General features: G+C 38.8%; 1 protein-coding gene and 1 long non-coding RNA gene across 4 annotated transcripts; both read right to left on the bottom strand.

Annotated features, from left to right (window-relative positions):
* Nucleotides 1-12,754: 12,754 nt before the first annotated feature.
* Nucleotides 12,755-26,995, bottom strand: LOC133220893 (uncharacterized). Of its 2 annotated transcripts, none has more exons than XR_009727802.1 (4): nt 26,405-26,993; nt 18,474-18,635; nt 16,593-16,760; nt 12,755-12,814 (listed from the first exon to the last, which is right to left on the bottom strand). It is a non-coding gene; the product is annotated as an uncharacterized LOC133220893 (long non-coding RNA). The 2 variants fall into 2 exon arrangements; XR_009727801.1 differs by lacking the exon at nt 12,755-12,814 and adding an exon at nt 13,377-13,512 and having other exon boundaries at nt 26,405-26,995.
* A 40,484-nt stretch (nt 26,996-67,479) lies between these two features.
* KITLG (KIT ligand) lies at nt 67,480-121,785 on the bottom strand. Of its 2 annotated transcripts, XM_061369347.1 has the most exons (10): nt 121,506-121,785; nt 94,547-94,660; nt 86,014-86,076; nt 81,360-81,539; nt 79,317-79,479; nt 78,359-78,454; nt 71,699-71,808; nt 71,125-71,201; nt 69,848-69,931; nt 67,480-68,619 (listed from the first exon to the last, which is right to left on the bottom strand). In XM_061369347.1, exons 1-9 carry the CDS (start codon nt 121,518-121,520, stop codon nt 69,892-69,894), a joined length of 858 nt encoding a protein of 285 aa, XP_061225331.1. In that variant the 5' UTR covers nt 121,521-121,785; the 3' UTR covers nt 67,480-68,619; nt 69,848-69,891. The 2 variants fall into 2 exon arrangements, with proteins under 2 accessions (XP_061225331.1, XP_061225332.1); XM_061369348.1 differs by lacking the exon at nt 78,359-78,454.
* Between the last annotated feature and the right edge of the window lie 22,394 nt (nt 121,786-144,179).

The raw sequence follows: 144,179 nt of genomic DNA, 5'->3' as shown, positions 1-144,179 counted from the left end.
TAAAGACATTGTCTGAAAACCTTTCTAGCAATATTCCAAAATATATTTTATTTCCAGAGCCCACTTTGAAAAACAAACAAAATCTCTGCTTGATTTCAGCCACAATAGGTCTGCACAAAGTAAATGGAAATTGTATCCCCGATTTTTCTTTTTGCTAAAATGACTGGGTTGTCTTTGTACATTTTCCGTTTCTAGCTTATATGGGCTTATGCTTATGATACGGTAGGCTTTTCATTATTAATTACAGTCTGCATTTCTCCACAGTAGATTTTTGCAGACTGGCTTAGGACCATCATAGGTATTTCTCTCTCATAAAGCATCTTCTAGTTTTCCAACCTCAAAGATAACATTTAGATTTAATTTATATTATGTAATACTCATTTGTATCCACCTGGATGATAATGAGGAAGTGATGGCTTTCATAAATGTCATATTTGAGATGGAATAATTTAACTACACAGTCTCCTTCCATGACATTTGCATAAGATGATGGCATTAACCTCCCAGTGGTCCTCTTCCCATCAAAGGCCTATTATGCTCTGAGCCTGTCTGCAGCTGTTCAGTACTTTCAGGGACTGTTTTTCACTCTCAGTTTTTCAAGAGTATTTGCTACAGGGGAGTATCAGAGTTTCCACTGTACTTGAGCTGTGATTTCTCAAAATTAATGTTGTGTTCAGGTGACTGTCATGTTGTATAATTTCTTAGGATTCAGCAGCTGAGTTGTGCAACACATAGCATACTATGGTTATGAAAAATGTGGCCTCTTGTTCCAAGGCACTGAGGCTCTCTGGGGAGCTGTCAGATGTCTCTTGCTGACTCACTAGGGGAGAAGTGTCTGCTAGCATCTTCCTCAATGTGCTGTGTGTGGGAATAATGACCTGAGCAACCAGAATGGGGAGGAAACAGGACACAAAGAAGTGCATGTGTGTGTGTGAATTTAAGGGAGGGGCACAAATATGAGGAAGAGGCACGAGGATGAGACTTAAATGTAAATTTTCTTCAGTCTTACTGTTATGGTACCAGAAACTGAACTCTCAGTGGAAGGGTAGTTACGCACTGGAGCACCGTGCCATGGTTACAGAGTAATGTATACCATGGAATATGGTAAGCACTTTGGTGGCTTATAGCAGGCCCTGGTGGGAAATGTTATAAAACGCTGACAGGACACTATTTAAGTACTCACTTTTGCTGATCCTCGTATGTCATTTAGCTTTGGAAATCACAGAACGGTTGAGGTTGGAAAGGGCATCTGGAGTTTATCAAGTCTAACCCCCTTTCTCACTCGGGGTCAGCTAAAGAAAGCTACCCACAACCATATCCAGTGAGTTCTGAGTATTTCCAAGGCTCCATAATCAATCTGCGACACTTGGTCCAGTGTTTGACCATCTGCACAGTAAAAGATGTGTTTTCCTGTCTTCAGAGGGAGTTTCATCTATTTCAATCTGTGCCCATTGCCTCTTGTCCTATCAGTGGGCACCGCTGAGAGAAGTTAGTGGCTCTTTCTTCCTCATTCCCTTCTTTTACACACATGGATAATATCCCTCTGAGCCTCCTTTTCCCTAAGCTGACCACTTCCAGCAATCTCAGCCTCTCCTCGTGTCAGATGTTTCAATTCTTTAGTCATCTTCATAGCACTATATTCAATTCACTTAAGTCCATATCTTGTACTGAGGAGCCCATAACTGGACCCAGAATTTAGGGTTTATGTTTCATTAACACATTCTAATAGGGTTTTACAACAGTATTATATGATCCCAAATACAGTGGTGGCTAAATAACCTGGGACTAACTGGTTCAAAAGAAGGGATTGGATGCTCACGTGCTCTAACTAGTATTTATGTTGTAACAAAAGGGTTTTTTTTCTTGTTTCTGAGTATTTACGTGAGGTGTCTCTCTATTTTGCACAGTTACATCTCACTGCATGAGGAAAATATTCTTTTATTTTCCAGCAGATGAACTCTTTATTTTTTTTGTCTCCACAAGAGAAGTATTTTTTTTTGGTAACATTCACTAGAAATTAAACTAGTCTATCTACTTAAATAGATGAAGATAAATCACTTTGTCATTACTTAGTTATAAAACAATAGCCCGCTTTTATTTACTATAGCTTTCTGCAGGTGTCTCTCAGTGTTAGTTTCGAACTTGTTCAAAACATCTTAGTGTTTAGATATATTATTGGTCCGTAGGAGGTATGCAAACCAAGTAACTTGTAATCCTTGCTTTGAAGAATTTGCAACCTGAGGCTATGTCTGCAATATCTTTTTATTTGTTTGTAAGAAAAACTGTTATGGAGGGTATTTTCTTCTGGTTTCATACTGACCAAAGCTCAAAACAAACATTCATGTGGTCCAGTGGTTCAAATGGAGTGACTTATTGACTGGAAAATAACATGATGTGTAAGTTAGTGTCAGGTACTAAAACTCTAGGAAAATAACTAGTCTTAATAAACCTAGTGTGAAGGAGAAAAGGAAAGTAAAAGAAAAAAGACACAAAGCTCCAGGTGATGCCGTTTACCATCTGTAGTAAGAGACTGAGCCTTACTGCTTAAATCTTACTAAGTTGTTTTAACATCTTCCTTGCTCAGTACACAGTTGACCTCCTAGAATACCCCTAAACCACTTATATTCTGCATATTACAGTTGGTTCCGTTAAGAATCTCAAACTGGGAAAAAAAGCTAATAATTTAGAAGAGATTTCTCTAAAATAACCATTGTTAAGATAATACTATCACAACTGCAATTTCATTTATAAATATCTTTAAAAAACAGTAAACTCACTCCTTGACCTCCAAAATGTAAGTACAGTGAAAAAAAAATTTAATCTATTTTCACACTAGAGAGCTAGTCTGTGCTGCCCTCTACAGAAGTAGATTAACCTGTGCTGGTTTCTCTATAGCGAGATAATTTGCAGTCCTCTAGTTTCCTGGAAACACAATTGTTCATTTTACCAGATGCTAAATTTGCAATTTTTGTGGTTTTTCATTCAGTGTTAGGATGCTTAAATCCACAAATTATAACCTCCAGTAAGTAGCCAATTACACTAAAGATTTACAGATGAATTATCAAAGGAATTATTTGCTCATGAATTTCAAAAGTAGCTGCTAGAAGAGAGTATGTTACATGATAAAAAATCTTGCTTGGTATTTTAGGATGTATTTAATGCTGAAGCCTTTAGTGTAATTACCAACTAATCCCAGAGAACTTGTCATGGACCAACTTGAAAGCAGATGCCTATTGCACAAAGAAAATTTTTTCTGAACGGATCTGTAAGTGATACATGGTAGGGTTACATAATAGAGATAAATTAGCACTGCATATTCATACCAAAACTTGCATCTGTAATCTTTTTTTTTTTAAATACAGCTTTCAGGCAAACAAACCTGTGCTGTCTTACAGACCTGCAAGAGGAAAACTGAGCAAGAAAATCACCTGTTAAAAGTTTTAGTCAAACATAATGGCAAAGGCTGAGAACATGTGTTCATATGCACTGCAAGCTCCACCTGATAACTCTATACTATAGTGCTCTTCCCCTTTTTCCCCTTCCTTCTCCTCCCATTTCTGCTTAAGCCATGGAATTATTTTCTTAAATGTGACTACAGGAATACAGGAGGTGTACCGCTTCCTTGTAGCACTAAGAGTCAAAATCAATCTGCTCAAGGAAATACTGCATATCAAGACTTGACACTGGCTAGATACATCAGAAACGTCATGAGCTCTTTTTTTAAACCAGAACAGATTGCCTAAAGACTTCATGAAAACTAGTGTGAAAAAAACCACACAACAAAACAACAACAACACAACAGTGAAAACACCAAAAACACAACAGTGACACTGTTTCTGAAACCAGTTGTCCCAAATCATTTCTGGCTCAGAAACAGGAAATATGGGAGTCCCAATCTGGTTTAAAGACACAGCAGGTGAACTGCCCTAGGACCCTTCCTGAGAAAACACTTAGCTGAGGAACTACTTTGAACACCAGCCCTGGTGCTGGGCATCTGACACCCTGGCAGCACAGGCACTGCAGACCTAAATTCACACTGGTAAATAAAATGCAACTGGGCTGGCTGGGATGAGGGCTGGAAGCAGCAGGGGCTCCTGTGGTTCAGCCAGGGAGTAGATCAGACTCACAGCTGACAGACAGGTCCAACCATCAGTCCAGATCAGTAGCACAGTGATGAGATAGGTCTGAAGTCAAGTATCATCATGATCATCATCATGGTGATACTGGCATACAGTGCCAGAGGATGTAGATATCCCCATTATGATCTCCCTCCAGAAAGACTTCTATAATGGTGTAGTTATTTTGATATCAGGACAATTTCCAACAGAGATCTCTAAACTTCCAGGTCATTGTGAGTTTGTGATGTCTCTTTTTCTGTCTAAAAGAGGATTGTATCCTCTCTGCCTCGTATCAGATCTGGTGAAAAATTATGAAAGCCCTTATGCATTGAACCTGACCATAGTTCTCTGACCTTTACTATAAAAAAATCCAAACATAGTTTAAAAACAATAGACATAGTGAATAGGAAATGACTTATTGTTTATCTACCTGTCATAGACTTTCTTTGTTGGCTACCATTCCACTATGTTTTTTGGTCCTTTTCCCTTAGAAACATTCTAAACTGCCTCACATGAAAAACATGACACTGGTCCATTCAAGAGCAATAGCTACTTCAACAGGGACGGACTGTAACAGCAACTTTTCTGTATATAAAGTAAGTAGTTAAAAATTCCAGCACTTCTGGCTTCTTTTCTCTGTGTAAACCTTCACACTAGACGAACCTATTTTATCATTGCTTTCTAATGAACACAGAAGCCCACCAGACCATCTTGTAGGATGTTGTGCAGGATAGTTCAATAGTTTGTTGGGCTTCTGTGATTTCTTTAGTAAAAGTTCTTTGTATCTCTACCAGCTTTGAAAGAAAAGCTCACCTCTAAGAACTGAGGGTGGAATTCTGTTCAGATAAGAATCACCTACATTTACACATCCAGATGTGCATTACTTTTTAAGATTCCAATTAGAGTGAGCGGAAATCTTGGCATACAGCCCATGAAACTTATACAGTGAAACAGCTGATAGTTGTGTCGTGTTTCCTTCAGGGTAAATTGCTCTCCACTAGCAAGAAGAGCTCAGATCAGTAGAATCCTAACAATCACATGCACGTACACATAAATTTAGGTGTCTTAACCTCTACACTGAGTAGTACTCTGCACATCTACTTCCAGAAAATGAGAGCGTGGAACATGATCCCTGTGTTCAAATGATACAGTGATGCCTGTGGTCCAGGTTCTCCACTGAAGCTTTGTCCTGGGTTTAGCAGTAACAGTCATTTTTCTCCTTCTTGGTAGCTGGTGCAGTGCTGTGTTTTCACTTTCGGCCTGGGAACAGAGCTGATAGAAATGATGTTTTGGTTTGGCCAAGGCCTTTGTGAGCCTCATGCTCTGCCAGGGAGGAGGGGAAGCTGGGAGGAAGCAGAGACAGGACAACTGACCCAAACTACCCAAAGAGGTATTCCATACCACAGCATGTCATCCCCAGGAGGTAACTGGGAGTTACCCAGAAGGGCTAGGTGGGTGGCAGGGTTGGAGGAGATATCGGTCAGTGCTTGGTCGGGCTGCAGGTGGCAAGTTATCGGTCGCCTGGTGATGAGGTGTTGTATTCTCTTCCCTTGTTATTTCCTTTATCATTACTATTATTGGTGGCAGCCGTAGTGATTTGTGTTATACCTTAGTTACTAAACTGTTCTTATCTCAACCTGTGGGAGTTGCATTCTTTCTGATTCTCCTCTCCATCCCTCCAGGAGTAGGGGGAGCACAAGAAGGGGGGGGAGTGGGTGAACAAGCTGGCTGGGGTTAAACCAAGACAAGCTTTTACTCCACTTCAGTTTTCCCAGTGGTGGAGCAATCATAGAATAGTTAGGGTTGGAAAGGAACTTAAGATCATCAAGTTCCAATCACGCTGCCATGGGCAGGGACACCTCACACTAAACCATGTCACCCAAGGCTCTGTCCAACCTGGACTTGAGCACCACCAGGGTTGGAGCATTCACAACCTCCCTGGGCAACCCATTCCAGTGCCTCACCTGCCTTACGGTAAAGAAATTCTTCCTTATATCCGATCTAAACTTCCCTGTGTAAGTTTTAACCCATTACTCCTTGTCCTATCACTACAGTCCCTAATGAAGAGTCCCACCCCATCATCCGTATATCCCCCCTGCAGATACTGGAAGGCTGCTATGAGGTCTCCACGCAGCCTTCTCTTCTCCAGGCTGAACAACCCCAACTTTCTCAGCCTATCTTCATACGGGAGGTGTTCCAGTCCCCTGATCATCCTCTTGGCCCCCCTCTGGACTTGTTCAAACAGTTCCATGTCCTTTTTATGTTGAGGACACCAGAACTGTACACAGTACTCCAAGAATGAGAAGTATGCCTTAAAATGTAGCCCCTGTGCTGTCTGAGGCAGTCTCAAGTCAAGAGGCTGGCTTTAGACCCAAAACTGCTTGCAAAGCAAACCTCAATGACTCAATGTCCAACTGGGGGCCCGTAATGAGTGGTGTCCCTCAGGGGTCTGTTTTGGGACTGATGGACAGTGGATTGAGTGCACCAAGTTTCTCAGCCTGTCTTCGTATGGGAGTTGCTCCAGTCCCCTGATCACCCTCGCAGCCCTCCTCTGGACTTGTTCCAACATTTCCATGTCCTTCATGTTGAGGACACCAGAACTGCACACACTACTCCGAGTGAGGTCTCATGAGAGCAGAGTAAAGGGGCAGCATCACCTCCTTCGACCTGCTGTTCACGCCCCTTTTGATGCAGCCCAGGATATAGTTGGCTTTCTGGGCTGCAAGCGCACACTGAAGCCATCTCATGTTAAGTTTCTCATCAACCAACACCCCCAAGTCCTTCTCCACAGGGCTGCTCTGAATCTCTTCTCTGCCCAACCTGTAACTCTGCCCAACCTGTATGTAACCCAGTTCATATACAACTCATCCAGTGACTTATAGAAAGGGATTAACTCAGGGCTTTTTCCTGTTGGAGTACTGACATTGGGAATATTTTGAGGGCAGCTTCAGCATTCTGGCTTGTCTGGACAGAATGGTAGCCAGTGTTTCACCAGAAAGAAAAAGCCAGCTTGCTGGGGAAAAAGAAAAACACCAAGGGACAGGCATTATGCCCCCTAAAACCTCATGAATTCAAGCCCATCCTACTGAGAAGCTAGTTTGTTTTCCAACCAGCCATGACCTCACAGGTTGTTTTATTCTGTCACTCTTGTTTCACACTAGCAGGTTGCCTTCTGCCTTGGTACAAGCTGAACTCATGCAAGTCTATAGGGACATGCATGTTGAGGTACACATGGTAGTTCTAGTCCATCTGTGTCTGACAGGGTGAGAGTCACAGTGTGCTCCAGGAGGAGGCTTTCCTCATATCAGCACTGAGGGTGCACCATGAGGTGTAGCAGCCCCAGTAGAGGCAGTCTTCATAAACCCACAGACTGAAGACACCCTTTGTACTCTCTGGATATAACCTAATTCCACAGAACAGTAATTGGCTTGCTGGTGTATAGCACTCCCTAAGACAACAGAATCATTTAAAATGCCACCTGTCCTTCCTGAATGTGCAGTTGGGGTGATCAAGAGCAAATGGATCAGTTTGTCTGAACGCTGTAGTCAGTGCCTTCCTCATTTTAGTTTTTGTCAGTGATTATAGGCAATTATATTCATAGCATACATTACCTTATTGGCTGTTGCCCTCCAAAGATCAATATGGACTTTAAAAAAGGAAGACTTATGATGTGAATCATTCATATATGGTCTGTTTGTGTGCTTTATTTTAAAGGATACCAGAAATGCATTTTCACACCTACGCTTTTAGAATACATCTGTTGCATAAAGCAGTTTGTAGGGACTGTGGCTGTTGAAAGCTCTAGTGCTTGTTCCCAGCTTCATCTCAGCTAACCTCCTTTTAGGGTAAGAATTAGATTTTTTATTAAGTTCTGTTATACTTTAATCTTAAAGCCCAGTGTACCTGTGTGTAGCCTACCTGTGGGCATGCACAGAAAGTAATTAAAATTGTCAAACTCAGAGTAATGGGATTAATTCACTATAAACTGGGAGCTTTTGTTTTTTGGTTGTGGTTTTTCGTGTGTGTATGTGTTTGTTTGTGTGGAGAAACTTCTGAAAGTTACTGTTCGAATAATGTTAATGTTAGGTGCGTTTGCTAGCAGTCAAGTAAAACAAACAGGTACCTACAGATAGGGTTTGCAATGAACATTGGCTGCCTGAAGACTTGTAAGAACGCAACATAAGAAACACATGAACCTGTTGAAGTGAATCCAGAGGAGGGCCATGAAGAGGATCTGGGGGCTGGAGCACCTCTCCTATGGAGACAGGCTGAGAGAGTTGGGCTTATTCAGCCTGCAGAACAGAAGGCTCCAGAAAGACCTCAGAGCAGCTTCCAGTGCCTAAAGGGGGACTACAAGAAACCTGCAGAGGGACTTTTTCCAAGAGCAAGCAGTGCTGGAACAGTTTGCCCAGACAAGATGCAGATGCCCTATCCCTGGAAGTGGTCAAGGCCAGATTTGACAGGTCTTTGAGCAACCTGGTCTAGTGAAAGATGTCCCTGCCCATGGCAGGGGGTTGGAACTGGACGATGTTTAGGTCCGTTTCAACCCAAACAATTCTGTAATTCTATAATTCTATTACTCCAATAAAATCTTTTAGATAGTTATCTGCGTTGAACATACGATAATACTTCCATTAAAAAGATCCTAAATTACTACTGGCATTGGAAGTATAATTTTTTAACTCTGGCAAACAAATCACTACGTAAAGTACTCAGAAGTTACCCAGTTGTAGGATTACAGAGAGAATTTGCCTCAAGCTAGCGAAAGATAATGATCGCAGCCTTATTTATCTTTATTTCATAGTTAAACTATGAAAAATGAAACAGATTAACATTGTGAATGCTGTCTTTTTTGTTCTGTCTTAATTAAAAACAAAAATCTTGAATAAACCCAAATCACTTTTTACATGAACAGAAGCAACTTCCTCTTAAATCCCTAGTCTAGTCTTTTAATACTCTGGTAAGTTTTAATGGACTCCATTATTATATGAGAAATGCAGTCTCTAGAGAGAACTTTTTGTCACACAATGAATGCAAACTTCATGTTTGATTCCCTGACACTACGAAGTCATTTGAATTCCTATAATCTACTGTAAGTCCTAGCCCTCCAGTGCCACTTCTGTAAAATGTTCTGTTTAATTCCCAGGTAGATGACAGCTTTGGGCAATTTACAGGTAGAGTTGGTAGATGAAAGCAGAACTGTTACAAAATATGGTACGTGTAGTGCACTGCGGTTTCTGTCACTGAAAAAAAATGTTGATTGCTTTTATTGCCTTCTCTTTAGAGTACACAGTAATGCAATATGTTTTGGAACTTCAGTAGTACCTTTCTACCAGTGTTGCTGATAAAAATGTTCTTCCAGAGAAACAAAATTTCCTCTCTCTTCTCTGTTATTGCACTGTATCTGCATTCAGTCTTGTTTCTGGAGACATCTCTAGTCATGTGGGTATTGTTTTGTAGTCATGGTTGCTCTTACAGATTGATCTTGTCTTTCTACGATTAATTTATTTTCTTAGAGCATGGAATTACTAACTATGACAAAAAGAATACTAAGCAATTGTTCCTTTGGATTAGCATTGAAAAGTCCATAAAATTGTAGACTGGAACTCGAATATCAATAAAGCTCTGGTATTTTGGTGTAATTCCTTCCTCATCATGTCTCAGGCAATTTAAGTTTTATTGGTTTATCTTTTACCAAAATTTAAGAATTACAGATTAGGGAGAAAAACTTCCTAACTCATTATTTGAATTTTAAAATTTCTTCTGGTATTAAAGCTACCATATAAAACTTTGTCAGTTAAAATGATAGTGATGTTCATTGGATGTGCCATATTAGCTAATATGAAGATGATGTACAGTTAACTCAGAACTGCCGTGGAGCAAAAATAATACACCTATTTTTCTAAATCAAGAGAAAAATAGTTCTTACAAAATCATAGGAAAATACTGGTTGAAGGGGACTTCAAGAAGTCCTTCCCAAAGCAAGGTCAGACCACATTGTTCAGTGCTTTAATCAGTCAAGGTTGAAAATCCCCACCGAGACTGCGCAAACTTCTCTGGGAAGCCTGTTCCAATACTTGACTGTCTTCATGGTGAAAAGTTTGTCCTTATACCCATTTGGAGCATTTTCTGTTTCAAGATTTGATAGGAAACTGATTTTAGCCTTTGGATAGATAGCAGCATTACACATGAACTATCATACCGTTATTTATTCACACTAAGAAACTTAAGGTACTACCTCACATAAGTAATCAAGCTGTGACAGATGTCACTGAGTTTTATTATAAAATGTGGGTTTCCAGTTCTAAACGGAATAACTTAGCAGAAACAGCAGCTTCCAAAAATCTGTAAGTAGCTATAAGCATACCCTACAGTTCTACTGAGCACATCTGCCATGAGAAACTTGCCAAAAAAATCAATGGATCTGTCAAGAATGGAGAGCTGCTCTTTGGATCCTTCATTTATAACCAAATTAAGCATTGACCAAATTAAGCTTACCCCTGCTGGGATTTTCTTCTATAACTAGAAAAAGACATGCAGCAGACCTTTAATAAGCCTCTGTCTGATCAGAAGTCTGTATTATGGCCTAGTGATGCACTAAGAAAGCAGCCCAGAGAAAAGTGCTTGAAATGAAGGAAGTCTCTATTTTTTGAGAGCTATCATAGAACAAAATGAGGAATTTTCATCTGAGATACATACTTGTTATGCTATTCAATCAAACATTTCTTTCCCACTTAAAAATATGAATAGACACTGTCAAATACAGAATATTTTGCAGAACTATTGAACATGAATTTCCTAAATTGTTATGCAGCCAGACTGAAACACAAAAAATGGAAAATCAAAGACTTAGAAGTTTTGCCATATTCTGAAATGCAGCACTTCGGAATATGTACAAATAAAGGACAAACTGTTGTATGTGATCTGAGTACAAATGTTAAGTGCAGTAAAGATCAGCTTTGCTAATGCTGTTTATTTTTGTCAATTCATTTAGCCTGAGAGAGACTGTGGGAACATCTAGGAAAACGTGCCTCTTTCCATTCTATCAAAGTAAGGCTAAAAGGACATGGTACAGAATTTACATTTAGAGCATCCCTCAACTGTCTATAAAGAAAGGTGTAATCTGGCTATATTCTAGTAATTGTAAATATTTTTTTGCTCAATATAAAGAAAGCATTAGAGATCTAGCTGAAGGTGTAGTGAGGACACGATTAAATAGTAATTCTAAATGAATAACATACATAAAATAAAAAGAAAGGGCAGTTATCCAGATGTTTCTTAAGTTTCTAATGTGAGTCCAGAAAATGGCCAAAAGCAGGATAAGTCCATGGTCCCTAATGGTTGCTTAGTTCCCTATAAAAATTACTGTGTAAACACATTATTGACACCCTTGCTAAATATTTTCATGGACTGCCTTTTTGAGGACTGAATCCAAGGCAGAAAACTTCTGGCTGATGAAGCAGCACTATTCAGATGTAGAAAACTTTATAAAAACAAGTATTTACTATTCATGCCCTATGTAAGAGTTGGTCAAAAGACTAAAATAGGACTAACTGGTTTGACCTGAAGACAGGGGTTAGATAGAGATCTAATATGACCAAATCTTTTATTATTTGCAGCCTAGAAAACCTCACAAGAAACAGTGCTAATAGAAACCTATGAGATGGAATTTGCACAGGGAGAACCAAAAAAAAATATTATATATATTTATATACTTTGAGGTATTGAATGTGTTGGGTTATTGCAGCAAGATGGGGAGAACTTAAGGGGAAATACAAGGAAAACCAAACAAGCTAGGTCTCAAGCCACAAAATGTCAAAAGTTGTTTCTGACATATAAAATACTGGCACATTTTCTTGCCATTTCTGTCCCAGAAGGTAACTGAGAATTGAAATCAGTGGCTAAAATATTACACATAATAATTTAATTTACATTCAAGTTAGCAATACAATAGGCAGTAAGACTTCTGAGTAGTGTAAAAAAATGAATCTGTTTTAGTTTTGTATTAAAGGTTTTACCATTTGCATGTGACACTTGCATATTAAAAAAAATGAGATACTGAAATCTTTTGTTTTCATACTGAAATGTTGTGAGAGGCTACCATGGTACCTCTGTAGTAGATATTATTAATGAGAAGAAAATCAACCATGTTTGTCATAACAGGAGTCAAGCCTGATAAAATCAGAGCAGACAAAGAAAACTTTAGTTTGCAGAACTTGTGGGACAGATTGGGTAGATTGCTAAGGGAAGATGTGCAAGGGATGATGCCCACTGCAGAGGTTAGGAAACATGTGGTCGCTGTGGTTTGTAACAGCTGAGGGATGTAGTACCACATGTTTTACCAGGCTGTGCAACAACTGCAAGAAATGCAGAATGGTTTGCAGTGTGTGGTTTATTTGAGTTGTATTTACCATCTATTGTCATGTAATTCCAGAGTACTTTTACAATCCAATGCAAGTGTTTAGTAATTTCAAATAGTATAAGCAATTCAATGTAAGTATAAGTTTTATTTTATGTATATATATGTATAAATATATGTACATTACTTTGTAATGAGATACTGTGTTTGTTCAACATTTGCATGTGTTTTCTATGATAGGTTATGTGACTCTTCCAGAAGCCTGAAATCTGATCTACCTTTGATGGATTTCATCCTAAATCTGAGTTTTGTGTTTGGTCAGGTGGATGGATATTTCCTAAAAAAATATTAGAAAAAGTAACATTAGTTATCCTGTTGCCTCTGTAACTGGTCCAACTTTGGGATGATAATCTTTTGTGAATATACTCATACTTATTTAATATCTTGTCTATGTGGATAATATTTACTTAAACACGATAGGTATGGCATGCATTAAAGGCTTTATACACTAATAGTCCCCCCCATAAGCCTTTGCAGTGAAAAACACTTAAGAACTTATTTTACTGGGATTGCCAGCAAGAAAGGATACATGCACTTTATCCCCATCCCTTTTAAGAATAACTGAAGAGATTAATCCACCATTCTCCTCTAGTCTTCCAAACAGGATGGTGGTTTCAGACCCTGGTTTCAATGGTCAGGACTAGAGGAAATGCTTTTCCTTTGGGCATTGTAGGGCCCTCTTGAGGACTGGATGTTGAGTTGGAAATAGTTTGCTAATCCCAACAGATTCATCAGCAGATTTATTGAACCATTTTCTGTCTGAGAAAAATGTTGATGTCTCTTAGCCTTAAAAAAAAAAGAAAAAAGAAAATAATAGCTGAAAAAGAATTTGTCTAACCTGGGGAAGAGCTGGCATTTTGCTTGAGGTGATATTATGCTGCATTTTTCACTCTGTGTTCTCCAATATGGTTGTAGGTACGGGTGGGTTCTCATGTATGGAAATAAGATTTACAGCCCTTTAAGAAACTAAGAGTTCTGTTATAAAACATTGTAAGTTGGAACCATGTCAGATTTGGATTTATGTTTGGACAAACACCACTCAAATACATATTACTCAGAACTTGGACACACCTTCCCACCCCATCCCATCCCACCCATCCCATCCCATCCCCCCCCCCCCCCCCCCCCCCGTAGAAGACAGGCATGTTTATTTCTTCAGTTTTAAGGATTTATGGCTAAGAAAGCCCTTTGGAAGTAAATTTTGAGCACCCTTCAAATTCTGCAGGGGTGTACTGATTCTGGCTGGGATGGAGTTAACTTTCCCCATTGTAGACCTTGTAATGCTGTGCTTTGTATTGGTAGCTAGAAAGGTGTTGATAACACACTGGTGTTCCAGCTTCTGCTCAGCAGTGCTCACATAGCGTCAACCCTGTCTCTCCAAACTGTCCTCCCTCCAAAGGCCAGTAGGCTGTGGGATGGGCAAGAGGTGGGGAGGGGATAGAGCCAGAGCTGACCCAAACTGACCAAAGGAATATTCCATAGCATATGACATCATGCTCAGTAATAAAAGCCACATTTGTCTTCCAGAGCAACCAGTACACTTGCTGAAACCCTGCTTACTAGGAAGTGGTGGGGCATCACCTGCTGATGGGAAATAGAGATTAAAATCTAATTGTTTTCCTTTGCTTCTGTTCTTCAGGTCTTTGCTTTTTATTTATTAAACTGCTTTTATCTCAAACCAGAAGTTCTTTTTCACCGTATTTTCTCTCCCTCTGTCCTGAAGAGGAAAGGGAGTGATAAGGCAGCATTGCAGGCACCTAGTAATCAGCCATGGTCAACCTACCACAATGGTTAAACATAGATCCAGTAAGTACATGCTAAAAAGACAGAAAATTATGCCCTTAATGTCATATCTCACCACAGTCAGGATATTAGAGAAAAGAGGACAATGCTTTCCTTTCTTGGCCCCCACAAAACTCCTGATCTCCCTCTGGGAATCACAGAAAGCAGAACTTTATATTTTTCAAGTTACTTATGAGACAAAACTATTTCTAAAACATAACTTCATCTCCTCCCTACTCTCAAGGCAGAATCCCAGGCCAAAACACCTTTTCTCTTTTAGCAGCTTGGTTATATAGGATAACTGAACTTCTCTCTAGTCCTACATTCTCATGTGGGATTCTCTTTATGCACAACTTAGTTTTTACAGTCCTTTAGGACTTCTACACATCTTGTGCATTTTTAAGTACTTTAAGTCACTGCTAAGAGGAAATGTGTCTAAGCCTAAGTCACCTCTACAATGACTTGGAGTTGAAAAGCTGTTATAAATGTGATAAAGCCTCATGTAAAAATTGACCCTCATAGTCATTCTAGGACAATTTTTACCTTTCCTAGATATCTGAGTAGTTCAGTAAGCATCATTTAGAGGGAGGAGATCCCTTATGTAAAACAAATGCATGGCAGATCAATCATTAGGTAAGGATTAACATTTACCTTTGAATTGTGTAAGCATATAGTTTATCTTCTGTTCAAATGCAGCTAGGCCAATTGAAGGAAATAAACCTTTCACACAGCTTTTCAGCTTGCCGTATTAATCATCTCTTAATCCCATAACAGAGGCTCTCAAATTCATCTTCACAGTTCTATTTTGTTTCTTATATATAAATTTAGTATTCGTCATATACTCAGGGGTGTTTGGAAATGATCCCCAAAATGATGCCACAACAGCTTTCTAATGTACTCATCCTCTTTGTGGCCTTAGGGCTGTCAAGTTCTTAACTTTCAGAGCCACCTAAGTAGAGTTGTTGCTAGTTCATGTAAGTGCTGTGAATTGTTGTGTCCCATGAAAAGATGAACAGTGGACCAAACCTTCAAAATTCATCATAAGTGTCAGTCTACACAGCAAAGAGGAACATCACAGAGATATCCAGGCTTGCACAGAGCAGTCTCATTCAGTCAGTGCTAGAGGGCTGCACATATCTCTGTGGAATTACATCCAAGGAAATTAGTTTGGCTGAGAAATGACATGCCACGGCCAAGGCAGAGTATCACATTAGAACAACTATGCCATTTCCTCTTAGTGACAATGTGTTTTTAGAGTTAGCTTAGATGTCTTCATATAGTTTTGTGTTGCAGTACTTAAACATATCCTCTAATAAAAGGCTTCATAAATAATACCTTTGCTTTATATAACTATTTTTCAGGTGCTAACATGTCATCTTTGGATATCTTACATTTTAGCAGTAGCATCTGCAAAGCCCTGAAGGCAAATGAGATTACGAATATAGATATTAACACTCATGATGATTCAGGTGTTATATTTCTTAAAGGCTTCATGCAAGTGGTAGTCTCTGTCAAGCTACATTGTGCTGTTAGGCATGGATGATGGATTGGCTTAAAATATCTCTGTATTATAAAATGTAGACATCTGTGGAGTTTGCATAAGTATACAGGGAACATGCTGTAGGAAGGTTTTCATGAGGAGAAAAAACCTGCAACAGTTTTCTTGATATTCTTGTGATTTTTTTGTTATTCCTTTGAAAATAGCACCCTTTGTATCATTAGTACTAATAGTACCTTTGAAAAACAGAATCCTGAATTGTCCCTGTGAGTTTGAAAACATAGGAGTAGATTTTAAAGAAAATCCACTGAAATTAATCCTCTAGACAAGAGTGACAGTCTCCCTTTCAGACCTTGTGTGTACACGTTGCAGAACAGCTGTGTATTGGTGATATTTGAAGGAGTCCACTAGCTATTTTGTAGTGGATTGTGCTGCATATGAAAAACAGTAGAAACAGGTTAATTTCACTGAGGTCCAGGTACAAATCCCATTGAAATAAAAGAAACTTCAATACTTGCTGTATATATTATTTTATTGTGTTCATGTGTTTCTTGAGCAAAATCTAATACAGAAATACCTCGCATTTAATTTATTTTGAATATTATAGAGCTCTTTGCAACACGGACTGTGTATTCAGGAAACAAGAAAACAAGTACAGCTGTCAGTATGAAGATGCTACAAAAGAAAATAAAATTTCTTCTACTTCATTGTAGTCTATACCTAAAAATTCAAACAACCTTTCTGCTTTTATGTCTTCCCTCTCCTTTTTCCTTACCTCTGAATACTACTCCAGCTTTAAATCTTTGCAGGGCTTGCTCTGGAGATACAATTTTGTCACTAGCAATGCTTTTTGTGCACATCCTGCTAACAAAGAAATGCTTTGATCCACACAGATGGCAACAGGCTTTATTCTTGTCTTCTGTAAATCCAATAAATTCCAAGTCTGCAAGTAGTCATAAATTAAAGGCACATTTTAGTGTTTACATAGGGAAGCTGTTGTGTTTAGAGAATGAGATTAACCAGAGTGGTCAGAGAAAACTCTGAATAACAAATTCCATGCTCCCAGTAAAGGCCTAGATCTTTATGACATGAAAATCATGGTCTGCCCAAAACAGGGCTGTATTTCTCAGAAGAGAAGGAATAATAATGCACTTTTTTTTTTATAAATATCATATACCTATCAGCTCTAAATTATCCTAGGGAGCTATTCTCTCTAAGAGTTCTTATTTTCCTTTGTTCATAGTATTCAAAATTTATAAATGCAACAAAGTAACCCAAAATATTTTATTGTATAAAGAAAGAAGATGTCAATACATGGTTCAGGACTCTAACCTTTCAGGTTTCCAGGACTTTTACTCTACTGAAAGAAAGAGAACTTACTGCAAAACTAAGGAACAGATTTCAGCAGCACAGAACATCACACAGATTTAAGGATAATATGGGGTGGTGGGGAATATTAGATTGAAACCAGTATCTAACATCCTGTCTCTGGAAGCGGAGGATATAGGATCTGGATCTGAAAGGAAGCAAAGCTTTGCTTGTTTTGTAAACTCTTCTGTGTTGAGTCAAGCTAATTCAATGCTTTCAGTTGCATGGATTTAATATCCTCAGGATACTGAGTCATCTCATGGACCTCTGGGATCTCACTACAAGAAGAGATGGCGCAACACAAGCAGGTCATAAGAGTGTGTATTTCCCATAATGTGTTCTTAGTGTGCCTTGAACATGCCATATAAGAAAGACATCTTGTTGCAGCACCAAGATGAACGTTCAAAGCAGATATGTGTACATACTCAAAGGCTCACTCTTCCTCTTCTGTCCTTCCTAAAGGTTATATAACAAGTTCTGTTAAATGAATTTGGAATACCTTATGTTATTTAAGATGTTTTCTGATTCAACAGTATCAACAAAACTGGATTATTTTCTCTTCTTTAGCAGATGTCCCTAATTAATTTGTAATGGTTAGCTGCCAGATGGAATATTCTGTCCAGGAATTCCTCATAATGAATCCAAATAGTTGCTGTACTAATAGACCCACTTTAAACATTTGTTCCTGGTTTTGAACATGCCCACTAAACCTGCTGGTCATGCAGAAAATTTGTGTAAAAAAGTGGACAGGGTAATTTGAATTGTTGAACTTAATTACTGTTATTTTATTAATGAAAAGGAATCATTCTACCATAATTTTCAGAAATAATGGTAAAAAGTTGACTGGTAAATAGCCAATGTGCTAATTAATTATAGACTATTTCTGTGAAGAATTTTTTTTTTTTTGCCTAATATTGCCTATCTGTCAGGATTTGATAATGTTCTGCCTTGGAAAGAAGTGGTCATCTATTTCTCTTGGTAACAATTGTGGATAATCACTTGTACCTAGTGATAGCAAGCCTAGAGAAAGGAATTTTTTTTTCAATAGGAAGGCACAATTAATTGAGACAAAAAAGTGTTTCAGTGCTGATTCAACCTGATCACAGAAAAATAACACTTGAAAGATGTATAAAATTGCATAGTGCTCAGCCTTTGGAGAAGCCAAGGAAAGGTGGTGTTAATCTGAGTTGTTTTCAGTTTTTCAAATAAAACTGAATCTCCTCAAAAGATGTAAGCTTGGGTTATGTACTCTACATTTCTTAGCAATTAGGAAAAATCAGCTGCTTACAGCACCTTAGCATGTCTGACACTGGTTCCTGGTTCCACAGTTAGCTTGATTGCACTTCTGGCAACCTGACACAGTCAAGTGCAAACAGATGTTCCACAGCAGTGGAAGCCTGTTCAAAACTGCTTGGCCTCATCACTGAGAGGTTCTGCCCAACCTAATTAGCTATGATGAGAAAAAAATCATTATTTTATTAGTGTCAGATGTTGTTCATTAGTTTATAAAGGCTTTGGATTTGAAAGAATAAATTGATTGCCATCAGAAGTGCACAAGGTGTAGAAAAGTGCTTTATGAGAATCTGATCCATAAAATTACATTGCCTGGAATGGGAAATGCTATGGGCCAGATGTGCAGCCACAGCTAAATACTCTTAATGTTAAGTGTACTGTTCTGTGTTTAGCTTCTGAGCCCCCACTTAAGACAAAACCCATAACATGAGAATGTTTCAAGCAATCATTTAGATTATAAATCAACCTGTAAATAAGTTGCTGTCATTTTTTTCTATATACTTTTGTTTTCTAATAATTAAGAAGTAAGACAATTCTAAGTGCACAAGAAAGAGACATCTTGATTACATTAACATAATTGTTTTCCTTTTTTGGTATATTTTAACTATAAGTAACTAAGATATTTTGTGTTGATGGGACTGCTTGTCTCCAGCTCTACTTCGGGGTATAAACCTTGGCAGGCTCTGCCCCTTACTGTCTTAGACAATAGTACTCATATATAAAAGAATTATAGGATGGAAGGAAAAAGCTGTCTTGAAGCAAGTCCTGATTGTCACCAACCTTTTCATCCATATTTGCCATCCACTCCACAGGATGCTATAATGCATTAGGTTTATGTGGTCCTCTCTCAGCTTGCCCCATCAGCCTGTTCAGATCCTCAAATTCCGTCAAACACTGACCCTCCTCCAAACTTCTAGAGCTAGGCTAATGAAGTTGTTACTGATTACTTTCCTAGTATGCAGCTGAGGAACACTAGTGACACATCAGTACTGACTGTTTAAATACTGGATAAATACAGAAAAAAATATTGTCAACTTCTGAAGGCAGTGCCTATAAACACAGGAGAAGAGATGTCAGATAAACACTGACAAACGGGTGGTGATGTAGGCATCAATGCAAAGGAGAATTTTAAAAAGGAATGTAAAGAGGAACAAGAAAGTAGCTTTGTGCATATTTTCAGAGATCCCAAGCTCGTCTTACTGTGCTGAATGAGGGTAAGAATTGATTTCTAAGGTTAAAGGAGACAAGATAAGAGGAAGGTATGGGTAATTGTGATCCTGACATAAGCTTTTTTTATTGTTATATAAATAGATGACTTTAATAGAAAAAGGAGAGGGAGCAGATAGAAGGACACAGAGATGTGAGAAGTTCAGAGCAATAGACTAAGGAAATCATCTTTGAATTAGAATTTTGTTACTTTCCTTTTGAACAGCACAGGACTTTTTGTCATGGACAAACAGGTCACTGAGATGATTAAAAATGGCATTTTTTCCCAAAGTGTATCCTCTGGGTATATGTCCCTCGATTCCATGAGATCACTTATAAGGTCCTACTAACATCTTCATAAATATTCTGCCTGATACTCCCTCCCAAAAAAGGGTTGTCTTTATAGAACACTGTTAGCTTGATCACACTTCTTCTAGACCTCTTCTTAAGTAAACCATATGATCACAGGATTAACCCTACAAAGGGGGTTGCCATCCCAGTGTCTTTAACAACAAGAATTTTGTAGCAGAATTATTAGTTTCCTAATCCCCTTTGGGATACACAATATATATTGTACACCAAACATTTGATTTTTTATAAAAATATTTTGTCATCAAATATTACAGTCATCTCCAACAATTTGTCATTAATTTAGCTTTTTTCACTCAATGAACCTTCCTGTCTTCCTAACAGGGTTCCATGTTGTTACTGGGAGAAGTCAATGTATTTGAAGTCTTACTTTGTTCTATGGGGAAGCTTTCCTAAGAAAATAGTATCTCATGTGAGACACCTTCTACAAACCATTTTCTGAGCCATAATTTTTACAAGACTAATGTTAAAACCATTACATCTTATAGTGAAAATCAAATCATCCATCCACTCAAAGTATCAAAATTAGCAGTAACCTGTGTCTCACTGAGTAACTTCCCAGCCAGCAGCACAATCAAGCTGAAGCAATATTTTGCTTTTCTTCTAGAGATATGCTGTGTGTGACTTGAAGAATATGACAAGTATATGATCAAAGGTGTTTTATTATCAGACATCACCACCGGGATATTGCAAGAGATATCCATCAGTCTGGTCCACATAATTAGTCTTCAAAGCATTTCCAAAGGGCAAAATCTAATAATCAGGTGATTGACATTTGGTATTATGTCTGCTGCAAAGAAAGATAACTAAATACTAGAAATACCATTTGTTAATGTTGTGTGTCCACTGTTTTCTTATTTCTTATGCTTTTATTATTCTATACTGTGTTCTACCATTTCTACCTTGTCAGAAGTAAACATGGAGATAAAAAATGCAATTAAATACACTTATGCAACATTAGGTTGAATACAGTGAAGTCTTTTAAAGCTGTTAGATGTTCTAATGCCTGTTTCTCCAGCAATTACTGTGATTAGACTCTGCTTTAATGAGACTTATGTGACAGATTAATTAAAAAAATGTATTTCTGTATCATGTAATCCTCATTTCATCAGCACTTTAATGCTGACAGAAATTGAACCCTTCAAAGTACCGTTAAGACTGAGTATGAGAAAGAACTACTAGTAAAATGTTAAATTTTGATAAGGATAATATTTTGGTTGAAATCCATGTGCAACGTGAAATCCATTGTTGCAAAATTGAAAACCTTCTTGAACATTTTTCCACTCACACTTAAAGAAAAAAAGGGAAAATCCCAGAAGATATTAATTTAGCACTGTTAGCTGCCACAGTGGCCAATTCTAATTACTTTTCCCTGATACTTAGTTTTTCTCTAATTTTCCTGTTCAGCTGAAACCAGCAGCTAGATTGCTTTAAAAATCAATTAATAAGCAGCCAGCCAATGTTTTTTTTCATATAAACTCTGTCATTTCAACTTTTGACTAAACTGAACAGAATGAAACTGTGATTTTGTAGAATTCAGGATAAAAATAGCCCAATTTATCCAAATTCTAAGTGTCTGAGACTGGTTGAATAATAGATCTTGTTATAATGAGTCAAGTTTCATTGTTGTAAGTTGTTCTAAAGAAATAATAGATACAGTGTCTGAATTAAGAAGAATTTAGGAGTTACATGCACTTTAGGTATGCAGAAGACAAAAAGAGCTAAAAGCAGGGAGAATATGTACCCATTGCTACATGATCAATTCGATATATAGAAAGGGCAAGAAGGAGGATTTGGGAAACCAGAAGCTGGTCAGCCTTACCTCAATACAAGAAAGGTAATAGAGGGACAGACAGGTAATGGGGACTAGCCATCATACAGTTATGAAGGGGAATTCATGCCTGACTGATCTGACAGACTTCTGTGATGAGTGGCTTGGTGGATGAGGGCAGGACAGTGGAAGTTGTTTATCTCAACTTTAGCAACGCTTTTGACCCTGTGTCCATTAACATCCCTATAAAAAAAATGGTAAAATACAAGCTAGGTAAAAGGTCAGTGAGATAGGCTGAAAACTGACTGAACTGCTAGGATCATAGGATTGTTATCAGCAGTGACTGAAAACACTGACTAATGGTGCACCCCAGGGATCAATACTGGGACAAATTGTTTTCAGCACATTGGACAGAGCCTTGGGTGGCATGGTTTAGTGCTAGGTGTCCCTGCCCATGGCAGGGGGTTTGCATTTGATGATCTTAAGGTCCTTTCCAACTCTAACTATTCTATGGTTCTATGATTCTAGGATTCTATGATTCATGTCTATCATATCATGATGGGACAGAGTGTACTCTCAGCAGATTTGCAGATAGCACAAATCTAGGAGTAGTGGCTAATTCAACAGTGGGTCATGGTGCCCTCCAGAGAGACTTGGGCAGGCTGGAGAAATGGACCAACAGTAACCCCATTCAGTTCAACAAGCTCAAGTGCTAAGTTCTGCTCCCTCAGAGGGAGTACAGACTGGGGCTAATAAGCTAGAAACAGCTCTAACAGGCAAATAATTTGGTGTCCTTGTGGGCAACAAACAGACCATGAGCCAGCAATGTGCCCTTGCAAGAGAAAATGCCAAAAGCCTCATGGCCCACATTAGGATGAGTGTTGACAGCAGATCAAGGGAGGTGATCCTTCCCCTCTAGTCAGCACTGGTAAGGCCACATCTGAATCCAATGCCGAGTTCCCCAGTACAAGAAAGATATGGACCTACTTGAGAGAATGTGATGCAGAGCGATGAAGATGAGTAAGGGATTGGAGCATCTGACAAGAGGAGATGCTGAGATTGCTGGGAGTGGTCAGCCTTGGGAAGAGAAGGCTCAAAGGTATATTATCCATGTATACTAATATGAGAGGATGGAATGAAGAAGAGTGAGCCACTGACTACTCTCAGTGGTGCCCACTGATGGGGTTAGACCTAATGGACACATTAAAACATATGAAATTCCATCCAAAGGCAGGAAAAGACTTTTTTACTATGCAGATGGCCCCAAAGAGGTTATGGAGCCTACATCCCTAGAGATATTCAAAACTGGACTGGACACAGTCCTTGGACAACCTGCTCTAGCTGACCCTGACTGAGCAGGGGGATTAGACTTGATGAACTCCAGATATTCTTTCCAACCTCAACCATTCTGTAATTCTATGATTTTCTCATTCTATATGTCAGGCTCATCTTAATCATTGAGTTATTTTCAACACTGTTTAAAATTCTTTGAAAAATATCTTCTGGTATTATGACTGATGTGGGAAGTTTAAAACTGGAGAAATGTTCTGGCAGCAACCTTCATTTGCTTGTTTATAGTAGCTAGTATTTTGTTTATTTTCTCTATTTCTCTTTAATTCCCAGCTTGGTAAAAAAAAAAATATTGCAATTTAGTGTATTTAGATTTGAAAAAATTACTAAGATTTCCTTTGACTCTGATATGCCTGTAGAAATATTGGAAAAAGTGGTTAAAATACATCTACTAGGACTACATGAATAGGTTTTAAATGCTAAAGATATGTTTATTTAAAGTTGTTTATATTTCCTTATTTTGCAGAAAGGATTTATTCAACCTGTGGATATGCACAGCCTTGATTCAAACCATGCAACACCATGTTCTCTGGATGAATGGTGAATTCAAGTACAGAAAGTTGAAAAAAGAAGAATATGCATGTCTGCGTATATATCTATCTGTGTGCATGTGTATGCTTCACAACAAGAAATGAGAAACTGAAGATCACATGTGTTTAATGCCTACTAATATTTGTAAATATTTAAGGTTACATTTTGCAGCACAACAGGAAGTTACATCTAGGCCAGTGACCAGGAATGATTCAACTTTTTGTTTAAAATAAGCAGTGAGAAAGTTGAAATATGACCCTTTTCACACAATAAAAAACTAAAAATAAGATACAGGGGAAAAATATGATGATAGCAGTACTTGAAAGGTTGGTTTATGGTCTGAGCAACCTACAAATACACGTGTGATACAAACAAGTTGATTTACTCATTACTGGTGAAATTCTATACCATAACTATAAACCCAAATAGCATAATTAATGATTTTTGCTGTTTGGTGCACATGAAGAATAAAAAGATCAGAAAATAATCTGATAACCAGTGCCAACAAACCTACAGTAATATCACTGCAAATAACCAAAACATGTCTTATGCTGGAGAGCAAAAAAGTCCTATTCTTAACATATATGGGAACTTCTTCAAAGGAACAATAACGTGTTCTACCAATAACCTTACTCTACTAATACCATTAGCTCATAATCTAACATGAAATTCATATGCAGTTACATTTCACTTAGTTACCCCCTTTGGGTGAAGTAATTTGTATTTCACTAAGCCATACCAGTGTACAGTTAAACTGATTTTTCAGAGACTCATGCTATGTAGACTTGAAAACACAACTTGGACAATTTTTGCTGAAACTGCTGAAAACATATTTTGTTCTCATTTGGATTTCTGCTGAGCTTTCAGACACTGGCTTTTGTTATGCCTTCATTACTAAAATAAAAAAACCCAAACAATTTTAATATTTTTTTTCCTCTCTCCAAGGTATTTGCACACAGTAAACTTTCAATCTCCTTCTGAAAAACTGGGCAGACTGAGCTTTTTATTACCCTTCCCATTATGCTTTTTTTTTTAGTATTTGGATTGTTTTTATGTCTGCACCTTCCCTAAATCAGCTCTTAAAGTACAGGCTAAAGCTAGAAAAGTACCTCAGCAATCCAATATGTGCAGATGTAAAATACACTTTATTTATGCTATGGAGGAGTGCATAATAAAGTCATATTTTCCGTGAAAGTGTACTTTCAGGAATTAGGCAGCAGGTTATAATTGTTTTAATCCTAAATTTGGTCTGGTATATATGTAATGGTATCTCTCAGAGATGAGCATCAGTAATAGTCAAAGCCTGTCTGTCACACAAAAAGTCTTGGCAGAATAATCACTTTAGCTAAATGGTCTCCACCTGCTTTCTGAAATTAAATCACAATAAAACCAGAAGTCCAGTGTAACTAACCTAAATCCTGTACAGTATGAAACATTACATTTGGCAAAAAGTGAGAACCAGAGAAGATAATGGCTGGGACTAAAAAAGGAGGTGTAACAGCAGAGTCTTTACAGAACTAAAGCTTACAGGGAATGCTGTGGATCTGTGAAGCTTTGATGTCTGTTTGGAATTGTCTGGATAACGGGGATCCTCAAAAGAAAGAGATTTTCTTGACTCCTGAAAGACAAAAACTACCAGGTGGGAGGTCACTTTTTTTTTTTTTTTTACAAAATATCCAATAGGTATTTGAACCAGTTTTTCCAGGAAACAGAAAATATTCCTGTAAATGTAGCTTTGCTACGTCTAAACCCAGGACACGTGTATCAACTGGCAAGAACTCACCCATCAACCCATCCCAAATATTGCTCCTCAGAACCTATGAAATGCAGGCAAAGTTGTTTACATAGAATCCCAACCCGTCCCACTGAAATAATGCTGAGTGTTCCACCTAACAGGAACCTTCTTTCTCACCAGTCATGAAACTGCTGGCTCATCTCCACTGCTTTCTGCTTTTTTACATTGTGTCTGGTGGAGAGAGCAGGGGGAACTCCAGAAAAATATGTTATTTTTTTCTTTCAAGTTGAAATTTATAGTTGGATAATTTCATATAATAATTTATTCTAACATATGTCATCATTAATGGAGACAAGCCAAAGGATTTCACAATGATGCTTAATATATCCTTCCCTTCTGTGTTGCAGAGAAAGACCACCTAATGCAGAGTTGCAGACAATAAATGAAGGAACTTTCGGGATAGCCAGCTCTTCTCCCTGCAGTTCATATTCCATTGCTCCAGAGGCTATTGTCTTGGCAGTTCACTGGTTTAGAGACCCTTAGTACTGTAGTTCATCTGTGGTAACTAAGGGTCTGACTCAGCAGCGCTTTTCAATTCTGGTGTTGTTTTGTGGCTTGCTGACTCCTAAGTCATACCTGGAGGTTTTCTAGTTTTCTTTTACTACAAACAGGACATCAAAACATGGCTTAAGTCTTGGGTGATTCCTCCCTTTCCTACCTTTTTTGCTGCTTGCTTAGGAGTACTTATTGTCTTGTGCCTTTAATCAGCTCTAGGAGTCTGCAAGAACTTTTTTCTGAACTTGGTCCCCATGTGGTGTGAGAAAATCCTGAATTTGCTAACCAGTGTCTTAAATTTGGTATTACTGTAACACAAAATATGAAACCTCCACAAGGTAGTTATTTATAAGGGAAAACCTCAAATCTCCTGGGAAAAGGAGCCTGAAATTAAAGGTTTGAAACAAACCAGTACCCTGCCAGTTGTGCTCTTGTAAGGACACATCCATTTCTTCAGCCTTGCTGTTGCTTTCCAGCAACTTCCTGTAGCTTCCTTGGTTTCCACAAACTGCACACAGCTCCTTCTGGGTCTCCTGCTTTCTTTTGGTTCTGAGTCTTGACTTTGGAACTACTTCTTGCATCAGAAAGGCTCCTTGCTCCTTTCAGGAGCAAAACTGTTATCTCAGTGCTTCATGCTCCCATTCTACTCTGTGTTCTTGGATGCTCTATACTGCTGCCCAAGGCTTCTCTGCACTTGGATATGTTCAGCTGCTTCCAGGAGAACACACTCCTGTTCCTTCCTTTCTAGAGGAGGAGGCACCAAAAGCATGGCAGACAGGTCAGGGAGCCTCTCTCTTGCCCAGCCACAGTTCTGTTCCAAAACTCACAATTTACATTTACGTGATACAGGTTTACATCGGTTGTCACACTCATGATTGGGTAAAGTTTCAGTCCCCCTGAAAACAGGGTGGGAGAACAATGTCAGTAGATTCTAATACATATTGCTAAAGATTAATATAAATGGCTGCACAGACATAAAGGGACACAGTCATAAGGTCCAGAGTGCAAAGTAAACAAGAGGAGTAAGGGTTAATATTAACTCAGATGAGAAACTTTTTCCTGAGGCAGGATAGACAGCTATTAGCTTCATTTGATTATGTGCTTCATTCTCTTTTTTTTTTTTTTTTTTTACTTAAGAAGTCAAATCCGGTCACCCAATTGGTACAGGTGCAGCAGAGAAGGAAGGGGTTACACTGCTTTAGTAAGGGAAGAATGGGTTATAGAACAGCAGGATGAACTGCAAATAGTTTGGAGGCCTAACAGAGTTATCCAAATGTATTTAATAAAAGCAAGGAATTAGTGATCTAGATTAGTCCATTTAATTTCAGCTCCAACACAAACAAACCTACGGAAACAAAAAACACCCCACAAGTATTTTCTAAGCAAATAGAACACAGCAGGGAGATAAGTACCAATCAAGATGGTATTCTCCAAGCATGCTACTTTTAAAAGAAATTATTCCCCTACTTTGACTAGATAGCAACTTTTTTTTTTTACAAGGGGGGGATTGGCACATATCAGTCTTGTCTGGTACTACTTAAAAGGCACTGTCATGAAGTAACTAGGGAAATGACAACTGGATTAAGAGTTGCACAACTAATTGGAAACATATATCCAGACGAACAGTAATTTGCATTCCACTGTCAGACTAGCAGCTAAACAAAATAAGTTTCTATGGGAATCTGCCCTGTACCTATGAGGGAGGGTTCAGCACTTCTGTTGGTGACTTGGATGAATGATTGCATGGATTTTTGAGGCAAATTTAGAATTCAAGATAATCTTGAAAAATCTGACAAATGGTCTGATAAAAATATGCTGAATTTCAGTAAGACAAATACAAAAATCTATCTTTATGGAGAAATACTTTGCTGTATAAATATAGCTCAATGGAGGATGCACAAATACTTCAGTGCAAAATGCACAATTGTAGTAAATCATCTGCTGAAAATGAGGTAAATCTCTCCTATTGTTATAAAAAAGACAAAAGCCATACTTTAATAAATAAATCAAAGTATTTTCTGTGAATGCATGAAGTAGGTCTGTGCTATCTGGTGCTGCATGATCAAAGTTTAGAAGAATGATGTGCAGTGAATTCTTGAAAGCAACTGGTATATTAAATCCAGAGAGAAATCTATAGGAGAAAGCAGTAAAAAATAAAATAAAGAGATTTAAAAAATGTAAATTACATTAACAGTAGACACCACAAAAAGGTCCCCAGTAAAAAAATAAGTGTGAGCTGCAGGAAAGTTCACCTTGGGTTGTGCATTTTTCATGGCTTCAAGATATTAAAGAGAAGTCAGACAAGTGTTTGGCATATCAGATTTTATCTTTGGCTGGGGAAGAAAATGTCCATGAAAGTGAAGAATAATTAGAGAACTGCACTGCTTTCTTTTCCCACCCACTCCATCAATAAAAAGTTGGGTTGGAAAATATGTTTGTAAGTATTGTGGCTTCTCACTAACTGAAACTATTTTGTGCAATAAACATAGAATCATAGAATCAGCTAGGTTGGAAAAGCCCTATAAGATCATAAAGTCCAACAATTACCATGTTGTGGACTTTCCCACCACCCCACCCCCCATTCCTGAAAGCTTGTTTTGAAATACTCTGCAAACACTTAATTTGAAGATTGAAAGGCGAAGCAGTTTTCTAAGTACAGCATATCATCTACTATATGGAAGGATTTATATATACAGCAGACTGCAATGCCTGCTTAGAAATTTGTCATAGTTGATACTTGTTCTCAGAGCTCTGGTTTGACTACTTAAAGGATGTTTTTAGATAAACATGGAATAAACAGGAAGTCAGTCTCCAAGGAGGCTGTCTGAAGTCACCAGGCTCCCGCTAAGCACTCTAGCAAATAATAACACTGAACAAGCAGGCAATTTTATAACAATTTTAACTTCAAAGATAGTTTTCCGAATATCTAACTTTTTTGCTTGTTATAATTCCCATTGCTTTTAACATAAATTAGGTGCAGTTAATTAAGCTATCTCAATGAGCAGATAACAGGTCAGCTGGAACTGGTCAACCAAAAAATGCAACTGTTTCTGATTTGATTAAAAATCTCACTGCTGTAAGCCAGCTAAAGCTGAACAAAAATTACCTAGCAATGAAAATGAGATAATAATTTTTTTTAGGGGCAAAATAATGAAGATATATGAAAAAGACTGGATTTTGGAAACAAGGTTTTGTAACATAATGGGGAAATCAGAGTTGTATTGCTGTTGGTCATACATTCAGGCCTGGTTCTGCTGTCTTCCTTTTATGAGTTTTGGCCATTCTAATAAATCTCTTTGAAATGAAAAATATTTTTGGTTGAACGGTGACTCATATTCCAGCAAGTTTTCTGTTTTATAATACCACACTGAAGCCCTTCACAGCCTGTTTATTTGTTATTAACTGTTATTTTTGTAAACAATTTTACTGGAGAATATAATTAATTAAGCCAACAGGGCATAAGTGTCATTGTTTTATTACTAATTAGATCATATGTGTCCCTAGAGAATACCTTTTGATCTCATCTTTCCCTGAAAGACAAGATACAGTTTTCGTTCTCAAAATTCTCACATGTATTAATGATCAAACTTTAACTCCTATAGGTGCAATAACAACTGAAAAAGTAATATTTAGCATAAATTTTAAAGAACTGCTTCTTGTAATATCAGGGAAGCGATAAAAGAACACTGCTATGAAGCAACCTATGTACCATTCTTCTATTTAAAAGTACCCATGGGGCTTGTAAAATAATAATATATTATTAAGCACTCATCATACTGATTCCCAGTAGAGACAATTACCCTTTTGTTTCCAGCAGAAAGCAAATTATTCTGTGTGGTGATGAGTCTTATGCCTTAGTTATGTTCCCATGTCTGATACAATTTTGGAATAATTCAGTTTGCAGCAGAAGTTAGGAAAAGTAAGAATGTCTTTGGCATGACACTACAGTCACTGTGAAGCAAAGGCTTCCTGACCTGCTTCATTGACAGCAGTCAAAATCACAGACAGCTTTATCACATCTCATACTTTATTTTTCTGTTTTATTGTCTCTTCATCTCGTTTTTCATACTAATATTTTTGATCAATTTCTGTGTTCTATTTCTTGAAAATAAAAGGAGCTGGGGATTTTATTTAACAATATTACCAAAACCAGGGATATCCTGCAATCAGGTTAACTCGGAAACCACAGGTGGGGTACACATTCTTCTGACCTATTGTCTCCTTGGCACCTGGAGCTATATGTAGGTTCTTTTACTGTTACATGAGTTTTGGTCTTGTTGCATGTGCAGTCACAGTCCCAGAAGGGAAGAAGGGTACCCAAGAGGAACAACTCTCCCTTTCCTACATGAGAAGACAAACCTTGTCTGACCATTCTCTTGTCTTTGCTAGGAAGTACTCTTGACTGTGATTTTCTCAAACACATCTGAGGGAGCTGTTCAGCTTTGCAGGCAAAATATTCATTGAATCAGAGAAAAAAATAGTTTTTTTTAATACTAAAAATATTAATTGTAGCAGACTTTGTAATCAAGTTTTTCCTCCCAGGTGAATGCCCTTAGGTTTTCACTCTTTCTTACATTCTTTTATCTCATGAATATTTAATTCTACCGTGTAAAGTGGAGTTTCTTACACAGGTGTTAATGAGAAATTTAGTTCTTGAACATATAACCACAATTTTCACTCAAGACAGTAGGCGCAATCCAAGCAAAATGTTCCCTCAGAGATGGGTGTTATGAAAGTACATAAGATGAAAATGAAAATTTGAATAGTTAAATCTACAGAGCAGTGAGGTAAAGGAGCAGAAAGCAGCTCTTGGCAGGGCAGAGGAAAGTAAAGAAGCAGAGACAACCACTCTAGCATGGTAGTGGATGAGGCACAGAGAGATATCAGTTTTCTTATGTGATGACTGCCTGCAAAAGGCTTGGGAATTGCTTGTTTGGTTATTTCTCTGGGAGACAGTGATTGACATGCAGCAGAGAAAGGAGCAGACTTTTAATCTCTTGCATCCCAAGCAATACTGAAGTTACTGGATGTACTTTCTCCCATTTCAATCTGTTAGGTTGTAGTGAGACTGCCTATAGGATGCACAAGGCAGAACACAAATGTCCTGTCTCTGAATTCTGACTAAGCTTATGCATAAGACAGCTGTCTAGCAGAAGGTGAGATACATTATTCCTGGTCATATTGAGAGGCTGGACTTCAGTGTTGTTATTTGCAAAAACTGTCTGCCTTTCATATTTTAGTGCCTTAAGAATTGAGCAATAACTGCTATGTGATTTAGAGGGGTCTGACCTGGGTGTTTACTTCCAATTTTTGCCATTTACATCTTTTGTGGATATAATCCTGGGTCTAGGCTTTAAGTGTGTTCTCCTTTGCTCCAACAGCTCTGTCTGTATGCCTGTAATATCTCTTTAAGAGGAACACCAGATGTGAACAGCTTTGAAACCTTGCACATGAGGCCTTTTAATAAATGGCAATTAATTAAATGATTTATAAGCCAAAGTACAATGAAAACAGAAACATACCTGGCTTGTTATATAATTATTTTGTTGCAATATTTATAGTGTAGAAAATCCAGAAACTTTAAATCTTTTGAAAGGATGATTGTTATACCAAAAAGGGACACACCACTTGCTTTGGCACCATTGTGTTCTAGCATGTACTGATCATGCTGAATATCTTTAGCAACCATAGTATTTTGCAAAGCTTTGATAAGACAAACACCATTACTCCATAAAGAAACTTATTTTCCTCCCTCTAAAACATTTCTTTCCAAAACATTACAAATACAAGGAAAAATAGTATAAAGATACAAATTTTTTGTCTTAATTTGAGGGCAAATTAATGAGTTGATAACAATTTTCACTTACAACTATTTAGAAATAAGAGTAATGTGCAATAATTTGCCCAAATCTCTTACCTTCTAGACTTGCCTGTCATCATCTACTATGGGAAAAAAGCCAGTAAGGACTGGAAGAACATCTATTCATTGTTTTGCATAGGAGAAAATGCACTAGAGGTTTTGGAGCATCAGAACCTACAATTTGAAGTTGCTTGGTGAAAGTCAGGCTGTGTCATGTTTAAATGTGGCTTAAGGGAATTTGGGGTTATTCTCTACAGCTGAAACTGATGTTTCAGAAATTTCTCACACCTCTGCAAGAAGGGAAACTACTGAGTAGTCAAGCCATTCATGTAAGCTGTGTCATAGCCAAGTTTAATTCCCATCTCTGTCTAATTTAGAGGTAGAACTTGAAGCTAGTCTCCCACAGACTGAAGGAGTGGCCTTGCATTAGTTAATGAAACTTTTATTTTGTTTATATGAAGAAACCAGTCATGAAATGGAGCAGATCCAATTATCAGTTTTAATTTGCAGAAAATGCAGATAGAACAAATGACTAAATGCAGGATCAGCTAGAGTCAGTAGAGTTTCATAGCTATAAGCTGAGTTGGACTAGTTATTATCAGCTATCTCATCCCAGAACAGAGTAACTTCATAAAAATTTTGGCTTCAGTCAATCAGCATCTTTCAACAGAATTATTTCACAGAAAAATTCCTTTATTGATTTTAATTATGGAAGATTAATTCTGCTAAGGTGTGATACTTGCTTGGTTGACTAAGTAAAATAAGTCAGTATGTTTGGTAGAGTTTCAAATTCTGCCCCTTATTATCTGTAGGAGAGTAAATTACAGGATGTTTAGGCATGTTTGGGCAAAGTTATGTGAAAGTCTGAGACAAGAAAGAAAAGAAAACAAAGAAAGAAAAGAAAGAGAAGAAAGAAAAAAGAGAGAAGGGAGGAAGTGGAGGAGGGGAGGGAAGGAAGGAAGGAAGGAAGGAAGGAAGGAAGGAAGGAAGGAAGGAGAAAAAAATTTATGTCAGTTCTAGATGAATTATGGATTGGAAGATAAAGCTGAAAGTTAATTTTCTAAGACGGGTGACTATGGAAGAATCTATATTCACTGTGAACGGAATTTTTCAAAGGAGAAAGGGAACAGTCCCAAAGACTCTGGATTCTCCCTAGAAAGAACAGGAGGTTCTTAGAAAAAAGGGAAAGAAGGATAGAAAGAGGTTAATAGTAAGAGGTTATTTCAGATGACAATTCAGAATCTCTCATGTTCATAACTGCCCCTGGAGTAGCTCATCTCTTTCAATTAACTAGAGAAAGATAGCAGCGAGACTTGTCTGAAACTAACCTCTGTGTAGAGTCACTCAGCACTGGTGTGCAGCGCAGTAAAGCGTACATTTGCACACAGTCTTTCTGACTTCTGGAACCCATCACATGTTCAAAATGATCCAAGTGATTTACTGTATATTTACTTTCAAGACCAAAAAAGATCAGGGGAAAAAAAAAAGTATTCTAGAAAAATATTCAGACTCTTCTTCAGACAATACTGTCATTCCAATATATATTCAGAGCTACTTGCAGATGGCCAAAATTGCAAGGCAGTCTCACCCTGCTGTAGGATGTAAAAACTGTGTGGGAACCATGTGGAAACCATGCATTGTTTGGCAGCCTTTCTCTTGGGGCTTGGTAGGGCCAAATGACCAGAAGCTAGTGGGCTGACATAGGAAGCTGCCAGGTAAATGTCTGCTTCTGGCAATACTCTTCCTTCTGGGGTTGGCTCAGAGCAGCTGAAGTGAATTGATGGGTTCCTTGGCTGAGCCAGCAAAAGCAAACTTTAATTTATCAAAAAAATTGTTAACGGAAGTATGGCATCCTTGCTAGCATAGCATAACAACCTGTATTCTTTGTCACATTATGAGTGTGGTTATAATTGTTATCTCCTCCTCTTACCTTAGGAAGAACACTCAGTTGTAAGCGTGACATTTCTAGGTAGTAGTGTCTGATTTGTATTCCTACAGAATCTGATCCAGTTGCTTAAGGCTGAAGCCCAGCAGCACATCCCTTTTACAAATACAGTATCTAGGTAGTCTCCGCACTAAGCAGGATGCTACGACTTGAGACTGGTTGCCCTGATACATCGATTGGACCAATTTACACAGCCTCCATTCACCTATGCTAGCCTAAAGTGCTGAGCTAAATATGGGCTTTCACAGTTTTGACAGCCTTGGCTTCAATAGTCATCTCCTTTGTGAGCTCTTGGGAACTACTCTTCTTAGGACTCAAAATAGGAGTAAGGCTTCAGGACCTCTGAAGTGTTTCAAAATATTGTGGAAGCCTTGAGTACAGGCATTTCAAAGAAATAATGGGGATAATGGTGTTCCTAGTTGTGGACTCAAGACTGTTTTGTTCAAGATGTTCTATTTGTAGCATTGTTCAGGGGTCCACATTCTTATCTGGTGTAAATCAGCTATATGCTTTTGAAATCAGTGGAATCAAGTCATAGCTACAAAGAATCGGGCCATTCATTAAAAAAAATAATCATAAATTGTTGAAAACAAGGCACTTTAGAACTCAGAGAATTACTTGCCAGATTTGGCAGAAATATAACAACTTAGCTGATCAGGTATTAATTTGAATCACAGTCCATTTAAGAGAGTGTGCCAAAGGAATCCCCTAACATAAAGGCCATTTGGCTTTTCTCTCACAGCTAAAGGTGTTTCTCCCTCCTGTGCTCTCACATTCATTCCTGTCCCATCAAATTTATTCCCCGTGTTGTAAAATGTGTACTTTTACTATTATATTTTAAAATTACTGCACCATTTCAGGAGGGTAGCATTTCAGGAAGTAGCAAAATTATGAGGCAGATCAACTAAAGGCCATAAATGCCAAATCATCACCTGAAATGCTCAGCAGCAATCCAGCCATGAAAGTAGCTATATAAGTATTCCCTCTTCACTTTGGACCTAACGATTCCCTAAGCATATTTCACAACCGAATTTTGTTGTGAACATACTGTATTGTCTTTACCAAAGCAACTGAGCATGGGTTTCCAAAAACTGGATAGAAGGAATACAGTGGTGGGCCAACATAAAAAGTGCGTTGATAATCTTGGATTATTCTCAAAGTTAGTCTATTGATCCCTCTCCCCTAGAAATACAATGGTTATTTCTAGAAGATATTTCTTATGTGATTAGAATACATGCAGTGGAAGTGAGAAGTCAAGGTTTAATTCTCTTTTCCATTTGAGAAAGAAGACTTCTCTGACTTTCCAGGAGAAATATCTTCCTCTGCTGTTTAAGTTCATTAGGTCTAGTCACATGTCTGTGCTTAAAAAGACAGCACATGTTTATCAGGGAACTGAGGAGAATGTTTCTGGTTTTCCACAAGTTTTGTGTTTAGGTGAATCATATACACTACAGTTAATCTTATCAACATTTCTAGTTAAAGTTTTAATTCTTACATTTCTGACTAACTAACTAAAGAGTAATCAGACAAGATTAGTAACAAGATACTTACTCTAATCAGATTAAAAGTCCTACTGTTATCTCCTTTACTCTAAGAAGCCCATTAAAAAAATGAAGCACCACCATTATCATTCTCAGCTAAACAACTTTGACCCCAAATTTCCCTCACTTTTATCTTCCATTTAAGTCACTGGAAATTCTTTCTAGCTCTTCTGAACATTCTGACTACTGTTAATTTCACAGTTAGGCTGATATGCTCGCCATAATTACCACTGACAGCTGTTTGTTTGATACCTAACGTCACTGGAAATGTAAGCAGATCTTTTGTCTGACTCGCCCAGTTAGTCAGGTACTGGGCAGTATTGAAATACATTTAGATTACATTTTATCTTATACTGTAAGGGAGTATTTTATTAATTTGGATAGCTTTTGTAAATAATAACTACATAACTGTTACTTCCCATTATAGCCTGTCTTTCTCAACAGGACATCTTTTAATTGTATTACGTATTGTTCTAGATAATGACCTGACACACTCAAGCTGTCAGTTATCCATAACATTATTTACATACCCAATCTATTAGGGAATAAAATGCTATATGATATTTTAATGACTTGGCTGCTTTATACAGAAGCAAAGTAGTTTTTTTTTTTCTCTAACATATTTTGGAAAGGAATATAATTTAATGGTGTTTTAGAAGATTAGCTATATTCATTTGGAGTTAAGCTTATTACTATGTCAATCTTTTAAATCCTGGCTTCTATACATCTGATAACAACACAGGCATAGCCCTTCAGTATAAGCAGTGCTCCTGTTCAGACCTACTGATGCACTAGAAGACATGCAGATCTTTCAACTTCTCTTCACAATCTCTTACCCTATTAAAAGTATATAGATTGACCTTATCTATAAATAATTTCTTTAATCTTCAAAATGTAACAACAGAGTCATCTTAATTTACCTCTCTTGACTTCAATAGTTGAAGTGCTTTGCATAAAGGATCTATATGCAGCTTTTTGTAATGTATTATTCAAGAAGTCTGCCATTAGCTACAGCATACAGTGCAGTACCAACTGCTGTGGCAACATAAATAGGGAACTGCCACTTCCCCACTCTCTGATGAGAGTATGTGCTAGATCAGTTTATGTAATGAAGGAAGGATCTGGCACTAAGCTCCGTTCAGGTTTCTTCTATCAGGGCTGTTATAAGCTCAGAAATTCACAATGCGATATGCTTCTCAGATGAAGTGCAAGACCTTGATTTCTCTTGTGTATCATAGTCCCACAGATCAAACTGTCTAGTTCATGGAGGTGACAGAGTAGCTGTGAATGTGTGTGTGAGAGAGAGATACATACCAGACTGAGAATGGTGCCACAGCATGACTGTTGTCAGATTCCTTAGTAGTACAAATGGGAAGGCTGAACTCTTGAAATTAGTATCATATTTATATACTCCATTTTACAAAATCACCCAGACACAAGTGACTTGTGCCACACTATTTTATACAATGACAGCACAGTCATCCTAAAGGCTAAATGCCTTGACCATTCCCACTTCCCAGATCTTGGAATGCCTTTCATAGTAGGTTGATTTTACTACAGGTGAAATATTAGGACCTCAGATATTGTGCCCTCCACAGTAGTTTTAGAAACTAGTTATAGTTTGGATGATGGACACACAGTTTTGAGTGACCCCACTTAAATCTAATAACACTTGTCTCAAATGGACATATTGTGTGTTTTGAATCTTCAAGGAGGCACATACATTCCTTTCCATGGAAGAAGGATGTAAATGACTGAAAAGGTCTTTACAGCTATTTACATGTCTGATCAGATGGTGAGCTGTGTTGTATCAGTGTAGGAGATCAGCAGTGATAAAGGTTGAAGCATGTTTTCAGCAAGATCAAAGATGTGAACTACTGTTTGGAGGTGGGAGAAAGCATAGAGAGAGGAAGAAAGAAAAGAAACTCTTCTGTCTCAAGCAGGAGAACGTCAAGTAGACCTACAGCAGGAAACTTAAGGGTAAAAAGTCTATAGAAGGAAGGTCTGTAGCAATGCATTTATGCTCCTCAGAAGTTTGAGAAGATAAAAGAAAGTCTGTCCCATTGCAAAGAAGAAAGATGAGGCAAGCGAAGAACACCAAGGTCTGACTCTGCTGTGGAAAAGGACAATACACATAAGCCTCATATTTTTGTGACACCAGACAAAATCCGGTAGCCTGAGTAGTGCCATCATCTGACACTAGCCAGATGTATCAAAGACATATAACTTGGCATTGTCTCAGCAGCATTTCTCATGACCAGGGCATGACCAAATCATGACACAGGACTTGATGAAGGAATGACAATCTTGTCTCGCATTACTAAAGAGTACTAAATTCCAAATATTTGGCAATCCAGCAAGACCAGAGCGGTTCTCCCTAGTCCTAACACAGAGGGGGCATTCTCATATATCTGCTATATGGGTAGTTTCACATATGTCCATGCCCATGTTGGCCTTGGCCTGTAGTCAGAATGGCAGCAATGCTGGCAGAGGGTTCCTGCATAAAGAAATGTCTGTTATAAGAGACAGGAAGAGACAATGGAGTGTTCAGGAACAGTGCCTGGTAGGATGGTTTTACAGGACAACAAATGTCTATCATATTTTTCTGTCCTCTCCCAACAAACAATTTTTCTTGATTGTTTTCATAGACACTTAACTTCCTACAGAGAAGCAACCATTAATTTTTTTAACTACTCTTTGGCCACAGGTTAATGTTGAAGTCAAAACTTCATTTCTTAGCTGCCTTGAAAGGCCAAGCAGCAGTATTGCCTCCATGTGTATGCCATGGCTTCCATTGAGCAATCTCCCCAGACCATAGCCTGAAGACAGCCTCTGGGCATGTAAATGCCAAAGCTTTGAGAGAGTCCAGATGGCCTCAGTAGGAAAGGGTGGCTTTTCTTGATGTATTCTCATTGTACTTTGATAAGTGTGTCCTGGCCAGTAAGAAGGCCTGGCCTAGATGTAAATATTCTCTCTGTTGTTTTCTATTAGTTTTCCAAGAGGGCAGTCAGTTGAAGTTCTGTTAAGTACGGACTGGTTTTCAAGGCTAACACAGTTAGTACTTGCCAAAATAAAAATGGTTTTCATGCTTTACAACAAGAAAATATTTCTGCACTTCAAAACGTTGTGTCCTCTGGACTTCAGAGAGCTTTTAGCTTTCTGTCTTCCACACCTCCTCCCCACTTTTGGTGTAGTGCAAGAGCCACTGACCTGTGCCTTGATCCTAACAAAGAAGAGTTCTGTTCCTGCTGGGGAGTGTTTCATACAGCCTTCAAGTCATGTACTTAGGAGAACAAGGTACAGTGCAGTGATATGTGAGTTTGGGCAGTGAGCACCAAGGGACAGAAGACTAGCCAGCCCCCACAAGCTTTCAGTACCATGGCAACCAAATAGTAAAAAATGCATAAGAAAGTAGGTGTGATGCTATATTTTAGTCACTTACTTACAAATAAGAGATTTGGTTTGATAGAAAGAACAGGAAAGACCTGCATGGTCTGAGAAGCCTTAAAAAATTCTGACGGCAACAAAGAGAAAGCCTCTGAAGGCAAATGAGGCAGAGAAGGCAAAGGAAAAGCTCTGTCAGAATGAGAAAGCAGAGTTGTTTGGAAGGGGTGTAGAGGATTATGGAGTGTGAATGGCGCACATGCCTGTGAGAAGGTCTGTGGTGAGTGCTGGATCCTGCCATACTCATAGAAGTCCCAAGGAAAGCATGGGGTGAGCAAGGCCATTAGCAGGCTGCCGGGAGCTTGCAGGTCTGCTGGATTGGAAGGATGGAGCAGCAGGATGTGGTCAGGGTCCAACAGAACAGCTCAGGTGTGGAAGTGCTGCAGGAGGGCCACATGTAATTCTGCACATTGGGTAAACTGCAAAACCTTGTTTCAAATTTCTTTCTTTTTTGTATACTTTTGGCTGCTCACCTAAGAAAGTAACTAAACATGGCACATGTTTCATGATTAGAAACACCATCTTATGTCAGCACTGCAAGCACTTTAAAGTGACAGAGGGTGGATGTTGTCTTCATAGCAATGATTAGCTTTAGTTACATATATATATATATACCTATATTACTTACAAGTATGAAGATAAAAATTTTACATTAAATTTGAAGATGTTATTTTTGCACATAATTATTTAAACTCATTTCTTGCAGTGACTCTTAAAATAAGTAGTTAATTTTTGTGACACTTATAGCCTTTTAAGTCACAAAATTTGTAAGTCTTTTAAAAAGGTTATTTTGAGGGACAAACTTTTTCAGAATAAGGATGGAGGTCTTCAGTGTGTGATTATTTCATTGCTGGAGAGGTGTTCTGTGCCAGTCTTTCTTTGTCTTTCCTGTTTGATCAAAACCAAAATTGTTTTGTTTTTGTTTCTTTTTTTTAAAGCCATACAAGCAGGTGACGTGTGTCTTATTCTTATAAGCTCTCTAAAGAAATCTCTAAAGCACTGGTTTTGTCTCAGTACCAAAATATACTATATTTGTCGGGCTTCAGCAATAATAGCTTGAATCCCTTTCACAGGACCATTGTCACTGAGGAGCATTCCCAGAATGGTTTTGCAATTAAACTTAAAAAGCAGCTTCCTAAACAGTAAGTTTAGAAAATATTATCTTGACTGTATATATGCAAAATGAGAAGTAATAAGTTGTTTCTAGTTATGACAGTTCCGGTAATACCAACCGGGGCTTTCTTCAGCTGGGTATAACGGATATAAAATGTATGGGTTTTTTTACTAATTCTATTTATAGCAATAAAAATATGGGATAATAAAATACATAAGTGATAAAGGGAAATTGAAATTACATATAATGAAAGTACCATTGATGGCACTTTTATTGTACTGCATTGATGGGTTAATTTGCATTGATAGACTAACACTGCACTCAGTAATATTCATGTTCATCACAATAAAGCTGAGGTATAATTCATGAAAGAAATTATCTTTCAGTAGAAATCAAGTTACATTAGCACTTCACTAGAAGAGACTCTTCTTTTTGATCAGACATGTGCATTAGCATCTTTAAAATCAGTTTATTCAGCTTAAATGGAAGCATGGTCTTACTACCCTTGGATCCCTCAATGAAATGCACTGGGGAACTGAACATTGTCAGCCTGGACCAGGAGCTGCTTTTAAGCTCTCTGTGTCACTAGAATGGAGTCCTGGAAGGTCAGGAAACACACTTAAATCAGCTTTTATCTCAAACCAGGCTGCATAAGAATAAACAAAAGAAGTATTTACTTACCAAGTATAAATCTATGACAATATTTGTAAGCATTCAGAAATAAAAAGAATCAACATATATCTACCTACCATTTAAGCTTTCAAGGTTCATTCCACCCTGCAGACGTCCATTACGAAGCTGACAGACACTTCACAGCCTTCCTGTCTGAAACCTGTTTTGTAAGCAACCTGACCTTGTTCAACTGCATTCATGAAAGTAGATCCTAGATTTGCTGTTACTACTTCACAAATGCAATAATTCTCCTGCTGAGGTTTAACGGAATTAAAATTCCCTCTGCAAGACTCAGGATTTTGGGCAAAGTTTCAACTTTCCTATCATCAGAAAAGTGTCTGCTTTATCTAACCTGGAAAAGTTAATGTCTCTTGGGTATGATCCAGGGCTAACCTTGTTTTTCCATCCAGCAAATGAACGATTATTTTCAAGGTGAACTGAACAAGTAGCTAAGTCATTTACTGCAGGGCAAAAGCATTTCTAACTTCCTAAGTCAATGAATGATATCTCTTCACATTGATCCTGATATTTTCTAGAAACTGGACAACCACATGTTATACTGCCATATACATTGTAGTAATGCTACAGATTATTTTCTGACTTTTGCTTGAAAGAGAGTTTCAACAGACATGACATTAATGGATCACTTTGGGTGGTTGTTGATTTCAGCTATATTTCTTTGTAACACCAGAATGAACTACACAAATTGACAAGTTTTACTGATACAGTGAGTTTCTACTGAGAAATAATTTGTGCCTCATTCTTCATTTCTCATTATTTGGAACTTTGTGGAGCAAAGGCTCAGTTGTCCTTGCAGGCTTTGGGAAACACTTTCTATAACACTGTCAGTGAATTTTTGGAAGAAGTGACAATAAAGTATATATGTTGATTACAGCCCTGGATTTTCACAGTAAACAATGTTAGCCTAATTTTGACTATGACTCTGTGGAAAACAAAGAACCATAGCATATGAGCAGGTAATATTTTTAAGCATTCTGGATATATAAAAAAGGATGACATAATTTGTTTAACTTAAAAGCATCAGCTTGGGTTAGAATCCTTTCTGCCTTCACAAACAATTGATCTCCGCATCTATCACAGTATGCCTGAGTACTTGTCTGCAACCCTGGGCTTAGCAGTTTATGCATAAATATGTTTCACAGAAATGAGAAGTGGCAACCTATGCAAAATTTGCATCTACTTTTCCATCTGCTTTTCTTCTATTCTGTGTCTATTTCTTTCCTTACAAGGTCCTAGCAGATTCTGCAGAACTTCAGGCAGAAAGCAATTTGCATATGCAAGTGCAAACAGAATGACATTGGAGAGAGCTGCAATTAGATTATCTCTCTTGGTTTAATGCTGAGAAAATCTGTGATCTGTGGGGATTACTCAGAATGTCTTAGGAGGCTGTAAAAACCTTACCCTGATAAAAGTTACTTAGAATATACCATCTAACCTTCCTGTGTAAAAAGATGCTTTTCTCTCCTGCCCCCCTGCTAAATTCTGGCAAACTCCTTGTATTATCTAAAGCCACTAACATTTCTGCAGCTTCAGGAGATGATCTACAGAATCCCAAGGAAACTACATTAACATCTATGGGGTTTGGCTAGGTTTTGTGTTCCTTGCAGACTGCTCTGGGAATTGTATACACTTTGTGCCAGTGTGTTGATGGATGTTTTGTGATGCTATATAAATATTTTTGTACTTTTTTTGCATTATATTAAATATTAGAGGTGGAGAATAGGTATCCCATGTCTCAGCTAGGGGAATTGTGATAAACTTATCAGAAAGGCCAAGTAAAAAAAGGCTGCTTGAATTTTAAAATTCACTTCCATTTAGGACACTAAAAAATACTGCTGAGAATGCCACATCTATATATTCTTTGTTTATATACTTTGTGGCTGTGCCACTTTCCCTAAATATTCCATTATGAAAGTGTATGGATCTATTCAGAGACATTAGTATCACACTACAGGACACAGCTTGTTCTACCTCATTTGCAGTAGGGTGTCTGGTGTAATAATTTTCAAGTTGAAAAAGGCACTATGTTCTATTTCTGTAGGGCCACAAGAATGAGATTTTATAGAGAGCTATTCCCAAGGGCAGGCCTGTGGGAAAAGTTGTAATAAACTGGCTCCCACCATTGTATTGCCTAGCAGACCAAAAAAAAGCAAACAAATAAGTCTCTTCCTTTCTTTTTAAAGAAACATGTATCATTATAATTCTGTTGTTTAATCTCTATGTATTACAAGTAATGTACATGAATAAAACCCATCCAAATCTAATAATAAACAGTTGCAGCATGGCCTAAAATGAGATGGCTTTCTCCAGAGAGAAATGATGCAACAATGTCCCAATTCGGTGTGAATAGGCCACCAACCTCTGTCCCTTTACAAATCTTTGAGTCACCTTCTAGTACTTATTTTAGTTAACAACCTTCTTTAATAAAGCAGCTCTAATCTAAAAAGATGCCCACTTAATAACACTTTGTTCAAAGCTAATGACATTTGGTAGTGCAGTAGAATTTTTCACAGTATTTTGAATCAGCTTGCAAGTACTTGCCAAAACAGACTGGGAGATTGTATATTAAGTGAATGTGGATGGAATAAAAAGGAACATTGAAAGACACCCTCCAGCTCATGTCTTTCCCTAACTTCTGGTTGTGATCCTTAGGGCTGGTGAGAAGAAATTTGTTTTCTAAAGGTTTTAGATTATTTTAGGATTCATACAGAAGGTCTTTCAAAATGTAGATTGCCTCATTTACTACAAAATCATGCAGAAGAAAGATAAAGAAAAAATACTGAAATTTTCCACAAATATAATTCTTTATGTGTTTTCTTTATTCATTTTATAAAATGAATGCATAAAAACACCACTGGCAGAGACCAAGCAGTTATGAAACCTAGAAAGACTTCAAACTGCTTCTCGAGAAGTATTGCCTGCACTAGGAGAAATGCCAGCTTGTTAAAAAAAAACCACAGTTATGGAAGACAAAGACAGAAAAAATGGCTCAAATAGAGGCAAGGCTTATCCCTTAAGCACAAATGCCAGTTCGATCCTGTGGAGCAGGCAGAGACCTTGTCAGAGGTGGGGCATGGGTCAGAGGGACATGATTTAAACAGCCAAGAGCTTTGGAGACTGATCGGGAGTTGGCGTTGTGTGCCTTTGCCACAAAGTCTAAGGGCTCATGTAAATAGGACGGATTCTGCCCGGCCTCAAATGCTGACAATCTAAGTATTTACAAGAACTAAGCTGAGATCAAAGAATATTTAGAGGATTTCAGGGGCCTGGCTGCAGCATTACCTCTGCTTTATGCAACAATTGAGATAAGAAATCTATTCCAGGAATACGATTTAGGGACCCAAGTAATGAACTATGTCAGTGCTTTCCTGAAAGTCAACTGGCTTGAGAGCCCTTGGCATACCCACACAGTCTTCTGAAGGTAGAGATCCAGGCTGTGGTGTGGATGATGGTGGCTTTTTTCACCCCCTTTTTTGGCAAATAGTCTTGGATAGTTTTTAATCCCTTCCTAGGGAGTAGAAAGCTAAGTAAGACTAAACTGAGTTGAAAAGACCTCACCTTTTTCATTATCCAAGCTGCCCAACAATTATTAATTAAAAACAGTTTTCCTATTTAATCTCGAAGACTACTCTGTATGAAAAGTTCCCTCAAGCAAAGCAAAACAGTAAACAGCAGAAGCCTTTCTGCAAAGTTTGTTTTTTATACATAAATATGTTAAAAGTAGAAACATAAACTGGAATTGTTACAGATAGTTCAGACTGTGTAACACAACACCACGTTTTGTCAAGATAAGAGATAGGTTCACTTTTTGGAATTTGGAAATTTTACCTCTAAGGCAGAACAAGCAGTCATGAGGGAAGACAAGCTGACAGTAACTTCACTCTAGTTTCTCCTCAGGTCCCATCTTCTTTATCACATAATAAATATGCTAGCATTTCCTAGATTCTTGTTTGGAGCAAAGTAGTCAATTCTCTCTCTGTGACATAGCTTAGGAAGTGCTTTGTTTCAGTAATGGTTTCTCTGCGTTGGTCGGCACTGCCTTTAACACCACCCCAGCAGGTGCAGAGTCCTCATCTAGCTGTCTCCCACTATATGCAATTCTACCATCGACATCCTAGCATCCTGTTGGTCTCTGCAACATTGTCTATGTTATTTTAGGTACTTTCAACCAAAAAATTGCAACAGAATGTATGTCTTTCAGGGTTCACCAGTGAGATACAGAGGACTTTCAGACGAGGGCTTTCGATCATGTGCTACTTAGTGTGCACACAGATTGTGTGCCTGAAAGAGCATGACTGTCTGCAGGGAGAACGTGACCCAAACTGCGCAACTTAGCTTGGACTTCAGGGAATGTTCCCAGGGTACAATGTCACTGGCAGCATAGGTATAGCTACAATCCAGTAGAGATAATGTGGTCTCAGAGAAAACTACTCCTTAAAAAGTTGGGTGCTGTTTTGTGTGCAGCTTCAGAGTTTTGGTTGATATGGGTTGGGGCTACATGCACACTGTAGCACGGCCCAAGATGTCAAACTCACAGGTAACAGAAGCCAGTTGCTGCAATGGAGAACAACCCCTATGCCTCAAACACAAACACAGATCTTTGGAGACTGGACCTAGGATGACTGATTTTTATGACCACCTAACCTGCAGCAGGCACAAACCCTTTATTAAGCGTGGCTGGGTTAACCAAAGCAAAGCAGAAAATTCTCAAAACCCCACATTTTTCTACAAATTTTATTAATCTCTTGCTCTCACACAAAGGAGAGAGACACAGACAGACAGAAAAGGAAAAGTTAGTTCTGATTGAACTAAATAAAGGCATAAGGGAGGCAATTTTATTCAGTGAAACACATCCTGTAGGCTAAGGTGAATAATTTCATTTAACAGTCCCTTCCCTAGGCATTAATGAAATGGATTTGGGCCAGCCTGTCCTCTCTCTTTTTCTCTCTGATTTTCAGTATCACTGACATGAAATTTAATCTTATAAAACTTCCATGGATGTCTATTTCTTAGGTTTAACTCAATGTTCATGTGAATACTTGATGAGAATTCTGAGTTCTCCTAAGATCATGAGGGAATTATTTCCATCTGACATCCTCAAAATAATAGCCAATATACTTCAACAGGAAGTAGATTTTGCATTTCAAGTGCAGAAGCACTCAAGCAGTGACTGAAACACTACTAACTTCATAGACTGAGTTCATATCCAACAGTACTTCTGTATGTTTCAATGCTAAATTTCATATAATGAAAGATGGTGTCAGTTTTTATTAGTATGATGCAGAGATTTTTCTTTAATGAGTTAAGACCCTGCAAAAAATGAGCTTCTTCACAACCCTTTTACTCCTTCTGATGAAAATGATCTGATCTAGTTTGATAGCAAGTAATGCTTGAATAAAAGAAGTTACTTCAGTTTGAGACCTAGTTATTTTTAGTGTGCTTGTGCTCTAGTTTATACTGCTTCATTCACTCAAGGGAAGTTCATAAAGGTTTTTCTGAGGGGGATGGGAAAGGGAGGGTGGGAACAGTGTAGTAGTAATTTCTTAGTCATTTGCGGGCTTCCTTTCCAACTGAGTAAGATATTTATGCTCTATCTGTAGTTGCCAGTTTAACACGTTATGGATTCATAGAATAATTTTGTTAATTTAAAAAAGAACTCATTATAAAAACTGGCAAAATTGCAGTTTTATACATAAAAATACTTTCATTGTTTTGACATACCTAATCCTTCAGTTGAGCAAGGGAAAAAAAGAGTTAATAAGCTAAATATATCTGAAGTGGCTACTGTTGGCTGTTCCTCACAGTATTTCAGAAATGTTCCATATGGAATGAAGCAGATCTGATACTTTTTTTTTTTATTTTTTTTTTTTAGGAGGGAACCAGAAAGTAGGAGGATGAAAATAGACGGAGAATCTTCTGTCATAATTTTAAGCTTTTGGTCCCTCGGGTCTGAGAACTAAAGTTTGCCAAGAGCAAAAGAGTAAGTTCCCTGAGGGAGGGAGAGCAGGGAGGAATGAGTAATGACAGTAATGCTAACAGCCCTCAGATGTTAGAAAAAGCCATCAGTCAGAATAACAAAAAAAGTGAAATCAGTTTTTGACACTAAGATTTCTGAAGAATAAATGGTATTGTGTGGTGGACTTCGCCTTTGTATTTCTTTTTTAATTATTATTTATTTTGTATTATTTCTCTGCAGGGAGGATACAGATTTAACATTCATATACAGAGTTTATGAATAACTAACTCCCTAAATGAACAGTCTTCTACAAACAATAGTCACCATTTGCATTAACACCGTATCTTAATCCAGTTTAAATACCATTGCAAAAAAATTTGGTTTGATTTTGAACAGGATGCTGTGTGTGATGGTCTCAGTTAATGGACCTGGATATTCCTCTTCCACCTAGGCTATTATGGCTCATGGCTCATTTTCTCTATTTTTTAACCTGATGACTTGGTGATGCCACGTAATTAATTCTTGCAGGTTGTAGGAAGTCCTGTTAGAATCTACAGGGCCTTATTCCTGCCTCCCTCTAGGCTGAAGCTGCATGTCTACAGGTAACTGAGTGGACCTAGCAGCCTGCCAGAGCAGATGGAGGTTGGCTCTTTCCTAATCCAGCCTCTTTCTCATCCCCAGCTGAGTGTGCTCAGCTCTGCCTGGGAAGGGCCCTTGTGTTGCTGCCTTTGGAACTTACTGTGTCCTCCTAGCTGCCTTCTACTTCCTGACCCAACTGCTCTGTTATTGTGGAGAAGCTTTCTGGGAGCTGGGAAATGTTAAGTGGGAGGACATAATTGAGGCATTGAATACTGAACAGGCTGGGGGGGGCGGGAAGGCAAAGGAGAAGAGAGTAAAGGGAGGAGTAGAGATATACAGGACCATGTGGTTAGGGGCAGTAGGATATAGGGGTGAGGGCTGGGCACACCACCGTTATAGACGGTGCAGGGAACAGTCACTGAAAGCCTGCCAGAAACATTCTGAGACTCTTTCAGTATTGCTTGTGGAAGAAGCAATCCTGGGAGTGAAGGGTATACTATGACACTGCTTGGTGTCCCCACTAGCTAAGAGCTCTGCCAGCCCTCTTCCAACCGTTTCTATGACCTGATTGCCATGGAAAGGTTTCATTTTCTCCCAGCTTTCACTGAACATCAGCTTGAATGGGTTTCTGTCTTTGTGTTTGAAGTCTGCTGCTAAGCTGCCCTAAAATGTACTTTTGATCCTGTAAGCTTAGTAAAGGCAGGAGACAGGGAAAGATTAGAGAAAGGCCTTGCTTTTCTCTTGATATTTCGGTGTTGTCTCATTAAGTAGGCTGCCAATTTGTAAATTCCCAGGTCTGCAACCTATCTCACCTATAAATGTACTGCCATTTTAGAGTTTGCCTTACTTCAGTGCTTGTTATGTCTTCTGGGAATAGGTGATTAGTACGTATTTTTTTATTTCAATCAAAATACACTTCTTGCCTGAAAATGTTCAGACTTTAACTGACAGATAACTTACATGCTTACAAATACACTGAAATGTGAATAGAAGGAGTGAAGGCACCCAGCTCAGAATCGCTAAACTCTGCTTTGCATCAGGGTTTGCTTTCAGAAGTTATGAGAACACCACTACCTGTGGTCTTCAGTGGGTATTTTTGATGCACAGTAACTAAGTCAGTTTTTAAGAATCTAAAGGATGGGTATTATGATCACATTTGGCAGGTAGGATGTGGCAAATTTAATTACCTTTTAATTGAGATATTGTAATTTGTTATATCTGCATCTATAGAAAAGCTGTGTCTGTGTGCTTCTAGTTCACTACAGTACAAAATAAATTAGGCAAATTTAATCTTTTTTGAAATAACATCACACCTAAAAATTTTGCTGGAACTTTGACACTAGTAACAAGTTCATGTCATTTAAATTGGTCTTCATTAATAAAGCCCCAAATAGGGCCCTGCTATTTTTTTTTCAATTAGGATGGAAAATTTATTACATGAAACAGCTTCATGTTTAATAAAGTCTTTTTTCACAATATAAACACTTTGCCTTGCTTGACTAACTAGAGAGATGAAAAACATCAAACAAGTATTTTTGTTGCTCAGAGATACCCAGGTACATGACCTGAGCGAGTTTCTTGCTGGAAAAGCTTTGTCTTCTTTCCTTCTTCCTAGCGTCATGTTTTAACTCCAGCTGCTGCTTTCTCCTCTCATGAAACTTCAGTTGGTGCTGATGTCATTACCCCTACACTGGCTGCTAGACTAGATTTGGAAAAAGATCATGATTAGATGCTTGAACAGTAGCTCTTTTTATCTGCAGCTTATTTTATTTGGGGCTTGCTGTGCAGTCATGTTGGAATACCAAACTAAATGGAGACTTATGAAAATCCTTATTGAGTGTTAGTATCTAACAAGTCAGTACTCTGGCATTTCCTTCAAAATTAGTTGTTTTAATATCCAAAAGAGCTTAGTTGATCTTTTGTTGAGCCTGATGACATGTGGCTGGGAAACTCACTGGCTGTATGAGATGTTCCCTTTGGTACAAGATTCGTGTCATATTGCAGCCGCTTGCTCCCTTCTGCAAAACAAGATGTAAATAAACATGGACTAGAAATCCCGAACTGAATGATGTGTAACATAGTAAAATTGATCAGAATATAAACTTTGGTACAAGCTCTTCTATGGTGGCTGTTCTAAAGTGGCTTTCCATGCAGACATGCTTTTTGAATATTGGAAACTCCAATAGTTTCGACTGAGGACACAGGATATTCACTTGTATAAGGCATACATGGAATTGCTGGTATAGAAAATATACTTTTCCAGTGATTATTCTAGGAAAATTCCACGTCATATAAGCTATACATTTTCTCACTTTTTCTTCATGAGGAATCACTCAGTTCAGATAACTTCAGTCTTTCTTGCTACTTTGAAACCAGTAAAAAATTTAACTTAGTTCTTCCTTTCCCTTCCACATCACCCGTCATAGTATTTGTTTTTCATTTTCATGTGGTTTCATGTACTTTTTTCACTGTCCAGTAATAAGGAATGGAAACTAATTTCCACAGAGATTAAGCACATACATTGAAAGCATAGTAGTTTTGGAGTAATGCAGAACATATATGTCTGTTGTAAGGACGCACAGTTAAACTTTTCTATGCTTTCTACACTGTGATGAGCCAGAAAGGAATATTTGCTCCCTGGGAAAAATAAGGTAATATGTGGAAAAAAGTACAAGCTCTCCAGGTTCAGGTTTCTGCCTCATTGCATGTGCACTCTCTGGTCATACACACAGCATAATGTTTTGCCGCAATGCCATGTTAGCTCACTCTCTCAAAAGATTGAGAGCACTTTCTTTTCTGTCTCCCTAGTAAATTACAGAAAATCCTGTTGTGTCTCAATGCCAATGCAAAAGCAAAAACCCAAACCCCATAGAAAACTGACTTTGGGGTAAAGCAGATTGTGCATTGGCTCTGAGACTGCCAGCTCTTCTTCCTAAGGGAAGTGCAAAAATGTTGATTTTGTACATTATATTCCAACAAATTTCCTATTAAACTGGAAGAATACAATTACTGAGTGTATTTAATTACCACACATTTAATGAAAGGCACAGTGCCATGCAGTATGAGGCAGAGAACCACAGATTCTAAAGAGAAGATATTGTGTGGATATGGTACCCTTCAGAAAGTGTGAATATTGTTCTGTATTAATTCCTACATGTCATCCAATTTCCTTTCTCCACTGTGTTTTTCCTCATTTTGGTGTGCTTTCCCCTTGTAGTTATCCTGTCTATGTAACTCAGGTGCTACTATTAAAACTTCTACTTCCCACACCAAAAAGTACTCTAACCTTCTCTGAAAGGTTAGAATACTTTCTATTACTTGGGTGACAGAGCTTCTAAATGCTGGCAAGCATTGGAACAGACAATCTCCAGGCACCCCTTCCAAACTGCATTCTTACCCTATAGTTTTGATTTCATACTGTGGTTTAAATGTGGACATTGCAACATGGACCAGCCAATTCTCTCAGTCTGGGGACTGAACTGCACCTTTTATACGTCAGCTACTGGTTATGTATGGCAATAACTGACTGAGAAAAATGTTCCCTTCCTTCCCTTGTAATCTTTCACTTTTAGCTTCCCTAATGTGCTGTAAGAAAAAAAAATCAAAACCAAAATAATCTATATCCTCAAGCATTCTCAGTGCCTCTGGCAACAATGGAGAATTTGTTCTTTCATCCTCCCCTAAAATCCTTTACATGAGACAATTGACTCTGCCTTTTCTGGCCTTCAGTCTGTTTTTGTCCAGCCATTGGAAGCTGGCATCTGCGCAAGAATGTTTTATGGGACTCTGCATGTTCAGATGAAATATGCTTGTGTGCTCTGATGTGTGAGCGTGTGCTGGGGCAGGAAGAGAAGAGGAGGTCACTCACAAAGGGATATTCCAAACAATATGATGTCTGCTCAGTAATAAAACCTAAGAGGAAGGAGGAAGAGGAGAGGGCATTTATTTTTACATTTGCCTTCTAGAGCTACTGCTATATGTACTGAAGCCCTGCTTCCCAGGAAGTGCTTGGACATGCCCTGCTGATGTGAAGAAGTGAATAAATCTTTGTTTCCTTTCACTTCCATGTGCAGCCTTTGTTTTTGCTTTAGTAAACTGCCTTTCTCTTGATTCACAAGATTTTTTCCATCCTATTTTCTTCCCCTTTTCCCTGCCTTCCCCCTCCCAAGAGCCCCATCTGGCTGAGGAAGGCAGTGATAGGGTGTCTTGGTGAGCACCTGGTGTCCAACCAAGCTCAACCACAACAATAACACTATCTGAATTTTGAATGCTGGGAGCTACATACATGTGGCTATAGATACAGCTTGAAGCTTGAGTCCGGAATTGCATAGCCTGGCAACCCACAGTCTATAGACTAATGATGGACACTGAACACATCTCTCTTTCCTGTGTTGTCATTCAAACCTGCACATGCTTGCTCCTTATCTCCTCTCTGCTGAAGCTAACAACAACTCCCCAAATAATCTGTGCTGCAATAGAAAAAAACCCTATGGTTTGGGGGTTTGCATTCTTGAAAAATAAGTGAAATATGAGGAAGTCAGAAAGGCATGTTCTGAATCAGACTACAGTCCTAAAAGACAGTCTCAATAATGGTGCTTGCTGCCAAATGCTCTTTCACTTGCCTTCAGAACTGTCTGCATTAATGACTACCTCCACTTGGAAGTTATTTACATAAAGTATTGTTCTCCTGTCACTGCTAGATATAGCAGCTCCTCAATAGGTGACATGAAAAAGAAACAGCTAAAGCAGGTTGTAAATGAATTCAGAGAAATCTGGGTTTAACGTGGTGGTGGGAAGGATCAAGCATTTCTACCATAATGTCTCCATCATGCACAAAAGTGAATACGTCACCACTGGGATGCCCTTACGTGAGACCTACACAGGTAGGTCTTCACAGTGAAGATGCTGATCTGTCTGATCTGTGCTAAGGTAGTCTGTGCTTCATCAGTTCCCATCATTTGATCTGTTTACTTGTTTCTCAAACTTTCCTGGCAAACATAGAATCATAGAATGGTTAGTGCTGGATAGGACCATTAGATCATATAGTTCCAACCTCACTGCCTTGGGCAGGGATGCCTCACACTAGACCGTGTCACCCAAGGCTTTGTCCAACCTGGCCTTGAACACTACCACAGATGGAGCATTTATCACTTTGGGCAGCCTGTTCCAGTGCCACGCACATGGGTGGGTCTGTGGAGAAAAAAAAGAGGACATCCAGATTCTTCAGAAGTCACAGCAGAGAGGAAGTTGCAGACTTGCTCAGTGTCTATAATCTCTGTAGGGAAAGTGTGATGTCTAACACTTGCAACTGGCAGTGAAGAACTTCATACAGATAGAGAGTTCACCAGCCTATCTGCCAAGTCTTCTGTTGCCATGTCTTGAATCAGTTTTGAGTTCCTAGTGGCAGATAAGCAAAAACAAAATAAATAGTCTGAAACACTTCACCCACAGCCTTCCATTTAAGTGGCTTCCCATAGAAAAGGAGACACTTTGAATATGTAATAATACCTAGGTGTGATTTCAATTCTGCTCAAAAGGAGCTTCTTTTATGCTTTTGGCCTGTGACAGAACTGGCTAGAGAGATTTTATGTGAAAAGCAAACTTTATGTGTGCATGTGATTAGAAATACAAGACATGTTTTTAAAGACATTTCTAATGACATTTTAATAGGTTAGTGCTCAAAAGGGTTCTAGAATCTGGTGCTATCATTTGATAGTACATGACTCTTTATCTAAGCAAATGAGAAACAGAGTGTAAAGCCTATGTCTAAAAACATAGGTTTCACTGAAGTTGTCTGCTGCTAAAACACCAGTGCCTACAGATCTCGTTCTGTATGTCTCAGAGAACTCTTGTTTTGACTTTTTGCCAACAGATATTGTCGTGGTTAAACCCAGTCTGCAACTCAGCCACGCAGTCCGCTCTCTCGCTCCCCCACTTTTCCTCCCCCTGGCTCCTGGAAGGAAGGGGAGGAGAATCAAAAGAATGTAACTCCCGCTGCTTGAGATAAGAGCAGTCCAGTAACTAAGGTATAACACAAACCACTGCTGCTACCACCAATAACAATAATGATAAGGGAAATAACAAGGGAAGAGAATACAACCGCTGACCACCAACCAATACTCAACTTGACCGAGCAGTGATCTAACCCTTCCGGGTAACTGCCCCCAGTTCTACATCCCGGGCATGATGTGCTGTGGAATGGAATACCTCTTTGGCTAGCCTGGGTCAGGTGTCCTGTCTCTGCTTCCTCCCATCTTCCCTCCTCCCTGGCAGAGCATAAGACTCAGAAAATCCTTGGTCAGAGTAAACACTACCGAGCAGCAACTGAAAACATTGGTGTCATCAGCACTGTTCCTAGGCTGAAAGTCAAAACCACATAATTGCACCATCTACTAAGAAGGGGAAAAATGACTGCTACTGCTGAACCCAGAACAGATATAAAACTTGATGACTTAGAATGGTGGTAATGACTGGAGCCCAAAAGTTGATAGAATTTTTACTTAAATGAATAAATATTTAGAGACATAATTAATATGTAACTTATATAATTTATTGAAGATGGTGGAATAATATATATTAATGTTTTGATAAAGTTCTGTAATAATCAAATACATTAAAAAGTTGGATGAATAGTTTCCAGATAAGGTATGTCTTCCTTCTTTGTACAACCCATTTGTCTAAGAGGTTTTGACACTTTTCCATTGCTGGCATTTATATTGCACCAGACATGTGGTTGTGTTGGTGACCTATTAGCAAAATTAATTTCCATCAAAGCAAGTTTTATATTAAAACAAAACCCCATTCTCCTCTTTATTGTATTATGCAGTTAATTTTTAATAATATTGGACATCCTAACTGAAAAATGAGACTGTTTGTACCAAAAGAACTTAATCCCTTTTCAAAATGGCCAAATTTACTTATGAGCAGGCATTATTAAACCAAATTTAGAAGGCTATTCAGGAGCAACTCTCATGCAGTCAAAATTTTATCTTTGTGTGAAGACAGAGATGGAAATGATGCACTACTTTAAGGAAATGATGCACTGCTTGAAAAATCTTTGTGTTTTAAGGTGACATACAATTACCATTTTTCCAGAAAAAGAAAAGCCCCAAAAAACCCAAGAAAGAAAACTTCTTGTGAACATTTTTGTTCAACATGTATGATGGGTTCTTAAGAGAAAAGTTCAATAGGACATCAATTATTCAACATTTGGAGTAGCCTGAAGTATGACTGCTGAGGCTTCAGTGACTTCCTAGTTGAAAACCAAATCTGAAATGGCTATGTCTAATTTCGTCATAATATACTCAATAAGGACAGCCTTTCAATATAAACCACAGCTTTGTCCATCCAACCTACTCTGTGGATGGACTCACTTGTTGACTGTTGATTTAGTATTTTCTTGTTTTCAATGATCCCAAGTTGTTTTTCCTGAACCACCAGCATTTGCAAAAAAAAAAAAAAATAAAAATAAAAAAACCGTTTCATTCTCTTGGATAAAAATACTTTAAATAATAAAAAAACAGGAACACCTGCTTCTGTGTTCTTCAAAAGGTGACAAAGTTCACAGAAAGTATTCTGACCCAGAAAAAATATAAGCCACGGGAGCTAACTCATATCTGTGTTGTATCAGAGAAAAGTAAAACCTTTGAGGGATTCTGTTCTAGCGTTTCAGCATCTACTGATCAAATACAGAAAAGTAGTAATTACTTTAATCCTGTTGCAAATAGCACCTACTTCAAGAATAAACTGTTTATTTAAAAACAACACCTTCTGGATATATTTGAAGAAGCTGGAACATCCAAAGGACAACAGCAAGTGGAGCTTGTTGGAAACATGGCCTGTGAAGGACTGAAGTAAGTGGGATGGTTTAGTCTGAAAAAGGCTGAAAAAAACAAATTTAATAGACGTCAAATGTACTTCTGAAGAGAGAAAGAGAATATGTCCTCCTTTCTTCAGGGAAGTAACACTCTGCAGCAAGGGAGCTATAACTGACACATTAAAGACATTATTTTGAGAATAAAGATTGATGTTCACTTGAGTATACCTGGGCAACCATGGGCTCTTTATTACTGGAAGGTAAAAGCAACTTGCTTCAGGGCTGACAAAGATACCTCTGACTCTGTACTGGTTAGGAGAATAGCTATTCTTCTAGCCTGCTTTCCTGAAAAGAAAAAAGGGATATTGATCAATTTTAAAGCTTTATGACATAATAAGAACTTCTGATAAAACACACAGTTCATATTTCTAGATACATGGGAGAGGAGAACTACAAACTGTTGTAAGCAGGGGGAAGAAAACAGGTGATCTCTCACAAGCTTAAATTCCTGTCATATTACTATGAGGCTTATTCATCTTTTACATCTTTGTTAAGCTACTTCCTTAATATAATGAGGTTTATGTAGACCCAATGTAGCATGCTAAACCTGAGACAGACCACATAAGATTAAATACTAGATTTTTCAAAAAATGGGATAACAGGATTTATGCTGAAAACCCTTTAGTGTTTTTTAAAGATTCCATTTGACAAAATGTTCTAGTTTGTTATTCCTAGAAGTAGGCAGAAAAGGTCAAACATGAGCTGAAGAGAGAAACAACCAGATGTGGCTTAAGTTTAAAAGAAAAAAGATTGCAACAGATTGTTGGGAAAAAAATAAAAAGGAAAAGTACCATAGCCCTTGGAGTAAACAATGATGATACTATGCTTGGCTGAACTCTAAATGGAAAATTTTTATAGACAACAATCAATTTTGCACATGGTAAAGTAAATATTCCACATAGACAGATAAAATGTGACTGGTGTTATTTTTCTATGGCAAAAACTTGAAACGTTGTCCTCACGGTTATAGTGGGAAATAAATTCTGCACATTAGTACTTGCAGCAAACAAACCCAATGACTCAAAAGCATTTTTATGAACCCAGAGAAATAGTGTTTTATAAAAAGTACTTAAAAATTCCTTTCCCTTTTATAACTGTTTCCATCTGCAATAGCCTGTAGATTTGGTTATTTTTGCCTCACTGGTGCTCTGAAATACTGGCTGCCACTGAGAAACACTGCCTGGAATGAACTAAGTATACATCATATAACTAGAAATTAGACAAGAAGGGAGGGCTTCATCTTCCTGATTATAGTAAGTCTGGTTTCTAGGGAGTAACTTCAAAAATGGAGCTTGTGCTTTGGTGTTTCTGAAGATCTTATGGTATGATCAAGTCTCAGCTTTTGTGTTGGTATTCCCAGGCAACACACTTGTTCTCTGGATGGGTATTTGCTAATTCACTCTGCTGGCATGTTAGCTTGTCTATTTTTAGTAGCAGACTGTAGTCAGATGGTTGACACTGGCTATGATGTGGGTTTTCACAATTTCAGGTGTCTATTAGCAGTCCTTTGCTGGACATTGTCTATCCCTCCAGAGCTGGCAAAACGTATGATGAGAGAGGACCTCAACCCTTGCAGTGCTATATTGCATATCTCAGCTTCATTTGTTAAAAAACAGTGTTTTTCTGAAGTGTTTCAAGTTGGCCTAGTTGATTTAGTATGAAAATGGGTAAGAAATGCTTATCTGAGCTGTTCTGCCAGCTTTGCTCTGAAAGCAATAACCTCAGGCAGAGGAGCTGTGAAAAATTGTGGGAAATTGTAACACACGCAACCTCTAGAGGCTTCTCTGCAATAATTTCTTACTAGAGCTGTAGCTTTGGTTGATTTCCAGAAGTGCTAAGATCCAAAACGTGTTGAAACAGAAAGAAACTTGTAATGAGACTGGAAACAATTCATGAAGAATTAGTCACGAATGAAATTCAGCTTAGAAATGTATTAAGCAGCTTTGAAAGCAAGTTGCATATCGTACAGATAGAGCAAAAAAGTATTTAAGATAATAAAAATGTTTGTGAATTGAAAGGATATCTTACAGTTTCCAAAGGAGAAGAAAAAAAAACCAACAACTTCTGGGTTGTTGTTTTTTTTTTTTGTGCTAAAAGTAAGATAAATAGAAGAAAATGTGGGCCCCATTTGGAAGAAGACAGGAGACCTGGTTATCTGGAATATGAAGAACTCAACATCTTCACTAGAAAGTGCTCCAGCCACAGCACCCAAATCACAAAAGGCAAAGGCAGGGACTGAGAGAATTAACTGCCCACTGGAGGAGAAGATCAGGTCTGAGTCCATCTAAGGAACCTGAAGGTGCACAAGTCCATGGGACCTGATGAATCTGCAGGTCCTGAGGGAACTGGAAGATGAAGTACCTAAACCACTACGCATCATATTTGACAAGTTGTAGCAGTCTAGTGAAGTTCTCAGTGAGTGAAAAAGGGGAAAAATAACCCCCATTTCTAAAAAGGGAAAAAAGAAAGACCCAGGAAACTACAGGCTAACCAGTCTCACCTCAGTGCCCAGCAAGATCATGGAGGAAATTCTACTAGAAACTGTGGTACTGTACATAGAAAATAATGAGGTGATTGGTGACAGCCAGCATGGCTTCACAAAGGGCAAATCGTGCCTGACAAATCTGGTAGCTTTCTATAATGGGGTTACAATATTGGTGGATAAGTGAAGAGCAACTGATGATGTCTACCTGGACTTGTGGAAAGCATTTGCTATTGTTCCACACAGCATCCTTGTCTCTATACTGGAGCGACATGGATTTGATGGATGGAATCCACTGGATATGGAATTGGCTGCTTGGTCGCACTCAAAGAGATGTGGTCAATGGCTTGATTTTGAAGTGGAGACCAATAATGAGCGGCATTCCTCAGGGTTGGTACTGTTTAACATCTGTGTTAGCAACATGGACAGTGGGATTGAGTCCACTCTCAGCAAGTCTGCCAAGAACACCAAGCTGTGTGGCTGTGGTTGATGCACTGGATGAAAGGAATGCCATCCAGAGGAACCTTGACAGTCTTGTGAGGTGGTCTGATGTGAAACTCATGAAATTCAACAAAGACAAGTGAAAGGTCCTGCACTTGAGTCAGTGTAATCCCAAACACAACTACATATTGGGTTGCAATTGGATTGAGAGCAGCCCTGAGAAGGGCTTGGGGGTGCTGATTGACAAAAAGCTCAACATGAGCCAGCAGTGTGCGCTTGCAGCCCAGAAAGCCAACCACATCCTGGCCTGCATCAAAAGGAGTGTGACCAACAGGTTGAAGGAGGTGATCCTGCCCCTCTACTCTGCTCTTGTGAGACCCCACTTGAAGTACTGTGTGCATTTATGGGCCCCCAATACAAGAAGGGTGTGGAGCTGTTGGAGTGTGTCCAAAGATGATCAGAGGGCTGTAGCACCTCTCCTACAAAGACAGGCTGAGAGAGTTGGGCTTGCTCAGCCTGGAGGAGAGAACGTTCTGGGGAGACCTTATAGCTGCCTTCTAGTTATCAAAAAGGGTGCCTACAGCAAAGCTGGAGAGGGAGTTTTTACAAGGGCATGTAGTGACAGGAAAAGGGGGAATGGCTTTAAGATGAAAGAGGGGAGATTTAGATTAGATATTAAGAAGAAATTCTTCATTATGAGTGTGGTGAGGCACTGGCACAGGTTGCCCAGAGAAGCTGCAGCTGCCCCATCCCTGGCAGTGTTCAAGGCCAGGTTGCACGGGGCTTTGAGCAACCTAGCCTAGTGGAAGGTGTCCCTGCTCATGGCAGGGAGGGTTGAAACTGGATGATCTTCAAGGCCCCTTCTAAGTCAAGCCATTCTATAATTCCATGATCCTTGTTTGTTGCTTCCTGCTTGAACAGTTTTTTACATTTCAAGAAAGGGAACATCTTATTAAGTAGATGGCATATTCTGATATTTCAGATGCTTTATTTAATTGCCAGAGTCCTATCATGGCTTCCTCTGTCTCCTGCAGTTGAACTTTGCCCTTATTAAAACACTGTTAGCACTTCAGAGAACCACAGTGGAAAGTTTGAAGTGGAAATGAAATTATGTTTTTACATAATGATAGGTAATAGTTTTCTGCATAGTAAATTTGTTTTTGTATCTCTTTCTGTTAATATTAAATGGATATTTGCAATGTACAAGGTAAATTATAAATTGGCAGATTAAATTCAGGAATCCCTGTGTGAAATTCTATGGTTTATATGCAAGAGTTTCAGATGCTTAACTGGTTAATGGGAGTTAATAGTTTGCTGTTTTCACCCCCTTATAGAATTCCAGGGCCTGGAAATAAGTTTTTCTTAAAAAAATAATTAACTGCAAGCTTCTAAAACCTGATTTCTTAAATTTAGAGCTGCTGTACAACATGACTTGTTTTTTTGATTTTCCTATTTTTTTGGGATTGCTTGCTGTCACTATGTACAGAGGTAGGCAAATTTACTATAATTTAAAACATTACCATTTTTGTGAAGGCTATTTAACTTTTTTACTGCTCTACAGCTTCTCAGAGTTATTACAATTTTCTAATTTAAATGTAGAAAAGTCAAATTTTGCAATTTGTTTTTAAACTGCCATCATGACACTTCAACATGGTATTTACAAAACCATCAGGAAATTTGAGAACAATCTCAGGCTGTTTTAAGTCATATTGACTTCCTGCATTGTTACACTGCTCTTTACTTTTTTCTTTTTTTAAGAAAAATTGCTTTTATTTTTGTTGCTTCTTCTTTTTATTAATATCAGGGATCAGGCACGCACCTCCCCATCGCAGCACACAAACAGAACAATGGATATTCCTCCTGTTACTCAATAGATTTATTGTTAAAGTGTCTGCCTGGGAAGGAGGAAAAATTAAATAAAGGGCTTCTCAACCAACCGCCTGCTCCCCAGGCTGAGGGTAAGGCCATGATCCTCTTTCCCTTTGACTTTGGGTTGCTGTGCAAAACATAATGCAGTGCTGCCAGGACCAGGCCAGGGGGAAGTGAAGACAGGTATGGCATGGCTTCCCACATACTGTGAAGCAGTACTGCTGGCACAGGGTGAAGAGGCAGTGGGCAGTTTGCCCCCTAGAGGCTGTATGCTTCTCCCTTGGGGTCTGACTGGCCAGAGCATGCAAGCCTGCCTACTGGATGGCCATAAGAATGTGCAGGTGGTGCTTGGCTGGGTGTGCTTCGTGCCTCAGGTCAGGAGACCTGGGCAACACAGCAAGGTTTGGTAAAAGACATGGAGTTAGGGGCGAGAAGAGTGTGGGACTTGAGTTGACTTGAGGTTGGAGAGAGAAGGGTCACAGGAGGTGGTGGGGTTGCAAGATGAAACCCAGCAAAAATAAGCTCAGGCTATAATCAGTGTGAGCAAAACCAAAGGCACGTTCACCAGGAGGAAAGGTTAGACATCAGTCAGTTTTATCAGCAGGAACGTTATGAGAACCAAGTGCACAAACAAGCATCTGATTAACTTGACCAGCTGTTGCTATCTCAAATCTGATGGGCAGATACTTTTAGGTGTAAACAAGGTTAAACATATATTTACGCAGCATAACCTTTTTTTTACCTCTAATGAAGAACTCTCAGGGAGTTTCTGTGCCTGCAGCCTGCATGCATACAGCTGCGCAGTACACTTTGCAGTCAGACTGACAGTACCCCAGTAAAAGCTGTACCATGTCTGCATCTGGTGGTCCTGGTGACCTCACCCTTCATCCAAGTTACAAATACGGCAATTTTTGAGATTAAGCCATCTGGGACAATTTCAGAAGTCCTGACTTTTGTTAAACAATTTGAAGTGTTTTCTTCCTAAATACTAACTCAAATGTTTACTGCCTACATAAAAACTGCTAATTGTAGGGTGCTAAGTGCAACCGGGGTATATGAGGGTTTAATTGCAGAGTATGACTCAACAGGAGAGCATGGGGAGTTGGAGTGGAGGCTGAAGGAGGGACTAGATAGCAACAGGACACAAAAATGTATGTATGCAAGAGAGGAAACCTGGGTTTTGTGGGAGTTTCCACTTATGGTCCAGGTTGAAATAAAGATCTGTTTGAATCATGCAACTTGTAGTCAGATTTTGACTCTCAGTGAAGTAACCTTGGTGGCCTATATGGAAATATAGATGGATTCATTATAGGTGCCTCCAGGGACTCAGTAGGTGTATGTGGTTCTGGCATGTGCAGCCACAGAGCAGGAAGGGTGACGGTGCTGAGCTGTTGATGGCAGGGTGGAGGGTGGGGTGCCCAGTGAGCCTTTTGATCAGTGCATAGGACTTGGCAATCCTGAGGCTCGCTCTTGCCAAGGGTTGGATATTTGAAGAGAACCTGTAACATGCAGGAATTCCTTCAGGGTGTATGATTGAAGTTCACAGCGTTAACTATAAAGTTTGCTAGATCCAAACACCTCCACCTTCTCACCCCTACCAGCACCCTCCATCCCACACACATACATGCACATGCAGGTACGTTAGTATTCCTGCTTAAAAATTCTCTGTGTATCAGTGATTCTATTTGAAAAGTAGCAAGTACTGAATTATAACATAAAACAGCATCATACATATGCACAACTCTTTGATCCAAAGGTTAAAGCATTTAAAACCAAATCAAGAGCACACAATGCTTACTGACTGAGGCAACTGGATTCCTCTGGAGCAGCATGAAACAAGACTGAACAACAAACTGCTGAGTGATACCACCATGTCGACAATATACTTTCAACTTGGGGCAAATGAGTAATTGCCCCAAAGAACTCATTGCTTTATTATTGTAATGTGATTCAAAAGATTTAGATGCTGTGTTTCTGCCTTCACTGATGGTATTAATTGGCTTTGAGACACCCATTTTGTCATTCCTAAAGGTGAAGGCTGTTCTGTGTTTTATTAATGATGACAGCATTGCTGAGAAAAAGGAAGGTCTAAAATATTTAACTTTAAGAACATGACAGATTAAATAACCTGTGGGGTCCTAATAATCATCATTCACAATGTAGGAGATGACAAGGTGAAATTTCTAAGATGACATTTTGTCACTTGGGGTAGTCACTTAAGCTGACAAAAGCTATACATGCTGCTCTGCAGCTTCTTTACTCTAATTGGGCAAATTTTACTATCATGCTATTATTCTGTGCAGCAGAACTGGTGACAAACAAAGAGGCTTTTGTGATCTCAGGCGAATATTTTTCCATGAGTGCAAGAAAATATCTTGTTTGCCAAAAAAGAATGAAAATTGTCCCTGTATTTTGTGACTGGACAGAAGCCCAAGGCCCATGTCTGCCTGGAAAAAGTGTAATCTGTATTTTTAGTTCCTGCTTCCTTATCTTGGGATCTTGCAGAAAGGGCCACAAGTCAGGAAAACTATAATTGCATTTGGGTTTTATTTCTGTTATGTGTTGAAATAACTTTCCTTGGGATATGGTGGAGGAGAAAGAGCGGTAAACTTCCATTCCCTCACTTTTCGCAATTTCAGCAGTCTGCTGTAATTTAGCCTTATTTTCTACTATGCACCAGCACATAATAATTTCTTTTTAAGTATAACAACACAAAACTTGATTGTGTTAGCGCATGCTTCAGTGTAGTTATTGGGAAACTTAACCCAATTTAGAAATATTTGAACTTCAGGAGAAAACTTATCAATGGCTACATGAGCAGTGGTAAAGGAAGTGGTTTTATAATTTGTTAATGTAGTGTGAAATCCTGAAACAACTCATCTTGCCAAAACCAGAAGCATCTTACGTATTACCAATTAGAAGCTTCAGGCATGAGTGTATTTAGTAATGAATATTTGTTAACATGGAATAAAAATACACTGGAGAGTAATGCCGAGTGTGTGTGGAGTGAAAATATATACAGCTAATACACATAGTATCATTTCACGGAAGTGTTGAGCTGTTACCACCCCCCTCCCGTATTGTATTATAATAATTATTGTTTTTCTGCATGACAGAAATAGGAAAGTGCTATTATTAATGCCCTCCATGCCTTGGACAAAGACTGCCTTAATTTTCATCCACTGAATGAGATGCTTATATTCGTTGTTTTGGACACACTAAAACTGGAAAACTGAAGGTAAATATTTCTCTCAGTCCCTGGCACATATAAGTCTCCAGAGTTCAAATTGAACGGCAGTGGTTTAATCTGCATTATGTAAGGCACCAAAAATTCTAAGTCAGAGGACCAAAAATATTATGGTGGTATCTCTTTGGCTGAAGAGTTAACATCTGTTTTCCCAGCCTTTCACTCTTACCCTTCACTCCATCTATGTACAATTCATAGAATCATGAAATAGTTTGGGTTGGAAGGGACCTTTAAAGGTCCTCTAGTGTAACCCTCTGCTGCAATGAGCAGGGACATCTTCAACTAGAACTGGTTGTTCAGAGCCCTGTCCAACCTGACTTTGAATGTTTCCATGTGGGCATTTACCATGTTTCTGGGCAATCTGTTCCAGTGTTTTACTGCCCTCACTGGAAACATTTCTTCCTTGTATCTAGTCTGAACCTATCCTCTTTTAGTTTAAAACCATTACCCCTTGCAGCAAGTTCTACTAAACTGACTTCAGTGAGATCTCACACCTTGTTTCCAGGTACCCTGCTGTTAATTCTGCCTTCCTGAACTTTTGGATCAAGTCATCCTCCTTTTTGTCATATTAAGGCTACTTTCCACAGGAAGAATGCTCATTTCCATCCTCTGCAGCTACATGGGGCTTACCTAGCCCTAGCTGAACAGAGTGCCCATCATACCTCCAACCCACCCAAGCTATCATTGCTGCTCCCAAGGGCATGACTTTTCCTACGCCATCAGTGCAGAGCTCCAATGCTCTGTGATCCTCATCAAGCCCATCAGCTGTTTCTTGATGTGATTAGACCAACAGCTACAGATCACACCCATGCTCTATGATCTGCCATACCTAAATCCTGTTCCACAGACTCCCAGCCAGCCCAGTAACACTGCTCTCTGCTCTTTCTCATCAGTCCTGTCTGTACCTCACTCCTATTTGTAACCCCTCCTAGATCTGCCTACCGTATCTTTGCCTCTCTTTCTTCTTATCACTCTCTAAGGTAGATTGAAAGCCTTAGCAGGCTTATCTCTTTGTCCTAGGCTGGCATCCTTTCATTCTTTTCCAGGAGTGCAGAGGTGCTGGAGCTCCCTGAGCAGCTGTTTTTCCTCCCAACTTGATCCCATGTCCTGGCCTTCTTGGTGAAAAGCCACAATAAGCTGCTGAAACCTGAAAGGCCAAATGCTATCTTCATGGGATAAGCTCTAACCTCTGCTGAAAATCCGTGTTATTTGTAATAAATTTTTGAGTTGGTAAATGCCACTTACTGTGAAAGAAGTGCATCAACAATGTTCAAACTTCTTATTGGTAAATTAAAACCCCAGTATGTGGTTAATGGCATGAATGGAATGTGAAAAACTGCCTAAAGCAGGGCACAAACAAATTTAAGCTCATTAAGAAGCTACAAGAAACTTTTAATTCTGAGCTTGGAATAATTTTCATAATCACAGATAAACTATGGATCATCAATGAAGGCTGATAATGAGGACATATAAGGTAGCATATAATGAGGTGGCATAAGACTTCAAAATGCATGATTAAGAAATGAAATCATTATGAAGGAGTCTGCATCTAGTAGCTTACATTCTTGCAGAAAATTCTTCAAGGAGATGACAGGACTTAAAAAAGTGCTCTTAAATGGGACTGACACAATATACTAATTATATGGCAGTGCATAATATCTTTATTTAGAACAATAAAGTATATGTATATAATGTAAATTCCAAATTTGAACTGGTATAAAAAAGGATCTGGGAAAACATCTATCTTTAAGAGGACACATATATACATACACATCACATTTTATAAACTTCGTTGATTACCTTCAGTGAGATTGTAACTATGTAAGATTGTACTGACATTTACACTGAAATAAAATATTTTGCCCACAATACAATCAGCAAATATCTGCATCGCTATCACTAAAGAGTCTGAAATTTCTGCGTTCCATCAATTTGATAATAGCAACATGCCACCATTACTGTATCTGTATTAAAATGACAGTTGAATCAGATTCCTGAATTGAAGAATGCTGGATAATTCTTAAATGTAAATTTTAATCAGAATATCTGTATTCTATATATACCGTTAGCTTTTCAATTTATATTAGGTGTACTGGACAGTTTCAGCATATTACAACGAGAGAGCAACAGAGAAATAGCTGGTGAAGATCAGAATCTAAAAAATGTGCAGGTTGCGCACATACTCCACAGTATAGTATATTTTATAAGCTTAATTATAAGATGACCTTGTGATGAAATAAGTACCATTAATTTATTCAAGTAAACACACATCTAAAGTAGCACACTGAGTTACTCAGCATATCACCAGCTTTTTATTCTCACAAGGTCACTATTAATTGCATGCAAAATTCAACTACTCCAAGGAAACCTAAAAATATTAGTTTCTCACAAACCCATAGATACCTTTAAACCAAATTAGTTTGACTTTTGTATAAAGTATACACCACTTGCTTTTCCCCAGTTTTAAGAGAAAGGGAGTTAATTTTCTAACTGTGTTAATGCATGGACTCTGTTTACCCAAAAAGAAGACTGAAAAACTGATTACTCTTCAGAAGTTAAATAGCTTACTACTGCATAATGAAGAAAATAAAGGACTATTCCTGCTATACCTGCTCCCACTGAACAGCAACATACTGTATTTCCATTGATTTCAAAGATGTCTCACAGGTCAATAGTCTTTCAAAACATCACTGTGCAAAGTTAGGGCCTCCTCAGTGGGTAGACAAATTGGGCTATCATGTTTCCGAATGCAATGCCATCCACTGTATCCACAAATGTCTAGAATTGTCCTTCTGCTTTGCAAGATGATTGGGAATACCCAATGTTTTGTTGAGCTCTCTCAAAAAGATGTGCAGAGAACAGGAAAACCGTAGGCTCCAGTAACTACTCCATGTGTCATACTACTTTGGTGCACATATACAATATGAAGTTGTAAAGTTTATACATGTTCTAATGTAGCCTTAAATTTGCCTTGCTTCGCAGAACAGATTAAAGTATCTGACATTATTTGAAAGTCACTTAGCTACTATCTTAAGATGTTAATGCTTGGAAGGTGAACATTTTGCAGCAGTCTATCTGGTTTTAATGTATGTTTAAATTTACAATCAATAATTTCTACCGTATTGAACAGGAGCTAAAAGCATAATGTATTTTGAATATCAAAGTATAATTTGGAGAATACCAATGTGCAACTTTATTATGTATTTGAGTTTCTGGAAAAAAAATGTGCTTAGGAAAACCAACATTCTTATGAAAAAGAATATAAATAAATACAATGTTTTTGTTTAACTGAATCAAAGAAAAATACTGTAAAGCTTCAAATGCATAAGCTTGCTTTGAGAACATACTGTATAGCAACATAAAGATAATTGCCTCCATCCATTGTGGATTCTTTTCCGCTATGTCAAAACAATACGCAGTTATTCTCTACATTACCAATAAGGTGCAATTTTCCCATAAATTAAGTCATGATGGCATTTCTTTCAGGGTAACTCTTAAATAAGTTTAAAACATGAAGTCTGAGGGTCTTGTGAGTAAAGAACTACACAATGTTAAATGAGACTCAGCTGTAGATGGAGAATTCTGTTTGATTTTTGCAGAGCTAAAATTTGAAATGCACTTGCTTTTTAGAAGTGATGATAAACCCTGATTATTTTCTTATTAAGTGGTGAGTGCTCCAGCAACTTCTGAATAAAAATGAAGGCCTAATTCTCATGCTAAGCTTTTTTTGATTGAGTCTAAGTTCCTTCCATGATGCAACCTGTAAAGCTCTCTTAATATTAATAGAACTATGTTAATTTGTACCAGCTGAGCAGGACTTGAGGACCCTTTTCTGAAGGGCCTCCGTATAAATAAAAAATAGTTCCACATGATCAAATCCTTGTCAGTGAATTCATGAGAATTTTTGACATTGATCTCAGTAGGGTCAAAATTCCACGCAGAGTGGCTACATACATACATACATACATACATATACGTAAGCTCTGTCATCAAACATAGTGAGATTTTGAGTTGTTTTTTTTGGGGGAAGTACGAAAGATGAATCAGTTTTACCAATAATACATACACACATGCATGCACACACACAAATATATTATATGCATGTCATATTCTTTTTATGCATGGTTCTCAGAAAATTCAGCAGATGATTAAAATTTTCACAAAGAATCTTAACAAAAGTAACTTTATGCTTAAAGAGGACTCCAACTTTATGTGAAATATTAAAATGATAGTGGGTTTTTTAAGTTTTCAAGTTACTTAAACTAAACCTCTTGCTGACCTTGTCAGTTTGACAACAGACAGCAGTTTATCATTTCAACTCAGCCATCTTTACCTTCTGAAGTACAAACCCCTAATACAGATAAATAATTCATAGCCATTATCTGTAAAGAATCAAGATGAAAAGATGCACAACTACACTTGTAACGTTTAGCATGGCATTTTTTTGATTTACTTGAAAATGCATGTCTGTACATCAGTCTTGTGTAGATTCCATGGATGCTATAACAGCAAAAGATGCAGAAGACAAGTGGGAAATAAAGCCTTTCTTTTCTGTTTTGAGAGAATTAACTTTAAGAGTGGAGAATGACAGGATATTAAAGCTTACTAAACACTTAAAACACAATGCAAACATTAATTACAGCTGATGTAAGTAAAAGCTAAATACACTCAGGATCTTTCAGATTTTCTACGCTATATGTTTAAAGACAAGGTACAAATGGCATGCATCTTCAGCATTTAAAATGCATTTCATAGGTTTGTCTTTATTCTGATGTTTGAACGCAATTCAGACTCTTTCCCTTCCATTGGCATGGCTGGAAATTTCAGCAGTGTTCACATACCCAGCAATTACTCTTAACGCTTTGGAGCTCCATTATGTACATTCACCTCCTGTTTACTTTGTCCTCATCCACTATTTGCTTCTCCTAAACAGAGACCACCAAGGCTGATGAGTTCTTGAGGATTTCTGGGGTGAGCAACTAGCCACCTGGCACCCAACAGACACCACATGTTGCTGTATACATTACTTTTGCCAGGCAAAAACCACTCCTTATAAGTAAAGGCTAGAACATGGTCCATTGCATGACTTTGTTTTCAAGTTTTATACACAACATCGAAGAGTATGTTATCTGTATCCATTTCTGTTTTCTCTCAGTTCAGAAAACTCCATCTGAAGACACCAAGGTAAGGTAGAGGACACAGAAATTAAATTAAGGATGCAAAAGTATTTATGACTTTCAATGGTTACACACAGTTGGAGGCATTTGAAAGATGCTTTTTGTTCAGGACATGTACTTTGTTTGCCAGAGTCAGCTGCAAGTTTCAATGCAATTACAAATCCCCAAATGCCAAACAAGGTAGATGTTCACATAGACACAGTCTTGCTAAGCACACACTCTTCTTGTCAATTCAGTGGTGGTTTCACAGTAACAAACACAAATTGTCCTGATTTCTATAGCATGTCTATGGAGTCATGGGCAGCAACAACAGATGCAGACTCAGTCTGTCACTCCAGAAGGAATACGAATGTGCTTAAAGCTGCTTCATTTATGAAGCGAACATGGAACTGTTACCTGCCTGAAGAGAAAAACAAAAATTATAATTTTGTTGCTTAGTTTCTCTGTCTGCATTGATAAACAGCAGAGCTTTTCACAGACATACAGCATAGACATTTTTTCTTGTAATTTTAGAAATACACAGATTCAACAACTCTTCCATAGATATCCCTTTATTTTGAAGCAATAATTATTGTTATAAGATATACCTTCTTGGTCCAACAGCACACTTGCCTGAAAAAGCTCCTTGGTGTCATCTATGGTGATGAACCAACTCTCATTGTTTTACAGAATTGTGTTTATGCATTTTGGTTATCTGGCAATCTCTGGCAGCAGACTTCCCCTTGAAGTCATCTGGAGAAGCCAATACCAAACCGAATTTACATCTTTGGAAAAATCAGACAACTTGTCCAGTTCAGTGATGACTGCCCTTCTCAGTGAACAGATGTTAGAACAAAACAATTAAGGAGATTGGAAATCTCTGGAGTTGTAACTACCTTGATCACAACAAACACTCTGAAATACATTTGAGAGTGATCGCTACAGGATGACCTGCAAAACTTGGATTGCCTGTTGTACTCTTACGCTGCTCTTTCTGCTCATGTTAAATGAAGCATTCAGCACTGCCTAAATCTTCCAGGCCCTTGCCAGTGATGGATGGATGAAGTACAGCACAACTCCTGTGGTAAGAAGCCTCTTGCCAGAAACATGCACCATTCTGCAGAGGACCAGCTGGGACTGAGAAAGCTCACTTGCCTTTGCTGCTAACTCTTATACACTAAAGCAAGAATGATGTATCTGATAGGGATACAGAGTCTGTACACTGTGCTGAGTAAACAACAATTAACAGATGCTCAGCTTTACTTGGTCTGTTCTCCTGCACTCACCTGCTAGTTTAATGATTTTGGTTTTTAGATTACGCTGCTTTTAAGCAGCTGTAGAACAACAGCAGAAGACTTCTCTGTATCAGCTTTCACACCAAGAAGGAGAAGCAGGAGCTGTCCTTCACATGAGAATTCTGGCATATTTCATTTTGTAACATTTTCAGGTTAAAAGTCAAATGCCTAAATTAATGATATAAGATCAATTGCATTTGCTGCTAAGGATCTTAAGCATAAACAAAGCCTACTGATAACAAGTTGTTGTTTTGGTGTGGTTTTTTTTCCCCCAAATGGACTTTGAATTACTTTATATTTCAGCAGTCAAAAGTTATTAAGCCTATGGTAAGACTCTCAACCATAACAACTTACCAGTACACAAAACAGTAACAGTGTTGAGGGAGAAAAACCAACAGCTACACTTGTAGATGTTCCTTTTCTTTTTGCTGCAACACACTGAAAGAAAAAAGGTACTTTCATACAGTGCTGGTGTTTCAAGAAAACAAAATGGAAGGGTTTATCAATAAGTTACAATAAAAAGGAAACCAAAGTTTAGCATGAGGATGAAGTACAGGATGTTATTAGCAGCAACTAATATCCTTGATGAATACGTAGTCTTCCATTCTAAGTACTGCACATGAAGCAAATTTGTTTTAAGAATGTATTATTCTAGAAAGTTTAAACACAGAAGATTTCCACTCCTATGACCAAAATGCTAGATCAGAACCTTGTCTATTTCTGCCTTCAACAGTGGACAGCACCGGGCATTTCACACAGCCTGAGAAGCCTACAGGATGTGTCCTTCTGCCATCTGCATCAGATCTGTCCCTTAATCCCTCATAGTTAAAATTTTACCAAACACCCTGAAATACAAGGTTAAGTAATGCTCTCAAAATGCTTTAGCGTGAACTATTCTAACTTAAAATATCCCTAAGTCCTTTTTGAATTTCACTCACTTCTTTGCCCAAGTCATGTCCAAGCAACTTTGGATGTCTTCAAGCGTTACTCCTAAGGTATATTTGATTGACTGAGTTACACAGGATTTTTTTCTCATTAAAAATCAGGTAATGCAGTTTTTAAGTACAAATAGAGTCATAAATCATTTCAGTATGATCTTGGGAAGTTATCAGGTTTTGAATGAGTTCTCATTAACATAAAAAAAAAAACCCTGGAAAACATAGATGCTTATATACGCATACCTTGGGGCAAGTAAAAAAAGTGAGATAATACAAAAAATGTTCCTGTGAAAAATGTTTAGAAGGCTATAGGAGCACAGCCAGGAAGATGTTGTTTTCTAGTTAGTTACATAACATGAACCTTTACACCACACACCAAATAACACAATTTTCTTTTGTTGCTTCCTATATAGGTCTCAGCCTTCCTTTCTCACAGTGGGAGTAAGGACAGATAAAGTAAAGGTAATGTCCCTTTAGTAACATTTTGTATGCAGAAATCTCCTCTATATCAATTTTTATGTTTAAACTAAAAGCTCCTTTAAAGGACACATCCTCAGCACACATTTTGCTTCTACAAGACCTTGTGTTTGATGTTTTGTGTGTTTGTCTTAGAGCTGGAGAGAAACCTTCAGAAAGTTTATCTTTGTGATAAACTTACATTTGTATATATGAATATAAAGTGAAACAACATACCTTATCTCATTTTCCTCTTGACAGTCATGACACTGTGTAACTTCACCACTTTCTGGTCTGGATTTGGGATGTGTTTTCTAGGAGGAAGATGCATGAAATATAAATGTTCTAAAGCTTTCCTTATAACTCCCTAAAAAAATATTGTGCTTCAGTTTGCTTCAAATTTTCAATATCAATCATCTTGCAAAATGTAGGCCAAACCTTGTCCTGTAATCTACATCTGCTGCTGGTATAATTTTACCATCAAAGCCTTTGTATTGTAAGCAAGGGCACAAGGGGAAAAAGCAGAAGAATCCTCTTCTCAAGATGCAATAGGAGAACTGCGAAATTGGGGAAATCCTGTGGTTTTAGTTTCCAGTTGGACAGCTATCATGCTGATTAGACAGGATTTGCACTTTGGTGGTGGTATTCAAGAATCTGACAACACAGATTTCCATTTGCACGTCACAGAGTTTAGTGAAAATCACAAGAGATGTCTCTGGCTTTCAAACCAGAATAGTTCTGTTCTTCCTGCCTGACCATAGCTATGAAATGTAGTATCACTATGTAAGCAATTAAATGAAATATTTCTTACCTTCCAGTATATGGCTCCCAAAATAAACCCCATAAGAAGAGACAGCAATGATGTCAGTGCTATGCTGATTCCTTGCAGGCTGGAGCTGCTAATGAAGCCAAGTGCCTCCTCTGTAATTACATTAGGAAAGACATATTTATAGCAGAAAATCTTCAGGGCAACATTATTAGCAAGAGCACTTTTATTCACCACCTATATAAGATCTTAAATAGCAGAACAGATACTTCAAGGTGCTATGTACACGAAGTGCACTTCATACAAAGTCTCACAGGAAATTTTTGACCACAAAGACACTTCTCCCATTTTGAAACAGCAGTGTTGAATAGTTCCAGCACTAATTCTCTTCCTCGGCTTTTTGTCTGGGGTTTTTTGTTTGGTTGGTTGTTTTTTTTCCCTCTCTTTCACGCACTTCAAAGTTTTGGGTTTTTAAAGGTTTTACTCTGTAACACAAAGCAATTCTTTGGAAGAGCACATATCTTTGTGCATTTGCTTAAGTTCCATAAGACACTGAGTACAGATAAGACATTCTGCCTTGCTCTAATGGATTACCAACATGAGGGCTCTAGAGAGAGGTTAGTTTAACAAAATAAGCCTGATTTCACTTTTAATGTCTGTCTGGAAAGGTTTTGCTGACTTCAATAAGATCCAAGACCTTGTATCTTGAAATCTAGCTGTGTTATTTTGTTGTAAACATTTATTGATAGCTTTTTACATTTTATACAGAAGAGCTCCAATCCTAGTCTTTTATGTCCACAAGTAATTCCATTCCTGTCACATGCTGAGACTAGAATGTGGCCCTCCAGTTATTTAATCAAGAACAGGGTTCAGAAAGTTCTGCAGAGTCATCCTGGGATCCACCTTCCGAAATGCAAAGTGAACCACAGGAGCCTGCTATTTAAACACTATCAACCCAGTTTTGGTTCATTTCAAGATCTGGTGTCTGCAGCTCAAATGGTGGATGTATTGTCAGATTACAGGAAAAGAAACTGTAAGCACTGGAAAAAATGTAGGTGATTAGATACAGATGAAAATGGACTGAAAGCACTAGAAATTTGTGTGACTCATGCAAACAGCAAATGTCTAAGCACATACAGTATGAGATACTGGGTCAAGCAATGTGCATTTAGTACATTATTAAACAGCCTCTAAGAAAAAACACTCTAGTGTAGAAAGGAGCATTCTCATAATTAACTAGTAGCTCATCTTCAACTTTCTGAGATTTTCCAGTTGACATTTTCCAAGTTTTTACACAAATGTTCTTTAAAAGTTTTTATCTTTGAAATTCAGCTGTGTTTATAGAGTCACAGTCACAGACAGAGCTAAAAAGTAAGGCAACAGAAAGTCTGTATCTTATGTATTTATATACTACATGTACCTCTGCATACCATACAAAACATACAACCTCTAGGTTCTGACTAAGGAGCTTGAATTTTACTCACAACTGATAGACTTGGCGCACCAAAAGGAAACATGGGTCAAGCAGAACAGATGCCCTTGCCATGAAAGAAATCTCTCTACAGAGAACGGAAAGATGTCTAAGTTCTACGGAGGTGAACATCAGCTGGAGAAGACAGGATATCAATTGGTCTGCCTCTGCCTGATCAGACATTAAGATCAAGAGCAGAAATTAATTGGAGGGGTATATGTTTTCTCCAACTGATTGTCTCAGATTATGCATGGAGGAGGTTAGCCTGCACAACTGACCTTCAAAAAAATCTGGACAACCTCAAATGGGGCACACCGAGCCCGAACAGCTCAAAAAAGGAAAATCCTGACATTACTTTATCTGAACTGTACTCTTAGGCGAAAACTCCCACATTTTTCTTGCTCTCTACTCAAGGAAAATGAAACACTGATTTGCCTAATACCATTAGTCATTCATCCCAGTGACAGGCTGCTCAGTTAGACAATTGAATTATGGTCATGTTTTCTGGATTTTGCCCTGAAAGCTTCAGAAAAAAATGGAAAAGTGAAATAAAAATCAAAGGAAAAATTCTTCAGGTCATACAGAGCATAATTTATTTGATAATGTTACAGAGGAGTGTATAACCTGAAAAATTCTCTGCCTTCTCTGCAACGCTGAGCAGCGTGTCATGGCAAGCGTGATGATTTTTACATAAACGTCTAAAGAAATGCTCTGTATGCAGGGCAGTGACAGTCTAGCACCCTCATTTTTACTATTATTTTTCACAAACTTCAGAGAGTCTTAGACAACAGAAGTGGTCCCTTTACAATGAAGTATCTAAAAGTCAAAAAAATCTGATTTCTGAGAAAATAACTCCAATACAGATGTTTTCCTCAGCAGCTATGGAAAACTGACAGGAATTAATATTTATCTTTCCATGTGGGCACCTGCAACCCAGGTAAAGAGCCTACATACAGCCAAAGTGTTACACCATCCCCAGCTTATCTTTTAAAAATTACAATAGATTTTTTTTCCATAACATGATAATGTATGAATTAATCTGAAAGTTAAGTAACCCACAACTACCTTGAAAAGCAAACAACAACAGATTATTTGATTTCACTTTCAAGTCCCGAAAAAGTCTCTTGAAGGATCTGGAAAGAATGAAATAAGTCATGGTGGGTTTCTTCATGTGCATTTTATTTATAACAACATCTATGACGGAGCAGGTTGGAGAATTTTCAGCCTGGGGAACCTCCCAGTGACCTGTGTCCTAATGAATAAAAGGGAGATAAGGAAAGCAAGCTGGCTGCCAATAGCTTTTTATTAGTTCCATAGGGGATGTTTTCCTCTATTAGAAACTTCAGAGCTTTACACAGAAAGATTCCCATTCCCAGCAGTTGTAAAGGCAAAGTAAGAGAAGGAATAGGAGGAACCAGGTGTATCAGTAACTTTGTAAACTCCTTGGGCAACTCCGGAGGAAACTACTGGCTTTGCAGTTAATATGTTATTCACTTAAAACAGACTCTTATCTAGCAAGGTGCAAAATGGGAATGGAAGCAGGCCAGCATCCCTCAGAGATTTCGCTCTCCACCATGTGGAAGACTTCCTAAGGAAGCAAGCACATCTGATGTTGATTTATGTATAGTCTTTATGGGCATTGGGATGTTAAGCTGTGAACAAAATATATTTACATTAAGAACCACTCAGCTACACGATGAAGCTATTAAGCTGCTCTCCACCTTTAGCCCTGTGTGTAGGTCTAGCAACCAATTATATTTCAAAGCACTGGCTTGATCTTTTGCTGTGGATGTCTCAAAGGATTTTTCAGTTTACCTCTGCTCAGCTTCAACACAACTACCACAAGATCTTATCTATAAAAATGCAGAGCAGCTTCTTCCTGCTCATTACGGTTTTCCATTCACTCTAAAGTTGGAACAAAGGCAACACCATGTGCATTAAGTTATGGGTGAATTGTTGCGCAATTACTGAATTAAACTATGTTATTCTTTACTTAATTAAAAAACGAGACCTTCTTCCTAGAAAGTTTTAGTTTAAGCTGTTAAGTACTGAATAATAAAGCTAAATTATTGCGATGAAATCATATGCAAAAACAGAAGAAAGTAAAACAAAGAACTTGTTATGAAAATATAAATAATTCCATGGCACTAAATTGAGAACTGTTAGTAACAGCTTGTAAGTTCAAGCTTTAATTACAGTAACATGAGATTCAACTGATGGAGAAAAAAGAGACATTTATTGTTTAGTTGGAGATTGGAACTCAAGACTTCTTATTCTGACACTTGTCCTTTACATAGGAACAATCTCATCTGAATTCTCTAGACTAATCATAGTATAATAATTCAGAGAAATATCAGTAAGACTTGTACTTAAGCAGTTACTTGCAATTTAAATTGGACTACAACTATGTAATATAAAGCGAACAAAATAAACCAGCCTTAATAAATTGGCGGTGCTGGTGGTGGTGTTTTGATAATTTTGTGGGGGAAAAGATGGAGTGGGAACACGTCCCAGATCTACATTCAATATTACTAGGATGAAAACAGGACTACTGCCATTCAAACAAACGAACAAACGAACCCCAAACAGGATAATTGTTCTATTTTACACTTAATTGGGGTAAGAATTTTGTTGTAGATTTAGTCAAGATTCTGCTGTATTATAGTAGTTTAATTCTGTTGTGTAACAACAATGGAGTCATGAAATATGACTCTTTCCACAAATGTAGCAACATGAAAAAATGTAATTTAGCTAATTTATATTATATACGATTTCTATTATAATTATTTCACAATGATTCTATTAGATGATGCACTTCAGGTTTGTCTAAGTTGAATTTAAAATTAGGAGCAGTTCAAGTCATCTGACTTCACAGACATAATTAATAGATTAAAAATTCATTATTAATCTGGAAGGGCTCTTTTGCAAACAGTGAACGCTTCTAAATGGTCTAGAAACCATTAATTTTAAATTGCTCAATTTAAATATGTTTAGAATTAAAGAGGTTCATTTAATAAAACATACTGCAGTAGTTTGTGCCAGAGAATTTTTTTTTCATGTTTCCTCTCTTCTCCAAATGCTTTCGTTTTTGCAACTGTGCTGAACAGTGGTGCTGTTCTAAGAACAGTACTGAAGCCAGGAGGGAGGTCCCCTGTGCCGGGGAGTTTTCACATGGTAAGCAATGAGATTTATTCGTTATTGTTGCTTTCAAGAAGGTAGGGATTAAGTTAAAAGAGAAAACTTACTCAGCAATAAAGCCAAGACAAAACTAAAATCAGTACTGAAGGCCATTTTTAGGGAGTAAAACAGAGATGCCGATAAAGATGCCACAGGTCCCTCCCTGTAAAAAACTCCAAACAGATACCTAAAGAGTACCCAGTCAGCATTCAATCTCCAAACTAATGTAATTTAATCTGATTAGGAGTTCAAACTGTCCCCAGCCTCAGACATGGCAGTCCTCATGTCATTGCTACATAAGGCTGTTAACTGATATCCAATTTTCCAATAAATTGCTTAAGAGAATGATAATCAGTTAAAGCACACCTGTACAGCATATGGCCAGCCAAGTAATTGCCTTGGCTTACTGCACTATTTTAATTAGCCTTTTTTTCCTACTTCATTATCAGTTTCAGTTATAAAATAAGATTGATAGACCTGCTTCTGTACTCCCTTCCACAGTACAGAGGTGCCACACTCAGCTGTGCTCCCTGGCATCTCTCTCCTTTTACTTTACCCAGTAAAACTCCTTTCATCTGAACTGCTCCTGTAATCTATCTGGGTTTTTTTGGCTCCTTGATCCATTCGCATTGCTTCAGGCTTCAGCTAACTATTCTGCCTCTAGCAGTGACAGCAAAAATTATCACGTTCAGACCTGACAGACAGATATGCACTCTGTAGCCCCATCCTGGTACCTCATAATTGGCCCCAGTATCATCAGGTTATTTGTAGTCAGCTCCTTGACCTCTTGGTGAGGAATTTATGGTAGTGAGACTTCCCTTTTCCAGAGAGGCCAGCTGGCAGCCAGGAGTTGAAAGCAGTTTTTGTTCCAGCCATGTACTCAGAGGGTTCTGGGAAATGATGACTCAAGACCTTCTCTTAATTAGAAAGCAATCAGGAAGGGCTATAAATCTGACAGCAACTGTTTGTCAACTAAGAGGTAGCATGCATGGTGCTAAAACCCCAGAGAATAACAGATTACACATTCCCAAGAAGCATGAGAAGAAACTCAATGTTAGGCTGCCTCCCTGTCCATGTTTTCTTAAACACAGGGAGTACTAGCCACAGACTTCATCACACTTTCAGTTAGCATGGATGCTTGTGAATTGAAAGGGTAAAATTATAAAAGAGATATATTTGTCATCCCAATGTGTCCAGGAAACGGGAACAAGGAAAACAACAACTTGGTTAAGCAGGAACCTCCATGGAAAATCCCCTTCTTTTGTTCACAAGAGTATTTGGTTTGTTTTATATGATGTCAGTAAAAGCCCCTGCAACTTAGCTGCTTCTCTTCACCTCAGATTCCTATACCCCTTCTGACTTCACGAGGAGTAATGTAATGTAGAGGCTCTTATAGCAGCAGTTCTGTGCTCTCTTACCCATCAGTGATCAGTCATGTAGTACACTGACCAATCAGACAAGAAACACAGAGATGGCTGTGCCACAGAGAAGATTACAGTCTGCCAAAAGTGTAGTGACTTTGTCTTTGACCTCAGCCAAAAGCATGCTGACTGTGGAGCTGGCCCTGTTGTGACTACAGCAAGCAAACAAGGGGCTGTCTTCGGGTTTGGTGTCAAGCTTAGGATTGACAGTACTCTCAAAATGCAATGTACTGGCAAGCTCTTTGTCCATGTGGGTACCCTGGGCCCAATTTATTTCACCTGTTCTGTTTGTTTGGAGCAACTCCTTTTATGAGTTAAAATGAGGCATCTGGGACAGCCAAGTTTGCTGAGGCCATATGACTAGTGAGACCTCATGACAGCCAAAACGAAGAGACTTGCCCTCTCCAAATTGTAGAGAGCTGTCACATTATTGCAACTTGATAGCATCTGTAAAATTTAATTCGATAAGTTCATTGCATTTTGGTATGACAGCTGAGAACACATGGTACGCCATCAGGCACAAGTAACTTCCCATTAATTTGCACAATTAATGACATTCTTTTCCTCTGAACTCTCATAACAACCAGCTACCAGAACAAAATGGAGACACATATTAATTCAATCACTTGTACTTACTGTTATTGCTAGCGTTACTGCCAATGCTGTCATTCCTAAGGGAGCTGGCAGCAACAGGAGGAAACAAAAATGTTTTTGTGACAGCGACTCTGGAATCTAAATAGAAAATGAGTGTGTCAGCATTGCGTAATGTAAAATACAGTTCCCCCTATATAAGATGACGGGCTGTAGGGCTACGCTGATGTGGGGCTGTTTTAAAAACCTGGGTACAGGGCTGTTTACAAAGTTGATTAAGCTAAAAAAGGCAACCTTATTAAGGAGCAGATGTGTCTACACACTGAGCTGCTGCTGAATAGGTACTGTGGAAAAGCAATTGCCTTGAACAAGTTCTTAGGTTATGAAACTACTCTACTTCTAGTTACTACTGGCATAACTGCAACAGGATGGCGCTGCACTAATTACAAAGCTAGTAGCTGTCACTAGAAAGAGTGAAAGAAAATACCTCCATTTACTGCAAGGGTAAGAATGAACTGCAGGAGCTTGACTTGAGCTTGTTAAAATTTTTAAATGAAGTAAACATGGGCCTTTTCAAATATGGAGGTGACTTGAGGCTGCTGCAATTTACAACTTGTCCTAGCTTCCTATTTTTTCAGTAGTGCAATCTGAGGCTCTGCTACTGCCTTATAAAACTTAGAGCATTAATAGAAGATAAGAAGAACAATGTAAAAAGGTGATTCAGGATATATTTGGGATGAAAAGAAACAGAGCAGATTATTGTGAGGTTATTTGAATTTTATTAAGGAATGATTTCAATAGGTATGATGGCACTAGTTTCATTGCCAGATAGAACTCAACTTGGAAATGAAATACAATCTTTGGTGTTGGTAGAAATTTTAACTGGCATTAAAAAGGAGACATGGAGGTACAGCATCAGATCATTAGCATCTCTGAAATCAAATGAAATATCACCCATTTATATCTACTTAGATTCTGTTCCCCAAAATAAGGGCCATCTTACCATTCTCTGGTGTTTCTACTGTTGAAGGTAGAATGCAGTCATTCTTATCCAGTATATCTGCAAACTCCTTGTAGACCTCAATGGTATTATTAAAGTGCCTAAAAAAATCCTCAGGAATGAAGCGACCTTCTTCATAAAGGTGACCATTTTCTTTTACAAAATCCTAGAGTAAAATACAGAATTTAGCTTGAAAGAAGGTAAAGAGAGACACTCGCTTCAAAACCTCAACAGATGATAAAGATATCCAAAGGTAACACAAGACAGTTTAAAATTTGAACCTCCAGAAGACCAAATTTGCTGTCTACAATCTTTATAAATCATACAAGCCCTCTGATCTGAGGATTTCAAATTAGCTTTGCAAATAGAAATAAATTATTAATATAGTGTTGGAAAATTGCCAAGGAACAAAAGGCAGCCTCCCATCCTACACTGAAAATGAAGAGACTTTTTTTTTTATTTCCTTCATTAAAAAAATTACCTCCATTTAATGTTATTTTGCAATGTTCCCCATGATCCTTTTAATCTGAACACAGGAACACAACACAATCATAACTACTGTCATAAAAGTACAAGGAAGAGAAAACAATAGTTGGGACACACTACTGCATAGAAGCAGTTTGAGATTCCTGATAATGTATCTAAAAATAAGAGCAGAACTATAAACAAGGAAGCCCACTTACTCTCTGAGGTCTAAAAGACAAGTGTGTTATGCCAGACTAAACAACAAGATTGAGGTCCACATTAAGATCATTGATAGTTATTTTTCTCTTTTCACCTGATTCTGGCTTCCATAATCACTGTTTCCTATGTCAGCAGGTCAAATTTGGCCTGGGGTTACTCTGTACTCCCAGGAAGTATGTCAGTGGTAAGAACATGGTTTAAATATGTACTAAGGAAAACTTCCCACTTTTGGCTCCAAAATTATTTTATGTTTAATGCTGAAAGTACTAGACCTAAGATCATACTTCTCCGAGGAAATCAGTATCTGGTTGTTTCTTTGAATTACAGGATACTGAATTCTTCATTCTACAGAACAAAATTACTCTTCCCCAACCACATCTCAGCTGAGTGCTTTGAGTCATCAGGACAAGAATAGAAAAAAAAAAAAAAAAAAGATATACATTGAAGACTGGACAGAATTCAGTTTGAAATGGAAAGGTAGGAAATGTGTAAATACCCTCAGCAATAAGGGTACCCTCAGCTGATGCAACAAGGTTACAAGGTTATGCTACTCTAAATGAGATTGACTGGTTTGGTCCATTTAATTCATTCTGGATGTTAAAAAGTTTCAATTACAACAGCTAAGGACTTACTTAATAGAAGTCAACATATATGGAAGATGAAATCCTTGCCCTAAAGAACATGTCGGATTTTGCCTATTTTGTTCAGTGGGACATGTTTGACAACAGAACTGGTTAGAGCTGGATAAGGGATTAGAAAGTTATTTTTTTCACCCCATAATTTTCACACAAGAGAATCATATGTCTCTTGAGTGAGACTCCTGGAATCTTTCCAGCTGCTGTTGGAATCTCATGGAAATGGGCTGATATTCCCTAGTCTTTGCTGTGGATTTGTATAAAAATGATCATTACACCATGATGAAGCTTTTGGAGCTTCACACAGTGGGATACATACTAAAAGTATATTAATAGTTTTGACTACATCATCTTTAAATTTACATTAGGATCACTAGCCAAATGAGTAATTTAAGCAGGATGGACAAGGAAGATTTCTGCCAGTTTCAAACAGGCCAGAATGAATTATCTTAAAGATGAAGGTTACATTTTTGACTGACTGTATACGAGTCATTGTATATACTGTAATTCCTTGTAAGACATTTTCCTTTGACACAGGAGATAACGACTAGCCAACTCTAGGCACAGTGTACTCAATGCATTTCTAAACAAAGTAGGATTTCAGATGTACAGGAACATAAACGAGAACAAATCTGATGAAGCTTTGGACATTTTTAAGCAATTACCGAATACTGTGCAACAGAATGTTCAAGTAAGAAAATCCAGCAAAAAAGCAGAAACTGATTACCTTATTTTTATCAAAAGCCAGGCATGCCATAAGATCATTAATTATCCTTGTGAGATTATTGATGATTAAATAGTTGCTTAAAACATCAGACATATCTGAAATATCTGAAAATTTCTGGAGAAGACTATGTAGACTCCTTGAAAATTCAGGCACCATCAAATGCAACCAACAGTGACTAGGCTGTTAGGGGTAAAAAGAGAAACAAAGAGGCAGATTAAATATCAGACTTTTGCAAAAACTGGTTAAGCAGCTCAATGTGCAAAAGTAGATTAGAATGTTCTTTCCAATTCAAATTATCTTGAAAGTCTAAATTAAAATTTGTCTTTTTTAGTGTGGCCAACTTTCTCTTCAGTCCTTTTGGTAAATTTTCTGTTCTCACTGATACTGACATATTTATGCTTGTCTGTTAAAAGCCATCCCTTCATTAAATTCTTAATGAATACTAAGCATCAGGCTGTTGAGAATTTGAGCCTTGAGACATACTACTACTAACTCCAGTCCATGCTTTCATTAACCTATTTATTTTTTAAAAATAACTACTGCTTTAACAATCTTATCCAGACTTTCTTTAAACCAATCTCAAGTTTTCATTTTATTATTGTTACCGTACATGACTCAGTTAACCTCAAAGATCTTTGATTTAAATCTCTTCTGAGGATGGTTTCTGTAAATGTTTTGCATGAAATTCGTGTATGCTGTTATCCACCTTTGAAAGAGTTAGCTTGGTTAACTTCTTCTCTTCAGCTTTTCCAGCTGATGCCATTCCTCAGAACAGATTCCAGATCTGAAAGTCTTTCTTTTCCTGAGTTTTTGCCAGCAAAATGGTTCTGCACAGCTCATGGTGGTATCTGCCACATCTGTGCCACTGGAAGAGAGTTCAAATCCTCTCACTGACACCTATGCAATTAGTTTGCAGGCTAAGTTTGTACAGCTGTTCATGTAATTGAAACCTGGTCATTCATCTTGCTTCCTTAAAGGGAGTTGTTAACTTCTTTTACTTAAGATTTACACACAGTAGTCATGTAAACAAAAAAGCCACCCAGCTCAGAAAACCCCCTAACGTAACACAATCAGCAAAAGTACAGGTAATGCATTAGTCACACTGTAACATGTACCTGGAAGTCACTCCCTAATAAAAGCTGAATTTTTAATGTTAAATGTTATGGGAACTTATTCCACATGTGAAGATATTTTTTTCAATGGCTAAAAAAGTCTCAGGATCACTAAACCCTGCTAGACACAACAATCTTGGCCAAGCACCTCCTAAGCACTCTCAGTATCACTTAAACCAGTTACCAATTTCTGCCAGTGGATGAGCAGCATCCACTGAATCCATCCACTCCACCTTCACAAACACACGGTAAATGTTTGGCCGATGTATCTGCTTCTAGACTTAATCTCATTTTACTAATTTTATGCAATAAACCTTCATACAGATAATTTCTTCAATTATTTTTTTGTCCCTACTACTACCAATATCACCACTTGGCAACAAATTACCTTCTTGGTGACAGAGGTGGTGCTCTGCCTGGATGTATAATGTTTTCAATGAGGAAAAACACACTTCATGCTTTTGAAGACTAACTAACTTTTGAAGACTATTAGGCTCCCAGGCCTAAAGAACCATATGTAAATGCATTGCTCAGCTTCACCTGACTTTTCACTTTTGTGTACAACTCTTTCACACACGGACAAGTGGTAAGTCAATTATCACCTTCTGTAATTGTGAAATGGATGGTGTTTGGCTTGATCCTGCCTCCCTTTTTCCCTTCAAGCACAACAACCAGAGAGGAGAGGCTGAAGCAAATAAATCAGAGAAAGCTTCTTGAAACACGCTCCATTCCAGCAGCACACATTGTGCCATGTCCCACTGCCCTCATGAGACAGACAACACATTTTCCTCTGCTTTGGTGTAGGAACAGGGACACAGAGCTCCTGTGCTTCACTGAGCTGCAAAATAGGAAACCCTTTTCCTCTGAGGTTTTGTGGGTGTGCATTCTCCTCTGGCAGGGACTAGCAAAAGCTTGCTGCTTCTTTAGTGAGCATTTGGTGATTTCAGCAGGGAGTCTATTTTGTTACTCCCATGGTTTAGCATGTGTGTAGGAGTCTCCTCTGACTGAACCATTCTGACCTACAAAGCTGCATTTAACAAGAGCTTGAAATTTTCTTTTCAGTAGTATCAAGCTGCGCAATCACTTGCTAGCTCCATATATACCAAACACAGGGATGAAACTGCTGAAACTGAGAAATGTGATGTTGCTTGCAAGGAGAAATGGAGGTTTAAAATCTGCTTTCTTGTGTAAACTACGATTCACATTTTAGGGCAACTGCAAACCTGAGTTCACTTGTGCTTCCAGGTAGACCTTGTTTAGCTTTTTCTTTCTATACCTATCTAAAAATTTAATCTCCTCTTCTGTGTTCAGTCCCTGCTGCTGTCACCTCTTCCTTTTTACCCTTCAGGTTAGACTATACAGTTCACTCTATGCTAAAATACTTTTAAAGCCACTCAGCTGCCTTGGAGCTAGTGCATAATGTAACAACCCTTCTGTTTAATGGATCGGGTCAGTCTGTTCCTGTTACATGCACTACACTGGCTTCCCATCTGCTTTCTATTCACCCTGCCTTCCTACCTTTAGTCATCTACATTTGAGACTTGCTACCTTGGGTACATTTTCCACTTTATGCATGCACTGAAGATCTATTGAAAAAAACTGCAGAACGCTGTTTCAGTCCTTTCAGAGCTGAACAAAGGGCATTCACTTTATGCAGAGCCGTGTTTCCCAGCTTGCAGGGACCTTGCAGAACCCAGAGCCAGCCTTTGCTCTGTTATGTGTAAAACAGCCTGAAATCCCCAGAGAGGAATTCAGCAAAGTGGGATGTGAGTACCACTGAATACTTCCTCATGTGAAGGCATGTGGCCAAGAGCTACACCTTCCATCACCATCACTGAAAGTGGCATTTGAACAAAGGCAATATGGAAATCCCAGCTCTGAACTTCTTCCTATTTATTTATTGGCTGCTCATTGTAAACATAAACTGGATCTAAGTTTCTGGATATGATGCAGCAAGATGACATAGCATTTAAACTATAGAAGAGAAACTGTGCTGGAAGCCAAAACTGAACCATGGAGCAAGGTAAGAGTTAAGCAGTGAGAATAATCAGGACTCATCGCTGAAGCAGGCTCCTTGGCCATATTCATCTGCAGCACCAAACCTCCCCAGAAGTGCATCAGAGGGAACAGCCCCAATCCAGCCTAGCTCTCACCCATTAGCTGCCAAGCTCATTCTGGAGGATAGGGACCAGCACTTAGGCTACAGCTGTCCTCCACAGCCATAAATCTCATCACATCAGGCACCAAACCCCCTGAATTTTAAAAAGCACCACAGCCAGTGGATGGTGGCAGTTAGTCTTACTTCCCTATTCTCTGGATATTGACTATTTTCAGGAACTGATTTTCTCTCCATTAGCTTTATTATATTATATAGGCTCTAGTATCTGACTTTCACGGCATTTGTTCTGAGTTTTTATGTCTAAGTAATCAAGTTTAAACTGGGTTTTCTAAAGTACTCTCAAGTTTTAGTAAAAGCCTCAAGCTTCCAATAAAACTCAAGAACACTGCCAGATCTGCCATAATACTTTGTAACATCATAGCTCAGGGCCCTTACAATCTCACAGCCTTCTTTTTCTCCAGCCATCTTCTTATTCAGGACTGAGAGAATGCTTCTTCTAGTATTGTTCTCCAATATCAATATGGAATTTTTCTAGATTTGCTACAGTGTTGTAGGATAGAATGCAGTTTTATGTGTATCACACACAAATTGGATTTTCATAATGAAAACTTTGTGCAGACACAAACCCAGCTTCTTACATCTACCAGATGATTTCCAGTCACTGATGCATGTGTACAATGATTCATTCTTAAGAAGACAGGCACAATATTGTTCAGTTTAACTGACAAACTAATCCTTTTCTTACTTTTTTTTTCTTTCCTTAAAACAATATAGTACAATATAGCATGACAAGTTTTAGCAGAATAGGCAACAAGATGATATGAAAATGTTTTTAATACAAAACATTACAAATTTTTAAAGACAGGATATAATGCTTATATGAAAGTATTACTATGTATTATAATATGGGATTATATAGAAAGAATAGCACAAAGCATGTTTGAATGAAATGTCCTTAGTTTCTACCAGTCTTTAGCTACTGACACTACCATTTGCTGAATTTAGGGTTCTCTTCATTGGCTACTCAGTATTTGTTATTCTTTAATGGCACTTCCACTGGCTGAATGTTCCACTGCAGTATGTTCAAAAGCACACTTAGAAACTACTTCTTTAGGAGAACAATTTTCAATTGACACGATGAAGTGACACCAGAGCTTGAAATTTTTCCAGGAAGAAAAAGTGTTAAAAAAATTTAGCATGAAGAAACATTTTTCTAAGATACCTGTAATTAAAAAGGTTTTAAGTGACGGCAGGAATCCCTCTACATTTCCTTTAAATGAGTATTTGTGAAGTGTATGTAAAGTGAAATAACCATTATTTAACTGTAACCTACTAAGCCATAGGACTATGTACAAAATGTTACAGCCATCACTGGTTCCAGTGTGCTATTTTATTGGCATTAACTTGAAGTGATTGTACATACCAGACTATCCATCTTCGGGACATATTTAAGGGTTATCATATAATCATTTGGGAGATTTCCAACCTACAATAAACAGTTAATAAAAAAGTTATTACTGACTACATGAAGTAAGACTTAATTTCATCACAGTATTCAATGAAAGCTATCAAATATGCGACACACATTTCCAGAACCTACGAGGTGCAAAAGCTTACATACTCAATTTCCTTTCAAAATGCTACCGACCTATTTGCTCACAAGTGAAGCATCTTTCCACACCTCTGTAACATTCCCAAAACCTATCTGATCATGTTCAATGCTAGGAATTCCCAGCAAAATAAAAGTCGGTAAAGTGGTAAGGAGAACTGATCTGCGGTTATTCACTACTGCAGAAACTCCACTGCATTTTCATCTTTTAAGGGTGTATCTTTAGGTGTTTTCGTTACAATTTCTATGTAACCCCAACCACTCCAAACTGTAAAGGACATGGTAGTCTCTAAGCGTTTTTCCTTCAAATAATTTCCAACTTCAGCAAGCACTTGAATCTAAAGAAATACTTACCTGCTTTGTGCTCAGTTACGGACCAGGTCAGAAAAACACTTGAGCACAACTTTAACTTTGAAGCTGTGCTTCTTACTAATGATGAGCAATACAATTATATCATATCAATGTGCTGGGGCAAAGGAGGACTTCTATACACATGAGTGCAGTTTTGCAGATATGGGTGAGTATGGGGTGTGCTTAAGCAAGGTTAAGGAGTGGAAGGGCTCTCACTGAATTATACAACACAATATGCTACAAATGGAATCCAACATTACCATGAGATGTGTTTATTAGCCTAGTGAATGTGCTGAGTGGGGAGATGAAGAGAGAGATGCTGCCACTACCTACAGTCTCTTGAAGTACTTTTTTTTCAGAAGGTTTACCAATACTATGATGCCCAGTGATACAGCAAATGTATTTTCTTTTGTATCAGTGAAAACTACAATTGATATTTTCATCCTGGTTCGTATTCCATTTAGTCAAAAGACAATAAGCACATAAATAATTCCTTTGGTGAACCAGAATCTATACTTTGTTCAGCAAAGCATTTCTACTTCTTCAGGTTAAAGATCATCCTGTTATGGCTGCTTTTGATTCTGCTGCTATAGCAACCAGCACATGAATTTCTTTTTTCCTGTGCCTTTTTTTTAGGTAGTATTTTGTTTGTCACAACAGAATGTTTTATTTGTTAATTGAAAATTAGTTTCAATTAAAAATTAATACAGCAATTTCAAAATGCTATGGTTCTGGAAATGATCAAGGACAATACTTATGTACAGTCAGTCACTAGTGAATTCCAAACATTTTTTTGTTTACACCATGGGCTGAGCCACAATCGTTCAGTTCAATGACATCTAGCTTTCTCCTACAGCTTTAAAAAGCAATTTTATACAACTGATCCTGGTAAATTCCTTTTCATGGATCAAATTTTTTTTTTATTTTTAGACCTACATATTCCCAAAGCAGTAGCACAGGCGCCATTAAAATTCTCTATATCAATTTCCATTTACCTGGAATTTGGGGAAGTTGATTCAAGATGCTATAAATACTGCAAAATGTTGCAGTATTACATTTGTTCTTTCTTTAGAGCATCTGATACATTCTAAATCCTCATCCACAAGTTTTTATATATTTTTCCTTCTTCTAAAGAGCATCTTGACACTTGACATTATGACACATTAATAAGTAATCATTCTTTTCCAGCTACCTTTGCGTGCCCAGAGAGGTAGGATTAGCAGCACTTCAAGCAGCAAAGATAGTGAAGGTGGTACTTTATGTGCAAAGGTTCCCATACTCTATAGGAATTCAATATTTAGCAATGTCAGCAGAAGTACTGTTCTTTAAGAAAGGTCACTGGAAGATTAAATTTGTTCCAAATCAATGAACACTACAAGAACTGATATGCATTATGTATACAATCTACTTTACCAGCATCAGAGCCTGTCAAGCACTTTTCACGCACAGTTAAAAAAACCTAACTGTCCAAGAGCTCTTACAGCTTCCCAGACAAAGCCAGAGAACACATCTCAGCCCCAGTCATTTTTCTCCTTGACAGACTGTGAATCAGAAAAGATATTTTTGAATTTACTACTAAAAATGAAGACCACTGGGGGGAGGGTGTCAAACACAAAATATATGTCCTGCCTCAAGATGAAACAACTTGTTAAAGTTTTATTGATTAAGCTCCACATGCCAGGTGCTCTGCTGATGGTAAACGACGGAGCTCAGTCAAAGAGAGGGAGTTGTATTTGTCTCCCAGTTGGACTTCCCAACTCACACACAGAAAACAGGGAGAGTAAGGCTTAATCCCTGCATTTTATACTCTTGCTTTCCTGAAATTAATCTTGAAATTTCATAGAATCACAGAATAGTTAGGGTTGGAAAGGACTTTAAGATCATCTAGCTCCAACCTCCCAAGACTATGATCCAAAACTAACCACTTGATTTTCAACTGCTGAAATGATCCTGAAAGGAATGAAAAGACTCTGCATCCTCTCACTGAGTGTGGGTGCCTGCCTGCTGCAGCTCCCAACAAGAAGCAGATGAGAAGAGGGCTCAGAGTTGCCTGAGTGAAGCGGAATGGAAAGGGACCATCCTGTGAAACGTCCTGAGTCCTGGAACGGCCTTTTTGATTCCTGTAATCAACTTCTTAAGTACAGTGACAAATCTGGGGGCAACAAAACACCTACATGCAGGTCTTGCCTTGGTTTAGACAAAAGTAACAATTCTGATGATTACAGAGAATGTCAACTGATAATCTTGGAAAGTAATGTATAGAGCTAAACGAACCCTGCATTGCAATTAAAATGCCACAAAAAGTTTCTCTGATTTAATGGGGGGGGAGGTGTAGTTGTAGAAAGCATATCAGGCTCTGAGAAAAGGTGAAGAACAGGGAATGTTTTTAAATCCATATAAAACTAACATCAGGTGCTGTATTCCCAGTTGTAACAAAATCTTAGACTGGGAAATACAACATATATACGGAGGTCTGAATATTTAATACAGCTCTGTTAACATTGCATAACCTAAATACACTTTTAAAGTATGTTCATGGTCACATAGGGAAAGAAAAGAGAGATGTTGTAAAAGCTATTTGGGTTCTGTAGGCTAGTCTTTCATTGGAAGAGCAAAACATAAAAGAGATGACATATCCCTGCAGTCAAGCACTTTGAAATGAGAGCAGCTGCTCTTGGGAATTCTCTTTATTGTGACTATTCTGAAAATTTTAAGGAAACAAGCATAGATATCATTATTTTTTTTTACAGAGATCAATGATAAAGTAAGTTAATGAAAGTAAAAATCAGTGATATCTTATTTACTCTTAGGCATATGGTGGGAAAACCCACACTTTCATTTTGGCTACCATTTCCACCTCCCACTTCTCTCTTTGTGATTCTCATTTTCTTACTCTTTAATACCTCTGCATCTCCCTTCTTTGCATCCTTGGCTTTTCTTCAGGAGCTTCCACTTTCTGTCCATCATCTCGCAATCTACTCTATCTCATTTGCTAATGAAGCAGTTAATAAAATCCTCATCGTTTGGCTTAAGACAACATGTTAACAATTTCCGTTCACACTTCTTACAGCCATAGTGGCAGATCATTTGCAGGGTAACAACACTGGACCTTTTTTTATAACCCCTTCAGTTTTGAGAGTTAGAGCCATTAAAAAATAAAAATAAAATGTTGCAGAGTGTAAAGTACACATTTACAGCAAAGATGCAAAGTGAAGGCAAAGTGTTTGAAACGGCATGTCTTGAGCAAGCAACCTGGTTGGCAAATACAATGGTTTGGGCATCCAACATTCAGAAGAAAAAAAATGGCTTTAGAGAAGCAGATCATGGGAAAAGAGGTGAGTACCTTAGATTTTGTTAATGGATGAAACTGAAATATGTAGATACATACTGAACAGCTCAGTGAATATTCTACTTACATGTTCAGTGAAAATTCTACTTATATGTAGGTTTCATCATATTTAACAAATGTATATAAAATAGATTCCTAATTCTTATGCAAAATCAGAGTCATAATTACAGTAATGCAGCTTTCTGCTGATTTACTGTGCTGAAAAGAACAATGGGGACAGGTTTTATTGACAGGTGCTGCAATTACAGTTTCATAATACAGAACATTTGTTCATCAAGTAATGTGCTTCCCTCCAGATATCTTCATTAAAAAAAGAAGCAGGAGTTCAAGTGATTAGTAATGCAGGGTGAATAATTTCTAAATACTTTCATTCTCTATCGGCATGGAATTATGCTCTTTTAAAGTTCTCACTATTAAAAAACACCCCCCCCCCCCCCCGAAAGAGATTGTTCAATTGTCCTTTCCTTCTTCAAATCATTTCACTTAGGACACATTCTTCACATGACAAAATTATATTATAAAGATTTGAATAAATTTTAATCTTACAGAAAATACAAAAAAAGTCATTTTTCTGTATGAACGGACCAGTGTGCTTCGGTCTGAGGGCTCAGAAACATTATTGTCATTAAATCTGCTCTTTCTTTCCAATTCTGGCTTCTGTTATGAGACTAGGATGATGCTAGTGAAAATCCAGATTAACACCACTGAAAACAAGTTATGCTTGTACATCTGTCTTCAATTTACTATTCAACACAAAGTTGATTAGGCAAATGACCCATATTTTCAAGCACTGCACAGCATGCCTTATTTATTCACTGATAGCTTAGGCTTAAGTCGACATCTCTGATCTGTATTCACAGAAAGTGTTGACTGATGCATTTTCTTCTGATCTTCCTAGAATACAATGCAGTCCAGCAGAAAACAGACACAGCAATGCTCAGTGTTTTTTTACCAGTGATATAGGGAGTTCACAGTACTTGGAACAAGAAGACTGGGAACAAATAGATGAAGGCTAGGTTGTATCAAGCTACATGCAAAAGAGCTTGGTAGGTAATTCTAGCACTTTTTTGCAAGTGGTAGGTGAACTTCAGTAGAGGTAGGGAAGAACTGAGTAGAAAAAAGAAAGAGGAGGGCCATGGATTCATGCTGCAAAGAATTTTAGCATGAAATAGTAAGAGGATTAAAATCTGCCTCAACTTCACCAAGGAGCATCCTTCCTGCAGCCATGAACAGCATTAACAGATACTATGGAAATAATGAGGAGAAGTTAGGACAAGAGGGCAAATTCACTATGTGTTAAAAGACATCACAGACAGTGTTAATAGTGCCTATGAAGACAAAACCAAGAAGCTTGTCATTGATAATGAAACAAAGGAGGAAGAGCTTGCAGGAAGTAAGTAGAAGATACAGGGTCAGAACAACAAATTAACAGACAGAAGGACAAAATTATAGAAGTTGAAGCCAGAAAAAGATTTTTTCAGTGGACTGGATTTTAACTACCAAAAATTTGGAAGAAAAGTGAATTTATATAGACAGAGAGCTGTAAAACTGATTTTTCCTGTTATGACAGGAAAAACAATCGAGGTTTTAAAAGTGAGCTTACAAGGGTCTGTTAAGCATCAAGAGCCAAAATGGACACCTTTGTTATAGACCTTAATGCCTGAAGAGAGATAGTGACGTACCTTTACAGGGAGAAAAGGCCCAGGGAAGACTAGCATTTTGGGGAGGTAAAGAGATCATAACCTGCCTCAGTGGAGGATTCAGGCCATACTGAATCTAAGCTGATGTCTGAGCATTTGTGATGAGACAGGAGGAAGAGGTGCCAATATCCTAAGTAGTACAGTAGTGGGTTGTGTAGTACAGCTGAACAGCTAGTTATTGCACACAGATAAGGGACTATACTCATGACTGTGAACAAAAGGGTTTAAAAGAACATGACAGGGTGGCCAAGAATAAAGCCTTTAGAAATAATTGTCATACCACTCTCAGGTAACACAACAGAGCTTGTGGGTAACGTCACAAAAACTACAGGCAATAACTGTATGCGTAACACTGACTTCTGCAAAACCCTCAACATCACAATTTGTTCTCAGTGTGAAAGGGGATGACATTTATTAAAGACATTATGTCCTACTGGCACAAACTCTTTGGATCAGCAGGGAAATAGAATATTTGAAGGCCAGTAGGATCAATAAAGAATCCAACCACTTATGTGTGTTATACCTAATTCTGACGTTGCATGTCATCGGAATGTCATTCCTTAATTCAATAAGCGTATTTTGTTTTCAAAAAGCAAAAGTAGTAGAAAAACTTCTATAGTAATTTAAGAGAGTTGAGCTATATTTTCAAGCAGTATCATACTGGAGTCCCTTTTATATGTATTACTGCTCCCTACAGCAGTAAAAAATATACTTTTTAGCAATGTGATCAGTCTATTCTCTGTGAATTTCACCCTTCTTGTGTTCAGTCAGCTGATGATATTTTGTTTTAAAAGTACGTTGAACCTTTTTTATTATTAGTTTTTGTAATGGTACAGCATTTCAAAAGAGAAAGACCAATTTGCAATACAGTCAGTTTAATATAACCCGAGGGTTCTCACAGTAAATGTAACACACTAAGCTTATTTCCATGGTATCCTTTTTAATTCTCAAGTGGCTTTATAGAAATTATTTCCGCAAATAATAACAGACAGGCAAGACAGGGATACAGACTTTCCTAAAAACATTCTCAGATGCACAACTCAAAGCACAGAGAATCCAGGTATCTGGGCTTTATATTATCTGCATCTCTCTCCTATTTCTCCAACTCAAAATATCTTTGAACTTGCTAGTTAACTTTATGAAATTTTGCACTTGGGAGAGAGATCTGAAAAGTATGAGTGCAAGTCAGGAGGAGGACAGTACAGCATCTGTACTGAGCAGTGGCTGGAGGAACTCAGCCCTGCACCACTCTGCTCAGGCTTGGCAGCAGCAGAACAGTACAACCTGGACACTTGGCAGAGGTTTTTTATAAGGAAAAGCAGCACATACACCAAGCGGTTGTCACACAAAGTCCTTCCAGCCCAGTCAGCAGCCCAAGCAAAAGGGGATGTAAATCCAATAAGAGCTCAAAACATTGCTTAGGTAGGTAGGCATCATGCTAGGGAGCACTGGAGGGAACTAAAAGGGGATGTGGAGGAGAGTGTGGGTATGGAAACACAGTGCTGCAAGGACTATGTACAAGAACTGCAGTTGCTGGACCAGTCTGGAGGAAGATGCAGGAACACAATATAGAAAGGTTTCTTTCCTAATTTATCTCAAAAGCAAAGTGTTATTACTCAAGCTGCAAATTTCTGTCATCTGTATTTACAAATTCTTGAAGTTTAAACTGTACCAAAGGGAAAGGTAAAGCATTAGTTCTACGGAAACCTAACTGACAAAAAGTTATCGCTAATGTTATATTAGACAATTCCATCAGCCCTCACAAGAGTTCTTTTGTTCTGTCATGCTTTCAACAGGTTTAAATCAAAGCTTAATACTCTTTCAAGAAATTAAATATTATCTTGAATAAACATGCCAATAGTTCAGAATTCTGCCTGTGGGGACTAATGTAAAGCACTAAGTATTTGAGTAGGAATATAGAGCACCCCCAGAGACTTATACTATATACCAATGTATATAATTGCTCAAAGAAAACAAGCTGAGAACACTGCACTGGCAGCAAATGCAAGAAACTTCAAATTAAATATTTGGTAGTATGCATGATGGTATTGCAACTGTTTTTCCATAAAGAAACCACACTTCTCAGCTGAAGTAGATGCAGATATATTTGTACATACTGAATATACCTGTATATACTTTTAGATGAAGGTATACTTTTTAAGTGTTCAGTATATATTATTTCTTAAAAACTTTTGTGTTAGATCCTTCACTGCTCCAAGTTAGCATAATCACTGACTTCCGTGGAGGTAAATGCCAACTGACTTCACACAAGAAGATAAAAGTTTTTCAGGTTAAAGCAGTGTTCAATTAAGTAAAAATGAAAATGTACTTAAATGAATTCAGTTCCTATATGAAGCCAATGAGTCCTTCAGACTTAAAGTTCTAGGTACAGCAAGTAGAGAGAGAAACACATAATGAGTGTAGCCCACTCCCACCTAAAGACTGTAAGTGCTGTTCAAATGTTATTCCCTTGATAGCTACTATGATGTCTAGTATCTTTCTATTTTGATGTAAGGCACAAGTTTCCTATATACCAAAGGTAAAAACTTCTGTTTCATTTCAGATGTGTTTGCCGCCAGTCTGCTCCATACAAATCAGTAACACAAAGACAATAATCTTTCATCTGCATGGAAATAAATCTAATCCCAGACAATGTTTGATGAAATCAAGACTTTTGACAATTTGTATGGAAGTTTGGAGGGAGGAAAACACATATGTATATACACTCTACCTTGGTCAAGAAGGTCATCTCTTTAATGAACTCTGACACTATTCGCCAGTTTCTGCAATAAAGGTTTTGATTTTGATCATGTGATAGACATTGATTTTTTTAAAAATATTGCCCTGGTTCTAATATAGATTTTCTAACTTTGCTTAAAAATACAAGTACCATTAGTCACTAATTATTATTTAACATAAAGAATAATTTTTAATAAAAGCTACTTACCAATTTTGTAATGTCATTCACATCATCTGTCACTGGATTCCCGCAGGAACTCTGGGCTTTGACAAGAGGATTAAGTAGGAGCAGTTGAAGACAAAAGCAAGTGATAATCCAAGTCTATTTAGTAAAAAAAAAAAAAAAAAAAAAAAAAAATCAAGCCAACAAACAAACACAAAGGGAAATAAGAAACCCCAAGTAAGCAATCTCCAAATGTGAAGTGACAACAGATAGTAGTAATGTTTTTCATATAGGAACTCTAGATGCAACAATACTCTTCATCTTTCATGAGAATGTACTCATACCACTATTATATAATCTTCTTGGCAGGAATCCACAGAAATGCACTTACTTGATCTTTTCTGGAAGCAAATACCTTTACAGTAATAATGGAAAACCTGAAACAGGTACCCTTAGAGTAATAGTGGAAAACCTGGTATTGAGCTATGAGATTACTTGTGCAGGATCCTACTTAGGTGAGTTTCTGTGACATCTACAGATACTAAAGAAGAGAAAGAGACCAACTTTCCAATATTCTTCATCATCACCATAAAGCTAATTAAACACTTCCCATCCACCTGATAAGGTATTTGATAAACCTGTGCTTCTAATGTGATAATGGTTGATAAGGAAAAAAATGATACCTGACCACAGCAAGATAAAAAGAGAAAATTCATAATCACAGCCATTACATTTGGGTACTTAAACTGCAAGCAAAACCACAACTGGACTCTGCCCAAATACTAACATCTCAAGCAGCAATACAATGTATTTTCTCTAAGTGATGTGCCTTGGCCTCTTAGGAGTGGCAGCTTAGCTTTGGCATTACATTCCCCTCCTAAAACCTATTTGGAACTGCAATGCACTGTACTCACACAGGCTTGTAAGACTCTGCCAGAAGAGCACCAGATAACTAGCCATGATGTACCTGGGTGTCTCCTTGGCTACACTGCCTGAACTTCCTTGCCTTCTGTTGTTCCTTGTGCTTCACTGGTTTCCCACAGAGCCCCATGCCAAGTTTAAGCTGCAGATCTTAATTTCCAGAATGTTAAAGCATTTAAGTTATGGATAATCAAAAGTTGCCTCGGGTTGTGAAGCTTTTTGTGCCAGCTGACTGAAGCTGTCAGGAAGAGCTGATGATGGTGTACACTTACTGCAAGCATGGAATTTGTCTGTGCAGGCTCCTGAGCCTCCATGAGGGCAGGACTGAGACCAGAATTTGTTTTTGCACAAACCCAGATGCATCTCAGCCCCATCTACAGGTAGAGAGCTCCTTTCTCCAGCCTTACCTTCAAATACTACTCAGCCTTTCAACTTAACACCAAAGTACATCAAACAACATAAACAAAGCTCTCTAGGAAAGCAGAGAGAGAGAATCACAGATTTAAAAGATTACCATTACACTAACCTAGAGGGGCTAAGGAAGTATGATGATAAAGATTGCTCACGAGTTACACAAACATGATGGAACAGTGCCAGGCACTTTACCTAGAGCTGTTACACGAGAAGTAAACCTCTTGTAGCTCTTAAAACCCCCCTTCATCTTATATCTCAAGTAAAACTGGTCATTTGCGTTCTTAGAATATGGCTTTCTGACTCATGTCACCCACAGAGAGGGACTTTTTACAAGGACATGTAGTTACAGGACAAGGGCTAACGGCTTTAAACTGAGAGAGGGTGGATTTATGTTGGATATTAGGAAGAAATTCTTCACTATCGGGCTCATGAGGCACTGGCACAGGTTGCCCAGAGAAGCTGTGGCTGCCCCATCCCTAGCAGTGTTTAAGGCCAGGTTGGATGGGGCTTGAAGCAACCTGGTCCAGTGGAAGGTGTCCCTGCCTGTGGTAGGGTGTGTTGATCTTTAAGGTCCTTTCCAACACAAACGAGTCTATGATTCTATGATTTACGTAGAACCAGTGTGGGCTGTTGCTGGAAGAAACAATTCAGCCTCCCCTGCTACCTCTTGCAATGGCACTGGTGAGATCATTTAGCCAGCTGTTGCAGGCAGGCAACTCCCTTTTTTTTTTTCCCTGTGCCATTTTTTCGGGCTTTTTGATCAGGCTAGTTTTCTAATCCAGGTAACTGAGACAGCAGAAATGCTCTGTTACAGATGGGACAAGCCAGGACTGCTTATTTCAGAGGAGCCTGTGCTCAGCTTTCCTTGAACTGTACCCTCAGACATCACAGGATCATGCAGATGGATAGACTTCTTTCATGCAAAGAAACTGAAAATATTCCAAGCAAGGTAGACATTTAATATGCAGGATGTCTTCTTAGAATGCCTCTTGCTTCAACATAAGTAGCATTTAGAAATACTTTTAATATCTGTACAAATAATCATTGTGAAGTATTGAGAATAAGTACTTAACTTGAAGTTAGGTACTTAGTTTTTCTTACAAAACCTCTGCGTCTTATGCTATACAAAGCTCTGCAGTTATATGAACAATTCAAGCTCTGGGGAGACGCAATGAAGATGCTATTAGTCTCTGAAAGGATCTTTGAGAGCTCCTTGCAGTGTATAAGTGCTCAAAGTTGAGCTCAAAGAACTAGCTTTAGGTGGTCAGAGACACATCTCCCTTGCCCCACATAAGTTCCAGAATCACAGAGGAAACCAAAGGGGACCTCAAGTTAACAGACTACTTCCTCACTGCAATTTTTTAAATGAAATTGTTATTAAAAAAAAGGCAAGAAGTTAATGACAACCAGCTCCAAGACGGACTAACTATAATGCTTTCAAGAACTGAAAAAAGAGTAGCTCTACCTTCAGTGTTACACAGTACACCAGCAGTTACACTCACTAACAGGATGTTTCCCTGGTGTGTTCTTCGGAGTCCATGACAGAAATCCCCAATTTCTTTGTTGGGTTCCTCAATAGTGAATAGTAAAGGAATATGGATTTGTTCCCTGACTCGTGTCACTGTCATAGAATGATATTCGACCTAACGGTCTAATAATCAAAACACTAACAGAACTGGAAACATGTTTTTTTTGCCAGATCAACTGAATAATACGAATAAAACCAGCATCACACTCCAAATAAAACCAGAACTAAGACACATCTTGTCAGTCTTCACAGTTCTGGATCTAAAGAAAATCCATGAAGCCTAAAATCATGAAGCTTGAAGTCACTACACATTTTATAATTATGCAAATCAGTAAGAATACACTTTTTTCCCTATGTAGATAGGGATTTAAAGCACAGTAATTTTTATAACTGCTATTAAAAACAAATGCTTTGTAAATTTTTAATTATTTGAGGTTCTTTTTGCTTATTTGTTCTGTATGTCATCCAACAGGAACTGAAAATCTGTAAAATACTGCTAGTTTCAACATGCCTATTATCCAAAATCTTTTAATTATTTGCACTTACAAAATATTTATATTACACATGCCTACAGGCACACTGTATGTCAGGACTGTATAGATCAAAGAGCTAAGCAATTCTTGTGTTATTTACTAATGACCAAACCTGCTGTTTGAGCAGAACTTGAATGGACTGAATTAAATCATGGACAGAACAAAAGCAAACCTTAAAACAACAGCTTTGTAAATACAGATTCCAGTTTTATACTTTACTAAGCATAAATGCTACCCACACAGCACTCATCACTTATTTCCATATATAATTACTTTTAAGCTAAACTGGGATTTTCAAAGCTGGCCACAGGATTTAATCACACATCATCTACCAGCATTAAACTGAAGATACATAGCAGACAGGAGGCAGACCTGTACATCAAGGGGCCTCTTCCGACCTTGAGCTCAAAAATTATTCAGTTGTTTTTACATTCTGAAATCTCTTAAGTACTGAATCTGAAAGTTGCTGTTGTGAAAGGGAAAAAATAATGAATAGACTGGAAAGGGCAATTCAAATTAAAGATTTCAAGTATACAATTTTTGATAATTCTGCAAATGATTTTTACTACTGCTTATAAGTCACAATCTGTAATTTCAGTTAACAGCATTTTAGAGGCTTAGCCAGTGATCTAGTGTGCTTTTCATTTATGTTCTTATGATCTGGAGTGTTGGCAAAGGCTTATGAATGAGTGCTTTAGCTTCTTTTTTCACAGTATGTTATGAAACATATTCAATCATGCTGGTTAATGTTCAGCTAATTCCTTAAATGAAAGCAGCAAGGGGAATACCACGTTGCTAAATAAACCAAACACTGGAAACTCTGGGCATTTCCATATATCTAGTTACTGATAAAAATTCTAATCATAAGTAGGAAGAAATAATACAAAAGAAAAAAAAGGGAGGGGGGCAAATAATAAAACACACAAAAAGCCATTAAGTGCAGGGAGAGGTAGTAACTACACAGATGAATGGGTTCTTCATTATAAAATTTCTTACATTCAAATTATGTTAGCCAAAGAATTTTTCACCCTAGTTTCTTGAGCAAATCATTCAGTTAACTGCAGCCAAGCCACAGCTGCAGTAGCTGACAATGTGGAACAATATTCACCCTAGGCCAGGCTTCCAAAGTTTAGTTTTCACTTCTGCTAATGCTGGGGTAGGAACATCTCTCAGTGATGGCTCCTCAGGCAGTGTCTGCATGCTGCTTTGAGGAGGTGCAGCTTGTGAACTTCTGCCATAAACAACACTGGTTGGGCAGTCACGGATAGCTAACTTAACGTTCATGCATATGCCTTAAAAAGCCTTTTGAAAGAAAGTCCAAAGAAAATGAGAATAGCAATAAAAGATATTTATTGCCTTTATCTTTTAACCATAAAGAAGAATAAAAGCACAATAATTCTTTCATATGTCTATCAACTTATTTAGTTATTAAAATAATGTGAGAATTGTCTTTTACCACTTAAGTAATTTACTGTCAGTGTGGAAAAATTTTAAAATGAAAGAAAAGCATTTATACAGAATGTAAGCTAATTCCCGTTTTCATGGTATTCCGCAACATCTTCACCCATACAAATGACAGCGCTAACTTTAGTAGTCTAAAAGCCTAAATACTGCTGAAATGCTAAATATTGATCAAGTCCAACAAAATGAGTTAAGTGTGGAAAAAACAGTCACTCACCCATGAACACCTAGTTCTGGAAGCCAGTAAAGTATTCTTGCAAACGTATATGGAATTGGAAAGGTCCCTAGGTGCTCTCAGGTCCCTGGGAGATAGATAACTTTAGTATAGTTGGAGGAACCACTGTGTGAACCCTGAATAGCTTGTAGTTATAGCAGTAAGTCCAGTGGACATTCATCAATGTCCTTCAAAAGACCGGCACTAATCCCACTGAAGATAATAGCCTACCAGCCAGGGTGCTCACTAACAAGCGTGTTAAATTTTGTCTAACCAATCCCAACTCTAATTCCAACTCACAGGGATCTGTTCCTCTGTTATCTACCTTGTACCACCTACTTCTGTATCACCAGAGGTACTTTCCCACCAATGATGGCTTCCTGGACAGAAAGAGCAAAACAGGGGTACACTGGTATTCCTGACCCTTATATTTCAGAACATTTATGCATATTACACTGACAAGCCATTACATAGAAATAAAGGCCTGCTCACTGCACAAGCATCAAAACATTTATGTGTATCCTCGTCTCACACATGCTGCTCCATCTGGGCACCCTAACTTCTGTGGAGCTCCCCAGTCAACATGTGAGTTTTCTTGAACAACCTTTTGGTAGTCCATTGAATAAAATGGAGCCTAACTCCAGCTCAGTGAGTCAGCCTGCCAGGTTGAGACACCTAAAAGTCTCTGGATCACACCCTATAAGCTTTGTTATGATTACAAAAAGCAGATGCATACCTCTCTAGTGACTGATACTATTCTTTGTTTTTTAACAATGATGTGTAGTAGGGAGAATGATGATAAAAATAAACTAAATTTATCAGGAAGTATCAGAGTGATTTATTTGCATTCTAATTTAAACAGACTACAGGCATTCTGGTCACTCTTCTTCAGAGTAAGTTTTGGAGTACTTCAGACATGAAATATTTGACATATACTCAGTTACTTACAAAATGTGGAATATTTCTTCTACACAGGTCTGCATCTAACATCTCAAATACATAACATGAGGGCAATTCTTGGGCTAAGGGAGAAGGAACTTAATGAAGTACTGTTGCAAACACAAGCAGGGAAAGTTGCCATTGCCCTCTGCATTCAAATAAGTTCAATGGGCAACCTGCTTTCACGGCTGCTTTGTCTTTTTGTGACAGTTCTGTGTTTGCCTTTCCGTGTTGTTCCCAACCATAAGAATCTCTTCCTCCTAACCTTTACACACTCAACTTGCTTTCCCATGAGGGACCTCTGGAATGACTAATGATGACTGACCAAGATTTTTCAGGTAATTGCTCGTTTCATGTCAGAATGCTAAAGCAAAGTGGTACTTACTGGACTTCACGAGCCATATGTTGCAAAGAAAAAGCCCAGCATCCAGATGCTTATGCAAAATGTTCCCTTCTAAGGCACACTCTTACTGAATCAGAAATAACTCTGTTCAGGTTAATGGATTAAAAAAAAAAAAAGTATAACAAACCTGTTAAATGTTAATGCACAACTACTTTTTCATCAGCTGGAAGGAGAAACCATTCTCCAGTTCTGCCAAGTTACACACATCTTTTTCCTGAGATAGGCAAATTAAAGATACACGGTCTTACTGTGCTGAGAAAATGAGGAATCACGCTATTCTTTCCCACTATCCAGATCTTGGGAACACTAGGAAACTTATTAGACTGTATGACAATTTCATTTCATGATATCTCAAGCCAATTGCTACCATCCTCTACTCCCTCCAGCTCTCCTTGACAGATGCAGAATCAGCAGGCTGCTCCAGCCAATGTGCTATTATAGCACTTAGTAAGGTGCAACCAAACTCCTGCTGTATTTGGCTTCTGTGTTTCAGGTGGAGCCAAGATGAACATGATAAGCAAGAAGAAGTGCAAATTGACATACAGTTTGCCTTGCAAATCAAAGCAATCCAGGTATTTTGTAATTACATTCAGTAAAGCACAGAACAGTGGTTTTAATTTGTAAATTGTGTTTATTTTCCACTCCTCTAAGACTACTAATGTAAAATATTTGCTATGACAATGTTGTAATGTTGGCCTTTGCTCTTTAAAAATGTTACTTGATCTATAATAAATTATGATCACTCTTTAATCTCACTTGACAATTAGGGATTCAGGCAGTTTCCATGCATCCTAAATATGAATCCAGGACAATTTATCCATTTATTGGATAACAGCCAGTTTGTTTAGTTCCCAAACACTGGGAAATGAAGTTACCAAGAGACAGGCAATTATATATGGATGTTGCCTATGGAGCTTCTGTTAATGGTGTCCAAATAAATATGAAATGATAAACATCCATCCATCAGGTGGAATTCTAGTTCTGTGAAGAACCAGGAATTTTATGGACAAAACGTTCCAAGGAAGAAATAAAAATACCAGATATTTTGAAAGAAGTCTTCCTGTTAAGTCATAATCAACGACTATGAGGACCTTCAGAGGTCCTGCATTTAGCACAGTCTTTTTAGGAAATAGACACTGGCAAAAGATATTTCCACCCTCCCCCTCCTTGTAAGTTCCATTATGATCATCGAGGATTGGTACTAAAATTTCATATGGTACTCATATGGTATTCATACGGTACTGAGAATTTCATTATTTACAGAACTGATGGGTAGGGGCAGAGCAATTGACATTCTCTACCTGGACTTGTGCAAAACATTTGACACCGCCCTGTTTAACATCCTTGTCTCTAAACTGGAGAGGCATAAATTCGATGGATGATCACCTGGTGGGTAAAGAACTGGCTGGATGGCTGCATGGAGAGAACTGTGGCCAATGGCTCTATGTCCAGCTGGAGACCAGTAACGAGTGGAGTCCTTCCGGGATCAGTGTTGGGACCAGTCTTGTTCAACATCTTTGTCGGTGACATGGACAGTGGGATTGAGTGCGCCCTCAGCAAGTTTGCCGATGACACCAACCTGTGTGGTTCAGTTGATACACTGGAGGGAAGGAATGCCATCCAGAGGGACCTCAACACACTTCTGAAGTGAGCAGATGCCAACCATATGAAGTTTAACCATGGCAAGTGCAAGGTCCTACACCTGGGGCAGAGCAATCCCAGGCACAGCTACAGGTTGGGCAGAGAAGAGATTCAGAGCAGCCCTGTGGAGAAGGACTCGGGGGTGTTGGTTGATGAGAAACTTAACATGAGCCGGCTTCAGTGTGTGCTCGCAGCCCAGAAAGCCAACCGTATCCTGGGCTGCATCAAAAGAAGCATAACCAGCAGGTCGAAGGGGGCGATCATGCCCCTCTACTCTGCTCTTGTGAGACCTCGCTTGGAGCACTGTGTGCAGTTCTGGTGTCCTCAACATAAAAAGGACATGGAACTGTTGGAACAAGTCCAGAGGAGGGCTATGAGGATGATCAGGGGACTGGAGCACCTCCCGTATGAAGATAGGCTGAGAAAGTTGGGGCTGTTCAGCCTGGAGAAGAGAAGGATGTGTGGAGACCTCACTGAAGCTTTTCAGTATCTGAAGGGGGCCTACAAGGGTGCCGAAGAGGGTCTCTTTATTACAGACTCCAGTGAATAGGACAAGGGGCAATATGTTTAAACTTAAACAGGTGGAGTTCAGGTTAGATATAAGAAGGAAATTATTTACTGTAAAGGTGGTGAGGCACTGGAATGGGTTGCCCTAAGAAGTTGGGAATGCCCCATCCCTGGTAGTGTTCAAGGACAGGTTGGACAGGGCTTTGAGCAACCTGGTCCATAGTGAGAAGACTCTTCCCATGTCAGAGGGGTTGGAATCAGATGATCTTAAGGTACTTTCCAACCCAAACCATTCCATGATACTTTTCTATCCCACTTGAAAGTGATGAAGACCAATATTTACTTGTTTAGTTAATAGAGACAGTGAGATCCAGCATCCCTACACAATCAAAATAGAAACAAGCAGAACACCAAACTTCAGCTGACTCAACAAAACCTCCCTCAAACTCCAAACATGTTTTTTTTTTTCCTTCGCTCCTGGGAAATTACAAAAGAGTTTTCTTGCATAAATCCAAAGTAATTTTAAGTAATTGAAATGGGAAGGCAAAGTAAGATACAAGATTATCTTGGCAGGGAGGACAAGATTCTCACACTGTATGGAGGTGGATGATCTGATTTCCTCAGGGAAAAGACATTTTCTTACATAAAATATTTAATTAAAGATTGTTTTTCAAGATCTATTTCAGGTGTCTTGCTTGTTTGCCAAGTCTGTGCTAAAAAAAATCCACTATGTTGAATATTCTTTTGAATCATAATAGAAATGTATGCATTGTCACCCTTTTTAATCTTAGACATTCAAACACCAGTAAAGGAAATGGAATAAGAGTCGTTACAGAAATTCCATAGTGGATTTTTAATTCTAACCATCCACTAAAAAGTACATGGAATTTGGGCTGGAAGAACTGTTACAATGATGAAATAATAAAAAAAATATATATAAACCACAAACAGTGAAAACATCAGCTGTTTTTTGATACCTGGGATACGATGAAACTCGAGTACATGATGAAAATGTCTCTGTCTTCCCTAGTATTTCATTTTAGTATGAAATAAAACAGATTAAGTGTACTCTTACTCTTTCATGCACATGAACTTTTGTAGAAATTAAACTGTATTATAAATCTGAAGATTTTTCAGTTCATGCTTGAGCCTGTGGAAAGAGAACATCAGGAAAAATATTCTGATACAAAATTAAAAGGTTTTAGGCATTTTTTTCTTTTTCTTTCACTTTTTTCTTTCTTTCCAATCCTTTTATAATTTTTTGTATAAGCAGAGGATGATTTTTGGAATATAAATCACGAATTTGTCAACTTGGTCTTAAACCGAAGACATGTCCTTATAAAGACCCTGCTCCATTTCTGAACTCTGAATGTCTTTGATAACATCCCTGATAGGCCCTGTATCTTCACAGGGGCATAAATTCAGACCTAATTTCGCTGACTGGCTTGATATGAGACACCTCATTTACAGAAGTATAATTGCCGAACACAGACTAAAACCAGATGTCAGTATAGTCAATATTAAGCGTGTTTCATCCACCTAACTTAATTGTAATCCTTCCAATTACAAGCTTACATGTGATTAAAGAACACCGTTTGAATCTCTTGGATATGTCAGCACCAGTATAAGCTTTGACAGTGCTGAAGGATGGTATTTATTCACATCAGTATGTACTATGTATCGTGAGACTAGTGAGACTATTAACTTCCTGACTTTTTACAGCTACATTGATGGTCTGTCTGCAAGAGCACTCAGGATAAGGTGAGAAACAGGTTGCATAAGTAGTGTGGTGGGGACCATGATAAAAAGATCATGGGATTGAGCTTCAGCAGCTTTCCTCAGTCCCTCTGCCATTGTGAAGATCTCATGACCAACATCAAGCAAATGTGGTAATCTGCAATCTACCCAGAAAAGCTCTGGCATCATCTACTAATAAGGCAAATGATATCGGTAACCTGAATACCAACATACAGGGATGGATTTAGCCAGTCCTCCTCAACAGGCAATAAAAACCCCTAAACAAATGATTTTCCTGGAGCATAAATCTCTTGACTGACATTATCTGCCCCATTCCACAGCAGATATCAGTTTTCAAAGTCATTGTGGTTAACTCCTGGGATAGGTAGGCTCCAGATAAGAGTTCTTTTATATTCCACTCCTTTGATGCCACAAACAACTTAGATTTGTAATGGAACTGGCTAAAAACAAAGAGTGGAGGAGTAAAGCAAAAGAGGAGGGAGTAAGTGGGAGTGGAGGGAATAACATCACAGTCATCGAACTGTTTACATTGGAAAAGGCCTTCAAGATCATCAAGTCCAACTGTAAACCTAGCACTGCCAAATCCACTGCTAAACCATGTCCCTAAGTGCCACATCTACATGTCTTTTAAATACCTTCAGGGATGATTACTCAACCACCTCCCTTGGCAGCCTCTTTAAATGCTTGACAACCCTTTTGGTGAAGAAATTTATCCTAATATCAAACCTAAACCTCCTCTGGCACAACTTGAGGCCATTTGCTACTTGGGAGAAGAGACCTACACTGATCTTACTACAGCCTCCTTTCGGGTAGTTGTAGACAACAATGAGGACACCCTGACCCCTCTTTTCTCCAGGCTAAATAACCCAAGTTCCCTCAGCCACTCCTCATAAGACTTGTGCTCCAGACCCTCCACCAGCTTCGTTTTTATTTCTTTGGACACATTTAATGTCTTGTAGTGAGGGACCCAAATTTAAACACAGTACTGGAGATGAACCTTGAGAAATTGTTCCAGATCTTCCCTGTTCTGATGGTTAAAAGCTGCCTTGTACTGTCCAGTTTAAGTGTACTAACAGCAATTTATATCAATGTGTTCTCACGGCAACACTGTTCCTTTGCTTGTGTAATTGTACTCCCATCTTTGTGGTTCGTTCTTTTCATGTATTTATGGAGACCAACACTACTATTTGAGTCTTTGCTACGCCTAATTAAAAAGTCCATCTGACTTCCAGTACTTCATGACACAAAAACAACAAAAAACGCCAAAACCTCATGGGAAATAAGCAAAGCATTCACTTTCTCTTACCTCCTCTCAGAGTACAAATCCTATTTATTTACTCTCTATAGTACTTTAGTTTCACACAGGCTCTGCTCTCCAGCAAACGCAAATAGAGGATTACCCTACCTCTTACTGAGCATTGTTGGAGCTATTACAATGGATGCAGTATACAGCCAGGTGGTTGCTTCTGAAATGAAGAGGAGCAAAAAACTTAAAATCAACATTAAGTCATGCAACTTTTAAAAGGGATCATTCTTCATTAGTCGAAGTAGTTTCTCCCATTGATAAGTAACAGCTGACATAAAAGGTATTCCAAAATTTACTCACACAAAAGCTGGCTCCTCTGGATATACTCCAGACAGTAGCACCTGCATCAACTTAAAAGGCTTGGAACAAGAAATTTCAGTGCACCAGAACTGAGAAGTTTTCACTTTGATCCCCAAAACCCCAGTTGATAACATTTGAAATTGTGATGCAACATGTACTTTTCTCTTATACAATGTTGGTGAGGAATGTGATTTTGCATTTTGAAAAGTTTTGTGGTGTAACCCCAGCTGATAAGGAAGCCCCACACAGCTGCTCACTCACTCATTCACTCACTGCCCCCCTTGACATGGAGGACAGAATCAGAAATGTAAAAGTGAGAGAACTACTGGGTTCACACAAAGACAGTTTAATGGAACAGAAAAGGAAGATAATGCTAATGACAATAAAAGAATCAGAATATACAGAACAAGTGATGCACAATGCAATTGCTCACCACTTGCTAAATGATGCCCAGCCAGTTTACAAGCAGTTTTCCCAAGTATTCCCAACTTTCCCCCAAGTATATATATTGAGCATGACATCATATGGTGTGGAACATCCCTTTGGTCAGCTGGGGTCCGCTGTCCTGGCTGTGTCCCCTATTGAATTCTTGTGCCACTCCAACCTTCTCACTGGCAGTGCATGAGGAGCTGAAAAATCCTTCACTTGGTATAAATACTATTTAGCAACAATTAAAACATCAGTGAGTTATCAAAATTATTCTGATACTAAATCAAAAACACTAAACCAGCTATAAGAAGAAAATTAACTCTATCCCAGCCAAAACCAGGAGAGAGATTAAGAAAACCCAGACCAATGAGGTATTTAGCCAAGCCTCTGGCACTAACCTAGACCTACATTATTACCTTGAGGCACATAATAAAGATCAAAAGTATTCTTCACACACTGCTCTACTATATCCTGGGCTGCATCAAAAGGAGCGTGACCAGCAGGTCGAAGGAGGTGATCCTGCCCCTCTACTCTGTTCTTGTGAGACCTCACTTGGAGCACTGCGTGCAGTTCTGATGTCCTCAACATAAAAGGGCATGGAACTGTTGGAACAAGTGCAGAGGAGGGCCACGAGGGATCAGGGGATTGGAGCACCTCCCGTATGAAGACAGACTGAGAAAGTTGGGGCTGTTCAGCCTGGAGAAGAGAAGGCTGTGTGGAGACCTCAGTGAAGCTTTTCAGTATCTGAAGGGGGCTATAGAGATGCTGGGCAGGGACTCTTCCTTAGGGACTGTAGTGATAGGACAAGGGGTAATGGGTTAAAACTTAAACAGGGGAAGTTTAGATTGGATATAAGGAGGAAATTCTTTCCTGTGAGGGTGGTGAGGCACTGGAATAGGTTGCCCAGGGAGGTTGTGAATGCTCCATCCCTGGCAGTGTTCAAGGCCAGGTTGGATGAGGCCTTGGGTGATATGGTTTAGAGCGAGGTGTCCCTGCCCATGGCAGGGGGGTTGGAACTTGATCTTAAGGTCCTTTCCAACCCTAACTATTCTATGATTCTACAAAGAGTGCCATTACACAACTTGGCTGCAGGAAGAAAGCCAGGTAATGCTCTTCCACAGTGAAGCTTGAGTTTCTGCTCCTCACCGTTTGTCGTTTCATTGAGAAATTTACTACATTGGACATAATGTCTATTAATGTGTCTGTATAGTATTCATGATTTAGAAATGTGGATTTACAAATTTAATGCAGTGTTTCACAAGCATCTTGTATACAACACACTATACTAAAGTCAACAGAAGACCTAGCATGTGCCATAAATGAATATTCAGGGAAAAATTTAATGTAACAGCACCTCCTTTGTTAGAAATTGAGTTTTAAAACAAATATATAACCCTTTCCACATCATGTTCTGTTTCCAACAAAACACATGTTGTTAGGCAATGAAGTCATCTCCTGGTCTCATAGCAGCCACTGCAGACATTTTAACAATAATCTGTAGTCAATTTTCACAAAAACTCCAGGAGGTTTCTAGAAGACAATTTTTCAGGGGAAATAATCAAAAGCACCTACAGGCAAGCCATTTAAAAGCCAGCATACTAAAAAACCCAACAAAAGTGTAAAATGAAATCTGCATCTGCTGGCTTTGGTGCTAAGATTTCATCTTTTATCAGAAGATGCAGAAAAAACCCTGTGGACTTTCAGCATATTGAACTTATTTGTCACAGTAAAATTCCTATTGTTCTCTGCTCATTTACATAGCATTTCTTGATACAGCAGTTAGATAACCAAAAGATCTGTTGGGATATTTCCCTGGGAAATATATAAGTTTAAACCTTACCATTTAAACACTTCGAGGTATGACTGCACATTTGTCAATAACCAAATGAAGTTTCAATGAGCCCATCAGAAACAATATTATTAGGTGTATGTTCTCCGTAAACCTGTTTAAACCTATTAATTTTCAATATTTCAGTAGATCTTGATTTAGTATTTCTTCTCATTGTACCTGACAAGCTGAACTGTACATTTCAGTGTTACACAAAGAAATGTGTGAAAATCATGCAAGTTCATCTCAGCTGTTTCCAAATAACACAGAGTAAAGCAAAACCAGATTTAAATCCATTTTCTGACTGGAATAAAACCCACAACTTTTTCCAGATCGTGATTTCAACTCAATTTTCTCATATTTATTTATGAAAGCTACCAGTAAATAATTTTACTTCCAAAAATGCTCTAAGCTCTTAGACATTATTTTATTTCCTACATAATTTGAATCATATTCTTTCCTATACATGCTCAAAACCAGAGTGAACAATTTAGCTTTAAAGTAATGATCTGTAAAGAATAACACAGTCTTACATTCACACTCTTATTGGAATACAAGTACATTAAGAATGGATATATATTTTTTGTGAAAATAATATTTGTCCAAAGTGATAGGCTAATGGATGAGATTAATCTCAAAGGCCTTGAAGTTACGGCTTGTGGGACTGCAGACAAATTAGGTAAATGACATATTAAATTAGCAGCTAATCTTCAAATCATTTAAGAACGCTTGCAAGACAACGTAAGCACTGGGCAGGCAATAAGCCATTTACCTTTGCAAGCTGGAATTACAAACACATTATGCCTTGTCTCAAATTGGTATATTAGCATGGAAAAATCAACTATATTTTTTTCAAGTTTTTTTCTAAAATGAAAACATTTCCATCGTCAAAAATACCTTAGTGATTATTACCATTCCAGCTTCACATCGATGAACACAGAAAATGAACATTAATTCTTTTTTCAAGATTTACTAAAATATATCATGTCATTGTTAATTTTAAAAGCTCTTCCTGAAATTATTTTACCGAGACATACGCATTTTTTTCTTTTTTAAAGAACACAAATTGCCAGAATGGTCATTTTGGGAATTTGAAGCAATGAATAAGGTTGTTCCAGCACAATGTAAGTTGAAGATGGCAAAAATGGGATGGGGTAGGTCAAAATGCTTCCTGTAACATAAAAAGCCAGTGACTGCATTACTGCATCAGAAACTGAAGTATATTTTGAATTCCAATGCACCCCTCCAAGGGGAAGACATACTTTTAAATGCCTTTTCCTGTTGATACTGAAGTCTTGTATGAGAATATCTTTTAGGCCTGGTCCATGGAAACTGCTGTATTTCTACGGCTAGAGCCATGCAATGTGTCAACATTGCATAAAATTTTATGAGTTCTAAGCATTCAGACATCTTCAAAGAAAGATCTTTCATAAACGTCTCAACTGTCATTACTTTCATATGTAATTGGAGCTCAGCTACAATATATTTCGAAGTGCTTTCCCTTTCTCAAAAGTAAAGGCTGAATTGTTACAGATGGTAATTCTGGCAGATGGTTGTATATGAAACTAAGTTTATAATTAGGCCAAATCTGACTTGTGCAATTAAGGCAATATAGATTTGGAAAATAAGAAGCGTCAGATCATCACATGATTAGTCTGGTGGCCACAGAAAAGTGAAGAAACTTGTTCATTCACACTTACAGAATGTATTGTCTAGGGGAAGATATCTTGCATGAAGTAGAAGATAAGCAACCTTTCATGCTCAGAGTGTACACTAAATAACGATGGCTTTTTACCTACTTAAGTGTATAATCCTTTTTCCTTCAGTCAAGGTTAATGAGATGGTCTGAAGCAATCTAACGGCTCCCTGCTGCTGAGAGAGGGCTCTCAGCATCTCCTTCTCTGTAGTTTTCTTCCTTCTGACATTCACCCGACCCCTCAGCAAGTCAGTAAATTCACAGTGACTAGCTAATTCAACCCAGAGACAGAAAACTAATCCCTAAGTAATGATTGGAGGAGAAGAGATGTGCAAGGATGAGAAGACTAGGACTACTGTTTTCGATGGAAATGACCTCTTGGACTCACTCTAACATATATCAAGCTGCAACTGAAGTAATATTATATCTAGTGTCAAAAACCTTTCCAGACTGGTAATTGTGTGTGAAGGTAGCATTGTCTGTTTTAGCACCTTCTGACTTCAACTGTGTTAAATATCTCTTCACTTTTGTACCAAGAAATATCAGTAATGTCCAGTAATTGCTCTCTAGACTAATTCTTGCCTATCACTCAGTAATTCTTGCCCTCAGCTTTCCGCCCTCCTTCATATGCACACTGTTTCCATACAATGCTTTTGCCTATTTTAGGACCACTTTTTCTCTTACATTCTTTCTTCCAATAGAGTAATCAGGAGGTTTTTTTCAAGATGGCTGATTATCCCCATCATAAAAGCATCCCCCTTTTACATTTGTCTTTCTGCTCCTACTGCATCCCAGTACGTTGGTTGATTTGTTTCACTGCAAGTAAAATACAGAGATTTTTAATCAATTTTTCTTGACCAAGTATTGCTATAAGAACATTAAAAACTAGCTTGTATGTAGTTTTATAACTAATTAAAACTTGTTAATAATGTAGATACAATTAGTTCAGAACATTCCTTCCAAAATGCATCCCCCTTGCTCTTCAACACAACGAACACAATGAACTCCACTTGCCATCATGCCATCTGTTCCTATCTTCTCTAAACCTTTACAAAGTTTCTCAGAATCTCCTTTAGTTTCAATTAACCTGAGTAATTTATGTAGCTTGCACATGTTGTCATCAGTCTGTGAACCCTCTTACCTGATTGAACAATATGAGGTTGCTGACAATTAGAGAACATTACCTCTCAGGTTTTTGCCATGTTACAAATTAGATTCATCCCTATGCTTTGCTTTTAGTGTCCAAATCCTTTTTTCCTCAAACTGATGATTTTCAAAGGGGTTACTTATAAAAAATACAGCTGTATTTTTTTTTTGTAAACTGTGTTTACAACCTGTAGAGATTTACATCCGGTGAAAAGTACTCACGTGAATTAAAGAACTTCAGTTGTCTGTAGTGAAACTATTCTGGTACATGTTCAACAGCATCCTTGTTTCAGATGTACTCATAAACTCACGCAAATACTGACACAATATAGTACGATTTCTTTGTTTATTTTTACACCTAGTTCTCCAAAGTTTTCTAGAACTGCACTTAAAGAAGACACATTAAGTTGTCTGGCCTATCATAAAATTTGTTTGGCTTCTGTAATGAATCTCACTGAAAATATAACCCATCATTAAGAAGACTAGTGCACACCTCCTCAGAGTGTATACTTTTCAATGCCTAGTCTCTAAAATTCCAGTAAGACTAGTTCAGTATTTTCATAAGTGATGCAGTTTCTTCCAAGTTTACTTAAGTAATACTTGTACAGGAGAAAAATTCTTCCCAGTTTTGTAGGAATTGTGCCATTTACTCTGAAATAAGTAATGGAATGTGTATGTTAAGAAGAATCTATGACAATAATGCCAAAAAGCACATCATAGTTTGACAATCAGCACTTTAAACAGGTACAAACTCAACAGTAACTGAAATAATGTTCCTAGATGCAAAGCAAGAGGAGCTTGTTTCAATAGAAATAAACCAGTAGGCTAATATCAGATTAACTTCACATGTCTCAAACCATTTGTGTCAACAACATTCTGTTACAGTGGTAAATAACCAAAAGTATTGTACACAATCTGACTATTAATGGCAAATGTCTACTTGATCACTAAAACCTCTGTGTGAGAAGAATCTTTTTTAAATGTACTGAGGAGAAAGAGAAGAAAGACAGGAAATTCACTCCAGTTGATTTACAAAACATTTCAGGCCAGAGTTTTTTAAAGGGCTGTCCTGGGTTTAGCCGTAGCTAAATGAAAACACCTAATCAGGTACTTCTACCTTAGGTAAAAAAGCTGAGAGATACAGGAAAAGGCAATAACAATTAATTCTAAAAGGGTTTCATTAAGTCTCAGTAAGTATCTGACCCTTAAAAAATAAAAAAGGGGTAAAAAAGCACAATGATTTTCCTAATATATTAAGAAAATTAATGACACTACAGAAGAAAGGGTATTTTGCCTATAGAAAGAGCAGACAAATACTCCAGAGGGCACTTCGAAACTGTAATAATAACTAATGAGTGTCATCATATAAATAACATATTCCACAGAACAGTAGATTCATTCTAACCATGTGATGGTTAGTTTCTACATATGAGATAAAGCACATTAAACCCAGGTTATTCAAAGGATTAATATTTGAAGTGGGTCTCAAGCAGATAATGGGAAATAAAAATGCCCACTGGACAGACTACTACAAATAATCTAGAAAACGTTTACAAGAGATGAAGCTTAGACTGTGTGGAGGGAAACAGGATGGTGACAGAGACACCCTCAGCATTTAGGATGCTAAAAGTGCTGAAGTTTTATTATCAGAGGTGACACAGCCAGGAAAGATGCACACAGAAATGAGGGCCATTTTGTGTCTGAAAGGGGAGAGGGGAGAGAAACTTGAACAATGACCACCTGTATTTGCAGCAGAAGAAAACTGATCAAGGTTTACAAACAATTCAATTTTTAAAAATAGCAAGATTTTTACTGATTTTAGTAGCCTCAATAAAAGGGCTTTCACTGCCCAGCATTGTGCTATTAAAGGAACAATTACTGAATAAATTTATCTAAATAGTTTGGAACAGACTATGGTTATAGCCAGAATTTTTAAAGGATGTGGATTTGGAAACTGCATGGCAAATCTAGGGTACATTATTTGCCAGAGATTATAATACAGATCAAAGCAGCTTCAGTGACAGCATTTAAACTCACAATTTATAAATAAGGTTCTTACTTCCCTGAAAATAAAGCAATACCCATCAGAACCATTTTAACTCATGTTAAATACAGTACTGATAGGTTTTGTTATTAGACTAGAAATGCAGTCCACACACTGCAGAATCACAGTAATTTGAAAAAGACAGCAATTATGAACACTGAAGATACTTCTTTTTTCCTCCTTTTTAAAATAACCACCAAAAAGGTCTGTTTATTCAGGAACATATTTTTTAATCTGAATGAAAGAGGGTGCCAAGCAGTTATACAAGCTTCTTAATTCATTTGGCTGACTAATGTTCCTATTCCTGCATGCTTCACAGCAGTAAAAGAAAAACAAATTTCAGGAAGAGCTGACATTTAGATCTATATCAGTTTAAAGACATAATGCATAATATTGTCTTCTTGCCATTTAATGCAAAAGACAAATTTTGCTGAGTTCACTTAATAATGAGCAAATGGAGGCTGGAAATTAGAGGGCTGGAACTTACAATTCTTTACAATAAACCATTAGCATGTCTAAATTTCAACTTCCCTAAATTTCTAAGCACTTGACTTTTCATTTAGTGAATTGTTTTGCATATATGCAGCATATTATTAATTTAAATGCATCATGCCTGACTCTTTACTGCCTTACTTCAGTCCATTACTTCAGATAGACCACAAAAGTCAGCACCTTGGTATCCTACTCGCATTTTGTACACAATTATGAAATCTGCATAAACAGGACTTTTTTGGATCAACATGAAATGGAGGAAGAAACTTTCTTACACACTTCAAAATCTCCACATTAACAGACACTGTTCAAAACAATCACACTTTAACATAATGAACCTTGCACATGAGTGTATTACTCCATATTTTCAGTATGTGCTTAGACATAAGTAAGTTCATTCTTCTGTCCAACAGCAAGTCTTATAGAAAGTTGCATGATTTGCACGAAGTTCATTTTCCATTCTAAACAGAAACAGATTGTCAGGACATGCACAATTTAGTTTTAGTCTGACTTATATTGCCCGAATAATTTTCTTCTAAAAGTAATTACAGGTCACGTGTTACTAGACAGACCGAAAAATCCATCTAGCAATGATGTATCATACTGCAAACATAAACGGAAGACATAGATTACTCTGCTGCTACTAAGCAAGCACAAGGTAGCAAGGAAAAACCTGCATTTTTTCCTCATACTTCCAAATTAATATAAAATGCATATATGTATCACATAGCATCATAGAACTCATTTCAAAAACATAATTGAGCACTATTAAGGAGAAATTAATTCTACCCGTCACTGAATTCTGAGTTACACATAAAGAACAAAAATACACAAAGAAAAACCTATAGATCCACTCAACAAGAATGGTTTAAGATTATCCTGTATAGGACTCAGATAAGCCTTTATTTCCAAGAAGGTTCTATTGCGCTATCCTCTGCCTTACTTCTTTGACCATAAAGCATGGTGTGAATTCACACACAGATTATGTTGCTACTGTAAAGGATAATAACCACTGGCACATATTTCTGTGCATGTGTTATTCTAGGCTGAAACTGGACATTCTGGTAAGTCAGTTGTGCCATGGCTTGCACACAACACTTAGAAACTTCACTGCATGTAAGTTTGTGCACATATGCCAGCATCCACTTAGAAAGTACCAGATATACACAGCTGGTTTTGCATGGTGTGTGCTCCCTTGTATGTATGTGGGCACTGGTTCAATGGGGTGAGACATTTGGATTCCATCCCAGCTTCTGTAGTTGCAAGGTAAAAATTAAAATCATGTAATGTAGTTGGGAGCAAAGATACCAGAAGGCTATCAGCACAAGTGATCCTGCCTACATCAAGTAGAGAGACACCAGCCAAAGCAAATGTAGAATGTAGGCCATACTTAACGTATTTCCAAAGCTGTATATAGGGTGCTTCTAAAAACTTCTTATGGTACACCTAAAGAAGAAAGGGTTGAGCTAAATGGACTAAACTTATCTTTGGCTTTAACTGTCATTGAACTGATATCCCTGGAGCTGATGACAGAAGAACAAATGAAAGGCAGAAGACCAGCTGAATAAGACACTGGATGAGGGTATATTGTCACTGAGACTGTCAACATGATTGCATTGAAGCCAGGCTCAGTCATGTAGGACTGGCCAAACTACACAGATAGGACTGGCAGACCAATGTTTTCAGATTGATTTGCAGATGCCTAAATCTTTCTGAATGGCGGTTCAGAGGCTGGCATGGTTTGCAATCTGTGAATTTGGATTTGTGGCCTGAAATACAGTCGTGTGTCGTGTCCCCCCGCCCCATTCCTAGTTCATGTATCAGCCACAAATAAACCTTCAAGAGAACAGTATCAACAAGACAGATTAGACAGATAGGCCCTTCCTGGAGACCTAAGTTCCTATCCAGGAAAAGATGTGAACTGCGCCTTTCTCACTGCAGTGAGTGCTATGGTGAATACTTTTGCGTTAGCCTTTTTCTCTGGACTGAAACAAGGCTGTTCACCAACCCAGAGGTAATCTTTGTAGAGCATACATTAATCCGTTTGCAACAGCCCAGTCTAAACAAGGCTTTGCTGAACATCAGTCTGAGTGGAAGGGGGCAGCCCACCTCTGCCCCAAGTCCCAGGCTGCCAGCACACACCCCTCTGATCTCCCAGCTCTGCTGTCCAAAACTGGAGAGAAGCCAGTGAAGATGCACAAGTGAGATACCTAGCCTTACTCCCAGTAACTCTCCACTGAGACATTAAGAAATATCATTTGAATGGCATCTATACAGGTGCCAAATGAGAGAGGAGGTAGCTCTTGAGGCTAATATGATCTTGAGGATCATTCCTGAACCTGATCTTCTCTATCCAGTATGTTTTGCAGCAAAAATGAAGAAAAAGAATAATAAACAAATACTACAGTTTCTGCATGCTTACAAGTGCTCTTTCACAGCAGTGAAGGTTTGGGGCTAGAAGGTACCTGAAAGGCAGACTTGCTTGAGAGATCCTTCCAGGAGCATTGATGACTGTCAAGCAGTGGTCAGCTAATGGCCTTGCCAGGGGGAAACCTGCACTCAAACCCCCAAGCCTGCGCCAACTGGTCTCACTTCTAGTGTTGCTTCAAGTGCTGATGAACAGCTGGAAGCTCAGGACTGACTTACTTACCCACTTTCTGCAGAGTGTTCCAAAGCATGGCATGGCTGCAAAGCAGAGAGCTCCACAAGGGCCTCCTTGAAGCAATACCTTAGATCTGATGCTATTTTCACCATGCATTCTTACTTAGGTGTGCTCCATGCAGCCACGAAAACACAAAAATATGTATAAAGTAGAAAATTCCTAATTGGATTTAAAATGGTTATTGCATCCATCTACCCTGTATAATTTAAAACATTGAAAACAAGAAACAGCAACCAATCATTCACCTGGTGGCTATCAGATAACAATAGGAAATTAGACAATAATTTACTGCCTACATTACTATGATCTCAAGTGTTCATTAATCTGAATTCCTTAATTGGCTTTTATTTAGACATACAGTAGAAATAATGTGTCCATTAGCGTATCTACTTTCATAGACGTCAGATATATTCATGCTACCAGCTTTAATCAAATACACTATTTTTGTTTTCTATGTTTAACACATTTTCATTCTCATACTAATAAATGTCTGATACTATTTACATTTGCCAATAATTAAAACTATCCAGCAACGAAACTGCTATTTTACGTGCTCCCCACCGTCAGTTATTTCGGCATCAGTAATATTTACGAACACCTTTTTGCAGGTTTACATATGACTCGGTACGCAATGCAAACATGGGCCAACCCACAAGAATAAAGAGGAGTGCTACCCCTCTCCACTCACCTTGCATTTGTCCATTTCCCTTTTCCACAAGTGCACAGGGAAAAAGAACAGCAACAACAAACTAACCCAAGTGGATTTGGACACTACAAATCCAGTTAAAAGGGTGGCTAACCTCAGGTTTGGCATACCAAAGACCAGGGTGCGAACAAATGCTTTCGTTTTCATCTGTCAGCTCCCACACCACCCAAATGGAATTGCGTAGGGAGATTTTTCCTGCCTTGCTTCAAATAAATGGGTGTTGTGTTTACATACTGCATACTGAGCATTGCCCACCCGAAGCCAAGGGCTGCATCTTGCCAACTCTTAACTTTCGTACAATATGGCGATAACATGAGCCAGCATACCATTAAGTCACATAACAAAACTTGGAGAATGGCACTGCCAGCTTGCAGAACTGCACCTGAACGACTGACATGCAGTGTACAAAGGGAGAAACTAGATTTCAGTGTGATGGCAGAACTGGGTCAGAAGCAGACTGGGTTAGCTGCCTCAGTTTAAAGTACAAAGCCAAGTGCTGCATAGTTCACAGAAATAAAGACCTACAGGAGCACAATACAAGCACGCCAAGAAAATAAAAATAAAAATAAAAGATCATAAACAAGCCTTACAAAACACTCCCCCCATCCTTAATTCTTCCAGGTCACCTTCTGCTTATTCTGTATATGACACTTTATTCCAGGATGTTCTTTCCAGCTGCAGTACTCACAAACTGTCCTCCCCTCCCCTAAGCAGAGTCAAAGCCAGGGGAAAGAAGAAAAGAGACCTTAGTCCACTGCTCAATGTGAACAGCACATCCTTCTGGCTCCAGCAAGTTCTCTTTTTCTCTCTGATGAGTAGCAGATCTATACCTACCATGAGCTCCAAATGTCTTACAGTAGCTAGAGTTCATTTTTTTGCGAAATGAGCAAGAAAGATGGGAGATCAGAGCTCACTATTTCCCCTATAACAATGACTCTGCAAGCTCGCACAAAGGTATCAGATACCTGCTTTGCTCTTCTAATTTAGCCTGCTGATATGAGAACTGGAGCAGGCAACTTGTGTACTAATTCTTTTTCCAGGTACTATTCCATAGTTATTTCTAGTCTCCCACTTCAGTGACACAAACATATCATGGATAGGACAACCTAAGAAGGTCATTTAACTACCATTAATAATGCACATGTTCAGAGGTAAAAAGCCAAGCTGAGATCTAAGACACTTCTAATACTGAGGTTTCTAAGAGGTTGTGCATCTAATCCACTGCTGAACCAAGTATTTGTGATACCTTACCATTAGCAGCCTTCTGAGCTAGCCCCATGGGTGACTCCTCCTTGCAGCATATTTCTTAGTAACTTAATCCTATTTTGACTGCCTTCAAATCATACAAAGAACAAGCAAATCATAAATCTGCCATGGTTTTGCAAGATTGTATCACACTAGCACCACTCATTCTGTTTTATTCAAAATAGCACATCAGTGATATTTTACTTGTAAAATACTAGCATGCATGCAAATGAGCATAAACTCACTTCTGATAATAGTTTTAATTACTAAGTATATAAGCCTGCAAATCCTCTCATACAAGTAATCCTTCAATAAGATTAATTCATGGAAATAGTCCCATTGAGGAAGGATTTGTATGACTGGGTCCCAAATGCTTAATCAGATTTTTAAAGGCATTATTACTTAAAAAAATATAAAAAATCCAGAAGGTGTTGGCATGCTCAAAACAAGGGTTATATATTTATCAAACTGTTTTGTTTCAAAAACCATCCTTCTGGGGCTGACACTGCTGGGAAACATGCTTCTGCAGTTCCTGTGGTTTCTCAGGTTAAGGCTGATTTAAATAAACTGACCAACCTGGAGTCTGGCGTTCAGCGTGACTTGTCTTTCAGCACTTTTGTTGCACTGACATGTGACTCAGCTACTCCTTCAGCTGGACTAGTTATATATTATCCCTGTGTAACATTACCACAAACATCAAAATCCCTTATTTATTTTAAGTACTATCCAGGTTCTACTAAGTGCTTCTCACTTTCTGTACTATTGCAGAATATTTTATTATAACAAAGGGAAACTTCTTTCCTGGCTCCCCAATCCTTTTCACTATGCTAGACAGTCTAGACAATGGCAAAAGTAGCCAGAGGAAAGTATATAGGTTAAACTGTGCTTTTAATGTGCTGAGTGTCCTCCTTCATGTATCCACTTCACTTGCTCTCTCTTTGCACAAGGGTCTTTGTGGCTTTAGTGGAAAGTCCTTCTTGAAGTATCTCCTGCTCTGAACCCCTTGGAATGATTAATTGTCTGGTATCACATTTGTTTGCTAATCCTTAAAATATAGGAAATGATCCTTTGGAGAGCTAGGAGTCTTGTCACTGCCTCCAGAAAGCAGGAAGCGTAACTGCTTGAAGGCTGACAGATGCTTCACCACCATGACAAGAAGCTGTTCCACAGGCTACAGCTCATGAGCCCCTGAGTCAAGCCATATGGTCCCGAATGCCAAGACTGCCTGTCTTTCCCACTTTACAGGGAAAGAGAGATTGCTCCTGCTTTGTTCTGAATTTGCAAAAGTACTCTGTTGGCTTTAGAAGTTTACAGAACATGTGAAATAAAACACTTGACTGCTTGCACTCGTATATCCTCATTTGCTTGCTGAACAGTTTTTTCTTCTCTGGGGAGCTAGCCCTATGTATATGCTTCCATGGGCTAGGATAACATCCTGTGGCTTTATTACACTCCAGTATTAAATGAACGCAGATACCTAAGCACACGTAAGTATGTCTCTTACACTTTAAGAGACCGTTCCAATCTAATAATGTACTCAGCATATTTGACCAAGTTTGTATATAAGGTCTGAAACAACAGCTCTGCGGTGTAAGACATCTTTAGTCATCTGAAGGGAATAAGTAACAACAATGGATATATGCTGTTAGAATTCAGAGTTGATCATTTAACTGTACCTCAGCATCACAAAAATTAAGTCTCCAAGTTATAACTTCTTAACCATGGTACATTCTCCAGTGCTTGGGCCAGCTGAAATTTGGATATTTCAGAAAGCAAATATTTATAATTCCTGTCACATGTTGAAAAACTGTTTAACTGCCCCAAAGACTTCAGTAAGGTCTTCTCCATTTAAAAAAATTGATATATTGTGTATATTTTGTGATTTTTCCAATGACTGTATGCTGAAGTGCCTACAGGCTGCAGGCGTGCAGCTGCCAAGAAATAGATAAAGCAGGTAGTATCTCGTTCCTAACCAAGAAGTGGAGGTGTAGGCAAAACCTCCAGCACAGCACCCGCTGCACTGCTCACTCTCAGAGCTCAGTTTGGCACCGAGTCCCGAGGTCGGCCAGGGTGGAGGGTGGCGGCACCTCGCAAAGCGAAGCCTTCAACTTCTTGGAGTTTCCCTGAGCTGTGTATTGTTACAAGGTGACTTTTCCCCTCACATCTGTCCCCATGCATCCTTGCAAGAAAACAATGCACAGCTCAACCACTGTTCTGTATTTCTACAGAACTTGGAGAAATAGCGGCAGCGACGCCCGCCACGGCGCAGAGCGGCTCTTGGCAGCGGGTGCGGGAGGGCGCGGGGCGGGATGTGGAGCTGCCAGCCACACCGGCTCGGCTCCGCAAGACGGAGCGGTTCGGATTGGAGCCCCGCGCACGGCAGCAACCGCGCCACCGCCGCCTCCGATTATTGCCCGTTTTCACTCTCAGCTTGTCAGTGTAACACAGGCCACTGATTTATTAAGGCAATTTTTCCAAGTGCCTTCTCAGATCTCCCACGGCTCAGCCGCCCATCAGGCCGCTTGCTGCAACTTTTCCACGGACGACGACGGCAAGACGGGCGGTATCTTTTCTTCTCCTCCCACCCCGCTCTCCCAAACCAAGGGCAGCGGTCGCCATCCCCGGCGCCTCTCACCTTCCGGCTTCCCGCGGACACCCCCACGGACACGGGTGCGCACTCTTCGCCCAGAGGCTGCCCGACCCGCGCACCGCTCTCCGCTCCAGCACCGCCCGGGTCCGCGGCGGACCTTCATCCCGCCGGTCCAGCCGTGCTCTGCAGGTCGGTCCGGCCGTTGCCCCCCGGTAGCCCCTCGCCCCCCGGTCTCACTTACTTGTGCCTTCTTCATAAGGAACAGCAGCGCTGCAGTCCAGCCCAGCCGGCCGTGCGCAAACTCCCTTCAGCGGAACTGTAGCTCCAGCATAACGCAGCAGCGGATAGTCCACGCATTGGGGTTGCCCACGGCGAGCCCCACGCTGCCTCTGCCTGCGCTGCTGCCCCCCGTCGCCGCTCTGCGCGCTCCGCTACGCCCGCTCTCTCCGGCGTGAGCGTCCGCACTGACTGGAGGCACCGCGGGCGCCTGGCCAGGTCTTTTATATCTCCGATCTGCCTCCAGCAGCGGCGGCGGCAGCGGCAGCACAGGCAAGACACGCCTTTCCCCTCCCTCCCGCCCTCCTGGAGGAGCGAGAGCCCAGGCAGACCCCGCAGAGAGGGGGAAACTCGAGTTAACTTAGGGGAAGTTGGAGGCAGGAACAAGCCCGGCCTGCCCTTATCCCCGCACGGAGAGAAGCGCGTCTGCCGCTGGGCTAGAGGGGGAGCGACAGGGGGGGACGCAGGAGGTGCGGGAAGGGGGGAGCTCGGTACCCCGGCCCTGGCAAGGTGGGGTGGGAGCATAAGGCCTCTCCCGCCCGGTGCCCGGGGTGTCGGCAGTGACTTGAAGAGGCGACCCCGTCCGAGTAGGGCGGATCGGGGCGGAGGTCTCCAGCCTCCTCCGCGGGGGGCGCCGGTAGCGACAGCGGCACTCGAGGACAATTAGGCTGCCGGCGGGGAGCCAAGCCCTTGGGTTGGGTCCCCCCACCCACGCCGTTGAGAAGGGGGGGTTCCTGTGGGGGCCCCTCCCGCCGCCGGGGCGCCGCCTCGTCCCGCGGCGGGGATGCAGCGGGCTCGGCGAGCTGGCGGGGCTCCCAGGCGCTGCCCGGTATTTTCAGCGCAGCACGTAGCCGCGGCAGCGGCGCGCACACGCAGGAGGCAATTCCGGATTTGCGATTTCCATTTCAGCGCTGCCTTTCCGTAATCAGAAAGTCGAAATACAAATCGGGCGCTGGAACGAGCATTTCACCTGTAGCCTGAAAACTCCCTTTACCTGCTCCAGCGGTAGAAAAGTTGTTGAGCAGTGCCTCCTAATGCTTGCATAGAGGTGATCCTGCAGGTCTTCAAATAATTCTGCTACAATTTGCGTCCTATGTAAATAATATCTTAATGCTGGGTGTGGAAAAATGACGATTGATTTCTGCTGCGTAGAGCCCTGCTTGCTGTCAAATCCATCCCAGCAGAAGCAACAGAACTTGAGACCTCTTCAGATAAGACAGCTGTCAGGTGAACACAGGCATGCATTCCCGAGAATGCATTAAGTGGGGAGAACAGCAGTTTATGGAACTAGCGTTTCCTGAGACATCAATCTTTGGTGAAAATTAAGAAGCACATTAACACGGGCTGATAAAAGAACGGTGTGCCCAAGTCAGTAGTTATTTCCCAAGGGAGATTAGATATACTTGGAGTACACAGTGAGGTATTTCATTATAAAAGTTTGTCTAGATTTAGCCTTCAGTTAATGGTAATTTTTCAAAAGACTAGGTTTCTGCCAAAGTAAAGGTGAGCTCTTCAGCTACAGAAAGATTTTGGAACCCATCCCCAACTCCACTATGTATTTATGTTTCATTGTAGGTTAGATGTATGTCTAATCTCTGTGTGCCTCTGCATCCAAACCAGAAAAATGGGTTGATATTTTACAACATGACACTGCTGATGAATTCATTACAGTTTTTTTCATTTCTTGATTATTAGTGTGCTGCATTGCCTTGGAGTTCTTGTGTTACCCTCTGAGGCTTGTCAGACTGTTTTTTATGCTTACAGTAATAATCCCTTCCTCTAAAAGGTTAAGATTTGAACAATAGACAAGCAGTGAAAAGAAGGAAGCCTGCAACAACAAAAAAAAATCAAGGACCCCAGTCACTGAAAGGATAGTTCATATATCACCTAGCAGTGATGAACCAAAGCTGCTTCCACAGTCTATGCATTTATCAAACAGGGCCAGGGAATTAAAATGTTATGGCATCCTTCCTCCTTAGAACAGATGACAGGTTTAGTCTCCTGGGGAGAAGCCCTGGAAGGTGTGAAAGAGCAGTCTGTTGTAGCAGTTACCTACCTTATGGAAAACTTTTTTCTCCACTTTGAGCTTCATCACAGTCCACCATTAGTCATGACAGGAAAGCTGAGTCCAGTTACCTTACTGGTAGTTGTGGAGACAGGATAGCACTCTTGGGTCTAATTAACTTTTTTTACCACCCTGCCGTTATGTACCTTTTCTCTCCATCTCTGATCTGAGTTCTTGAACCTGGCCTTGTGTTTAACCAAGCCTGGCTATAGTGGAATTATAGCCCCCTTTTCATCTCTTCATTTGCACTGGCAATTTGCAGGTGCATTGCTGCTGACATTGACCTCAGTATGGTTTGGGAAGCTTTTTCCTGTGAAATTCAGATTTTAGTGGCTTAAACTCATTAATGACTTATGTCCATAAGCCATAAGAAAGCATGTTTTTGTCTTGCCCATTTCCAATGCAGTTCTGACTTTTGGTTTACTGGTGAGAACTGGTTAGCCATGGATGATTAGCATGTGCTGGTTCTGGCTGGAATGAAGTTTTCTTCATAGTAGCTGGCATTGGGCTCTGCTTTGAATTATCAACACTGAAAACAGTGTTGATAACACAAAGATGTTTTAGCTATTGCTGAGCAGTGCTCACATAGAGTCAAAGCCTTTTCTGCTTCTCACACCAATGAGTAGGCTGGGGGTACACAAGAAGATAAGAGGGTACACAGCCAGGACAGCTGACCCCAACTGACCAAAGGAATATTCCATACCCTATGAAGTCATGCTCAGCAGATAAAGCTGAGGGAAGAAAAAGGAAGAGGGATCATTCAAAGTTACACTGTCTGTCTTCCTAAGTCACTGTAATGTGTGAGAGAGCCCAGCTTTCCTGGAGATGGCTGAACACCTTCCTGCCTATGGGAAGCGGTGAATGAATTCCTTGTTTTTCTTTGCTGGTATGTGCAGCTTTTGCTTTACCTATTAAGCTGCCTTTATCTCAACCCATGAGTTTTCTCATTTTCACTCTTCCTAATCTCTCCCACATCTCATGGGGGAAGGTGAATGAGTGACTGTGTGGGGCTTAGTTGCTATCTGGGGTTAAACCAAGCAGCACATTGAATGGTGGGTTTCCAGAGCTCAACTGCAAACTGCATTCAGTTTTTTGTGGCCTACCTCAGTTGCATTTCTAAATGCTTGAAGGTGAACCCAGGCTCCTGTGCTGGTTCTGTGACAGGAATTTATTCATAGGAAAGCTATAGAAAGCAGTGTTGGTCACCCCAGCTCTTCACAGGATTTGGTTCCACATGCTCAGCAGGATTGTCCTTCACCAGGAATACTGTTCTGCGTATATGGAAATAGTAACAGCTGAAGTATAAATGACGCCTTTCCAGTCTAGTGTGAATGGAGGAGTCTCACCATCTTCTGCAAATGAGAAATAGCTCTTTGCTCTGGAATTTTATGGAGTATCTGCTGTGCTTGCTGTAGCTACAGCCGTGAGAGGAATGACCCCACTCAGCATGTCGATAGCTTGGCAGCTGGATGATACGGCTGGAATTTGGGAATATGGAGAATCAGACCCAGCCCAAGCCACTGAGTTTGCTTCACCATCTCAGAAAACTGAAGAATTTTCCTGTGAAGCCATCTAAACTGTGAAGGCAAACACCAGTGTGTACATATTAGAAAGATAACAGACTAATCCCATCTAATCTGTTACAGACTCGGAGCATGTATAGGCCTTTCTGGCACAGAGGGCCAGTCTGTAGTGTTAGCTCAGTTAACTCCTCTTCCCCGTAACTTTTTTTAAGGACATACAGTAAGAAGTACAAGCTTTTTTAACCTACTTCAGGCACATAGAAATAAAATGAAAGTTAAAACTGAGGTATAGAGAGACAAGAAACTCAAAAAGTAGCCTCAAGATTCTTTAGATTTTATTTACAGAATTATTTGATTATAGAGGAATCAATTCTCTACAGAAAAGAAAAATCTTGCAAACCTGCAAGATGTGCAGAAAATCATATGAATTACTTTTATATTAAAGAAATACATTGAGATAACTATCTCCTTAAGAGACCATCCCTATCTTTGATACCACAAAATATACTAGGTGTTACTTTGTGGTTGAGAACTAATATATTCTAATCTCAGAGCATAATCACAAGGGAGTATTAATACTTTAATATTGGATCAAAGTGCATATTTTGAATTTATGATTGAGCCTTCTTATGCTTAACAGTTACTAAAGTGACTGTTGGTTCCTTGTAAGTCCTATACACCCTTTGTGCTTTATACAAATGACGGGGAGACCTTTTGTGATTATTCATACTGATTAACAAGTGAACGACTCAGTCATGGACTTAGGACCACGGGGACACCTACACCACTATGGAGCCACTTTTATTTCATTGAGCACCATAAAAGAACCGGACTTAGGTGCATTTATGCATTTTATGCATTAAGTGCATAAAAGGATTTAGGTGCATTATTTTCACTCAGATGAACTGGCTGTAAAGATTAATTCACAAAAAGCAGTTTCCATATAAATGTTTGATTCGCCATAGTAACTTAGTATAGACTGAGATTTTAGGGATAATGATGTTATTACATGGTAAAATTGCTAACTGGCCAGTTCATTTGTGGACAGATTGGCAGCCCAGCTGGGGGTAAATGCAATACTCATGGATGAATGGAAGTATCTCAAAAAAAAAAAAAAAAAAAAAAAAAAGGAATTGAAATGCAATTCTTTATTGAAATGCAATTCTTTATTGAAATGACAGCATGAGTAGCTCATTACTACATTATGATGCTTCCTTAAAAAAAAACAGCAGCCATCTAGATGCAGGAAAAAGAAGAAGCAAGCAGTGCAGCCTAAGAGCGGAGCCAGGTGGCTTCAGACTGTTGGAAATCTGTTCAGGAAGTGCCAGTGAAGGAGTCTATAGTTATAAGATTTTGTGTGAGATTCATTTGCCCAGAAGGAGCTATGGAGAAAAGCATATCGACAAAGCTAGAGTGCAGTCTTGGTTTTTTCTGGAAGAAAAGTGGGGCTTTGTTCATCTGACTACCATCTTGGTCTGAAATACTGATGAAGAGAAGGAATGGCAGACTTTTATTGAAGGCCTAAACCTGCTACTGTCTATTATAGTATTTGCTGGTTTAATTTGCAGTAAAATGACAGTTTTGATTCCGTTAGGATTTTACAGCGTGAAAATTAGAATGCCAATGATAACGTGTTTTAATACAGGAAGTTTTTTGTCTGGGAATATAAGCCCAAAGTAGGAAGTTGCACTGATGCTGTTAAAACTCAACCAAAGCCTGTAAAAATACAGTTGTATCTGCTAAAAAAATAAATGTCCATTTCTTGACTTGCATAAAAGCTTCCTTCAGCTATTCTCTGAGCATACTAGGTTTAAAGCAGTCTAAAATGAGCATGTAAAGATCACAGGAATAAGGAAATTCTCAGCTAGAAAAAAATGGTACACTGAGAACATATCTTGGGGAAAAACTGATTCTGCTGGATCAGTGATCTTTGGCAATCCCCCTTTGGCTTCTGATGGTCCCCCGGATGTTAATAGACGTTAATAGACATGGGAGGCTCCTTGAAATTCTTGTAAAGTTTTGCAGCCACTGAGGTTCCAAGAAGATCAGAGGACAGCAGCAATTAAACCAACTTTTTTTTTGTCTTTTTTTTTTCCGCTTGTGTGCTAAGGAGGAGTCTGATTCATCTGGATTGCACTCAAAACCACGATGTTTGGTTTTGAGGAATTAACCTACATGTGTGATCTTGAAAGTTATTCAGTTGTTCAGATCAGGGAGACCTGCCAGAGTACTCTGTGATCACTCTGATGGCATGTCTCTGTTTCCTTCTATGGTGAGAGAGGTTGCAGGGATGAACGGTGCCCATCCAACATCTTGGCATTTGGCCAGAAAGAGACTAGAGTATATATTGGGACAGACAAATTGACTGCTTTCCAAGCCTCGAGTTTGCATGTAACCGTAGTACATGGTGCTGTGGTAGTTGCTAGTGGTTATGCACAACAGTGTTTGGCATGGCTCAATTTACCAGTCCAAACAGCACCTTTGTCCTATTTCTGAAATGATGGAATACCCAGCCCAGGAGGACAATTTACTCTTATTTGCAGAATTTTCTGTACTGGGTTTCACTGGAGGAATGGAAAAAGTTCTCAACTCTGTTCAACAGGTTTAGTTAGTAGTCCTAACTCTGAAGTATAAGTACTCTTTTCCTGAAATCCACCAGCCATCTATTGTGGAGTGCCCCCTGACATGTTAGATGAGAAAAAGAGCAGTTGTTTATTCTATGGATACTGATGTCTTCAAGATACTGTAGTTGATTTGACTTCTAGGAAAGAAATTCTATCCCCACATTTGTTGTAAGATATTTCAGTATCCATAGGCTTCCAGTTACAAAGGAACAGGGAGATTTGTCATGACTTCTTAAACAGGAATATGAAAGGCAGTGGCGTGAGAACTCAGAAGTACTGGAGTTCATACTTCCAAGGAGCATATTTGCAGACAGTGTAAAACACGCTGTCTACAGCATTGTAAGGAGTTATAGTCACTGCTTTAAATATTTATTATTTCCCCAACTTTCATATGATTTTTAACTTTCGTCACATACTGCCCTGGTTTCCACTTTGGGTGAACAAGAAGACAATTATGCGCTACAGTCACCAAGCCAGGCAGTGTTGGAGGTAGGCAGACTTAAGCTGATACATCATGGTGGACAGCTACAGTGGGACTAAATGTTTATTACCAGACAAGACAACAGTGGCTAATTATGTCTAAAATATTTTTCTTTGCCAGTCATGAGATCAGTTTGGGTAGCCTAATGCATTTATAGTTACACCAACTCAAAAAAACCCCACGTTACTTTGCTTGAACAATTCTGTTTTCAAAGAAATAACATAACTTATCTTTTTTACCACACTTACTTAGTGCCTTGTTATATTCATATTTTGAGTCCAGTAATTTAGAAGTGATAAATGCCTGAGAAATAAATATCTCCCAGATTTGTTGCCTACATCTCTCGATTTGTGCTAGTCCATGTCAGTTTATTCACAGTAATTACAGCCCTAGAAAGTTTAAGGATAAAATGAGTTCATTTGGAAACAAAATACTGTGTAAGTGGGATTGGATATATATATTTAGTCTTTAGAGGGGAAACTGAGACTACTCCTGTTCAATGAAAAATTGTGATTTTTTTTTATATTGTGCGTTTAGTCTGAAGAGAAAGAGAGGTACAGTATCAGGTACAGTGGCTTGAGAGCCATGTTATATTATTCCTTTTCTCTTTTTTTGATGAAGTCTGATTGCATTAGGAGGACTAAAACTTACGTAGAAGTAAAAGTACTTCCTAGGCTGAGACCTCTGTCATCAAGAGAACCTATCATTCAGCACTTTTGAAGGTTTATCCATTTTCAGCATAAAGTGAGTTAAGTTTCTTGCCACTGCTCTGATATGGGAATGTTTTTAGAATTTGACTCACCTCATAGTTGGAAACCTTCATTTAATTTGAAGTCTAATATATTCATTGTTAATTTATGTATGTTTGTCTTGGGCCAAAGTTATCCTGTACCATAAATAGCTCTTTATTTTCTTTATTTATTCCCTGCTTTTTGATCCTGCTGTCCAAACTACTGGCAATAAATACACTTAAAACAAAAGAAACATGGGATCAAGGATGGAACTGATGGACAGGGGTGGAGCAGTTGACGTTAGCTACCTGGACTTGGTGAAGCATTCAACACTGTCCTGCACGAAATCCTTGTGTCTACATTGGAGAGACAACAATCTGATAGGTGGACCACTCGGTGGATAAAGAACTGGCTGGCTGGCCTCACGCAAAGTGTTGTGGTCAATGTCTCAATGTCCAGCTGGAGACCAGTAACGAGTGGTGTCCCTCAGGCATTGGTGTTGCGACTGATCTTGTTCGACATCTTTGTCGCTGACATGGACAGTGGGATTGAGTGCGCCCTCAGCAAGTTTGCCAATGACACCAAGCTGTGTGGTTCAGTTGATACACTGGAGGAAAGGAATGACATCCAGAGGGACCTTGACATGCTTGTGAGGTGGGCTGATGCCAGCCTTATGAAGTTTAACCATGGCAAGTGCAAGGTCCTACACCTGGGTTGGAGCAATCCCAGGCACAGCGACAGGTTGGGCAGAGAAGAGATTCAGAGCAGCCCTGCGGAGAAGGACTTGGGGGTGTTGCTTGACGAGAAACTTAACATGAGCTGGCTTCAGTGTGCGCTTGCAGCCCAGAAAGCTAGCTGTATCCTGGGCCGCATCAAAAAGAGTGTGACCAGCAGGTCGAAGGAGGTGATCCTGCCCCTCTACTCTGCTCTTGTGAGACCTCACCTGGAATATTGTGTGCAGTTCTGGTGTCCTCAACATAAAAAGGACATGGAACTGTTGGAACAAGTCCAGAAGAGGGCCATGAGGATGATCAGGGGACTGGAGCACCTCCCATATGAAGACAGGCTGAGAAAGTTGGGGCTGTTCAGCCTGGAAAAGGGAAGGCTGCGTGGAGACCTCATAGCAGCCTCCCAGTATCTGAAGGGGGCCTATAGGGATGCTGGGCAGGGACTCTTCCTTAGGGACTGTAGTGATAGGACAAGGTGTAATGGGTTAAAACTTGAACAGGGGAAGTTTAGACTGGATATAAGGAGGAAGTTCTTTACTGTAAGAGTAGTGAGGCACTGGAATGGGTTGCCCAGGGAAGCTGTGAATGCTCCATCCCTGGCAGTGTTCCAGGCCAGGTTGGCCGAGGCCTTGGGTGACATGGTTTAGGGTGAGGTGTCCCTGCCCATGGTAGGGGGGTTGGAACTAGTTGATCTTAAGGTCCTTTCCAACCCTAACTGTTCTATGATTCTATGATTCGCATGCAGTGGTCTCTGGAGTTTAATTTTTAGCACTTGGTTTGGCATGGTTTTGGTCCAACCAGCTGATGTTCTGCAGGCCTGAGTTCAGCCAGAGGAGGAGTACAAGCCAGGACCTATTTGCAGTAGGCATTTTTTTCTCCCCTCTTCTGAGGAAGGAAGAGTTCTGCTGTGTGGATGCAAACCATCCTCTGCCACTTACCCTGGGGCCAGAGAATGGGTCCAGGCTTAAAGCTGTTGTTTTGGATTGTCTCTTGTAATGTACACACTAAAAATAGTATTTGCAAATTATATTGGGGGTGTGGTGATGGAAAGGTTTGGTTAAACAGGTGTTCAGGAAATGCCCAACCACATCACCTGCACAGTAAAAGTCAACCGTAACTGGAATTTCCTCCCTTTAGAGGTTTGGGAAAGCAATCAAAACATTCTATTAATATGATAGAAAGTGAAAATTAAGAAATGACCTCATGTCGAAGTATTCTGTTCTTGACTAGAAGGTCCTCTTGTCCTGAAGCTCACCGAGGGAATGAGATCTCACACTTGTGCCAACAGGTGGTTATGGTGCATTCAGAAACTGTCTGCTCTTGTTATCCCTATGTATTACCATGAAGTAGAACTCAGCTAAAGCTTTTAAACCACTGAAGAAGGAAGAATGGGGATACCAGCAGCAAGGAGGTCATGGAGATCAGGGATTTGCTTTAGATATCCCTTTAAAGATAAAGATGAAAGGTAGAAAGTTAATGATTTTTCCCCACTTAAAAAGTCTCAGTGTGACTAGGGTATTTTCAGTGCAGCTGTAGAGACAGGCCCTGTTCAGAACTGGAGTCCCAGTTAGAATGATGAGAAATGTTTGATATTAGATTTGTGCAATAATTTAAAATCCCCAAACTGACTGTTCAGTTTACTTTATTATGTGTTTACTTGCATAACACAGAATTAAACTGGTTTGATTTGATTTGCAGTTTCATTAAGATGGCAGTACTAATCCACTCACAAGCCCTGAGCTCTGGAAGGATAGATAATCAAGAAATGGGAAGAGGTTTCCTCCAGCCTCACAATTTTGGAAATAATCCAAAATGAAGAGCTGTGACACGTACATAAGCCTGAGTCATTCCTCAGACCAGTTTCATGTGAGGTTAACCACTACATCATTCTTCTACTGGACATCAAAAAGATGCCACCTGTACACAGTGAAAGGATGATGTATTTTCCTGTTCTTTTTCCTTAAGTTTTTGTAAACAGTGGCAATTTCCACTGAATATAGTCAACATATGAAGTCATTCACTAATTTTAAAGAGTAGCTATAAAAAGGAAATCCAGGTCAGTCTGCTTTCATTTATGAAGTAATATAATTTCAAAGTATTATTTTCAGAAGGAGAGATTCATATAACAGCTCTTTCCTCAGAGTTTCCAGCTTTGGAGGATTATGCTTAATGACTTTCATTTTACTTTGAATCATGCAATACTGTCTAACAGTTATCATTCTCAGCTGTTTCAGAAGGATGATTTGCCATATTTTCTCCCTTAGTCCTAGGTTCAGTGAATGGTTATTTCTGAAAGCATTAGGAAATCAAGATAAAAAAAGAGGGAAAATATAATGCAGATATTTTTGTTATCAATTTAATTTTAGTCTTATTTGATTTTTCTGAAGTTATTGCTCAATTATTGTATTGCTATCAATTTCATAAGGTATAACTATCTTTTTTTTTTTTTAAAGAAACTGCCTTTCGATATCAATTATTTCCCTTGTGTTCTTTAATTATTGCAGAACTACCAAAACAGCAATTAGTATATTTTTGGTCCTTTATTATTTGTTGCATATCTAACACATATCTGCTTACCTTTCTCTAGATTAATAATTTGACCTTCTCAGGGCCTATTTATAGGAAAACCATGCCATGACTTAGATACATTCCATTCTCTATCTTTTATCATATTTTACCCTGTGGAAAAGAGGCTGAAAGGTATGTTTGCTCTGGTGGACAGGAGCCAAGCTTATATAGTGATGTGGACAGCACACTTCAGGCCAGTACTGGAAATGATGTGGTTAAACCTGACAGAAGCCAGCTGATAAAAAATGCTATCAACAAATTCTGCTGCCTGTAATGTCAGCCTTTCCCCAGGGGCTTTGGCTGTCTGTGCTTGGATGGCCCTTCCTCTTCCTCCTCTCTTAGACTGAGCCCTAGCCACCCCCCTTCTGTCCGTTTGTCTGTATAGGAGAAGGAGGAGTGTATCCTTGCCAACCTCTTGCTTCCTGGCTCCGGCCCTGAAATTGGTTGCTGTTCCCTTGGCAGCACATGATCCTGGAGCTCTACAGCTGTATGCTGCAGCTAGTGACAAATAGACAGATTTGGGCTGCCTGCTTCATCTTCTCTAACACATTTACTTTCTCAATGCATTCATTTTCTTTGTAAAATGAAACATTAGTTCTAAAAGGCAGAAATCACAAATGTGAGAAACAGTGATTTTCCTTAGTATTTGAAGTAAGACTTTTTCAGTGAAAAGAAGTAAATGAAATAAAGCAATATCAACCATGCTTTTTAATATTTTAGAGGCAATTATAGCTGTGGAAAAGGTAGATACGGTAGTTGGTCCACCATACAGCCTGCAGCAATAGAGAAGTTTCAAAGCTTGAGGCCCTCCTAAATTCTCACCTTTAAGAATGGGTTAAGAGTTCTGTTTGCCCTGGCTTAGAGAAGAGGTTATTCATTTTGAACACCAACAAAGAAGGCATATTTTGTAGAATGGAGTGTCTTTTTTTTTTGTGGAAATGGATAAAAATATCATGGTTTACTTGGTGTGGTAGGCCAGAGGCTAAGACATGGTTTTCTGTGCAGGTCAAGGATATAAAGGTAAAGTGGGAATAAGGTAATAATATTCACACAAGGATATGTAGACAAAAACTGTCCAGCAGCCAGCTTAACCTGGAATCAAGCAAAGTACACAGGACTGATATTCTGGATTGACCTTCTGAAAGGAGCATGGGGAAGAAATCATAGCTACATGGAGTTTAGTCAGTGTATGAAGGGGGTGATATGTTGTGGTTGTAGGAGAGAATAGCAAGCAAACAAGACCTGGAGACCAAGGCCACCTCTTGCTGTCCTGTCAGAAGAGGGCTAGTGATTATAACTTTCTAGTGAATGCTAGTGCATGAAATTCTGTAATCTGTGGTTTCCCTAATAAATGAATATACAAGTATGCCCCTGTAAACAGATATGTGATGTGTTTTTACAATGATAAGAAACATTTCCCACTCAGGCATTGCTGCCTTTATAATCTCCTGACTTTCCTTTTGACAATAGAACCACCTGATGTGATTTTTATGTGGGGGTGTAGTGGGTGACACAAAGGAGGGGAGGACAAAGAGATTTTTCTCTGGCCTGAACAAGGTATTGGCAAATGTCTTCGTTACTGTAAGGATCAGTAGGTGTTGTAAGTTCTTCATAAGTCATATGTTACCGTGCTGTGATTCAGGAAAAAGACCTCATTATATAGTAAAGGTAAGCTACAAATGGAATATATAATGTTGGAAGGAGCTGAGAATATTTTGTCTTTTTATAAGACAATACTGCCAACAAAAAGTCATCTTTCAGAACATGTATGGAAAAGCCCATACATTGATATTAAGAGTGACTGATCTTTTGCTAGTGCTATAAGGTAATCTAGATTCTCAGCAGCCTAGAACTCTTCTCTGTGTGCTTGCCTTTTGTCTAGCAGAGGTATGACGTGTCGGGTTTTGGATGTTTCAAACATGTTCAGGTATCTTCAAGCAGGTGTGCCTATTTCAGTCCCCTGAGAGGTTGGAAGGGTACTAGGAACAGAAGAACTAAGAAGAGTCTTGGAAACTGATTCTATCTCTGACCAAGGGAGGGGGAGGGGGGGGGATGGGAAGAGGGGGGAATGTTCTGAGACAGATTTAGTAATGGTCTCGCCTCTGTTCATTTCACAAAACCTGCACTAACTGTTGGCCAAAGCATGGGATTAAAAAGGACTGCACTCACTTTTAAGAAATCTGTTTTCGCAGTTGCCAGGTTTCCTGGGGTAAGTGGAGTATTGAAAAAAGGTTGCAAAACTAAATGTGTTAAAGCAAAATATAAATATATATTATAAAATATAAATATATTAATATATATATTAAAATATATACCTTAGTTATTAAAGTATTCTTATCTCAACCCGTGGGAGCTGCATTCTCTTTGATTCTCCTCTCCATCCCTCCGAGAATAGGGGGAGGGCAAAAAAGGGGGGGGGGGGGTAAAAGCTGTCTGGCTGGGGTTAAACCACGACATCATCCTATTGAAAGATTCCTTTAGCCCTCCGAAGTTATTTCAGGCAGTTCAGGATCTGTACTGGATTTTCTTGCATGGTAAACTAACGGAAAACCTTTGTATTCTCGATCTTTTCCAGTTTCTTTGTAAGAGAAATGTAAATGTACAAAGATATAGTATTACATATTCTATTCACTGCATGAGTGTCCATATATTTATGTCTAATTGCTATTCCTGTGTGTGTCACAATAATAAATTAGGTCTTTGGCCAGCTATTCCAGCAATTTCACTTTACTCCATGGAAACATTCATGATTTATATACATAGTCACATGATCAGAATTTGACCTTCTGTTTAGTTTTTTGTTATGCTGTATATACAATAACAATGTAATGAACTTGTGCCATTTCAGTGGCTGTGCTGACATAAACAGATGCTCCTGGAACACAGTAAAGATTCCTCAGCCAGATAAGATACTATAAATTTAGCTACTAGAGCACTGCAAGTGGTGATGCTGAGGTTTGGTTTTTAAACAGAATAGCTGTGTTAATCCAATCTGCATTGAAAGCACAAAGGAAGAATTTATGGCAATTAGGAAAAGACAAATGGCAGCATTCAGTTCTGGAATTCTGGGCCTACATAAGTGTCCAGTAACCACTTTAGGTCTTTAGTTTTCTTAGTTGTCAGAAAAGGAATTATATACAAGGGGAATTTGCATTCTGAAAGGAGGCTCCTCTCTGTCTCCAGACATACAGAACATCTACAGGATGAGTGGAAGCGGGTTTATAATAATTATACAGGAAGTTGGGAACAGCCTGGTTGCCTAATAGGTTCCATTTTCATTTTGCATTTTTCTTGTATCTGTGTTAAATATTCAAATACCTCCTCTAAGGCTGCTACAAATATTTAGCTGAGAAAAATGTATTTTCCTTATTCTTATGAAGCTCTTCTTTTAGTTTGTCTAAATTGAAAGTGCAAAAAATGCAGTTTCTTTTCTTGAAATTGTATTCCCCAGGAAAACTTTAACGACCTGCTAAAATACTAGCTGAACATGACCAACCTGAAAGTGAATCTGTTCTGCTCTGCAGAGGTACATGCAGAACTGTAAATGCCCTGAAGCTTTAAGGGCCATGATATAAGGAAGTGGAAGGTGAAGAAGAAACATGGGTTTATTGTCTCTGCTTTCCAAACTCAGCAAAGCACAAGCTTCTAATGATGGGAAAGAAAAGGAAACAGGATGGACTTGGATTTCTGGAATGGTAGTGGCAGTGGCTCATTTTCTGCTGTGGAACAGAAGCTAGCCTTAGCTGCTAGCTATTCAAATGAGACTGGCAGCTCAAGCTCAGTTCTGCTTGTGTGCTGGAATATTGACTTTAGGGATTTTCCCTGGACATAGCACTTGATTTACTGGTAAGAAAATTCTCTACCCCCTCCTCCTTTAAAAAAAACAGGTAATTCTCTACAGAAAGTGTTACCATTATACCATATTATATTAATGTTCCAGAACTTAATTAATGGTACATGTACTGTGTCTGTTGAAACCACTTACATGTACTTGATGAATTAATTGTATTGAATGTCTAATATTACATATCCATCTACTGTTGCTCCTTTCATTTAATGTGTGGGACAGATGCATAAAGAGATAAAATGTCCTGATTGACCAATGCACAATTAAACATCAGATTCTTAGTCATTGCTTTTGCATCCTAAAGATATTTTAATAAAAGCAGGGTAGCATTGGTTTTACTATTTCAGAGTCTGGAAAATGCAGGCCAGAACAGCTGTAATCTCTGCATATGGTTTAAAAAGATAACTCAAGCTTTGTAATTCTGGAGGTTCCTTATATAGTGACACTTTGTATTAGTGTTTCTTGTGGGAGCCGGGATAATAAAGACGCTTTGCCCAGAACATAGTTTCCCTCCCTGTGTGTGTATTTATAATATTTAATCCAGTCTCTAAGTATGCATCGCTCACTACAAACAAAAAAGTTAAAGTATGTTAATTATCACAGAGATTTATTAGTGTTTTTGAACAGTGAAAGCAGACAAGAAGAGGAAAATAGTCACCTTATAATAGGTATCCCCATGAAGCAAAGCTGAACCCCATTTTACAGTTTTTGAAACAAGGAGCATTTTTATCACAGCAGGTGTCCAAGAGCAGAATATAACATAAATGTACCCAAAGGAATTAATTGCTTTGTGTGTCAAATGCAGTTTGAAATGCTTCCTGAGCATGGAAAAAGTGTTCTTTTGCAAAAGATTATTAAATCAATGCGTTTTAAGTCTTGCCTGTATGTTGATACTCATATATTTTGTTTTTAAATTTTGAATCCTATATTTTGATCCTGGTGTAGAAATTGAGATTTTAAAATGCGAAATACTAAAATTGACATTTTAAATAATTCTACTGAGGGCTTATATTCAGGTGGCCTAAATTCCAGTACCCAGCCTTATGCTTATTTCAGAGTGCTTATCTAGTAGGAAAGACTTGTCATATATGGGCTATAAACCAGGTTAATCTTTAGCCCTGCTTGCTGTTAAATTTGGAATTAGAAACCTCTCAGACAGCAAGGAATGGAGGATGGGTGTTTGTTTCTATACTTTTCAACTTTAATTAATTGGGAGTAATGCTTATGTAACTATTATGTGGCTGTTCAGCTTCTATTAAGAGTAAACACATAAAAATTTATTGTTTTAGATCCTTGAATTATGATTAAAACTCAGTTCTGGTATAGAAGTAGGTTAAAAATCTTACTACAACGTAGCTGTTATGTGCACTGAAATGGGAAAGAAAAGGTGAAAGAAAACATGTTTCTTTCCACTTAAGCCTGTAATACCAGACCTCCTGAGAAGGATCATGTCAGAAATTCACTCAGAAAAAATAATCACCCGAACATACCAGCTGTCCATATTTAGAAAATAAAGTGTTCTCACATGAATATGCTCTTTAAACTCTGCAGTAATTACAGCATGGGAGCAGAGAAGAAAAGGGAGATTCAGAAATCCTTCTCCTAGAGCTGCAGATGTCTTCTTATGAAGCACTGGGAAAATGATTAGAAGCCTGATTTTAATGGCAAAATTTTATAATAAGGAACAATAAATTTTGTTCATACTGTCTTTCAAGATGCTTTATTCATGAGGAATTTTAAATTAAATACTATTATTTGAGGCTGTTCCTACTGAAAATTTACTTCCTTGACTTCCATGGAAGCAGGATTAGGCTAATAATATTGATTTTGTTTGCTCTAGTGATCAGGTATTATCATTTATTTGATTGGCTTTTGGATCAGGCCTTAAGCAGCTTTCAGATTTGCACTAGCTGCAGATGTGGAAGAACGACTCTGGAAATCCACTGCTCTTTTTTCAGTATCATGGCAAGAATCAGTGAAAAGACACTTAAGGGGTGAATTACAACATTCTTTTATTTATTTTATATTTTCCAACTCAAAAACCTCCCCTCAGGTACCCCAGAAGAAACACTGTTAGAAGTTCTGATGAAAACAGTGTGATTAGTGTCATATTCTAAAGTCAGCTTTAGGAAACTCCTGATTTATTTCTTGGGAACTCCATGCTTGTTTCTTCCATCCAAGGGATACCACCAGGGCTTCTAAAACCTTTTGAGAGAACTATTGTGCCAGAGGCATGTGTGATTCTTTTCTAATGACTGTTAAGTCAGGAGGCTTCCTGGAATTAATGGAATGGCATCCTCAAGCTATGGTGCTCTTTGTGCTTCCTCAGTAGAGAGCTCCTGCATGCACAGCCTGGCTTTCCTATTGCAAACCTAAAGGAACAGTATACCTGTCCTCATGAGAACTGGACTTTAACTGCCTGTTTTCGTTGTCTTGATTTATGATACTTATGAGTTCATTCCTTCTGGCAGAGACTCAGACAGGGAAATCTGTATCTCCTTTTTCCAGGATATATTTCTTTAAAAACACTGTAATCTTTTTCTCCTGGAATTTTACAAAACAGCAGCCAGAATTGCAGCCAGTGTAAATTGGCTTCCTGCATTGACTATGATAGAGCTCTGCTAATTTACATTCACTGATTATTTGGCCTATGTTTTTTAGCTTTCAAAAATTCAGAGGGCTTTTTTCAGGGTCCAAAGAAGCTGCCCTTGACCTTTAAAATTACTTACATACAAGGGAGACAAGAAACGCCTGTGATGTTCTTAATCCCTTACTGCTTTAAAATTTAAACAAGTGCTTTAAAAATAGTTTAGGCCAATGTTAAGCATTTTGATGGGACTAACAACGTTCTCACTTTTTTCTTTTGTTCTGAGACCTTCTCCAATTCCATTGTAGCCAAGGTTAAACCCATGAGTGCTAAGCTAACTTTGCACTGAGGAATAGAGGAAATCATATACTAAGAAAGACAGTTTGGTTTTTTTGTTTTATTACTGTCTAAATAAGGCCGTGAGTGACAAAACGCTAGGGCAGTTGACCTGGAAAAAGATTCACAGATAAATTGTAAGTTTGTCTAAACACTGTAGTCAATGTAAGAGACAAAGCTGCTCTATGACCATGCTGGCTTTCCCTCCCCTTACCTTTTACTCTATCAAGTCTTCCAGTTACAATCATTTTATCACTCAGCTGGCCTTTATCACCCCCTGTTTTCCTTCACAGTGGTAGTGATATCTGTCCAACAATACTTACTGCCTGTTCACACAAATTGAGTTACATGACCTAGAGATTTGAGGCTCTCACTTCATTACCTTTTATATCACTTAAATTGTCCTCCCAGTCTCCATGTTGATCCTGCTTTGCCAGGACCATTTGTACCCCAGATTAATTCAGCCTGTGCCTAGTTTCCACAGCACAGGCAGCTCTCTGCAGGATGACTTGTGTAGTCCAAGAAGCATGAAATTATATCACACAGTAAGTTAGGGAAAAGAGGCAACACCCTTTGAGTTGTTATAGAGCTAGATGCCTGGAGATACCAGGAGCAAAAGTATCATGAGTTGCTACAGTGAAGTGATTCTCCAGACATGGTCCTTAGACAGAACCAAATGACTCTTCTTTGGTAAGTCGTGGGAAACGGGAGAGGTGCCTGAGGATTGGAGGATGGCAAATGTCACACCAGTCTATAAGAAGGGCAAGAAGGAGGACCCGGGTAATTATAGACCGGTCAGCCTTACCTCCGTCCCTGGAAAGGTGATGGAACAATTTATTCTTGACACCATCTCTAGGCATATCGAGGATGAGGGGGTTATTAAGAACAGCCAACATCATTTTATGAGGGGGAAGTCATGTTTGACCAACCTTATAGCCTTCTATGAGGAAGTGACTAGGTGGAAGGATGATGGTAGAGCAGTAGATGTGGTTTTTCTTGATTTCAGTAAGGCATTTGATACTGTCTCCCACAGCATTCTGATAGATAAGCTAAGGAAGTGTGGGCTTGACGATCAGGTAGTGAGGTGGATCAAGAACTGGTTGGAAGGAAGAAGGCAGAGAGTTGTGGTCAACGAGGCAGAATCTAGCTGGAGGTCTGTGACTAGTGGAGTGCCTCAGGGGTCGGTGCTGGGACCAGTGCTGTTTGATATTTTCATCAATGACCTGGATGAGGGAACCGAGTGCGCTCTTAGCAAGTTCGCTGATGACACTAAACTGGGAGGAATGGCTGACACACCAGAAGGCTGTGCTGCCATCCAGTGAGACCTGGACAGGCTGGAGAGTTGGGCGGGGAGAAATTTGATGAAATGCAACAGGTGCAAGTGTAGAGTCTTGCATCTGGGGAATAACAACCCCATGTACCAGTACAGGCTGGGGACTGACCTGCTGGAAAGTAGCGAAGGGGAAAGGGACCTGGGGGTCCTGGTGGATAGGAGGATGAACATGAGCCAGCAATGTGCCCTTGTGGCCAAGAAGGCAAATGGCATCCTGGGGTGCATTAGAAAGTGTGTGGTTAGTAGGACAAGAGAGGTTCTCCTCCCCCTCTATTCTGCCTTGGTTAGGCCGCATCGGGAATATTGCGTCCAGTTCTGGGCCCCTCAGTTCAAGAAGGACAGGGAACTGCTTGAAAGAGTCCAGCGCAGAGCCACAAAGATGATTAAGGGAGTGGAACACCGCCCTTATGAGGAGAGGCTGAGGGAGCTGGGTCTCTTCAGCTTGGAGAAGAGGAGACTGAGGGGTGACCTCCTCAGTGTTTACACATATGTAACAGGTGGATGTCATGATGATGGAGCTAGGCTTTTTTCAGTGATATCCAGTGATAGGACAAGGGGCAATGGGTGTAAACTGGAGCATAGAAGGTTCCACGTTAACATCAGGAAGAACTTCTTTACTGTGAGAGTGACAGAGCACTGGAACAGGTTGCCCAGGGGGGTTGTGGAGTCTCCCACATTGGAGATATTCAAGGCCCGCCTGGGCAAGTTCCTGTGTGATGGTTACCCTGCTCTTGCAGGGGGGTTGGACCAGATGATCCAGAGCCAGGCTCTTCTCAGTGGCAAACAATGATAGGACAAGGGGAAATGGGTACAAACTGGAATACAAGAGGTTCCACTTAAACTTGAGAAGAAACTTCTTCTCAGTGAGGGTGACGGAACACTGGAACAGGCTGCCCAGGGAGGTTGTGGAGTCTCCTTCTCTGGAGACATTCAAAACCCGCCTGGACATGTTCCTGTGTAACCTTATCTAGGTGTTCCTGCTCCGGCAGGGGGATTGGACTAGATGATCTTTTGAGGTCCCTTCCAATCTCTAACATACTGTGATACTGTGATACTGTGATCTCTCGAGGTCCCTTCCAACCCTTGGGATTCTGTCATTCTGTGATTCTTGTTTCACTAACAGGCATACATAGGTGCTTGCAGGGATGATCCTGCAATTGCTTGATCACTCACTTCTACCCTCTCCTCTCTATGCTGGCCAGGAGGCCATGCAAATAGTGGGGAGGTCCAGCAGGGGGAAGAGAAACATGTGGCATGGATTTCTGCCATAAATCCACTCCCCTTCTCCTCCCCTGAAGACAACTGCATTGCAGACACACCAGCCCTTTTAGCAGGGTTCGGCCTGCACCCTCCAGAAGGGCAGTGTCTATAGCATATGCCCATTTCTTATATGAAGGTAAATTTTGATGCTCTGAAGATAAAGGTAGAATCTGTTTTCATTTGCACAGCTAAAATCATAAGCTAGTGTTTATCTACAGAAATTATGTATAGTTAGATTAAAAGACCATTGACACTCCTGTATTAGATGTAGGCTTCATGTGTCTGAATTTGTTGGTTCAGTGCCGTAATGTAGTTTTGAAATTCTCAGTCATGCCCGCTTAATGCACATTTACTGTGTTCTAGAGCAGCTTACGTGCATGTCTGTGTAATATCTCTCTGTGTGAAACTAAGACAAGAGCTTTTCTCAAGGAATATACAGATGTGCTGTAACACACAATGGGGGTCTAAACCACTCAGCATCCTTGGAGTAGATTTGAATCACATGCATGATGAAGATGTTCATATCAAGGCATCAGACTAGATCTAGTAAGAAGGACAAGTCTTGAAACATACATAATGTGGATGTAGGGCCATCAGCAGCTTCAGTCTACCAATCTGTTTTTGTTTGTTGAATTACATGTTCATGCAGATTTAGCTTTAGTTGCCTGAAGAGAGATTTACGAGCTCTTAAGACTTTCCATGGAACTAGCCCAGAGCTAAAAGGAAAAGAGGCTAAACAGTCTGTGGTAGATTATGTCTATGGGAACACCTAGAGGCTTATATTTTATAGAGTTGTTTGGTGGGAATGCATGCTTCATGCCATTATTTCCTGGGAAGCAAAAAGCAGTCCACAAAACAGATGCATTTTTAAACACTCTTCCTTCATTGTACAGTTGGAGCTCTAACTTTGATCAGTTCTTGAATTCGCCAGTGGGCATAAAAAGCTCCAGGGCATAGACTTTATGTACCTTTTGAATCTTGTTTATCAGTTGAGCTCAAAGTGTTGAAAGTGAAGAAATCCATGTCACAATATAAAAGACAATAAGTTTTAAGATAATATTTTCATTTACTGGATAATTAAGCTCTGCTGCTTGGTTTCTGAATAGCTTTGGGTTTCACTCTTAAATCGTTATACGAATAATGTAATTTTTCTATCCTTATCTAGAAGGTAATTATATTTAATGTTATTCAAATACATTAAGCATATGCAGAACAAATAGAATTTTTCACTTACATTATTTCTGATACAACAATTATTTTACAAAATTCTCATGGCATAGCCCATATAGAAAACAAACAAACAAACAAAAAACCCCACAAATGAGGAAAGAATAAACTCACTCTTAACTTTTTAACTTTTTTCATATTTGATTTTCTTTTTATCCAGTGAATAATTTCCAGATGTTTTCACTGTCTTCCCACCTATTTCTCATACTATGCTATGTATTTAATTAGGCAATGTTTGCTGTATTTGAAAGCTTTTCCACTTTTGAATGTTTTATATCATTCATATGATTATATAAATGCATATATTACATATTAAATAATATATGTTATTTGGTTTATATGCATATAGGTTGTATATGTTATACATTATATATTTTATATGTATTTTTTATATAGAATGTTTTATATAATTTTCATCATTACAGTCTACACACAGGTGAGAAAAAATCACATATTGTAATGTCACGTATCACATGCGGCATAAAATTTCAACCGGTGACGTGACTATAGCCCAGCAAATTGTGTTTCCTCTAAATGGATCTTTTTGATGACAACTTCATAGTGATTTGAAAAGCAGATTATCAAATCCTGTTCACAATCTATTTCAATGGAAATATCACACCGTGTCCTTAGAAAAGTCAGTAATTTGGGGAAAAGAGATACTGCTCTTATGTATTCTTCACTGATTTTGACTTAACATCCTGTGTTTTTTTTGTAAAGTGATCAAGAAAACATGAATACTATCTATGAACAACTAATTGCTGGAAGATAAGAGATAGATGTCTTTTGATGCATTATTGTTTTCTCCATTTGAACCTTATCTCTGTGGATTTATGAAAAGTAATATAATTTTTGAGTCTGTGAAGAAGCTGATGAATTTACTGTTAATGTTTTCCATCACATGACCACCCAGTGCAAGTGTGAACCTGAATATAAACTTCTTATGCATAAGGCTCCATTTTTGGGTGAATACTTATCCTTCCTTTTGCCATAAAGCACTCTTTGATGTTGCTGACTTTCATACGTTAGTAAAATGTATGTGGTACCAGAATGGGATACGCAATCATGAGGACCACATTAAGAAAGTTGGTGAAACTGCTGGAGTCCTACTTGTTGCATATTTTTATTCTCAGTAGAGTTCTAGGTGAGATCTAAAACAACTCTTTGAATTTTTAAAGTATTACTAGACAAATAGAAAGACCAGAGAAATTACACTCTAGAAAAAGAACTATATAGCTTTATAGCTAAATTCTAATAGGTTAATACTTTAACATTCTTTTATATAAAATCAGGTTTTTTACAAACTCAGATTTGATATAGCTTTTAAAG

The sequence above is a fragment of the Neopsephotus bourkii genome, unplaced genomic scaffold (assembly GCF_033783945.1).
Source record: "Neopsephotus bourkii isolate Nb327-2 ecotype Australia unplaced genomic scaffold, CSIRO-AGI_Nbou_v1 NB_1493, whole genome shotgun sequence".
NCBI lineage: Eukaryota > Metazoa > Chordata > Aves > Psittaciformes > Psittacidae > Neopsephotus > Neopsephotus bourkii.
Note: the sequence above shows the minus strand (reverse complement) of the source record. Positions and strands in the feature narration are given on the sequence as shown.

What these genes read in the sequence shown, in the direction of transcription:
- KITLG (XM_061369347.1), bottom strand. An exon ending in TGAATGACATTACAAAATTG is followed by an intron (nt 86,077 to 94,546) that starts GTAAGTAGCTTT and finishes TGTTTATTGTAG; the next exon opens with GTTGGAAATCTCCCAAATGA. An exon ending in TGGCTTTTGATAAAAATAAG is followed by an intron (nt 79,480 to 81,359) that starts GTAATCAGTTTC and finishes ATTTTACTCTAG; the next exon opens with GATTTTGTAAAAGAAAATGG.